General features: G+C 39.2%; 2 protein-coding genes across 9 annotated transcripts; both read left to right on the forward strand.

Annotated features, from left to right (window-relative positions):
* Window positions 1-12,607: 12,607 nt before the first annotated feature.
* ZNF770 (zinc finger protein 770) lies at window positions 12,608-21,670 on the forward strand. Of its 8 annotated transcripts, none has more exons than XM_075426337.1 (3): window positions 12,608-12,691; window positions 16,304-16,569; window positions 17,386-21,670. In XM_075426337.1, the coding sequence occupies exon 3, from the start codon at window positions 17,528-17,530 to the stop codon at window positions 19,718-19,720; it is 2,193 nt and encodes a 730-aa protein (XP_075282452.1). In that variant the 5' UTR covers window positions 12,608-12,691; window positions 16,304-16,569; window positions 17,386-17,527; the 3' UTR covers window positions 19,721-21,670. The 8 variants fall into 8 exon arrangements, with proteins under 8 accessions (XP_075282452.1, XP_075282449.1, XP_075282451.1 ...); XM_075426334.1 differs by lacking the exon at window positions 12,608-12,691 and adding an exon at window positions 12,973-13,125; XM_075426336.1 differs by lacking the exon at window positions 12,608-12,691 and adding an exon at window positions 12,973-13,125 and having other exon boundaries at window positions 16,304-16,519.
* A 9,619-nt stretch (window positions 21,671-31,289) lies between these two features.
* On the forward strand, window positions 31,290-88,049 carry AQR (aquarius intron-binding spliceosomal factor). Its single transcript, XM_075425183.1, has 35 exons — window positions 31,290-31,435; window positions 32,258-32,314; window positions 33,376-33,416; window positions 34,456-34,491; window positions 36,765-36,885; window positions 38,195-38,335; window positions 39,970-40,038; window positions 40,538-40,638; window positions 41,359-41,435; window positions 42,692-42,756; window positions 44,713-44,829; window positions 45,762-45,875; window positions 46,695-46,798; window positions 47,596-47,698; window positions 48,781-48,901; window positions 51,744-51,885; window positions 52,768-52,946; window positions 54,784-54,951; window positions 55,142-55,311; window positions 58,963-59,204; window positions 60,806-60,952; window positions 61,567-61,636; window positions 63,248-63,358; window positions 64,928-65,037; window positions 66,568-66,703; window positions 68,352-68,561; window positions 69,360-69,497; window positions 70,384-70,455; window positions 74,906-75,093; window positions 77,989-78,160; window positions 80,779-80,949; window positions 81,661-81,746; window positions 82,628-82,802; window positions 83,904-84,017; window positions 87,525-88,049. The coding sequence occupies exons 1-35, from the start codon at window positions 31,352-31,354 to the stop codon at window positions 87,771-87,773; spliced, it is 4,401 nt and encodes a 1,466-aa protein (XP_075281298.1). The 5' UTR covers window positions 31,290-31,351; the 3' UTR covers window positions 87,774-88,049.
* Window positions 88,050-115,616: the final 27,567 nt, after the last annotated feature.

Below are 115,616 nucleotides of genomic sequence, written 5' to 3' on the forward strand. Positions count from 1 at the left end.
ACCCCTCTCTAAGTACTTGTAAGCTGCTTGCAATAAAAAAACCTCTTAGTTTCAGCCCTCCAAGTGTCAGTCCTCTGTACTGGTTAATATTGTCGAGGGAATCCTTGCCTGACAGAAAGTAATTTAGGATCCATTAAATATGATTACTTGGCCTTGAAAATGATGGATATTGAACAGAATTATAGGATCACTTTACAAAAGAACGGTCTCTTTTACATCCTTTCTTGTGGGGCATTAAATAAAGTCTGAGAAAACTCCTAAGGGATTCCTGGCTTTTATAGGTTACATTTATGAAAAGAAGGATTGATATTCATATTAAAAACTCTAAAAATTGAACAGGGTGATGTGGCAAGCACGTGGATAGCTGTGACATGTCTAAAAAGTGAGTGACATGTTCACCAACTCTTTTTCTTGCCTCAATTATATTAGAGATATGAAAGCACCTTTAATTTCAGACTAATCTTTCATGTTCTCTGTTGGAATATTAACCCCAAGCGGTTTCCTAAGTTGCCCCTACTTCTCACTATATCTTCATTTGTATCCAAAGTACTTAGCCAGAGGTTTTCAAAAATCTCACATCACTGTTTTCATCATGTCCTTTACTAGCCATATGTTGAAAGTGAGTTTGTATAGAGACTTGATATGTTTATACTGCTTTAAACTAATTGAAATCTAATCTCGAGAAGATGGTATTTTAAGTGCAGGGGAAGTTTGACTTCTTCATTACTAAAGGATCTGCCCTAACAGTTCAAACATACAATGAAAACAGACAGTTTGATATTCCTCAGTTTTCTTCCACTTGCAGTTCTGAACAAAATTGATAAACTGAAATCAACTAACATTTCTTTTTATTCATTTTTCCATAGAGAAGGTGGATTGGCTAATTTATGCTATGGAGAAGCCGGAAAATATGGCCCCAAAAATTAGAAAAATAAGATTTATGGATGGTTCCCCAGAAAATAAATCCTTCTCTAGCACAAAGGGAGAAAAAGGAAAAAAAGAATAAAATGAAGAAAAATGAGGTCTTCTGCTTTGATCTTCCTCATCTCACTCTGTTTCTACATAACAAGCTGCCCTAGAAACCAGAGTATCCTGGAACACCCATTTTCACTCTGATCAGTCTCTATAGATAAGGGTTCACCTTACAGACAGAAATTCCAGGCACTTCACCTGAAGCTTCCTCATTAAGCACAAGGCAGTGCATTCATCATGAAGACAAAAGCACATTCGTCATCTACTTCATAGACATAAAGAAAATCACAGCATGTCTGGGCACAGCACAAGACATGGCCCACTGACAAGTCTTGGCTTACAGGCTTTCTATTTTGAGATGAGGAAGAGCATTAATACATCTTAGATATAAAAGTTTCAAGCCAGTATTGTCTACGAATTACCTGACAACAGATTTTTGATTGCAGGACGTATGTTGAGCACATATTCAGACAATACAAGATTGTTGATATATACCTTGAACCATTTGGATACACTGGCAAATAATGAGCATCTAAATTTTAGTTATTTTTTAAATGGTAATGTATCATCTCAGCGACATTAAATCACCTCTCTGGTTTCTTAAATCTGACTATACGCAGTGCACATCTGAAGCAAGTGTGTCCACTTCCAGAGGCAACTTTTCTGCTACTTCACATCATGTGTGATCATTTGTACCCGTGTAAACATGGCACAATATTTTATGGGTCTACAGTGCTTTAATTTATACCGACAACAGCTGCTACGTACATGTAGAGCTGGGCAGATTTCAGGAAATCTCTGATAATACAGTAAAGTAGGTTAACTCCGAGCTGGTTTTTTTTAACTAGTAAAACAGCGACATTCAGCAGCCTCATGCCTCAGGCACACATCACATTCATACACACCGTTTTGAATTCCAGTTATACCAAATTCAGAGCAGAGATCTGAACTGGGATTTTCCACACCCCTGATGAATGCCTTAGCTATTTGTTTGTTCGGGAAGAGTCTCACTTTCCAGTTTCAATCAGGAAAACACACATTTGACGTGAGATAACTTCACCAAAAAAGGCTGTGTTAAAACTGATAGATGGCTCCAAAAAGTTACAGTTTTAGTGAATGAGCATTTTATGATAAAAAGGTAGTTTCCTAAGTTTTTATTTTCAGGCTCCTCTAGGATTACATGCACATTTGAAATTTGCCACTTTTTTTCTGAGGGTTAGATGATTTGCAACACCGAGTCCCGCCCTGCTGTGCCCACACACACACATCGAAGCATCTTTCCTTTCCGTTGTTGTGACTACACTGCGCTACAGCGTTTTAAACTAAAAGAGGGTAGATTTAGACTAGATATAAGGAAGAAATTTTTTACATTGAGCATGGTGAAACACTGGAAGAAATTGCCCAGAGAGGTGGTAGACGCCCCATCCCTGGAAACATTCAAGGCCAGGTTGGACAGGGCTCTGAGCACCTGATCTAGTTAGCGGTGTCCCTGCTCATTTCAGGGAGGCTGGACTAGATGACCTTTAAAGGTCCCTTCCACCCCAAACTATTCTATGATTCTACGGTTCTATGATAACGATACCTGAGAAGTTCTGTCATCTAAGTACAGAAGGAGATCCAGAGGGAAAACAACATACACAGTTGCAAAGAAACGAGCACTAGGCAGCCTTTGATCTATGTACTAAAAATCCTTAACTCCATTTCAATGTATGGAAATGCACATGAAACTATATTTTTAATTATGCTTAATTTAATTATTCCTTGGACAGCAATCTTAGGTAGCCAGGTCAGATGCACATTTTTATGGTCATGACATAAACCCTAGCAAAAAGGAGCTTATAATAGAAGTGCTAACACAACCTTAGCACTTCAGGTGCAAAGGGTACAATCAAATTTAAAAACAATTGTATCTATCTCATCCGTTAAGTATATTGTCACCAGCTGGCTGTATGACAGGAAAGTAGAGGATGACAATATGCAAGCAAAATAAATCAGGATTAACTGATTTTGTTTGTCATGTATCTGGTAAGTTTTAAGAATAAAATACATTACACAGATTTCTGTGTTGTACTTTTTTATAAATGCTGCTGACTATGATGCTGAAGTAGTCCAGCAAGTTGTACTGCAGCATACATTTTCTTTGCACATCCCTCTCCTGTCTCAGTCCTAGAAGTAAACCTAATGAGAAGCTGCAACACCCAGACTGAAAAGAACAACTTTTCATTCTGTGAGAGAGTTTAGAAATGTGTCCTCTTCTTCACTTGTATGCATCAAAATACTATCCTAAGTTTTTAGTTTCAGGTTCTGTAAAGCAGTGTTTTACAAAAGGTGCTGAACACCATGGCCATACATTATACGTCTCTGCCGTGTACTGCACGTATTGCAGGATTTATCACGTCAAGCACTGTTGGATCCCTATCAGAAAATCATACAATTTCAGGCTAGGAGTGAAACTAAATAGTTCCTGTAACTTCTCTTGTTTCATTGCATCATTCCTTTTTCCCCCCCTAAACAGTGCCATTTTCAAAATACTGGTAGGTGGCATGGAGAAAGCACTGAATACCTGTTATTCTTTACTGTGATTAATACAGACAGGCTCCTGAAAAAATACCCAAGGATGCGCTGTGACATTAAAACAAATATTACTGCTTCCAGATGGAATCTGGATCCAGAAGAGGATCCTGGATCACACGGAGCTCTTAGGATTGACCAGACATCCAAGTGATATCCCTTTGCTTAAAGGGCTTCAAGAATACTTAAACTACAAATAGAAAGCTGACAACTTCAATAACATATGGTAAAAGGTAGACATTCTGTGGGAGGGAGGGATAGGACCCTGAAGAATCAGCATTTTCTAGCTCTCAAATGCAAAGGACAGTAGACAGCTGCAGGCTGGAACTTAAGTGGAAAGGTGTTACACTCTCTTGGAAATTCTGGAGTAGCAGGGGACACACAAGTAAATGTGTAGTCTGACATGAGTATACACAACACATAATGACAACTGGAGGACTTAGAGGGTGTGTAAAATCTACAAAATTTTTTAAAAATATTTTTTAACTGATGTTATGCAAAAGGTAATTTCACGTTGAAGTCAGCAGCATGGAGCACTGTGACATAAAAAATATCTTTTACCTTAATATCCAGTCCTACAGATCTTATGCAAGTAAAAACCTATTCCTAGAAGCTAAATGTGTTTTTTTCTCCAAGTTAATAAATTTACGCTCCCTGCAATATGACTTCACTTGACATTAAGCACATCCATGAAATTTCAACATATTACTTGATTTATCAGAAATAGTTCGACTGCTTGTAACTATGTGAGACTCAGTTCATCATTTTCAGAGTAGCTTTACAATGAAGATTCTTGCACCTGCGGAGACCGCTACTGAGTTTTAAAGGACTCTACACACGTGCAGGCATCTGGCCATGGACAGGCGCTTGCAAGAATGAGTATAGATTGTTAGCTCCTCACCTTGAAATTTAAAACACTTAATTATTGGTTACCCTGCACAGATAATTGTACCATCTGCATCCCACTGCATTTACATGCAGTGATGTGTCCATACTTTCTGAACTACACGACGATCAAATCTAAATGAAAACATTTATATTACATATCAAGATAATTGTTTTGTCAAGATTCTGTGTGGTGTAGAAAAAACTAATTGTATCGATGGACAGGAGTTTTTGTGCAAGTCAATACAGGAGCTCTGGAGTTTAAGAATAGAAAGGATTTCTTGGCTTCTCAAATCCACTTTCCTGCTGTCACAAGTGGTCATGTGTTTCATATACCACTTCCATTATATTTCTGGAAAAATAAACATACAGCTTTCCTAAATGACCCACATCAAGCTTTACAAGTTTTGCTGTGACTTCAGATTTTCATTCCCCTTTCCTTCCCTTTATCTTGTGACCCACATTGAAAACTGAGGCAAAATATTCAAATACATTTTGAACCATGCATAATTTATCCTCCATTGCTCCTTCATCTTCAGTGCACAGGGATCTCACTTACTCTTCTCTTGAATTTACATGGTTGAAGAACCTTTTGCTATATATTTTTTTGAAGACTAAAAACACTTAACTTTTGGCAATTCTTATTTCACCATTACCCTTCCCATCACTGAGGTTTAGCTTTCTTTGCTGACCACTGTTTGATTTAATTAATTAATTCTCCTAATTTCTTGAAGTTTATCCTTCGTTTTGAAATCAAGAAACCTAAAGACCAACTTCTATTAATCCTCCAATTAATCTACATGTAATATATATGTAATCACTTAAAAGAAGCTTGTTTTTAGGACCAACTGTTCTTTAGTGCACTTACAGCTTGCCAAAACCAAATGTAAATAAATTCTAAAATAGAACCAGCTATAACTGATTCAGTAGTCATTCAGTATTGTCTACCACATTCAGGAATAACTGGCTCCAAATATTGACAGTTTTTTCCCAGTGAGTGGCACAGAAACTGGTCTGTCCATCAATGATTTTGACTACTCTGTTCCCAGCTCATTTATTTCCCCTTAGCTCAAGCCGTGATGCCACAGAACTATCAGCCAGCTAAACTGCTAGCTCCTTTGGCCTTTCAAGCCTCCATCTGCTCAAACTGTGGATTCTTCTCCCTTGTACTAGTTCCAATGCTCTTTAAACCTTTAACAAAACCGCTCCAGAAAAATAAACGACAAATGAAAAACTCTGCCCTGAAAAAATTATAGAAGTTAGTTGCTGCCAATGCATGGAAATTCAAGTCCTTTGTAGACGTAGATCAAGATTCTCAGTGAAATCATAGGCTTAAGAAGTTTTAATATAATATAGCTGGATTCCGTGCCTTACTCTAAAAGTGCAGTATTAGTAGGCAGGTAGATGCTTATGCTTCCTTGAGTACATCTGCCTCAGAAAACAACTACCTCTGAAGATAAGAACCTGCACGCTTCATGACTAGCAAACAGTCTTAAAAATGAAATATTACAAGTCCCTTACATATTAAGCGTGCTAACAATATCCACAGAATCACAGAATAGCTGAGGCTGGAAGGCACCTCTGGAGCTTATCTAGTCCAAGCCTCTAGCAGGGTCAGCTAGAGCAGATGGCTCAGGGATGGGTTCAGCCAGGTCCTGAATATCTCCAAGGATGGAGACTCCACAACCTCTCTGTGCAGCCTCTTCCAGTGTTTTACCATTGTTAAAGCAAAAAAAAAAGGTTTTTTTCTCATATTTAGGTGAAATTTCCTATATTTCAGTCTATGCCTCTTGCCCTTTCAGTGGCCACCACTGAGATGAATCTGGCTTCAACTTCTTTACTCCCTCCCATTAAGTACTTATACTCATTGATAAGATCACCACTAAGCCTTCTCTTCCTGAGGCTAAAGACTCCCAGCTCTCTCAGCCGCCCCTCATAGAACAGATGCTCCTTAATCATCTTAGTGGCTCTTTGCTGGACTCGTTCCAGCAAGTTCACCTCTTCTCTTGTACTGGGGAGCCCAGCACTGGACACAGTACTGAGGAGATATTTGTCTTCTCCAGCTCTACTTTTGTTTATGTTCATTTTACTGGTTCCAAGAAAGGAATACATCTCCATTTCACTTAGAGTCATTTCCAGCTCCACTCCTGCATACACACACACCTTGGCATGATGTTGCTCAGTTTAACGTTTCAGTGCTGTAAGAAATGCTTTACTGCTCAGAGGCCACCTAGGCCAGCAAACGGCACCGAATGTACAAAGTCAGAAACAAAAACTTACATATTATACACAGCATGTGCAATTTTGTATTGCATTTGAATATTTCACTTCTAGATCATCAGAAATTCCTTTTAAATTGAAACAAATGAATCTACAGGAAGGAGGTGAAGAGAAGGGGAATGTTCATGGAGTATATCAATCGGTAGATTAATTAATACATTGATTCCATTTGAGAGTCTGCATGTACCTGTCTTCCCACTGAGATACCCGCTGTGCAATCAGTGATAATTTAAAAATCAATTGCTCTTCTGTAGCAATTAAATTTGTCCATTTAAACAGATATAATTGATAGAGCCTGCAACTGATTTCAAAGCAGGGTTTCTAGAGATTCAGGGCTGTGAGCCAGAAATTTGTGGGTTTTTTTACTCACCAAATGAACATCTAAATAATCTCATTTGTATATTGGTTTTAAATACACTATACCAGGTATGAAATTTATCTTGAAATATACTGCTAGAGAAAGCAAAAAAGTCAATGGAAGTGATTGTACTTAAGCACAACTACATCTTAAATGTATTGAAATACAATTATTCTTACATTTCACAGAACTAAATGTGTTGCTAACAAAATTTCATCATATTCTTTTAAAATTTCTCTTTTTTGATATGATGCTGTAGCTTTTTATAAGTCTAGCTGAATAAAGTTTAATTTTCTTGAAAATATCATTACAAGTTGCTTTTAGATTTGAGTATACAGAGAGAATTTATGGAGCTTTTGCCACACATAGTGCTTAATCTAATAAAACATGATGCTTGCACGTGTAGAATACATATTTCTGAGATTCATTAAACAACTATCTCCCCTCAAGGCAATTCATTGTTATGCACCAGAGGGCTTTAAGATGGACTATTTATGAAAAAAAAAGCCAGAAAACAGGACAAAAGAAAAAGGGAGAAACCTAAGACTAGTATGAAATGCTTATTCACAGGTTTAAGTCTTTGCAATTTACTTCAGCCCTGAGGTGGCATTAATTGACACATTAGCAAGTTATATACTATGTTATGTGCCTATTTAGCCTAGAATTCAATAAAAATAACACCAGGGAAACTGCTGTAACACATTGCATAACAGCACATGTTTAAAGTATGGGAACACCTTACAAAAGCAGACACAACATTAATGATAATGCTCACAGACTGCCTCTGCAATTGTAATGTAATTGAATTGCCAACTGTGAGTTTGCAGAGGCATCTTTACAACATTTTCAGGCAAAATCTTGTAATTCCTAAAAATTGAAGATAATTGAAATTTATTTGAACAAGGTCTGGTTTTCCATATCAATATACTATAGCATACACCCACAAAAAGAGCAGCCACTCAGTTTTTGTTAACATTAACACTAAGATATTAATACCTACTCCAAACGGTGTGCCTTCTATAAGAAGCAGAGTAATACGCACTTAGTAGGGTAAAAGAGTTACACAGCTTATGTTGCTGTAGCAAGTGGGAAAAAAGTTTTCTTTCACAAATGAACAGATATTTCAGCATTTCAAGATCTCAAAAGTCAGTTCTATCTAATAAAATTATAGTATTGTCCAATTTGTCTTTAAGGGAAGTTTATGAATTCTTTCACTGTTTATTTTTTCTGGTTTCTTTTCTTTGAAAAAAATGAATTAAAAAAAAAAAAAATCTTACATGTGACCCTACAGCTATCACTAGAGCCAGATCAGTTTAACGTCTCAAGTGCCCAGTCAGATAACAATCATGCAGATTGTTTCAGTATGCCCCTGTTCTATTTATCTACTAAACACAAGCTAATCTAGATAAATAAAACAGTGATAATGGGTATACCAAAACACGCACGTTCTGCACATTCTCAGCATGTAAAGAATTGTTACAGACATGTTAAGATTAGTATGCATGGAGAATGAACAGCAATATCTGGGTGTGGAAGCATCAGAAGGAAAAACCAGCTGGAGAACAGTTACAGGAACAGCCTGTATTCATAGCACCTAGATTAGCAGGTCATCAAGATCCTAGCACATATCTACCTACAGCTTAGCAGGACACCCAGATGAGGCGGCAAAAGGGCAGTGAATAAATCCAAATGACTTGTCAAAGTAGGACATGATGGTAAAAATAATCATGGTCAGGTTACAAAAAGGCATATCCAAAACCAAGATGCGGGAAGAAGGCATAAGTGAACGACTGCAATCAGTTTAGATCTAAAATAAAACCATTTTCCACTCCTAGGAGGTCTTGCATTGTTGCTGCAACATTGCAACATTATTTCCTAAAAATCCTTGAAGGAAGGGGTTAAAAGGGATTTTAAAAGAAGTGGAATTACCTAATAGTTGCTGTGCATTTAAAAAACCGCTAGTGCTTATCTATTGTTTAAATTAACTGAAGCAGAGAGTCTTGCATCTCCATACAAAGGGGTTAGTTCTTGATAGGGGCTGCGAGTCACCTATAACTGGTCAAGACCGACCCTGCTGTATGGATGGGAGCCAGAAGAGAACTGAGTTTGCGCAGAAACAAAGGTAAATCAGCGGACACCGTGACGAAGAGGATGGGCCTTCATCTTGGGACCCCCCGACGATCACCACTAGGAGGCACTGCGCAAGTGCAGCTGGGAGGAGTCTATGGAAATTACTTCTTGGAACTAATTATAATATGGAAATTATTTCTCGGAACTGATTTTGATATGCAATGAGGATAGATGCATATGTATTGGGAAATCTAATGTATATGTAATATTTGATTGTATAAATTGAAGAGACACATTGTTGCTCAGCGCGCACGACTTTGGTGGGACTACCCCCTGTGCTGCCCAGCGCCAAATAAACATACCTACCTTACAATCTTACAGATTGTGGAGTCTGCTTTCTGCACGTCACCCTGCATATTTTATTCTTTAGTATCATAAAAGCAAATAATTGATTCCCTTTGTTCGCAGGGTTTTCTACAAAAACATATTGAATGAGTTCACCGGTTTTGTTGTAATTGGGCTATAAGATTGAATTTAGTATGTTTGGATTACACTCTCTGCTAACTCCCAGAACTATACAAGCAGATCCTCAGCTGGTATACATTGCTACAGCTTCATTAGAATCAAGAGAGCTACAAGAATCTACATCAGCTGTGGATCTGCTACATTAATATGTTATTGGACACAAGCTAAAGTCAGCTGCTTGCATTCGTGCTTCAGACCAGACCAGAGGTTTCATGAAGAACAGGCTGTGAAGACTGGATACACTTTAAAATTAAAGAGACATTTTTAAAAGAAAATGATGTATAATCAGGTGATCTGAAATTATTAATTTTCTGACTAGCTTTATGAGATTCACGTGTCAAATATTATGCACTTTTTATAGCTGAGGAATTGACACCTAAACAGCTAAGTGACTCGCCTGTGGTCATACAGTGTTTCCAAGCTTTCAGCTGCAGGCTGCCCAATCCCCCCTTTAACTGCAAGACTTGGCTGTCTTTCAACGAGGTTCATAAATGATTGCATGCTATTGAAGTAATCATCAATACTATTTAAGCTGTTTCATTGAGCATTTAAGCTTAACTGCAAATAATTTTTATGCTGTAGTGTTAAACTTTGACTTATGTGTTGCAGATTACGTCAGATCTTATTTAGAATCACTGGTGATGAGACTGATTTGATGCTAAACAAAGAGCTAGTGATTGTTTTATAGACAGTTGTTTCTAGAGATCAAAAAACACATTGCAAAGACAGTTCTGCAGAGATACTGGGGCCCACAAAATTGTCTTATCTTCAGGCCTGCAAATGCTGCCAACTTCTGTTTCATTAGTGTATACGAAATCCAGGAGTAAACATTTTTGTCTCTATTCATCAACGGCGGGGGAGAGGTGACTGGGTGTATCTTCTGTCCAAAGACAGAACTATGATTATCAAATTCTATGTTTTATTATTCTTTAATCAGTCGGCATCATACTGCAATGGCTTGCACTACATAAGCTGCAACACCAGCGAAAGATGACTGATTCCCAGGTTAATTCATTCTTTTCAAAAAGAGAGACATAAATTATTGCTTTAATTCTGTCTTTCTCTTTGTTTCATTGCAAGTAAGCAGAGTCCTGCCCCATGAGTGAGGAGCACAGGCCTGGGCACGGGTGAGGCCTTCAGCACAGTCTAAGTGACAAAAAGGTACCTACATCCTTTATTGGGACTGTTAGCAATCTGCAGGTAACTTAAAAGGTCAAAACCAAAGAAAATACCTCAGCAAAGAAACCTGGGTGAAACCTTTTCTCTGCATTACTGTTATTGACACAAGACAAAATATGGGCAGATCTTCTGTAACTATTTTGTGAGTAGCAGCGATTTAGATCATGCACATCTTGGAAAAGAAAGCTAAAATCTCACCCTGCAAGCTGTTACTCACTGCCACCTAGCTCTCAGCTTTCTTATAGCCTTGACTTCCAGCAAGCTTAGCCAAATACTTTTGAAACAGCCATGCTCTTGGGAGTTTCCTCAGCATACGTGATTGCCTCTTGAATTTGCAGTAGGGCTGGCAGAGGTGGCTCAACACACAGAGCAGACAGACAATACAAATTAACGCAGCCACCTCTTCTGCTGGACACTGGAGAAAGGCAGTGGAGACAAATCGGCTGTTCTGTGCCAACACAGCTGCTCTCCAGGACAGTTTCTAGGGTATATCTCCCTATTATACCAAGGGGTCCAGCCTTCCACTGACTGAAATCTTTGATTTGCTGTCTGCTCTGTTCTGCCCACTTCCATTCCTCCTGCTAGGAGTCAGGTCCCAACCTCACCCATCATACAAAGATGGAATGAGAAAGATTCCACAAAGGTGGAATCTTGGAAAAAGGACAGCTGAAGGAAAAGTATGAGTGAGCTGGCACTCCTGGTTTTGTAAGAAATTAATGCTGCACGTGCAAATACTTATTTTTGTTTAGTTCCAGTCTGCATGAACAAAAGAAAGAAAACAAGCAAAGCTCTTAGGAAAATGCATCTATATGAATAAAAAACAAACTTAATAAAGCGTTATCTAACAGAATTACTTATTTTGTCTTCAGTGGTGCAAATTCACTCACAAAGGTGATCTAATCAATTATCTGACTTTTAAAAAGGCGGATTTTTGTGGCTTTTGGTGGGTTGTTGTCTTTTTTTTTGCTTTTGAGAGGAAAGCATGAAAGACAACTTCTACTGCCCCTCTGTAATTCCTGGGCTAGGGCAGATTTAAAAAAAAAAAAAAAAGAAGAAAAAATCTACAGCCTTCTTTATGTGAAAATTTTGATAAAGAGTTTAAGATTTGACTATGACACTACATACTGAGCTATACACACAGGTGGCTGAGTCAAAACCCTGGCGACTGGAAATTCTCTGTCCCAATGGGGCTATAACCTAGCCAGCCTCATCCATGTCCTTGCGTTTTATGAACGGGCTTTCACAATGAACCTCTTACACTTTGCTCTGGCATCTGCGTGTTCTTTTATGAGGTAGAATCACTGAATCAGGGACTTTAAAGATCATCTAGTCCAAGCCCCTGCTGTGGACCAGGGCTTCTTTCACTAGATCAGATTGCTCTAAGCCCCATCCAACCTGATTTTGAACACTTCCGATGATGGCGCATCCACAGCTTCTCTGGGCAAACTCTTCCACTGTCTCACCACCTTCATTGTAAAATATTTCTTCCTCATTTCTGATCTAAATCTTCCCTCTTTCAGTTTAAAATGGTTGCCCCTTGACCTGTCACTCTGGGCCTTGGTGAAAGGTCTCTCTCTCTCTTCTCAGCCCCCTTTAAGCACCGCAAGGCCGCAATCAGGCCTCCCCGCAACCCTCCCTTCTCCAGGCTGCACAGCCCCAACTCCCTCAGCCTGTCCTCATAGAAGAGGTGCTCCAGCCCTCGGATCATCTTTGTGGCCTCCTCTGGGCCCGCCCCGACAGCTCCGCGTCCTTCTGGTGCTGAGGGCTCCAGAGCTGGACGCAGGACTCGACTGTAAACAGCTTCTATCTTCTTCTGGATGTTGCCAGCCCTTTGCCTGGCGCTCCTCCGAGGTAACCTCACCCAAGCCGTGCTCGCCGAGGGGGCTGCGGCCACGGCAGGGAGCCCCGTCCCCCCTCCCGCCCCGGGCTCCCGCACCCCGTCACCCCTCTCCTGCAGAGGGGGCAAAACTCCGCAAAACCGCCGCTCTCGCGCGCGGCCATTAACGGAAGGCCCTTCTATACTTCCCGGGAAAATGTCTCTTTCCCCCTTCCTTGCCAGGCGCCACTTCCCAGCCCTTTAGGCGGAAACGCCACTTCCCGGGCAGCAATAACCCGAGGCCGCCCTCCCCGCCCGGCCGCAGCCCGGCCCGGCCCTCCGAGCGGCGGAAGGCGGGGCCGCGTTGCGTGGGGGAACGGAAAGCTCCGGCCCGGGTTTCCCGGCGTCCCGGCGCCTCGCTGCCATCCGGAGGGAAGAGTTTTAGGCGGCCGCCGCGCGGAAGGTGGAGGTGCGGTAGTTGCTGATTCAGGTCGCTCCTCTCTTCGCCCCCGGTCCCGGCTCGCTGCGCTTCCTTCCCCTCGGCCGACGGTCAGCACCGCCGCGGCCCCGGGCTGGTTACGGCCCCGGCGCTGCCGGCCGCCGCGCAGCGCGTCGGGGCAGAGCCGCCGGGCAGGGCCGGTGCCGGGCGGGGGGCCCCAGCCCCGCGTTCCGCTGCGGGGAGGCCGCCCGCGGCTGCCCGCCTTCCGGGAGAGCCGCCTCGCCGGCGGCTTTTGCGTTTCGCGCTGGGTTTAAGCGCGTCGTGCGGGGTGCGCGGCGGTGCTGTCGGTGCCGGGGGGCTCGAGCCCCGTCCGCAGGCCTCGGGCTTGTTCTTGCACCGGCCCCGCTTCGCCGTCGTCTGGTTTGTTTTGCTTCAGAAAGTGGCTGGGGAAATGCACGGGGAGTAGGCGAGGACGAGAGGTGTAAGCTCTGAGGAGCCGTAACACGCGGTGTTGAGCTCCGTATAGATTACAGACGAAGGCTGCACTTCTGGTGAAGTCTGTTCCCCCCGGCAGCGAGCGGAGCTCGTCCCCGGGGGCGGCTGGTGAGGGGGTGCGGCCTCCGTGCGTTCGGTCTGCCGGGTGCACACTTTCCGCGCTCTGTTGCGTGCTGTGTGTTTCAGAAATCAGCAGCTAGGTTTTCACTTGTCTGTTTTGCTGTTAATGTTACAAGAGACATCTCAGGTTCTCCACGCATTTAGTATTGTAATTAATCTTCTTGTAATTGAGTCTGGAAAGCTATAAGCATTAGCTTGTCTCAAGGGTTTGAGGATGCACTAATAGCAATGCAGAAGAATCCTTCCGTGGCAAATTTGGAAACATACGCAGTATTCAGTTCTTGAGTGGTTTGTTTTGAATTACAGTAATGAGTCATAGGAAAAGAAGCCAGAATATTCATCTTGTACAGGGCCAGCTATATGGGTGTGGGAATTTGAGAGATGTTTGAACAACCTGTTTGGGATACCTCCGCTGTTGGAGACAGAGCAATCTCCCCACGCAACTTCTTTGTATACTCATTAAGAAAAACTTTGCAATTGTACGGACAGTCGTATACGTGAATCTACTCTGCCATAATTTGAATCCATTTCCAGTCACAACTATAAATAGCTTGGGAAACAGCTTGTTTGCATTTTCTTGAAAGCTGGCTCTTATGTTTTGTTTTCTTTTTAATTAGGTCTCCTCTATTTTAACTTGAACATTCCCAGGTACTTTAATCTTGTCCTATATATTATGTATTTAAGCACTGATCATTCCTGATCCTCTTCTCTGGACTTATTCCAGTTAGTTCATATATTGATTCAATTTGAACGGCAGTATTCAAAACCGGATAGAGTACTGCAGCTCACTTCTAAACAGTAGTGAGTAGTATGTGCTATCAAAACTTTACTTCTGTTTACACATACTGGTATGGATGGCATGCTTGCTGTTGGCATACGCAGCTGCTGTTCCAGCTTAGACTCCAGGTCTTCAATGGCCTACATTACTTCTTGACTTCATTTTTCTGTATGACCTTGCATTCAAGATGAAAAGCAGTGTCAATTTAATATTAAATTTGACCTATGCCACAGACTAAATCCTTATCACATAGGGAAGTGTGTTTTCTGACTCTAATTAAGAAAGGCCGGTGTACTTCCAAGGCTGGCAGGAGATGATATTCCAAGCTTGTCTTTTGCTCTTTGATCTTTAGCAGCAGCATGTTTATTCCTTAGATACGCGAGGCACAGGGCACCCTGAAATAGATGTGGTGAAGTCTGTCCTGAGTAAATAGGATTTGAAAATATATTTGGGCCACATAGTAATGCCCATCTTGACTCCTTTCTCCTTCCCCTGCGTCCCCTAAGTTTACCTCATCTGAGCCTTTAGTCTCTCACAGGGCAAGAAGACCACAGCAAGAAGCTCTGCTTTTGACACCTTGTACTACAGAGCATTTTCCTCATTCATCAGATAGAACCTTTAAAATATTTATAAGCTAAATACAAAATCCCTTGTGTAATATGCCACAGCTGTCTCTTACTTTTTTTTTCTTTGCATGTCACTTTACTGTTTGAGCACTTTCCTGATGTGTAAATTAGATCTGTATGACAGTATGTTAACTAAAATTCATCAGTCTTTAAAGTTCTTTCTCAGGAGGTTTTCCTTCCATGCTCATGGAGGCTGCCTTGAGCTGTACAGAAACGTCCAGCACAGCAGAGCAGCTTTTCTCCTTTTCTCAGCCTACCTGTCTCTGGCTTCACGGTAGCACAAACTAGAAAGCATTTGGTGTCTCACATTTACTCTCTCTTAAACTCCCTGCCTTCACATGATGTGAAACAACTGGGAGGAAAAGGGCGTCTCCTAAGAGTGTTGTGTTTTCTTGCATCTTGGAAAGAACACGCAAACCGAGCAGCTGTTAAAATTCTACAGGAGCAGAGAATAGGAAAGGAAAAGCTGACTTTCTCAGCTGCTTCATAGCATTGAGAAGTCCTATCCTGAATCATTTCAGTGAGATTAGGTAACTCCTGAGTGTAGTGACAGCTGTGTCGTAAGGCGTATGTCCAAACCTTATTTAGTAAGGCCCACAATTATGCAGGAACATATCTATTTGAGGTGGAACGATTGTACCAGATGATCAGGTTTCTTTCCTTTAAGTTTAAGAAAAATCATGATTCACCAGGTATTTTCAGTCTTCTGTGCATATGTCTGGAGTTTCATTGTAACTTGCTTTAAATTGGATTAGGCTTTTATAGTAGTTGTAGTATCAATATACCACAAATTACAGTTAGTAGAAATGTATTGTGTACTTAGAGTTATTACAAGTCCTAACTGACTATTACGCTGTTGCTTTAAAATTTTCTCCCTCCATTCTTTTCATTTTTTATAAGGGAATATTGCTAATACCGTAGAGGTATTTTTATCCTGTTGTTCTTACTACTTTTGTGGACTCGAATACTTAATCTGTTTTAGGTGCTGCAATTTAGGAAGGATGTGACCCACTGAAGTTAGTCCAGAGATTATTAAAAAGACCAATCAGTTCTTTTTTTTTTTCTTTTTTTGTTTGAAGTGGACCTAAAAGCAATACTTAAAAAACCCAGAATTTTCCCAGTTAAAAAAAAAAGAGGAAGAAAAGAGACTTTGAGTATATAAAGTTGTGACAAAGAACACTTTTTTTAGTTATTTTCCAGGTTCACATGGGAAAGGACAATGAAAATAAAGTAAAGAAAGGCTCAGCTGAATGCAAGGAGAAGCCTTGTGAGAGGGTGACACATTGGAGCAGGAGCCCTGCTGAGGTTAAGGAACCTCCTTCAGCAGAAGTTAAGACCACTTTGGAGACTGTCCAGACATGAGTTGGCTTCACAGCGGAAGGCTTGGACTAAATGGTTACTCGAGGTCTTTGTAGCTGTTCTTATGAGTATTTTAATAACTTTTCATGCACTCAGGTACTTGCGAAGTTACTGTTTCTTGTTAGCAAGTCATTATGCCTTAACTGAGACACAGTAGCTTGCTCAAATGTGTTTGGTCTATTGAAAATTCAAGGAAAATTAAAACTGACTATGTCATGATTTTCATTTAGGCTAAAATATTCATTATGATGCATTATGATAATGACCTCTGTATTTATGATGACTTCAGAGTATACGTATGGTTAGGTATCACAACTCTGATGTTCTAGCTCTGGTGAGATGGTGAACATAGCCTGTGTTCATCCTTGTTTTGGGGGTTATCCTAATTCTGGTTGTAGTTTGTGGTTTGTGTGTTGCTCTTGCTGACTCGTTGTGGTGTTTGCCATTTTGAGATAAAGCAAAAATGATTATGCTTCTGTTTATTTCTGAAGCCCCAACATCCCTAGTTCTTCTCTCTTTCTCTCATCTTCATAAATATTGTATCTGGAGTTAGAATTAATGCTGTAGGGGAGAAATTTATTACAGTAAGCTTTTGTGGATTTTTTTTTAAGAATATGGTTTATGTGTATATAATCTAAATATGATGTAGCTGAACTGTGTATTATTTGGAAGTAACATGCAGGACTAAAGAATATATGTGTTGCAACACAGATGACTTAAATTTGTTTCTTCTGGAAAGTAGTTTTTCTGCATCGTGTAATATGATGAGTGATTATAATGAGAAAAGTGTTTTAAGATGTTAAATCTGGAGTATTCTAATCTAGAAGCTTTTGGTCTCTTATGTAGCAAACAAGACACTTAAGCAATTATGTATTAATACAGGCTAAAATAATAGTGTCTCTCTTATTTTAGGCACCTGTGGGATTTAAGAATAGCTCTCCTAAGAAAATTTGCTCCTTCTACAGTCTTCCATCTTCGTGTGCAATAGATGATTTCACTTGAAATACGTATCTGAAGAAACCAACTGTAGGCGAGGTGTAATTGCTTTTTGAAAATGTTACAAGTTCAGGAGCATGTAGCAGCTGACATGATACCCAAGAAAAAGCCATATATTTGTGACATGTGCTATAAACAGTTTGAAACTCCATCAAAGCTAGCTAGGCATTATCTGATACATACTGGTCAAAAGCCGTTTGAATGTCACGTATGCCATAAAACGTTTAGGCAGCTAGTCCACCTGGAGAGGCATCAGTTAACCCATAATCTGCCTTTTAAGTGTAGTGTTTGTCATAGAAACTTCAAAAACTTAATCACTTTCTTAAAGCATCAGCAGCTTCATAATGAAAATTATCAGAATGATACCAAGCAAGCAGAAAACTCTGTGAATTTTGAGCAAGATAGGGTCACTTACAGCATATTTCGATGTTCTGCATGCTGGAAATCTTTTAGAACTGAAGAGAGGTGGATGCTGCATCAGTGCCGGAAGGCAGATCATCTACATGGTGCCAGAAGGAGAAAGGAAGCTCATGCTTGTGAATCGTGTAACAAGACATTTCCATCAAGATCTAAGCTAGAAAGACACCTCCTTATTCACAGTGGCCAGAAACCTTTTAAGTGTTCTTCATGCAGTAAATCTTTCAGACAGTCAACGCACTTGAAAATCCATCAGCTCACACACACAGAAGAAAGGCCTTTTCAGTGCTGCTTTTGTCAGAAGGGGTTTAAAATACAGAGCAAACTCATGAAGCACAAACAGCTCCATGCCAGAAATAAGACTTGCCCCAATATTTTGTACAAAGCAAAGACTGGTAAATATCCCAGACCACAGAGCCTGCTGGAAGGAAAGAGGGATAGTTTTGAGAATGCTGACACTTACGAGTCACAGGAGAGTGACCCACGTGATGCTCACTCGATTTATATTGTACCCTTTCAGTGCTCAGCATGCAACCAGTGTTTTGAAACGGAGCAGGTTCTAAATTTGCACAAATGCTGTGATCTGAGAGGTGGCAAAAGTTCAAATAATGGTGCAACAGCATGCAGCCACACAGTCAGCATGAAAAATAAGATGCTGATGAAGCCGAAGTGTACTGGAGGAAAGAAAACAGATTTTTCTCTGACTGACAGGAAAAAAGTAAAATTGGGTCGCTTCAAAAGTTGTGACCTGGCTGCAGCTAGAGATCAGCGTTCTGATCAGCATGCTTCCACTAAACCTTTCAAGAATTGCCGTAGCAAGCCTGACGTGCACAAGGCGTTTAGTAATTGGATGAAAAGAACGTTTACTGTGCCATCACCTTGGCAAGAGCACCCGCAACCTCACGACTTCGGAATGAATTTAAAAGGTATGCTTACTGGTGAAAGCATGTTAAACATCGATGATTCACTGCATAGTAAAGATGATGGTTTTTATGGTTCATCAGATGATGGTTTCTTTGATAATCCAGAAGTACTTCACTGTGCTTTTTCAGCTTCTGCTAAAAATATACATAACAGACACAAAGTGTGTAAATGTGACAGATGTGAAAAAATCTTTCCATCTTCATCCAAACTTCAAAGACATTATCTTATACACACGGGACAGAAGCCCTTTGGCTGTAATGTTTGTGGGAAGACATTTAGACAGTCAGCTCACTTAAAAAGACATCAGCTCACCCATACTGAAAAGAGACCCTGTAAAAGCCCCGTTTGTCAGGTAGAATTTGAAAACCTGAACAAACTTTTCAGTCACCAGGGAGATCACACCGAATTTAAGTCTTCTCAGCCTGTGGATTATTCGGGCTATTCTCCAATGTCTTTACAGACATCTGGCTTTCAAGCATTTGAGCTGATTCAGTCAAACCAAGCAGCTGAAATCAAAGTTGAAATGAAGTCAGGGGACTTTGTTCTTGACACCAGCGGTAGAAACGCCCAGCCGTATTTGTGTAGTAAATTGTTGGAAACAGAGCAAAGCTGTTACAGCTATTCGCATGATTTTTCTGAGGGTACTGAGAAAAGTGAAGTTGTTACCAAATTGTATCAATGCAGCATCTGCTTTAAAACTTTTAAATCACCTTCTAAGCTTGAAAGACATTACCTAATGCATGCTGGACAGAAGCCATTTGAATGTTTAGTTTGTGGTAAAAATTTCAGACAGGCCCCACATTTGAAAAGACATCAACTTACTCACTTGAAAGAGAGCTTAAAGCTGATTTCCGCTGAGCAACAACCGGACAATATATTGATTTTATCAAAACTGGATAATGTCCTGTGAAATAATGTATTAAATTTTTTGGTTGCATAACTATTAAAGGGCTTATGTTAGGCTGAACCTTTGACTGAAGGGGATTATCTTTTCCTGTTATGGAGATGGCCTGGTGAAGAGTTAGTTAACTGTGTACTTGATATGATTTGTAATGAATGTGAGAAGATATTTAAAAGCCTGTAACAAAAAATGCTTTGCATTTCTTTTCCTAAATTAGTTTATAAATACACATTCTTACTGCATTAATAGTGTTGCCGCAATCTGCAGTGCTCCATGAATCCTGTATTTTAGAAGTTATACCTTTTCCCATATAGTATTTTGTGACATTATGCTGTCCAATGATAACGGTCAGAAAAGTAAAGATAAACAGGTAATTTCCAGAATACAGCAAAAATGGTCCTTTTACTTTCTTCTGACTCCTTGTATGTTGCAAACAAAGGACACTTCCTGTATTTATTTCATGGGGGTTTTTTGTTTAAAAAAAATGAGTTTTTAGATAAAAGATGCAAAAAAGAAGAAAGTAGAAAAAGGGGGAAAATTTTAATGAAAAAAATGTTAATGTGGCATTATAGAACAGTTAATAGAAAAAATGTAACTGCTTTGTAATGAGCTTGGAGATCTATGGATGAAGAATTAGATCTTTTCCTTATTTATGATAAAATATAGGTAGACAATGCTAAAATATTTATAGTCAATTAATGCACTTCTCCACTTCTTTGTATATTCCTTGCCTTTTCTAGCTATTTTGGCCAATTCATACAATGCTGAACTATTTTTCTGCAAGAAAATAGGCCAGTAAGTTATCATTAGTATTACAAACAGGCGTACTATCTGCTCCAGTTTCCTTCCCTTCTAGTGTACGTATTGCACCAGTAAAAGAAATGTTGTCTAAAACATGATAACTGAGATGAGCAGTTTTGTCAGAAATTTGTGTTCTCATTACCTCAAATATGAGACTGAAAATTACTTTTAGCTTTAAGTAATTCCGTTTTTTTCTGTTAATAGAGTCTGTAGTTATACTTTCTGGTAGGTAGAGAGCTTTCCCCTTTGTGCTGTGGGGCTGGCAAAAAGTGTAAGTGCAGTGGAGCTTTATTCATTGTAAGCAAGAATTAAGTTTGTTTCTTTTTTCTTCCTCTGAAAAAAATACCTTTTAGGATATTTTCTTTGTTATGCAACTTGTGAATAGTTGAAACTTGAAGTTTTAAATACTATTTCTAAATTAACAGATCTGTAAGATACATGGCATTCTTTTCACTGTCGAAATAGATCCATATTTATTTAAGTGAAATGGGTTTGTTTTTTTTTTAATTTTTTAAGTGATTTATTTAGGTTTTGCTGTGGCATGAGCTTTGTGGTATTTGGTATGAATGAAGTGAAGGGTGAAGACAGTTTTTATTGTTTTCGTACATGTTATTCTTTGCCATTTTCAGAGAGCATAAAAGCAGGAAAAATACTCAGAAACAGTCTGTAGTTACTGTGATTTTTGTATGACAGATGAACTCTGTACATTAATAATGACTATAATTATATATTGAGATTTTTTCTCCCTATGTGAATTGTTTCATATTGAAAGACAGAATACTGTATAAAATGTTTTGCAAGTGCATTGTAGAGCTCTCTTAAAATACTTGTAATAAACTATTTTATTTATATTGTACTTTCATACTTTATGTGCGAACCAGTTTTGAAACTACATAACATTGATAATGCAGAAAAGTTTAAGAGTACGTATCAAAATAACTAACTTTGCATGTTAGAACAATAGGTTTTGTTTCAGGTATTTTTTGTTACAGAAATAAAATAGAAATATGTTTAAAGGTAATAACATCTTTCTTAAGGAGTCACAGTCATTTTAAAAACTTCTGTGTTTGAGAGTAATGTTTAGAGAACACTAAACTCGTCATGTTTTGAAAATAACAGTTTGAGTAAAATGAGGGCACGGTAATACAGAAAGCTGCTTTTCAGGGATGAAGAGACATGTGGGAAGCGTTACTGTCTGATTAATTTGGAAAATAATGTAATCAGTGGGCTCCATGGGATTTAAGAAGGGCAGTAAGGGCCACTTTGTTTATCTGTCTCTCTCCCCTTTATGAAAAGCTTTTTGTCAGTATAAATTCACGATTTTAGGGGCATTATAGCATAAACTATCCAGAAAGGGGTAAAGCAGTTTCTAAGAGTCAACAGAAAAAAATTTAAGGTTGAAATCCTGTCTCTTTTGAAGTTAACAGTAAAATTCTCCAAGTACCTTTGCAAATTGGAGCTCGAGTGGTTTTCCCAGTGTTAACAATAACACTTTGTGGTGTTCATTAGTATGTTAGTCATTTTCCATAACACTTCAAGGCAAATTCAGGTCATCAATCTTTGAAGTATCTTCGGTGGCAGAGACATTGCCAGTGGTTTTGTTAAAATGAGCTGATGGCTAATAGTAGTAATCTCATAGTACTGAAGTAGTGGATTTTTTTAAACACTACATACAGAACCAAAGCATACTGTAAACAGGAATACAGTGGGTCCTCCTGCATTAATAGAGCTCCCCCCAGGAGAACTCGGAGTGCATGGATTCAGCTTTGAGGTAGTTCTACGTGGAATAAAAGAAGGGTCAAATATTTTAAAACAAGCAGAATAAGGTGAAAGGTTTTTTTTAAAGACGAAGTATACAATACTAAATTCACTGGAACTGCAGTACTAACCATCCGTCTTCTGTCTAGGAAGTGTGGCTATGTATAACTTTAAAATGTTTATGATTTTGGTGGCTGTGCTATGCTTGCAATGTTTGCAGAAAGTCAAAATTTGCAAAATATATATATGTATTCCTATATATGTCTAGGGGAAAAAAGTCATAAACCACAGAAAAACCGTGTAATCGCTTTTGTAGCTGCTTCTCACTAAGTGTTTGGTTTCTCACCTGTGATCTCTCACTATTATAGCCAGAGCCAATAGAAAAGGTGGTGAGGCAAATGGGAGACAGATATAAAAGAGACTTAGCTGAAGTTAATGAGACCTTAGGCTTCAAACTGAGATGCTGGATCTGATCTTTAGTTTTCCTGGCTGCCTTCTAGCACAAATGTAAAGCTCTGAAAGTCATAATCTCACAACAGTAGCTCACTCAAGTAGCACTTAGATAAATACAGTTGGATGACTCTTAAATCAGTAAAGACTATGGATTTGGTCCTAATGGCCGCTTGTAATAATGTTGAAGATGCCTAGATCTCCTAAATAACTGAAGGGGTCATGGTTCACATTCCTACCACAAGGTTTTGTGGATTTTTAAAGTGCAAGTTTTAACTTAATAGCCTAGTTTTATGGTCTGATGGCTATGGATGAGATGTGTCTGAGAGGCAGTTATCATAAAGAAAAGTGAAGTTATAGAATTGACTTTTCTATGCTCTCATGTACCTTATTTTCTCCAGATTGAGGAAATTAATTGCACTTCATATAATGACTAGTTCTGTCAAGCAGCTTTTAAACAGCATCTTTTAGCATGTGTTAAAAAAGTGAATCTTCAAAGTCCATGCAAGTGAAGGAAAAATCAGCCTTACACAAACAAAATCATTCACAAGTGGAATTGATCATTTCCTTGTTCAGAAACCACTGTTCTAACACGAAAGCGTGATTATGTCTGCCATGAGTTATCACAAGTTTTTGAGTGCCGTTTCGCTTGTGTACTCTGCCATTCCAGTTCCTGTCTGTGCTAAAGTGTGACTTGTTTCTGCTATACATCTGACATAGTTTGGATAGGTGGCTGAATTTTTTCCTCTTCAGTGGAATCCTTCCAGTGGCCCTAGTCCAAATCTATACGGATCTGTGAAAGCCCGTATGTGGCTTACGGGGAGCCATGGAGCTGGTCATTGCACGTGTGCTGCCAGGGCGTGCAAAATGGTGCCTGAGGGTGTGAGAAGCCGACCAGCTATAGTGCTGACTGTGGCCCATCATTCTCCACTGAAAAGTCCTCTGGGTATGTAGGGTAGTAAGAGCAAATGGAAATGGTGGCTATCCAGTTTTGCCTATGGCTTCTTCACCAGATGTGGCACTGGAATGTGGCTTGCTGACACAGTGAAGGAGGGGAATACAGAGAATTACGTGGCCGCTGCTATATAAAAAAGTAAAATTCTGTTCCTAAGCTATAGAAACCAGCTATGCATGGTCTCTCCCCTTTGTACTGCTAATGCACTGCACTCAATTTCTGTTGGTATCAAGGAAGACACTGTCTTCCTGGTAGGCGAATTTGTATTATTTGCACATTTTTTTAAAGAGTATAAATTCTAATGCTTAGTATGTGTTTGCAAGAGTAGCTTGCTGAGCTACAGAAACTCAGATGATTTCCTCAATTTCTGCTTTATTTGGATTCTAAGAGGATCCTGAAAATACAGCTGAGCAGAGAGATTCCTGTTAGTGACAATGCAGTCCTACTACACCGAGTAGAAATCTGCTAAGCCACCTAGACACCTCAAGTTTATCTGTCCATTTGAAGATAATTTTCAAGATCAAAACATATTACAATTTTTTTCATGACATTGAGAGCAACGTTGGATTAGTATCTTGGCAACCTGTTTGCCAAAGTGCACTTCATCTTGTATTTTATACTCTGGGTCTTAATAATAGCAGGTACTTGGGTAGTGAGAATAACTTCGTAAGAATTCTCTCAGGCATCGAATAGAATGTGTGATGCTAGTACAATTAGCAGGAGAAAAATATCCGTTTGCCAATAAGCTAAAATGACTTGTGTAGTATTTTAGTTTATATCACAGTAGAAGGGTTTTTTTTTTCAATAAAAGAAATTATTAAAAGTTAACAAATTATCTTTTGGTATTACATCAGTATGAATTTTGATGTTTTCAGCAGGTATTGTTTTACTGCCATTTTATCCTCTCTTAAAATCCTGACATGCTAATGGAAATGTCTACTAAAAACCTAGAAAATATGAAGAAAGGCAAGGATGAAAGCTTTAGGAGACTGGAGCTAGCTCTTAGCATCTTAGAATTGTTCTCTCTTGATTAACTTTTATGCTGCATGTTAGATATGTTTCAGTTTTGTCTGCAATCTGTATTTTTTGTGTGTGTGTATTGTGAGAAAGGATACGCGATTGAGAGTCTGCTTTTACAATGATGCTGCAAATAGACTCAACTTTCCATAACATTTCTCATGCTAGCACTAGCAGAAAGGAAATTATTTGCATTAGAATCTCATTTCAGTAACAAGGCCTCATGTTCTTCCATCAAACAGATTTATCTCACATTAATTTTTTTGCCCCATAGAAATTTTATCAGGTAACAGCCTCTCACAGGATTCCTAGCAAATACTTCTAGAGGTTTACTGGCCATTGGTCTCGTCTCTTCATACTGCTGCTCTTCTCCAGTTGGTAGGAACTGAGCTACAAGTCTCTGCAGGGAATTTGAACAGCGAAGAGTCTGCTCTGACTTGAGCTGTTACCCAAATGTGTACCCAGCAGCAGAAAGCGAAGAATGACGTAAACGCCTGTTATTTCCCCACCTCCTTCACTAGAGGCACTGCTTGCTATTCTGGGATATAAAAGCAGCTGGGCTGCTGAATTAACCATATTTTTCTCTAGTCGTGAGCTCAGAATTTCCATTGAAGTTACTGTAAGTTTTGCACAAAAATCAAGGGCAGTACATTGGCCAGAACGTGTGCTAAATAAATATTTATACACAAATCAGAATGCTCCTGACGGCTTCTTTACACTTTAAAATTCTAAATATTTTAAGAAGCATCTGTTACTAAACTGAGGCATCATTTTTGAAAGTACCCATATTTACTGAGTGGAAGTACACATATTTACTGAGTGAGTACCCATATTTAATGAGATGAACACAGTGACAAACTCCTGGACTACAAGAATGCATGTAAATACAATAGCAAAAGCGATGTCACGTGACTGAATTAAAACTAAAATGAACACACTGAACATTTAGTTTATGTGAATGTTAACTGTTATGAAGGATAAAGTTCAAGTAAAGGAATAACCCCTGTCATTGTCTAAGCTTTTTACATGTTGAAAGATTCCTCTGATCTTTTTTGAGAGGCTTTTTCAAACTTTTATTTACCTGAAAGCAAGTGAAATCAATTCATTTCAACAGGTAAGAAACACAGGAGGTTTCTGGTCTCCTCTGAATAATGTACATATTCTTCCATTTCTATGCCATTCATCCCCCCATCCCTTTCAAAAACTTATTTCATATAACTTTGCAAGTAATATTTCATAATGCTGCATATTCAAAGTCACTTTCCTTCTCTGGTTAGAAGAAAAGCTATATGTGCAACTTTGTGCATATACATGATGAGACTTGATATTCCCATGTTTGGAGCTTTCTGTTTCAGAGCTTTTCAGAGGGATGCCTCTCAAAAAAACCTTCTGCTTATGTGTAAAAGTCAACAAGCTAGAGATGAAAGCAGATCTTAAAGAGATACAGTCTCTGAAGCTTTGCAGCCTTGCTTCACAGAAAGCCTGCCCAACATGTGGCTTAATGTCACTGGGCCTGGGATTCATCTGCCCCGAGTTAAGGTATCCAGTGCGCAGTTAGGTACTTCCCCAAAGCTAGGCTTATGCATTTAGTATAATGCAATTATATTAGGCCGGATAACAAATTTCTGTACAACAGTGAGATGCACCCCAGATGTCTAGACTTCCATCCTGAGAAAGATAGTTCTGTTCAAAAATCACCTGGACCACCTTGATATTTTTAAGTTGTGCACAGGGAAAACACAATTCAGCCACCTCCCTCTCGGACTTATGCGTTTTTGACTTTGTGCATACAGAGCATTGCTGTCGGAACAATCACAGCTCACTTTTGAAAAAAATAATGTGAACTTTCCTTTGCCTCTGAGTTATGTACCACAAGGTCCAAGAAACACCAGTGGTATTCAACATACACAGAAAAGAGTAAGTAAGCAGAAGTACAGCCAGATTCAGTGATTCTGGAAGGAAGAAGAGGCCTCTGCATCTCTGTCAAGAAGTAATGCAGGCCAAAGACTCAAGAGCCTTGATCATGCACTGGAGCTTTAGGCCTAGCTTGAACTTGTGCTGGTGGACCAGGAGGAAGACAGCCCTGGGTGGGAGAGCTTGGGGCAGTATGACACCGCTGTCAAGGAGCTGCTTTTCTGTTTCTTCGGAGCACTGTTAGCGTGCCCTCAGCTGTGAGGGAACACTGTCCCCACCCTGGCAAGAAGGTTTCGATATCTTCAGTTCCGCCTTATGTTAGGGGAGCCTCCACCACCTCTGCTCCCCTGGCAGCTGGGGGTTCAGGCGACAGCAGAGTGGGGATAGCGGCCACCCCATCCTTCCAGATCAAAGAGCCAGGAGAAACGGCTGCTGCTCTGCCCCAGTGACCAGGCTGAGGCATGTGGGGAATCACCTGTCCCTAGCACACTGGTTGTTTGGAGCAGGATGAGTCACCTGGTGCTGTTCCTAATTTTGAAGGCACCTAATGGCTAGAATGGGTAAGGTAATGGCATTTTGCACCCTGAGGGCAGTGCTGGTACTGGTTACCTGCTTTGGAACAAAGCTTTCCCACCAGAGTTTACGTAGGTGCAACATGCTATCCATACTGAGCCTGCATTTCTCTGCGCAGGGTTTATTTACACCTAAGAAGCTGAATGATGAAAGATTCAAAGGATAAATCTTTGTATTTGTGCAAAAGAGAAACAGTAAAAAGTGAAACAACTTTTATATTAGAAGTGTGTAGCTGCTGAATCTAGTTTCACTGGTCATGTCTCACTGAAGACCCTAAAACAATAACAAACCTTAAAATCAATTACTATTAGAAATCCTTCTAGATTAATTGTTTGGATTTTTTGTTGCTAGAAATTAATCATTTCTGTGACTCTAGGTAGAACCTAAAATAATCTAAAAGGTAGACAGGACAAAACATAGAATCAAGCCCTGCTGATTATCGCTCAATACTTCCTGACCCACTGGTACTGTATTTGGGAGAGTAATGTTGAGATAAAAGCAATGGCCAGCTTATTGATGACCCTGCCTTGTATAGTTTACAAAGAAGAGGAAAAAAGCATATTTTTCCTGGCTACAATAATATAGAAAGGCAAGCACCCAAAACAAGAAGAGCTAATTAAGCAAGAAAGCAGCATTGAATATAAATTGACCAGGACTGTATGCAGCCTAGAAACGAATAATGGTCTTGAAAACCGCATCTACTCAAATGTGTGACTTTTTAAATAATACATGTCTTCATGAATGAATTAACAGTTTTTTGAAGGAAAGAATATTTGATTTTCCTGACGTGTTAAGTCAATGAGTACAGAAAGATGGAGAACTTCACAGAAGACTGTGGAGGTGATGGGGTGTAGGGTTTTATTTTTCCCCTGACTACAAAGCAGTCTGGGGCGGAAAGTGACAGACGTGCCTCCACTCTGGGGGAAACTGAGTGTAGCGTTCAAGAGACTGCCCTTACCAGACAGTTGTGAGCTGGGGTGAGAGTCGCAGATGGGGACAGAGGTACAACACCAGGTGTCATTATGCCTTGTCTCACCACGTCTCCTCTTTGAAGGTTCAGCTGCTCTTGAGGATTGCAAGTGATGTATTTTGCCAAAGCGCTAATTTATACTTTTGTTATTCGTTTGTAGTCCTACTGTCATAGTGCTCCGTAACTAAAGAATAGCCCTTACAGAGAAATATTTAATGCATTATTTACAGGGAAGGGATCTTCATCATTTTATTTGACATTGCCACGGAGGGATGTAATCATATTAACTAACATTAGGCATCTAATATTAGTTTCCGATATCAGAAGCTCCTTCAGAAAATGGGTGAGAGCACTTATGTTAGTTCTGATTTGCCCTCTGGAAGGACCTCTGTCGTCGCATTGACTGTAGGGAGGTTTCAGACAACTAACCTCCTCACTGGAATACCCAAATGCCAAAAGCGAGGTAAGTTAGCTCCTTGAGCTTTCATAGCTTTGATACCGTATGGAAATTTGTGGGGTTTGAAGCATGCCTGATGATCTATCATAAGGAGAGGTCAGAAGGTTTTACGTTATCCTTGAAAGGCTGTTCTAGAAAATTTATGAAGTCCAAAATCTATTTGCCTGCCTGCTTTTTGGCATGGTAATATTTAAAAAAAAAAATTCACCTTGTGGGTAACACCTGAGTATGTGATTAGAAAAGAAATCTATGGTCATCCATCACTGTCATCTCTGACCTGAAGAAATCACCGTAGGCTCTCCTAAGTGTCCTGTGGTCCATCTTAAACACAAGTCAAACTTTTGGCTCCCATCTTAAAGCCAACTTTAGAAGCTGTCCTATTTTCAGTCTATATTTATAGGTAGTAAACTTATATTCCTTTCTCCTTTTTCATCACTGATTTGCAGTTTCAATAGTTCCTTCCCTTCCTGCCATTTACTCCTCTAGTCTACTTATGGATAGTAAAAGCACTCTTTTTTTTTTTCTGCCAGACTGACAAGCTGTTACATTTCTACTTGTTCTGATAAAGGTAAAGCTATCTATGTTGATTTCTGAGGTAGTCAAATATAGAACAACCTAAATGTGGAAGGTAAGTTGGAGAGAACACCGTAAGCAATATAATCAGTAAGGTGCAGCAACATGCCAGTGTGGCTCAGCCAGCCAGCTCAGAGCTCAGGTGACTTACCTGCATTTTCTACACCTGTCCATGGATGCAAGTGGCAGCAGCTGTACCAAGTGATGGAGAAAGGGCAGACCCCGAAATGGGTAGTTACATTTGCATTGATTTCGATAAGCCTAAGTCAATCACAAAGCTGCAACATCTAGGTTGATTAACTTAAACTGAAGCATTTTAATATGCTGATTTTTATCACCATTTAAGTGTCAGATGGCATACCGATGTATAAGTGTATTTTGACTGCATTTGCCTATTTTTCATCAAATACAGATCTCTCTGAAGGTTTCAATCATTAGGTAAGGTGATGCTCAGTCCTTGTTATTTACAGAATTTGTTACTGGTACTTTTGTAACTTTTTGATTTTAGTAGTTTTCATACACAAGACTTAAATTTTCTGGATCATTTAAAGCAAAGGCATGCAGTAGGCTTATTTATTTGAATGCAGCCATTGTCTGATCCTACCCAAGGTACTGTCGTTACTTTTTCCGTTCCCATTGTACATTCTAATTCAACTTCAGAAAGAATATTTAGTTTAACCTTTGCTTGAAGAAATGAAATGGAGATCACTTTGATATCAAAAAAAAGGAGGTCACATTCAAACAGACTTCAGTGGGATCTGCCTGGAAGTTTAAAGTATTCGAGTGGCAGGTGCTGGATAACGGGCACAGAAACAAAGCACTGCAACTTCTCGTGGGAGTCTGTTAATTTCCCCCTTCATTAATCTGTTTACTGAGCAGAGTGAGCTAATTACCGACCATCCTAGGTCACGACCAAGCTGCTGACTCCGGCGAGCAAGGCCTTCAGCCCTCGTTGGGCTGCCTCCCCTCACCTCTGCGGACTTTGGGGACGGCCATCAGAGTGAGCGCACAGCAGTGCGTGGACCTCCGCGGCGTTCGCTTCATGTTTGGCCCGCAGAAGGGCAGGCCCTCTCCATCCCAGGGGGACAGAAGCCATCACTCTGAAGGGTAAATAAGTAACAAAACCATCCTACGCGTGTTTTAGAGCATTTGAAGGGCGGCTGCCCAGGCGGCCTGGTGTGCTAATGATCTCCCTCTTCTCTTTCCACAGCCAGCTCATGAGCAGTCAGTCAAGGGGCTCCCTGTGAAGGGCAGGTGCGTGGCTGGGGATGGCCTGCTGCCGAGGCCTGACCCGGGACGGGTCGGGGAGCTGAGGGGAGCGCCGTGCCTGGGAGTACTGGTGGAAGACAAGTTGACCAGGAGCCAGCAGTGTGCCCTGGCTGCCAAGAAGGCCAATGGCATCCTGGGGTGCATTAGGAGGAGTGTGGCCAGCAGGACGAGGGAGGTTCTCCTCCCCCTCTACACTGCCCTAGTGAGGCCCCATCTGGAGTACTGTGTCCAGTTCTGGGCTCCCCACTTCAAGAAAGATGAGGAGCTACTGGAGAGAGTCCAGCGGAGGGCTACGAGGATGATGAGGGGACTGGAACATCTCTCCTACGAGGAGAGGCTGAGGGAGCTGGGCTTGTTCAGCCTGAAGAAGAGAAGGCTGCGAGGGGACCTTAAAAATGCTTATAAATATCTCGAGGATGGGGCCAGACTCTTTTCAGTGGTGCCCAGCAACAGGACAAGGGGCAATGGGCACAAACTGAAGCATAGGAAGTTCCATCTGAACATGAGGAAGAACCTCTTCCCTCTGAGGGTGACGGAGCACTGGAACAGGCTGTCCAGGGAAGTTGTGGAGTCTCCTTCTCTGGAGATATTCAAAACCTGCTTAGAGGTGGTCCTGTGCAGCCTGCTGTAGGTGACCCTGCTTCGGCAGGAGGGTTGGACCGGATGACCCACAGAGGTCCCTTCCAACCTCGAACATTCTGTGATTCTGTGCCTCCCCGCGGCGGCGGCAGTGACTGGGAGGGCGCGGCAGGTGGCGCAGCCGCCGCCTCCCCGCTCCCCGCGGCCGCTCTGGCGCTCCTCGCCCCGGAAGCGCTCCGCTCTCGGCTGCGTTCGCTCGGCCGCGGCGCGCTGGGCCTCGGCCTGGCCCGGGCGGAGGGAGCGGCGGCGCGCTGTGGGGTTGCCATGGCGGCGCCGGCCTCCTCGGCCCCGCCGAAGAAGATCGTGGCGCCCACCGTGTCGCAGATCAACGCGGAGTACGTGACTCAGGTACGGGCGGCGGCGGGAGCGGCCCTCGGGGCCTGGGTGCCGTAACAGCCTTTGCGGTCCGTGGGTGCTGGGGAGAGGGGCCCGCGTCGTCGTGGGCAAGGAGCGGTGTAACGGCGGCCTTGCCTGCGGGCGGGCGTACGGCCCAGCGCTCCCGCGCCGGAGAGGTTCGCCAGAGCAGCGCCGCGATATAACTCGCCTTGGGTGTAAGGCGTGAAGGGCTGCTGGCGCTTAGTCGCAGCTGAGCGTTGTAAGTGGCTTTGTACAAGCTTGTTCGCTTCTGGCGCTGGAAATGCTGCTTTCCTTCCTCTTTTGCAGCATAAAGGAGGTCGAAGGGAGTTGGTCAGGAAGCCCTTGCCACCGGAGCTCAAGGGCTCTGGTGAAGGGGTGGCTGCAGCCGACAGCCTGAAAGTACCAGGCCTTCGCGCGTAGCCTCTAGCTCTTCGTGAAATTCCTCGGTGGGAGCGTAATCGCCTGCGAGCTGGGATTGGCAGTCCGTGAGAGATCATGGTGTATTTTTGAGGGATTTTGCTAGAAGTAACTGAAGGGGGAAAGAAAAGTTTATTATATAGCAAGTCTATGCAGCTGAAACTTTTACAGAGAATCGCGCCTCTATTGGAAAAGGTTTAGGCATAAAACCTTAAATGGTTGAAAAGCATTGCTGTTGGAAAACATAATTTTGTTACCTGTAGTTACTGTAAGCTGAAATTAAGCAAGGTACTAGTGAAATAAAGTTTGGGTGTGGGATATGTGACAGAGTTGTTGCATTGCTACAGCTGAAAATGTATGTATTTAACCTTTTTTTTTTATTTTTCCCCCATACAGTTAGCAAATAAATACTGGGCTCCACATGTGAAGAAGAAATTGTCTTTTGATTCAAAGGTAAATACTTCTACTGGAATTGTGTTGGGGTGTAAAAGAGTGAGGATCAACCTGTGTCTGATGTGCTAGCCTCCAGTGGTGCTTATTTTATAAAAAAGTATAGGAGACTGCTTGCAAGTTGCTTAACGCACTGTAATTATAAATTGCTTTGTATGTATTTATAGTTTATAAATGTAGGCACTGTTATGAAGGTGTGCTCTAGCAGTGATGCAGATATTACGGAACTGTATACTTCTTTCTAAAAGCTTCTTCTGGGAGTTTTGAGCAGCCAACTTCAGTGCTGTTCTGGTGGATATGTGTGTTTTGAACATTTAAAATTTGGTCTGATGCGTGTGGTTATGTGTTGGTTTTCTGTAGTGCAGGCTTCTTAAATATTAGGTTTCTTTCTCTTGTGGGTGTTTGGCTAAATCTCTTTCCAGTCTCGGTTTTCTTGCTCTCTTTGTAGTATTTGTGATAGTATTTGTCTGTGATTGTTAGAACTAGGATGTACATAAGCAGCTGAATTGCATCTCTCTGTCATGTGATGTCAAAGTGTGCCTGGTGCAGTAGATAGTTCAGATTCTTTCACTCCTGTTGGAAAAAACTGGGTAAAAGTATCTGGATTTGGTTAAATGTCACATAAAAGAAGCAGTGACAACAGGTGACCGAGTTGATGCAGACTGGACTCCAGAAGACTGTGCTTTGAATTCAGCAGTAAGCCAAAGATTAATAACAAAAAGGTTTGCATATCTGTTTGACTTTAAAAAAAAAAAAAAAAAATTCTGTGAGATGCAGGTTATTCCTTCGGACTGACTTGAATGAAGGTCCTATCTATTCTCTATCATAGTGTGCTTTCCCCTAAGCTGATTCGCTGTCTTTTTGAAAATGTGTGTCTGTGAAGCTTTTGGACTTTTCCGAGCCGAGACATAAATGTTGCTATATTTTTGATCAAATAGCAGTAAGCAGAGGGTCCCTTAATTCAGAGTAACTTTTGAGTGCATAAGATATCTCAAGGCATTATATACTTAATAAAATGTTTAAAAAAATTCTGAACTGTTTTTTAAAAATATTCTTTCCCATAGGTTATTGAAGACGTATATACAAAAGAAATTGTCAGGTCAAAGTAAGTACGCTAGTCACTTTCACTTACAGACAAGCATTCCAACCATATCTGTACTGAAGTGGTTTCTGATGTTTCATAGAATATTTTAAAGTGCATGAACATGGTGAGAGCAGATGAAAATGGCTTGAGTGCGTTTGACTCATTTAATCATTACATTATTTCAGAGTCTTAATGTGGCATAAAAAGTTCATGAGCTCATAAACCTTAAATGTGACGGCTGGACATAATACTGTTTGGTTCCTGCATCAGCAGGACACGACACTCTGTTGTGTTTTGTGTTATTTTTGATGCGATGGTTATAGAAGGCTGGTCCCTTCTTTGTCACTGAAGTATGTAAAGGAAAAAACAAATCGGTTGAGGAGGGTGCTACCTCTGGCTTTTTACTCTTTACTGAGTTAATGTTACCAGGTTTATAAAGAGTGAGCCTCATTTCAGTGACTTGTAGTGTTAGATGGGAGAGACAAAGAATTCGAGGTAAACTGCATTCTACAGCTGTCTGTACAGAAAAGAGTTGTAACTAGCTGTTTGTAGCTTTCAGGGGAAGTCAAAGTTCTAGAGGGAAATCTGTTTGTGATTGCTTTATGAAAGTAATCTAAGAATTGCCGTATGGAATCAGAGCAAGCTTCCATTTCCAGTGACTAAGAAGTAATATTGTGAACCAATAAAATATGTAGTCATAATTTTCCAGATGACACTCTCAGCTTCTAGCTGTTTACGTCTTCAAGGCTGTTTGAAACAGTATCTTCATATTTAAAAGACCTAGATGGATTTTATTTTTAATGTGAATTTGATTGCTTATTGAACCTGCATGAACTTCAGCTTCATAGTGTTACAGCAGTTGCTTCTGCATTCAAGTGGTTGCTCTTGCATGGAAATGGAGGCGGGGGACAGGGACAGAAATAATTCCTAGATGTTTCTACAGGTGTTGTTATATAACAAAAGAAAGGGGAAAATAGCTGCTTTCCATGCAGCTAGGAAGTGCTTGGAATACACTCTTTCCTGTGTTCATTGATTACTTCTTTTTTTTTTTTTTTTTTAGGTTTGCAATTAGAAAGATAATGCTGCTTGAATTCAGGTGAGCTAACTGGAACGAAATTTTAAGGTTTTTTTTTGTAGGAACCCGTAAAGATGAGAAGCAAATGCAGGGCAGTAAATCAGTTTGATGGTAGTATACTCATTTGTTCCTGGTTACCGAAGCCTTGAATTGGGTACCTAGGAAAATTAATTTGAGAAGGAAGTAATTTCATAAGCTGAAGTAACATACCAGAGCATCTTGTTTTATGATTCTGAATTTCCGGTGTAAGTGAAGCACCAAAGAAGAGAGTATGAATGAAATAGTGAGAAACTTGGGTGTGTAATTTGGAATGTGTCATCAGACCTCGAATCGGAACTCTGAAGTCAGAGGAAGATTCTGGATTAAGTCTCTTTCTGTGAGGGTAAAAATGAATTGTGCTGTAGCAGCATCACTAACATTTTCTTCACTTGAAAAGAAACGGATATCTTTTTAGAAGATTCTTACAGCCACTTCAGACTTTCCTGGAAGAACTTATAAAGCATGTCTAAAGTGATGTAACATAAATATTTGCAGTATTTGCATGTTTAGAAACACAATATGTAGTGTTCCGTTTGGCTCTGTTTTAGCTCTCAAATCTTAGGAGTGGGTAGATTCTGTATTTGAAAAGGCTGAAATATATACCACTAACCAGAAAAGTAGGACAAACTTCCCTCTGCTTCCCGCTTCCTTATTAGAAAAGGCAGAAGAGAAAATGTAAGCTATGATTTGGGGTTTGACGCTAACAGATGGCGTGCTGGTAGCATGACTTCTGGAATTTGTATGCCAGCAATACCGTGGAGTTAGAGGTTTTTATCGTTTCTGTGAACATTCTGAATGCTACCAGCCTGTGGTGTAACTTCAGTACTTTCTGGTCTATAGCCCCATCTACTGCCTTTTGTCCTGTAAGTCATTTTCTCTTTTATTCTCCCCACTTCCCTGTCAGTCTGTTAAACTCTCCTGTCTTCATACGCATGAGATTTTCCTGTCTTTCCTTGTTGCTCACATATGTTTATCCTCATTTGGGGACATAATAGTATTTTTAATAAAACATATTGAAGTTTATTGGAATTGTAGGTGCAATGAACTATGGAGTTCTGTGGATTTTGTGGGGTTTTTCCCCCACCTGATGGCAGATCCAAGCTGTTGGGAAGCAGTATGTACCTCATCTTGTGTATGCCTATGAAGTTATCTCAGCTCCATCTGAAGCTACGTGTTCTGGCTGAGCTCCCAGAAAGTGGAAGTCCCTGTCTGACCATTACTGAGCCTTTTGCTCCTGGTTACATACAAGTTCTCACTGCCTTTTTTCACCACCATCTCTAGTACTTGTCTTACCTGAAACTATTAAAGTAAGACATCAGAAAAGTAAGCTGTGGAAAAAGGTAAATGGGTAAACTGAAGTTGGCTCATGAGGGGCCAAATGAATGTTGGAGCAGGTAGTGAGAGGAAGGAATGGATGAACAGCTTGTTTAGGAGGAAACAAGACTTTCTACTTTGTGGTGGCAATTGCTGAAGTAGCACAAGGTGCAAGCACACTGTTGTGTATGATGGATTTAGGTATTGCCTCCTCAGGAGTCACTAACCTACATAGCTTCAAGAGGAAGTTAAAGGAGGGAGATGTTTGCTTGTCCAAATAGCCTCTCATCTCCAAGATCTAATTTTAAGAATTTCTTCCGTGAGAAATGTGCTGTATTAATGAAGAAGAAATGTTCATTGCTAGGATGCTGCTACTTTGCACTGTCCAGTAATTTTTTTTCATCTTCTTCAAAACATTTAGTCACTCCCCTAATATTCAATGCTTTTAGTCGCACTGTAATGTAATATTTTTATTGCCTTTATATGATTAGAAGCATAAAATCTCTATAGATGATCCTTAATTTTTAGAAGAAAGGCTATTTTGTATTGCAAATACTGTTGCACAGTAGAATTGCTGCATGTGACATTCTTTAGACAAGTGAAGTCTTTTTTTTTTTTTTAATTCCTTTCCTCCTTTTGGAAAATCAACATGAATTTATTTTCAGAGTTTGTACTGAGCTGTGGCTACTTGTTACATTTGAAAACTCTCTGGTGAATGTGTCTTCCTGTTAAGAAACTAATCTGTCTCTTGTAGCACTTGGAGAGTCTTAAGTTTTCCTGCAGTGACCTAGATGAGAGGTAACTTCAGGAACTACTCACAAACTATAAAGATGTCTTTGAGGAGGAGGAAGAAAAAACCCCTGTGGATAACTGCTCTTTCGAATGATTGACAGATTATGTGGGTGGCAGCAACTAATGAAATATTCTTTGTCTCTTCACAGCCAGTACCTTGAAAATTACCTGTGGATGAATTATTCTCCAGAGGTGTCCAGTAAGGCATATTTAATGTCAATCTGCTGTATGGTGAATGAGAAGTTCAGAGAGAATGTCCCTGCGTGGGAGGTAACCAATTTCAATTACAAGTAGAATTGACTTTGATCTGCAAGTTGCAGCTTTTGTGGTATGCTCACTTATACTGACAGAAGGTAGCAAAGCTTGCAGTGTTGAAACTAAATGGTACCTCGGCTGGAACATCTCATTGTGTTTTAAAGTGTGTGTTCTTTTCGGAGAAGGCAATGGACGGGTGAAAAATCACTTGATTCCTTCTGGTGTGTGAGTCCTTTGTTCTGCTGTGTGATGTCTTTACATCATCATCAGCACTTGGTTTTTTGGCACTTGACAAAAGTCAGGCATTTGCAGAGGATTCTTCCTCTGATAGTGGAATTAGAAAGGGATTTTGTATCTGGATATAACAAGGTACCACTGGAAGTCTAACATATTATGCAATAGTTTCTTGCCTAAAACCTGTGAATATGGTTTTGTAGCTTTGTTGCATGAAATTTTATACTAAGATGATGGTTTGTTCTGCTTCTGTGTGTACTGGTTTTTGTAATAATAGGTTTAGAAATTATTTGGTGTTTCTGCAAACAGTCCAGTTCTTACAGGCTGTTTCAACAACATGAACCCAGCTAGAAATTTTATGCAAGCATTATTTCAGAAGCACACTTACTCCTGTAGTGGTGCCGTTACTTCAGTGCTGGCAAAGTGCAAAGAATTAAAAGCTTTCTCATAGAATGTCTTTGCCTTTTTTTTTTTGTTCTAGCGTACGTACTAGATGCAAAATAACAGGTATATGTTACTTTCTAAGCAGCTTAGTTAATTTTTTTGTGTGGGACATAGCTGCACTTGTAAAGAGACCATTTTATCTCCGCAGTTGTTTGGTTTATCTTTTCGTGGCTTAGACAGCTGAATGGAAGGTGCACAATTGTAATTAATCACTGGTGGTTTTCGCCTACTCGCTTTTTGCAGATCACTAAATAGCTGCCATAGGTTTGGCCAAAACCTACCAATTCTCTTCTAACCTGTGTCATTTTACAGTAATTCTGTGCGATCACCAGTTGAACATTCCCACAAAACAATCCACTCCACTTATGCTTCTCATTGTTTGTCCTGTGCATCATCTGTGTTAGGCTACACAGAAGGCAGTAGTCCCAGTAAGAGCACTCCTATAGTGTAAGGATCCCTGGTCAATAGGATATCATTAGTCTGTTTTGTTTGTGCTGCCTGGTCAGAATAAATAAAAAAGGAAAAAATTAGTCCTTCATTTTATAGATTTAAATGCATTTAGAGAGCTTAAGTTCTGTTATGTGAATGAAGATTGAAATGATTTATATCAACCTGACTCAAAATTAACTTCCTCTTCTACTCCTAGACATTCAAAAAAAAGCCAGAACACTTTCCCTTCTTTTTCAAATGCATACTGGAAGCATCGCTGGTTGAAAATGACAGTGAATACTCTCTGCATGAACAGACAGTCCTGCTGCTTTTTGTTGATCACTGCTTCAATAGTTTGGTATGTTAAAAGTAACTGTAATACTTCTAGTGTGTTTGTGCTGTTCTGTGTTAATAGCAGTTTAGTTTGAGCAATTTCTTCTTATGAGACAGATGAAGCAAAATTCCAGTTTAAGGAAGAAGATGGTACTGGAGGGCATTTACCCCTCTTTTTGACTCTTGCTTTATCTCTCTCATCACATCTGCTTTTCTCTGATACAAGGTCATAGAAGAGACTTGATATTGGAGGATTGGCACTTACTGCAATTTAAAGGCATGTATTCAGACTTATATTTAAAATGGTGCTTAAAAAGTAGGTATTTATATTTGAAAAGGTGTGTTACGCTTAAGAACAGTTTACTTACTACTGTGCTCTTTTTATTGACTGGGAAATTGCACAAAGTTATTTCCATTAACTATTGAGAAAGAGGGTATTTTTCTCTCTTTTGAAACCAGGCTTAGATAGTATTTCTATCTGCACTTTTCCTGAGTTAGTTTTAAGAAAGCATTGGACCAAGTTCTGTGCTCAATCTATAGTAAAAACACAGTTATAGATCCTGAGTAGCAGGTGTCGAGAATAATTTACAATTATCTGTTGATAATGAAACTGTACTCAGTAACCTCTCTTGGTACTGGGCTTTTTCTTTTCTTACAATGCACACAGGATGTATTGGTCAAAATCAGGGTCTGCACAAGTAAAGAACAAGATTGTGTCTTGCAGACAAAACAGTTTGGAAAGGGTATTTGATTTTGGAATTAGGAACGACTGTGTGAGCCAGTAATCATCCTGAACCTTATGTGTATAGTTTATTGAGGTAGTATTTTTCTGTGGTGACCATGGTACAGTGGATCTTCATTTTAAAGGGGGGTTTGATAGTGACTGTATGGAATTCTGCTTGCAGAATTTGTTTCTTATATAACATGAGATATGGAAGCCAGTAAAAAAGTGCCTGTAAAAGCACACTGCTATTGGAAGCTGCCTTCTTTGTGAAATGCAGAACAGAGTAGTCACAGCAGTTTTTTAAGTAAGGAGCATTGAAGAAGTGAAGTTTCAGAATGCTGAGAATGGAGTCTTTGTCCATGAAGACGTATTTAATATGTTAATGGAATTTTTTTTAGTAGTTTAGGAAAGAAAGCAAGCTTTGTGGATCCATATCACAGGCAGAGTTGGAGAGAGAACATTCAAAACGAGCTGAAGTTACATGAATTATAGAGAAAATCAGTTACTTCAGATAATGGAAAGAGTGTAGATGAAGTGGGAGGAACCTGGTAAGTGAAGGGCTTCAGGATAGAAAGAATAGAGGAAAAATAATAGAGAAGGCGCAGTAAGAAAGCTCAGTTTGAGAACAAGAAGTGACTGAAGAAGAAATGTCGGTTCTCATCAGCCTGTATGCTAATAATACATGGATGGGGCCCCTGCTGAAGTATTAAGAACTGACAGAATTACTGAAAAGAACCTGAAAAGTCAGCAACAGTTTTAAGTGTTACTGGGTAGGGCTATTGTGCAGTTTCCTTTTAGGACATTGTGAAATCTAGTACAACAATGTATATATTTATGTCAGATGGTAATGTACATTGATGTATTTTGTAAGACAGCCACATCAGAAAACATAAGAATTTTTACAAAAACATTTTCTGTCTGTAACTTTCTAACAGGAGGTGGATTTGATCAGAGGTCAGGTGCAGCAGCTCATTTCCTTGCCGATGTGGATGGCTCTACAACCTGTAAGCGTAACACTGTAAACTGGCAAAGCAATCTTCTAGGCATTGTCCAAGTCCTGTAAAGTGAATTCTTGTGGAATGCCATTGTGGAAGTCTAATATTTAAAGCTGCTTGCGTTGCTATGGAATTATATTTTTGTGTGCTTGGTAAAATTCTTTCTTCTTTGTTAGAAATTTCCATGTAATTGTAATTACTAATTAATGACGCAATTTTTCATAAAACTAAGCTTTGTTGCTTATAGTGCTCTTCAAGCTATAATTTGTAGTCAAGGCCATGAGATCACAGGGACTGGGGAATGGAGCTGACGTCTAGCCATAACTGGACTCTCTCTAGCAGGATTACATTCTTGTTTTACAGTGGTACTTACCAAGATTATTCTGGGACAGCTACATATTTCAATTTCTTATATATTTTTTTCTTTTTTAAAAAGAAGACTGAACTGTATTTTTATCTCTCATGAAAACAAGGATTGTAGTGACTGAATAACATTTTAACATTTCAGAAACGACTGGAGCAGGAGCTGAAAAAGACACCAAAACTAAAAAAATTCTGGAATCTAATTAAGAAAAATGATGAGAAAATGGATGAGGAGACAAGAATGCAGTATGTTATGGGAGCCTTTTTTTCTGTTAAATCCAAAACCTTTAATGCATTCGTTTAGTTTCACCTAAAATAAATTGTTCCAATAAAAAAATGTTTTTTAAAAAAAACTGCGACAAATAAGTATTGGTCATATGTGGTCTCCTGGGAACTCTATTGTTTTCCAGTAGTCTTTATGCAAAATACTGTTACAGAACTTAGTATTTTATTTGATCAGTGAACTTGTGATACCAAATCTTAGAGCTATAGGATGAAAGCCATAAGAGAATATTTATGTAGTTACTCGCATTTTTTCATAACCTTCAGCAAATGTTTAGGTCTTAAGCAAATAGCTTATACAAGTATTTGAATAACTTTGTGTGTATCTCGCCAAAGTTAAATGTTCCAATACTTTTGTGTTGCAGTGTGCTAAAGTGTAGGTGGTGACATACTTCTCTTTGACTCAGTAGAAGCATGGGTTGTTCATACAGACTCTGCTGATCTGTCTGCCTGAGTGCAGAGAGAAAAGTTATCGTCTAAACAGTTTAGGTGTGTTTCAAAACCTGCAACCGTTATATAAATTTTAAAGCAGCTAACTTTGTATTAGTGAAAGATACAATGTACTTCTAGTCTGTATTTAAGGAATATGGGGGTTGGAATCAGATGATCTTTAAGGTCTCTTCCAACCCTTACCATTCTGTGATTCTATGAATATTAATGCTTTTGTCGTATGTCTGATTTTAGAGCATATCGGGAGAGAAGATTTCTTTCACAGCTTATTCAGAAATTCATTTCTGTGCTAAAATCAATACCTGTTTCAGGTAACTGTGTTTCTTATGTTAGTTCGTTATGTGGTAATCCGTCTTAAACTCTTTTCTCTTGCTGAAGCAGCTGCTCCTTAGGATACCTGCCTGAGGCTGGAGACCTTATCTGCATTGGGTTATACTGAAATCCTTGCCTGTCTGCATGGATTTCATGTCAAAATTAGTACTCAAGTCTGTATATGCTTTAAAAATGAAATAGCAGAAAGCTACCTTAAACCTCTTCTCCTGTTCGGTATGGACTTAATGAGAAAAAAAATATTTCTGGGTACTGATATTCTTTATTGTGTGCTTACAGCTTTCTTACAGCATTAAAGCATTTCATACATTCTTAGATGCCTTGTTAAACAGGTGGTGTAAATCATATCATAAGGCTCTATTCTGTCAGTAGTGCTGATTTATGGTAAGAACAAAAGGCTAAGTGAAGTGAAATTCTGTAAGATTTGACTGCGCTTGATTTACAAGTCATTGTGACAAGGAAAATTATATGCTTGCCTGATTTAGAAAGGAAAAGTGTTTGTACAGGAAGGTGTTAGCCTTTTGACAAAACAGGCTTATTGTGTTCCAAGTACAGCACAATCTGGGTGAAATCACTTCCCAGAGTTCTGCTTTTACTCTTCAACTCTGAGCAAGCTTCAGCCCTTAACTGACCTGTAAGGGGAAATTCTCTGTATTGTGGCTTCCTCAGAAAGGATACCAATCCCTTCTGTTTTCCTGATCATACAAGAATTGGTTTAATAAGATTTACATCAATGGTTCTTTGGAGGCTTTAGGAAATAGATATTCATTAAACTAGACTTAGTGCTGTGTTTTAGCATGATCCTAAAGGCTCCTTAGTAGTCACAGCTGACTACCTTTAAATATTGTCAAGGCCTTTTGTACACACCTTGATTACAGCGTTTAAATAGGTGTTTTTGAGTACTTGGAGTTAGAATTTTTTAATAAACTTAGCAGGCCATTGGTATCTTGTGGAAGTATGCATTTTTGTATGTCACATTGGTTATTTTTTTCAGGGTGGATAAAATCTCTCCTGAAACTCTGGTTGCCTTACTTATATGCAAAAATTTTCTGGTTTGCAATGAAAGAAAAGATTGTTTCAGGAAAAGAGAAGAATGTGCTAGTTAACATTTTATTCTTGTTAAAAGCCAGTACTGTTGTATTAGTAGCATTTGTTACATTTTAAAAGTATAGTTAAAATGCAGCTGTATTGTGGTATGGATCAATTGCAAAACGTGTATTTTTTTTTTTATGTCTAGGTCCTATTTCTATGGACAAAGTTCATTATTGTGAGAGATTCATTGAACTCATGCTAGACCTTGAGGTAAGATATTAAATTGTTTCAGCCCGTTTCCAGGTGTACTTCTCTAGGTTTTAAATGCGTAATGTTGTTATTAACAGCCTTACTGAAATAGCAGGTGGTTATGTCACAGTTATGCGTGTGGTTGCTTAATAGTAGTTTTCCAGCTGTAAATAGGAGCTTGTGGCAGTCCACCCACATTGGGAACTGACTAGTAATGTTTATCAACCAGATGAGCTGTTAAAGGAAGCTAGAATCCTAAATTGCTCAGTGAAGACTTTGTTCGCTGGACTAGTGGTAATAATTTGGCAATTGATGAAGATGTGTGATGCTTTAATCTGCTAGGAATAATCCAGGAGTATTCTTCCCAATGCATAATAGGTTGCTTAAAGGTCTCTTGTGTTGTAGGGTATAGTCGCAGAAAGTGTCAGTAGTTCTGAAATGCAAACTATTTCTATTTGACTAGAATTCATTGTGTAACAGTTCCGGTGGCCTAGGTTTGTTGCAAAATAATAGGGAGAGAAGTGAGATTTTGTGGAGTCTTTCAGCAGGTACTGAGAAAGTGGAACAGTTTTAAACTTCACTGTACCAGAATTAAAAATAAAAGACATGAATTTACAATTTCTCATGAGTAACAGTTTATTTAAAATAACTTCAGATTTAGAAGACATTCTGAAATGAGACAGTTTCCTGAAACAGTGAGCACAGGGAACTTCAAAATAGCTTGAGCTCATACAGGCTAACTATCCTCTGCTAAATCAATTCCGTAGGCTGTGCTTGTAGTTGCAGTAGAAAGAATTCTTTAAATTAGAGCTTGTTGTCTTATGGGTATGATATTCTCTCATAAGAGAAAGTACGTTTTTGAAGTTAAACTGAAGTCTGACTGTTAGCCACAGTGCTTAGAGGCAATACACTTAATGTTGGTTCTTGCTAGGTGTTACGGGAAGGTTAGAATTCAGACAGTTTACGGAGCCTGTTTAAATGACTGGAACAAGGAAGTGAGAAATTAGCTGTAAGTCCAAGTCTTTTTGGTTTTGTAGCAAGTACTGTGTTAATAGGCTCTTTTTACCTATGTTGAGGCCTTTTTCAGAATATTTGTTTTGCATTACAGTACATAGACTGCCATCAAACTTGATGATTTGATAATTTGAAGGGAACGACTCCATGGAAAGTCGTTTCTTACGAAAACGGTTCTTACTGTTTTCTGAGTTTGTTTTTTAGTAGTTATTGTGGTGAGGCAAATAAAGTTTTCTACTACAGATTCTTTATTTTCTTCGTCTTGGTTCTAAACACCATGCTGATGCTTTTTGGCTTTCTAAATTCAGTCTGTAGATTGCTTTGAGAAAAATTTCTCTTGAATTGTTGAGGTGTACTACTGTATGCTGTTGAACAGTCGCTACATACAGCAGCTTAAGCCATTTACATTGAGAAGAAATGATCTGTTTTGTTTACAAAAAGCTTTTATAGGTTTTTAGTTAAGATTTGAAAAATTCTTAGATCTAATTTGAGTATTTTGCAAAGAATAGAAGATACCGTACCATATTTAGAAGAAACACAGCTTGCAGTCGTGAGAAAGACAAGCTTAAAATAAATGAAAGGAGTATAGAAATCAAATGTTTAAAACAACATTGCAGCAGTCTGACATAGCTTTTGTAGCACACAGTCATTATGTAGATGCTTAATAGTACAACAATTACTTTATTTAATTTACTTTTATTACTGGCAGGATGCAGTCTCACTAATGACAGGCTTGTGCTGTGCTCCCAGTCCAATAAAAGGCTGTGTTCGTAGCATAAAACAAGTGTCTTGGCATACATAAATGATGCTTTAATATGAGAACCTCTGTTGGGTAATTAGATATGTAAATAACTGTGCAGCAATCTATCTTGATATGCCTTCCTGAAATGAAAAATTATGAGAAACCAGGATTTCTTACATTTTAAAGAATTGCTTATGCTAACGTAAGGTTGTTTACCACAGGCTTTGCTTCCCACACGGCGCTGGTTTAATACGGTGTTGGATGACTCCCATCTTGTTGTTCATTGTTACCTGTCCAATCTTGCTAAAAGAGAGAAGGAGGGGCATCTCTTCTGCCAGGTGAGATACAAAGTTGTTGAAAATAACTTCTTCATTCTGATGCGGCTCTGAATACTGCAATTGTTTTGTTTTATGTTTGTTAAGACAGATTTTTGCGAGTGTTTCTGATTGATTGCAAACTACATGTTTGTTTAAATCTTTCGGACAGTAGTTCTTTCTTACCTGTACCTACATGTGTCACTGCTCTTACATTTTTGGCTCTGTTTTTGAACAGTTCTTGAAAGTACTACATAGAAAACAGCGCAGTTTCTGCCAGGCTTTACCCCATGTGCAGCAGAAGCTGTCACCAGTGCGTTCTTCTGTGTTTCTTTTTGACCTCAGACTGTTCTATATTGCAGCTTTTTTTCACTATTGTCCTTCAGTTTATTCAGTCGTAGTCAGTATATCGTTTTTTGTGGCAGTATCTGAGGATCTCTCCCTTTCCTGCATCTCAGCTGCTTTTCCTGCTGCTTGCTGTCCCATGTCTCTGGCGTTTGTTCAGTTTCTTGAAGGGTCAGTACTGATGGAACACAAAGCTAGCAGCACATCTGAATAATTTTCTTCTTCCAAGTTAAATTATCTCACTGAAAGGCAGGATGAATTCCAGAGCTGGCATCAGAGCGGGCAGAAGGGAGCAAGAATTCTCGCTTTTGGTAGAAGCAAATCATAAGTTGGGTTCAGTGTCTCGGTGAACCTCTGGCTAGGTCACCTTAGTGCAATTGGTTTCAGTTTCAAGTCTTAGTATGTAAAAGAAACCACAATGATTGTGGACTGTGCTGTAATTTGTGTGACCTGTAGATGAGATACCTAAACAAAATTATTTTGTGCATCAGCCAAGTTAAGGAGCTCTTGTTTGTGCATGGTGCCCAAATTTGTCCTCTTAAATTGTGTTTTTGTTTGTGGTGTGGAGTCTCTTATTGCTAATCTTCTAATTTATGTGCATGATGTCTCAGCTTTTAGATATGCTTAAATTCTACACTGGCTTTGAAATCAATGATCAGACTGGAAATGCTTTGACAGAGAATGAGATGACAACGATTCACTATGACAGAATTACTTCTTTACAGGTAGGCAGATGGCGAAGTGCTTATGGGAGGGAAGGAATTTGATTTTGCTGTTTTAGTCTAATCTGCATCTAGAATAGGCATTAAGTTATTTCCCAAAGCAAACCCCTTATTTTTCCTTTTGAGTTACAGGAATAGTTTTAACTTGACTTTCTGTACCACATCAGAGACACTAACACTTCAATGTTATGTATGTAACTATGACTAAATAATATTGATCCAGCAAAACATCACCACTTTTGGTTTGATATTGTCAAGGTGAGATGAACTGCTCCCATTAAATCTGTTCAGAAGGGAAAATCGAGTGCTGTGGGAACTTAACTCATGATTGTGCAGTAGGTGGCACCATTTCTTCAAGATCAGTACATACGTACGGTAGCAGTAGTGATCCCTTGTACGTAAGAGACAAAGTGAAAATCCACATTACTTGTAGTCATATAGAGATAGTTACGCTGTTCAGAATTTTTCCCATAAGTTTTAACAACAAAATTCAACGAAGGATCGTTGAATTAAACTTGTTTCTTGTCTTGCTTAGTTGTCTGCAAGGCTGCATGTCTGCCTCCGTATGTTTTATTTTAATGACAGAACAAATACTGATAGGAGGGCATATAAAAAAGATACTGTGTCACGAGGACAGGAGTAACAAATAGGTGCTACTAAGAAAAATGGAGATTTCACCCAGTTATTTTCTTCCTAGTAGTGTCCACAGGGTGCTGTGTTATGAATCAGAAGAAGCTACGTTTTCATATAAATATTTAGATTGTTATTAAATTGTGTCATTAATATACTTAAATTCAGTTTTTGGGCCTGTGTCTTTTGTAGAGGGCAGCATTTGCACATTTCCCGGAGTTATATGACTTTGCACTCTCAAATGTAGCTGCAGTAGATACTCGTGATTCACTGGTGAAATTATTTGGACCCCTTAGGTAAGTTATCAAAATAAAATTTAACATGAATTTGAAATTCTTTGTTCTCTGTATGTTCGAACTTAACAAATTTCTAGCCTTTTTCTTTCTGACTTCTCAGGTACCTTCTCAGGTCTTTCTGTCTTGTCGTGGTGCCTTTAGATCTGCTGAAATAGAGAGACAGGAAGAGTTTGTAGTGAAGTACTAGAATGCCAGTTTAAGAAAAATAACTTTATTTTCATTTTTTCTAATGAATGTGAGAAAGAACTCATTTTCTGGAAAATAGCTAGCTACATAAAGTAATTGTAGCAGTAATTAACTTAGTTAACCTCTAACTTTTTTAATTTAACTTTTTTTACTCTGTTCTGTACAAAGACTACAACAGAAACCATGAAAGTATACCAGTGTATTAACTGTACTGTATTGTAAATGCTATGATTAAAAAGATAACAGTCTGTATTTTGACAGAGGCAATGTGTGCTCTGCTTGATTCCGTTTTCAGGTACATGTCTTGAAACAGTAGAAAATATTCACACCTTGCTGTGTTTATTGTGAGTGAGTGGTTCAGCTAACACCTGCGGCTGAGCACGCTTCACCCACGGCAGTTCTCTAGAGCCCTTTGCAACAATTCCAGAAACAAAATGTTTTAAATGTCTCAGACGTCACGTGAAATACTGATCTGTAATTGTTGGTCTCTGATGAAATATCTAGTTGGAATTCTTTTTTTTCAAGGGGAGAAAAAGCTATGGTGAGTGCGTGCTCTCTGTCCGGTTTTGGTGTCAGTGACCCAAGGTTCTGTTTTTCCTTCTGCTGTGCAGCTCCAACGTTCTGCATGAGGTGGCGTCATACCTCTGCCTGCTGCCGCCCCTTCCCGACGGGGAAGACTCCAACTATGACAAGGAGTTTCTGTTGGAGCTGCTGGTAAAAACACCATTAGTATTGCTTGTATTTTTTCGTTCACAAACTCAAGACATAGCTCAGTCTAGCAAGTCCACTGTAGTAAAGTAGCTGTTTAGGACCTTTTGCTGACCCACTTGTGAACCACAGCAGCGTTATAGCAGTAAACAGCATACTGAGATAGGGATTAAAACCATATATATTAAGTGTATGAAAATTTTTATTTATAAACATAGTTTCCCTGAGAAACTACTATGTGTAATTGTAAAGGTCAATAAGCAGAGTCTTAGCAACAGTTTTGAGGTCTGGAAAAGTTGTTGCTCTTTATGTAGTCACCCGTTTCTCCCCTTTAAAAACAAAAAAAGATCTGCTAAAGTAGATCTAGATACTCGGTATCTGGTTCCTCAAGCCCATTTGAAATACCGTTTGATAGACATAATGGGTTTTTTTGGATATTCATTGTGTAACAATATTACTGTAGGCTTCTAATCTGATATCAGTATTAGAATGGCATAGCTGTCTTTTATGATCTTTTTTATAGGCTAATTTAGTGGTTGTTGATTTCTTTAAAAATCATTCACATAATTTCCTAAGTTATAGATGGTAATAATATGATGCTTATGGATACCATGGAGAGATATTTATTCAGATGACATATTGTAGTATTGGATGGATTTTTTTTTTTATCCCAAAGAGGGAACTAAGACTAGCTGTTGCTGAATGAGCAGTGTTAGTTAGCTATTGACCATGTGTTTAATTGAAAGCAAAATATATTTCATTTGAAGTTGATTCTCTGCTAAACCTTGACTGAATATTTTCAGTTCTATTGTGCCATTTTTGGTCTGCTGAGTAGCCAAATGATTGTTTGACTCTAGTACTATTACTGATAATTGGGCTATATGTTTCTTCATCTTGTGATGTCACTGTGAGCATTTAGTTATATTTCACTTAAAAACAAACAAACAAGAAAAAAAACCCCAAGCTTATTAAAAGAGAGAAAATGGCAAGTGACCACCAGCAGTCTTGTGGATTAGTGTGTATGACTGAAAAATAGTTTTATTATCCTTTTTTGACTTGTGGAAGTTTAAAATGCATCATTTCTTCAGGTTTCCCGTCATGAGCGACGAATATCTCAAATTCAGCAACTCAACCAGATGCCTCTTTATCCCACAGAGAAGATTATTTGGGATGAAAATATTGTACCAACTGAATATTATTCTGGAGAAGGTATGATTAGTAGTTCAGTAAATGCCAAACAGCAGGACAGAAGCAGTTCTGATGTCTGTGTTCATTCTGTCTTCTGAATTTATATGCAGTACTTGGGCAACTTCCAGTATCTTAGAATAAGGTCAGCTTTTCTGAGTTGCAAATCAGGAACTTGGAGATGAAATTGTTAGCAGATTTATAGTGGATTTAAAGAAAAGTCCAAAGGCCCGTGTTTCCACAAAGACATTTATTTGCTGCTAATCTGGGTAACAGATGTGATATACCACCAGTTACAGGTAGTAACTGTAAGGTGAAATAGGTTGTAAACAAGCAGGAGAAAAGCTGTTGTATGTGCTTTGCTCTGAAGTATGTTCAAGAATGGCTTTTCAAAAAGAAAAAAAAGGGTGTTGATGGGAAGATACTACTACTTTTTGATTTCAAAGTAGAAGTGTACACATAGTCACTGAAAGGTAGTGTATGCACTCTAAATTCAGAACCTAGTGTTCTTGCTTGGTGTGCTCATGATCAAAAAAAGCAAACTACAGGTATTACAAACAAGGAATTAGGTAATTTTAGGCTTTGCAGAAAGCAACAGGTATTTTTGTCTAGCTACTTTTAAAATAACTGGTGCTTTTTAAAATCCCATGCTGAAAATTTTAATGTGGATCATGAGAATTTTCATTAGGAACATGTAAATTTTAATTTGGAACATGGAAATTACGAAGAACAGCGTAGATCTTCAAAGACTAGTGTAAAGTATGTTTCTGGTTTGAGCAGTATTCTGTACCATTCTCCATGAAGTTTTGATTCAGAGTTTTTTTGTGTAGGTATGAGCCTTAAGTTCAGATGCTCAGCATAAATTAGTTTTCTGGAATTAATTCTCTGGGAACAAGTATTAACAACAAGAAAGAGGTTTTTGAAATTTGACTGCTTTAGGTAAGGCAGGATTGTAGGCAACAAAGGTCTTTTCCCAAACAGATGCCATCTAGAGATCTGCCCAAAAAGAGATGAGTACTTACGTTCAGTATGACTCAGGTAGTTGAAAGCTGATTCAGATTCTTCTGAATAATAGGTCTCATGATGGGGTTTATCCTTTAAAAAAAAAAAAAAAATCCAACAACAAAAGAACAGACAAAAAAAGTCCAAAACAAAGCAAAAAATCCCCACAAGAAACCCCAAAACAGGATGGTTGCTGTAATTTCTAGGAAATTAAAATCAAGTTTATATATTCAGTTTTTTTTTAATTTCAGTGAACAATGCATAGGTGTTTCTAATTCTGTGGAACATTCATGTGCTTAAATCCAAGTCAAGGTAGCTTTACTGCCATCCAGATTGTATTGGAAGGCTGACTTTGCAGGACTTGCGTGTGCACTGTATGTGTATTTTTGTGTTTTATTAGCCAAATATCTTAATCACAGTATGTGTTATTGCTGGGGCAAGGGGAAGAAATGGCAGCTCATCACAGCTGTTTCTGTACCGTTTTGTGAATTTTTAATAATGCATTGAAGAAATTTTATTAATGATGAAATGTGATTTTGGCAAGTAACTGTTTGCTAGTGGAAACATTTCCTACTTCTGTGGTGAACTCTTTTGGTGGTGTTATGCGTGTATTGATAGCACTGTTATGAAGCATTTCTGTCAGGCTGTTAGAAGTATTTTTCTATTTTGCTTCACTTGGTTTCAATTTACAACGTCCGCTTTCTAATCTCCCTGTATTCTCCAGCCCTCATTTAAAACAAGACAGTTGTGTTTTCATGCCCTTGGGGTTTTTTTTTGTGTTCTTAAAAGTAGCTACATTCTTTTGGTCTAAAACTTAAATAAGAGTAATTTAGCATAAGAGACACAGGAGTATTGTTTCTGTTGTCTTTTAAGAAATGAGGGAAGAAGAATACCTGTCTGATAAATTCTGTGCAGCCTTAAGGTGGGATTGCTTCAAGCCCTGTCCTTTGTGCATATAATTAGCTTTACAGAACAGGGTTTGTTACTTGGTGTTGGGAAATGTGTTAAAGTATTTTATCACCATCAGGCTTTCCAGAATAGAAATTACCATGTTCTATTGCCTTTCTCCACTGCCTTTGCATCTCAGTGCATGTGAATGACAGTATGTATTACATATCTTTGAAACCTTTCACTGGCATAATATGACAAGTTACAAAAGTCAGATGCTTTCACAGGTCTTAAGCATAGATGCTAAATGGGAATATTAGTCCAGTAATGTTAACTGAGTAATATATGAGAATTTTCGTTATAGAAAATTTGCATCTAAGCCTACCCTAAAGCTATGCAAGCCTTAGGACCTGTCTAGGAGTTTTAATACTCCTTGTCTATTTAGATCTGAGCTTCCCATATTTTTCATTCTCATTTAAAAAAAAAATCGGTAATCAGTAACAGAACTTTTTGAAGAAAGATGAGCCTTTTTCATCATTAATTAATGGCAGCTTAATTGTTGAATTCCCAAGGTACCATTACTTTGCCCTGCATTTGATTTTTATAAAATCAGTTTTGTTGTAATCTGAATGCAGGGAAAGACTGAGTCTTTAAATAGTACACTGTTACTGCCAGAAGGGTGAAAATTCCTTTAATCTTGTGCAGGTTCATGTAGAGAAAACCTGAAAATTTGGGGGAAAGAGGGAGAAAAACATGTACTTTTTTAATGACCTATATTTATAAAGGGAGTAGTTCTTAGAATCTCCTGGGATAACAGCTATGGCAGTTGTAGAATAATGTGTGTATGTATTTATGAATTCATAGAATAATTCGATGGATAAACAAAATGAAGACAATATATTAATTAATATATTAATTCGTCTTCTTTTTGTTTATCTATCAAATACCTGTTCCCTTCTAACCTTAACCCCCTTAGGCTGCCTCGCACTTCCCAAATTGAATCTACAGTTTCTGACTCTTCATGACTACCTGCTGAGGAACTTCAATCTCTTCCGCTTGGAGTCTACCTATGAGATCAGACAGGACATTGAAGATAGTGTCAGCAGGATGAAGCCATGGTAATATTTATTAACTGATGCAAACCAGTCAGTTCAATTGTAATCAAAGTGCCTTTGAGAATGAATAACTGGTATTGTGTATATACTAAATACATAGTAACGAGTGTATTTTAAATTATTACATAAGTACCATGTTTTATACTTACTTTTTCCGTAGGATGTTCCAATCCTGTGGGATGTTATTGTAAGGATATGTTGATAATATATCCATGTGGATGTGTTAAGACAGTATGTTGGATGCTAACAACCAACCTTTGTTGTGTTAAGATGGCTGAGTTTTCCAAAAGTACTAAACCTTGGCTGCCATTACAAAATCTGGAAACTTTACCACCACCTCTTCTAGTTTATGAGAGGTGTTACTGAGTATTATTGAGTTTGCCGCCTGCCACATTTTAATCCTCTTTAGATTTCAAGGGGTCACTTGGTGTGGTATCTCTTATCCTCAATAGTTGCTTTTTGTTATCTTCCCCTTTTTTTCTCTCTGAGTTTTCTTCTTTTTGTTATAATGCTAGCAGAATCACAGAATGTTTGGGGTTGGAAGGGACCTCTGTGGGTCATCTACTCCAACCCCCCTGCTGAAGCAGGGTCACCTACAGCAGGCTGCACAGGACCTTGTCCAGGCGGGTCTCCACGACCTCCCTGGGCAGCCTGTTCCAGTGCTCCATCACCCTCAGAGTGAAGAATTTCTTCCTCATGTTCAGCTGGAACTTCCTATGCTTCAGTTTGTGCCCGTTGCCCCTTGTCCTGTTGTTTGTTTCTTCAAATATAAGAATAAGTCAGTTCATGTTATGATTCAGTTCTAAAATGCAGGATTGTGTGAATCTACTTCTGTAGCATGTAAAATTCTACTTTTGTCTTAGAGCTGACTGTTTGTTTTTTTAGGTTATCAGAATATGGAGGTGTGGTCTTTGGTGGATGGGCTAGGATGGCACAACCCATTGTCTCTTTCACAGTGGTGGAGGTGGCAAAGCCCAATATTGGTGAAAACTGGCCCATGCGAGTACGAGCAGATGTTACAGTTAATTTGAATGTGCGAGATAGCATCAAAGATGAATGGGAAGGTACTTACATTCTTTGAAATAAGGTGGTCAAAATACATGCCCATCAAAATACACTTTGATGTAATCTTACTTGTAAGAAAGTGGGGGTTTTTATCCGAGATCCAGATTTGCCAATCTTACTACACTGTTTAAAAGTCAGTTGCTCAGATTCCAAGTTTAAGAAGTTTATACTTTCCTGAAACAAAGATTGAAATTATTAACATATTTACACGTGCATTCAGAGCAGAATGTTTACTATTTCAGACTAATCTAATTTGGTTTATAACTGTAAAATTCTGTGCTTTACAGGGAGTGTGGAAAAGTAATTTAACATTTTAAATTAATGTGCATGCTAATAATGCCGTATTGGAAAAGTAGTGGGGAATGTGATACCTGTTTCTCATACACAGGTGGAGAGGACAGATTTTGATTTAATTCAAACCAGTGCATTTTAGTACTTTTCAGTATGTGTGAACATTAGGAAGTGCTGACTACACCAAATACTGTTTCTTACAAGTATCCACAGGTGACACTTCCTTTGCTTGGGGAATTGAACTTTAGTTGACTGTGTTGGCAGGCGGCATAGAAGCATGTGCTTGGATTATCAGTAAACGCCACTCCCTTCTCTTTTGTTAGAGAAACTTGTTCAATGTGCTGGAGCTGCTTAGTGTGATTACAGGTCACAAATGCTAAAGCTGAACTGTGTGATAAATAAGCAGATAATGGGAATGTAGATTGCTATTAAAGTAGAAGAGCTGGGAGGATGGCAGCAGACTTCACTATACTGAAGGTAGCTACATAGTGGTGCACCTAGCTTTTTAAATGCTAGAACAGCCTCTGTGATTTCAAAAGCAGTAATGCTTTGACTTAATCAAAACTGAGGTGAAGAATTGATGAATCATTGCCTGAAATAACAGGGTCTTGATGAAACTGCTTTAGGTTGGAAAACACCTGGTAAGTAATGAGAAATTATTTGTCTCCTGTGAAAAAGTACAACATGTGTTTACTAAATTTTGAAGGTGTCTTAGGTCTGTAAGAATCTATAGGTATACTGGAGAAAAGGATTAGCGTACAAAATTACATTAGTGAATTGGAGAAATTGCATTTTAAAAGTAGGGTGTAATTCAACCAGGGTGTGTATTAAGATACTAAACTTAGGCAAGAACAAGTCACTGCAGAAATGCATGTTGGGGGAATAACTTTTCAGGCAGTAACTCTGCAGATTGAAAAGAGTCTGAGGTCATATTGCTCAGAAGCAGATGTGACTCCACAACAATATGTTACTGCTGGTGGAAAAACACTCAACCAAGTCATACCGGAATTTATAAACTGGAATGCAGCATGGAAAACAAGTAACTTGGTTAAGTGACCTTTTACCCTATTAAATAGGTAACTAAAGTAGCTTTGTTTAGGATTTTGTGCCCATTTCTCAGTGCTGCGTTTAAATTGTTGTAAAAAAGAATTGTAGGTTAGTCCAGAAGAAGGGAATGAGAATAGGAGGTTAATGACACACTACTTTTGAGAGAGGACTGAAAATACCTGGGTTATGTAACCTAAGTAAGATTATTGGGAGAAGAATAATCTTGAAATAAGTTTGTTGTCATGAAAAAAGCAGGCAGTTTCTCCTTTCATATCTGAAGTCTTAGATGTTAGTGTGCAAGAGTAGTGGAAAAGATGGCTATCTTATGGTTCTGTATCCTCTAAATACATAAAGGCATATTTTGAAACAGAATACATTATTCTCTAGACAGGTGGGGTTTTATTTAAAAGACATTTTCATGTATTCTATTGTATGTATAGTAAGGAATGGAAAAGGAAAATGGCATTCAATCAAATAACTGAATGCTTTTGGAATCAGGTCTGCGTAAACATGATGTCTGCTTTTTGGTTACGGTACGTCCCACACAACCTTATGGCACCAGGTTTGACCGACGACGACCTTTTGTTGAGCAAACTGGCCTGGTGTATGTCAGAGGCTGTGAAATCCAGGGCATGTTGGATGAGAAAGGACGTGTTATTGAAGAAGGTATGATATACCAAAACTTGTTTGAAAGATTTTCTTTTTTTTCTATTTTCTTTTGTTTTGTTGACAGACTAACTGTTGACTTGCTTCTCTTCTAAGCAGTGCTCACTGAATTTGTTTCCTACTTGGAAAAAAACAAACTCCATAAGCAGTGCCAAGAAAAGTTCTAATCTTCCTGTTTCATTACGGGCAGGACCTGAACCCAAACCACGACTTAAAGGGGACTGCAGAACTTACAGAGTATTTCTGGACCCAAACCAGTATCAACAAGACATGACCAATACAATCCAAAATGGAGCAGAAGATGTTTATGAGACATTTAATATAATAATGAGAAGAAAACCTAAAGAAAATAATTTCAAGGTAAGGTACTGCTCATTGACTCTTAGGATATGAGTTTATCTGAATATGCCAGCTGTACTGAGACGTGTTCACTTTAGATGCATGTAGTTAGGCTTTTTAGGTAGTGTTGGATCACTTCAGGAAGTTAGAACCTGTCAGCTGGTGATAACTTCCCCTTACAGCTAAGTGTTGAAGTAACTGAAAATAAGAACACGCCTACTTCAGTTGAGTATATAATAAAACATTAGTTTGTAATTTCAGTCTTTTTACAGGTAGCCTACAACTTAGTTGTGTTTGGCCTTTTGGGTTAAGGGAGTATGTGGAACGTTTTTGTTGTCTGATGTAATAATGGACTGTGGGAAAAGGAGGAGTAGCTAGTCACAAGGTGAAAATCAGAGAAACTGGTTGACTTTTGGGAACATGACTGGATCAGTTTCTTGTTAGGCTTTGGAGGGTGTCAGATGAGATTTTTAGCACTGATACATTTCATAGTCCTTGTAGAGATTGTATGCTAACTGGAGCTTTGTGGATTGAATGATGCTTTTTTTATTTTTCTGCCTCAACAGTTTTCACACAGTTGCAGTGCGTGATTCTTTGGCATTTGACTTCCTTGGGTGTTCATGGTCAAGAGAGTCTTCAGGGAATTTGATCACAGTTCAAAATAATCCTGTTGCTATTACGTTATGATACTGTATATTGCCTATAAGTAAAATGAAAATTATGCACACAACTTGAATTCAGTTTTGCATATAAATTAAGCAAATGTTGTTTTTCAGGAAGCTTATTGGCATTACCCCTTTTCCTATAGCAACAGGCCCTGCTAAAAGCCTGTGCTCATCTTTCTTAGAAGTCCCTTTTAGGTACTGGAAGGCCGCAAGAAAGTCTCACTGGAGCCTGCTTTTCTCCAGGCTGAACAGCCCCAACTCTCTCAGCCTTCCCTCACAGGAGAGGTGTTCCAGCCCTCTGACCATTTTTGTGGCCCTCCTCTGGACTATGTGCCTTCACAGTCCAGAAAGCCAACAACATCCAGGGCTGCATCGAGAGAAGTGTGGCCAGCAGGTTGAAGGAGGTGATTCTGCCCCTCTGCTCCGCTCTGGTGAGGCCCCACTTGGAGTGCTATGTCCAACTCTGGAGTCCTCAGTACAGAAAAGAATGGACCTGTTGGAGTGGGACCAGAGGAGGGATAATCTTACTGTATTTACATGTATAGAAGTTACTTTTGAAAAGCTGACACAAATTTTCTGTCATGTAAAAACAGCACTTTAGCTGTTAGGGACATATTTCTTAAACTTTCCTCCGATAAATTGGTCATCTAAATTTGGAAATACTACCTGAAGAAGCCATGTTTTCTCGTTTATTTTTGCTTTTCTTAGCACAAATGTATTATGCTATATTTAATATACACTTAAGCCAGAAACACTTGTTTTGTATTTATAACAACAATATAAATATTCTTAGTTAATATGGGACTTGTCCATCACTATATTTTGGGCCTCTGAAATAACTGCAGGACCTTCAGACTTCAGAAGTTAAGTGCAGGACCTCTCTGGTCCTGCAGGTCACATACTAAAATATTCATAAGACCAAGAGCAAGAAGCAATACTGTATATTGGATATGGATATATGGATATATATGGATAGCCAAAGGGAGAGGAGGTTTCTGGAGTGATTTGTAGGCGTCAGGTAAGATTGTTTGAGCCATCCCCTTTATTGTAAAATGAGGCTGAGCTGAGAGTATACTTTCTGTCACAGTGATATTTGATAATGCCAGCTGTATTATCTCATGCAGGTTCGCTTCTTCCCACAGCTAGGAATTTGACTATCCAGAGGTTCCTGTACAAGGACAGACCTGCTATGACATGTTTCCTTGGTATGAGAATTAAATATGAAATAGTAGGAGCCGTTCTACTGGTAGACAATCAAGCAGTCAAGCACGGAACGTATAGTGTAACATCAGTCTTAAATTTTATAGTGATGTTGCCTTTGAGTTAAGAAGTTTACAGAGCTATCACAGGATCCAATGCATGGTTGAGATCGGAAGGAACAGAATCACAGATTCACTCCAGCATGTGTGTGTCTCTTGTCCTGAGGAGTCCAGCACTGGACACAGCACTCCAGATATTGTCTGACCTGTGCTGACTGGAGAGGAAGAGTCAGAACTTTTATAGAGGTTGACTGTTCAAGCAGGAATGATGACCACCTGACTTGAATTGCTTGAATTATACAACACAAGCAGGAAAAGGGCAGAGAATCCTACCCTTTTGAGCTGGATGTGTAAATTTAGACTATCAGAATAAAATTCTATGCCTTGTTTTGGCTGGGTATGCTTTGCAAGATCAGCATTTGAAAGGTCTATGTTATATGCTGATGTGGACTGCTGGTGCACTATTTTTGCCATCTGTTTGTGTCCATGTTTGATGGTGTGGTAAGTTGGAGGATCTGGAAATTGGCACAGGTTTCATATCCTCTGTTTCTTCTGCTGAAGAGCAGATGCGTGATGCCCTAAGACCAAGTTTCAAGTAAGGTGGTTGTTGCAGACTTGTGCCCAAAGTAGTTCTTTAACTTGAAGACTGAAGTTCATGTACCTCTTAATTAAAATACCCACCCTCTGTGCAAGTCCAAGATCTGGAGCATCGGTGTTTTTATGGGAGGGGGAGAGGAGAGAAAATACTGACGTAACCACAGATGAGTAGAGAAATTAATCTGGGGGTGAAGAGCAAGCTTTTGGAGGGAAACTTTAGATGGCTGCAGGGATGAAATTTATAGGGTTGAAGGAGACACCTTAAGTTGCGTGAGGGTATTCTTGAATTTGTTAGATTTCTAGTATGAACTGGTTCTAGGTTTTACGATGGCTGAGGCATTCATTTGCCATACAGTTGTGCATTACACTGAATATGATTTTTGTACTGTTCAAAGTAGAGAATAGTTGTTTTAAAATGCCCTGTATCTATAGTCTTCAAAAAGCATGATATCAGGCTTACCATTTGCTGCTTCCAGAACTTGATAGCTAAATCAGTATCCACAAAGCTGAAATTTTTTAGATGATATATGTGGAAACATGTTGGGGACTCTGTGGAGTCATCAGTTGTTGGATTAGTGAATTTAAGTTGGAAAATAAAACATTGAGATGCAAGGAAGCTGCACTGCAGGATTGTACATAGAAACCCAGTGTATGCCAGGACCATAACCATGCAGAAGTTTTAATGCATTTTTGGTATAAACAGCATGACCTTATGAAAGTCCTGGAGAAAAAGCTCAAGCAGAATTATGTGTAGCTATTGGTAAAATGTGAATTGTTTGCTCATTGTAAAACCAGGATGATAAGCTGGGGCCATAGCAGACACTTTATTTTGTTTATAGGTTATTATGAACTATGCCTTTTTTTTTTTTTTTTCCTTTGAGTGTCCTGGAGTGAAAGCTTTACTGGTAATTATGGTCCTATTTACTAGCTCTTTACTAACAGGATAGTATAAGAATGATATGGTTTGACGCTGGTATTTTGTTGCATATGTGCACTGTACATATGTTGACTCAATCTAACCAAACACCTGTCGATTAAAGACTGATACATGCTAGCATTTTATAATAGACTTGATTGGTCTTCAGTATGTTACATATTCTTGGTAAAAACTCAATCTCTACAATCATTTCTTCTATTTTTCTAATATGCAGGCTGTTCTGGAGACAATTAGGAATTTGATGAACACAGATTGTGTGGTTCCTGACTGGCTGCATGACATCATTCTCGGATATGGAGACCCAAGCAGTGCTCACTATTCAAAAATGCCAAATCAGATTGCAAGTCTGGATTTTAATGACACTTTCCTGTCCATTGATCACTTAAAAGCTAGCTTTCCTGGATACAACATTAAAGTGACCGTTGACAATCCAGTTCTGCAAATACCCCCCTTCAGGTAATCTCAAAATTTCAAGTACTGCTGGTCTGGTATTCTTGCTCAAGTGTGTTGTCAGGTGGAGTTGAGTTCAGTGGTTGAAGGGAGGTACTCACTCTTTTCTGAAAATATGTTAATATGTTAAGATTTACATAGTTGTATAACAGAGGTAACTATACTACAGTTAGGCTCAGGACCAGCTTCTGCTCTACTCTGTACAAAAATGCATCAGAGCATTGCTTGTAGATCAGCCTATTGAATATATGGGAAAAGCAACAGTATGAGATAGAATCAAGGCGCATATTCACTTCTGCATTATGGTATCTAGCCTCGTCAAGTTCAGCCTAAAGATTTTTAATTACATAGTCTCCTTACACGTCTCATTAAAGAAAGCTAAGAACAGATATTTCAACATCAGTTAAAATTTGAGCTTTTGGGAACACCATTCAATCAAAATAAAGAATTAAGTCATAAATCCCATATAGCTTATTTTATTTTAGAAATGGTTTCTGAAATAGCATGTCTACCTTGACTGCTAAATGAGATTTACGTGTTTTGTCTCAGTGGTGCTGTTCAGCATTTTTAGACTTCACAGTTCTGTCTCTCCTGGTGGACCTCCTTGGACTTTGGCAACTGAATTTCACAGTGCATAGTGTTAGAGAATAGTTTCTTCAGCTGGACTGAGGAAACTACATCTTTTTTCCCTGATAAGTTAATGAGAATTGAAATATGTTTCCTTTTGAAGGAATAGATTTGACTGGGGAGGGAAGAGATGGCTTTTTCCAACACTAGTCAGCTCTTGGCATGGCTAAATTGTATCTTGAAAAGCAGGGAGGTAATCTTCCATGCTTTTTTTTGAAACACCACTTGTAGAGTGTGTGTGGAGAAGGCCCTAACTCTGCATAATGATATGAAAGTAGTCTGAAGGTATCCAGACAAGATATCACAGACAATATCCCTCTATGAACCTAGTGTTCATTTTCAGTTCATAAATAAAAATATGTATATTCCTCTTTATGAAGTGCTATTGTTCTTCCTACTGCTGCATTTGTCCTGTAAAGAAGCTAAGAGATTATTGCTGTTAAAGATGTCTGCATTGTGATCTAATGATAATTGGATAGCCATTGAAATTCTTTCACTCTGATTTGTTTCTGAGTTAAAGTAGAGAAGCTAGCTAGTATATGATGGAGGGCTGTAAAAAAAATTTAAATGAGAAGATAAGACTTCATGTGTTGGAGCAGTTTAGGCAATGACATATCCCCTGGTAAAATAAAAAAAGGGAGGGCAGAAAATCCCCAGCATCGGTTCTGGAATAACAAGTTGTTACTGCCTTCAGTGTTTTCCCAGCTGGCTCTCAGCACTGCTCCTGGCTTTTCAACCCGTGTAAAGAGCACTTTCAACATACTTTTTGTCAAATATGCCTTCTTAAAATCAGCTTCATAAATTGAGTTGTCATTCCTTTTCCTTGTCGTCATTAATACTTTATCATCTGCAACTCTTGTTTCCCTGTTGTGTGAAAGTTTGTCTAGTTGGTGACAAAAAAATCTTTCTGTGTAAGCTTATAAGACAGTCTGCTATCTTAGTGAACATGTTGAAGGGTAGTCTGAAATTATGTGTTACAGGATAACTTTCCCAATAAGGGAAGGTAAAGGAAAGAAAAGAAAAGAGGAGGATGGGAATGAAGAAAAACCTGAAGAAGCTAAAACACTGATTGTAGAGCCTCATGTCATTCCAAACAGGGGACCATATCCATATAATCAGCCAAAACGGTAATAAATGGATCAGAATTTATTTACAAGTGGTAAGACATGCATAGCAGTTCATTTTCAGGAATATGTGAAAACAATGTTGTTGATTATAACGGAAATGTCATTTTGATTTCATTACCAGAAGAGGATTTGAATATGAGACTGGTTTGGTTTATATTTAAATCAAACTATTCTATTATCACTTCTCTGTTAAAAAATTCCCTTGAAGAACAATGAGAAATACTGTCTTTTATTTTGTGTCTTTACTGTCTTTTACGACAGAAATACTGTCTTTTAGTGTGTCAGGACTTTGAATATGAGGAGAATCATACCTAGGTAATTTTACAGCTTTCTCAGCAAATAATAGCTAAAGACAGACAGTCTTTTATATCGGGTGATTTTGTTATAACATGGACAACATGTTTTACTGTCTTGCATAGAAATTGCAAGATTGTCATGTCTGTAAAGAAGATAGTTGTAACGATGGTTTTATTTTGTTTAAAAGTTTGCAAGCATGTGGTTCTGGAGAAACAATGTAGACAATTAATGTAAATCACACTTGTTAAAACAGTTGCTTTTATCAAAACTGTTGGCAAAATAGATCAATTCTCTGATCTTGTTTTGCTTGGTTACAGCAATGCTATTCAGTTTACCCATACACAGATTGAAGCTATACGTGCGGGAATGCAGCCTGGGCTAACTATGGTAAGAATGTTTTTAAGGATTTTTATACTCTTATTAAATTCTGGCTTTAGGTACATTCAGTGAAACACCAGTAATGCCAGGGTTTCTTTGAAATGATTTGAACTACTGAATTTTACATAATTAGAGTGCTTGTCTAATAATACCCACACCAGTGTATAGGAGTATTGTTTTCTATAGTGCCGCTGTCAACAGGAAAGAAGATTGGGAAATTAAAATACTTACTACCATTTTGTTGTATGTACTTAACACAAAACATCCTAGAGAGGTCTCTAAGTCGATTAGTTTTTTATTTTTGTCTCTTTTTTTTTAAATAGAATTGCATACTATTTGCTAGTATGATTTAATATTGGTTGAACTGTTAATGACCTGCAAATGCAAATGTGTAATTCATTATAAACTACAATCTATTTCACTGTTGGACGGCTCTAAAGAAGAGAAGGAACTTCCTGTGCCTGGTACTCCATCAGTTTTCATAAATATTTGAGAAGATGGTGGTTAAATAATTTGAACTTTTCTACTAAAAATGCATTTCTTGATTTTTAAGAGGTTATAGAATGAGAGTCTGTTAGGTCAAAAGGGAAAAACAAGGGCAAAGTCAGCTTTTTGGTTTTGAGGATGTATTTCTGATGTTTTTTAATTATTATAATTATTATTATGTCACCCACTTTTTTGCAAGGAGAGAAGGCAGACTGAGAAAACAGTTATGTAATGTAGGCCTGTTTTATGTTCTGTCATTATATCATGTGTTTCGGTCAAATATTTTGGAGAAGTACAATCCTACTTGCTTTTGAATCCAGTGATCAAGGAGATTCTTTAACTAAAGCAAGAATGATTTCATAGCAATTTGTAATTTTATGTGTAGATGCATAAGACACCTGCTGTTCTGTGCTTCTTAATGCTGAACAAGTTACTTTGAGATGCTTTATTATAATACTTAGACTTGGATACCTTTAAAATGTCTCAAGAAGTCAATTTTTGAATGTTGTTGGTATAACTGAGCCTATAAAAACCTTAACTGTCAGTATTACTTCTGTATCATCAGTTGTAGTTTTTTGAGTATCTCAAAAGAATGGACTTTTTTTCTGTTTTTTATATCTGCCTTACCTTTCTCAGTTATGTGTTTTGATACCTTTTTTGCCTTTTCCCCTCTGTTTAGCCTGTCCCGAGGCTAAACAGCCTTTTTTCTCTGAGGAGGTGTGTTTTCATGGGTTGCAAAACAGAATAGTATTTCATATACTGGATTACCATATTCCTCTTAGGCAGTAATTTGCTTAACTAACCTGAACTAGTCTTTCGTGATTTATTGTATTTGTTCTTGAAGTTCACAAAAGCCAGTGGGGAATTGCTGGATTATTACATTCCTCTTAGGCAGGAATCTGCCTTAGCATTGGGCTAAGTCTTTCATAGTGTATACACATGTTCTTGAAGTTCACAGCAGCCAGCAAGCAATTGTACATGAAAGAGAAAATTTTTTGGTTGTTAATGTATGATGTCAGTGTCTCGTGAGAGTGTTCTGCTTTTTTCCTAACTGACTATGTTTTTGTGTTGTGCAATATTCTGATAAATTTTTGTGTTGACTTTTGGTATTAATTTTTGTTTGTTTGTTTTTAGGTAGTGGGTCCACCTGGTACTGGAAAAACTGATGTAGCAGTCCAGATAATATCCAATCTTTATCATAATTTCCCAGAACAACGAACTCTTATAGTTACCCACTCTAATCAGGTAAAGTGTTAGTCATGTGTGAAATTCTCCTGTAATAAAAATGAAGAAGAATAGCATCTATTGAGAGCAACAGGTTTGGGATTGCAGTTGTCTCTTAACAATGAAAACCTGAGTTGGCTTGTGTGCAGTTTTGCCAGTTTCATAATACGAAATTAAATTTTGAATTTCGGGTTTGTAGTTCTGAGCTATTTATCATTAGTTTTTAATGTATTTAACTGGTTGGGGACAGAAATTAGGAAGTACTTTGAAAAAGTGTCTGCACAGTTCTTACAGTTGCACATCCCCTGCATGCATGCCAGATTTTTGCTGACAGACTTTCTCGGATGCTCGTTGCTCTGTGCTTCATGTTTCTAAGTGTAGGCGTGAAAGGTAACATGGGCTCTTCAGCTGAATGCTTGCTTCCCATTCATAAGCGATAGAGTATAGCTGCTAATTCTCAAGTGTATATAAAATAATAATAATAATAATAAAAGACTTAAAGATTCTTACTCTAAATGTGCGTCTGGTTTGGAAGGATTTGTTTGGAAACCAGAGTCATCTGTTTCCTGGTCTCCCTAATTAGCCTATCCTATCTCAGTTATGAGCTATTTTAACTGAACATACCACGTTGAACACATTTCATCTTTGTCTGTCAAAGCAAGATCAGGCACTTACGCTGTTCATCAAAGAACAGTGGATGGGGCTTCATTTTGGTGAGGAGTTACAACCTGGAATAATAGAGGCCAGTCCGCGGTGGGTTGTGGGAGAATAACAGGTAGTGAAGTTGAGAGAAAGGATTAAGAGCACGTCCGTTGAGGAGAAAAGGAAGGAAATAACTGGAGGTAGGTAAGAGACTCTTCTTACCACACAAGACTTATATGAGAACGTGAACTTGAAATTGTACTTCAGGAAATGAACTCAGCAGAGTTCGTTTCCTATGCCTTGACACTGTACTTTAACATGTTTGCATGACAGCTCACTTGAAGTACAAGTGGAGCTTGCTCACACTTATTCTTAGTTTCGTAACTTCATGATCTAGTGCTTACAAACTTTGAAATACACTGACTCAGACAGTTGATGCTAAGCTGTTGGAGAAATTAAGAGTTTAAGATGGGAGACATAGCACACCTTGAAGTTTAGTTCAGCAGAATTTATTTATCGATATGGAATGTCACAGCACCTGCTAGTTAATACCAAGTCACAGTCTAATATACAGTAAAAGTTAAAAGGTTTAAAGTCAGCTAACAAAATCAATGTTTGCAAAGTGTGCTTCTTGAAACAATCTTATAAACTGATAGCTTTATCAACTGAATTAACTAGGTGATTGAATCAAAAATTGTTCTAAAATTGTAAAATGAAATTTAGTTGTTGTATAAAGTACACAAATACAAGAGTCTTACTAGACTAATTTCCCACTTGTCAAGATTAAGAGCTGCAGTTTCAGTATTAACTTCATGTTAATTATTATGTTATTATATTAACGATAGGCATAAATTCCTAGCTGGCTTACCAGTAATTCTTCAGTTTTCCCCTGCAAGAGCCTCTGAACTTCTAGAAACTACCTTTTCTCCTGTTCTTGTCAATCTTTAGGCCTTGAACCAGCTGTTTGAAAAAATTATGGCTCTAGACATTGATGAGCGCCACCTTCTGCGTCTGGGTCATGGAGAAGAAGAATTGGAGACAGAGAAAGATTTCAGCAGGTGAGAAAGGAGGTGCTAATGATAAACTTGATTGCATAAACATCATAGCACAATGTGTGTGTTGAATCCATTCTGCCTCCCTTGTAAATGAGCAAGGAGCAGTGCCTGACGAATTCCAGCTTTCTTGTATTACTGAATCCGAGTAATGCAGAGCGGTTGTTTTTGATACAGGGTTAAGTAATTTGGGTTCTTATTCAGTAGAGAAACTGTTCTCTTGAGGATCCAAAGTCAGAATCAGGCTTGTTCACAAACTTAACTGCTTAAGTAAAAGTAGTTCATTATATTCTGGGCCCATATACATTTTAGAGAATTGATCTGTTTTGTGACAAAGTTGAATAATAAAAGGTAGGTTTTTGCAGTTACAGATTTTTTTTGTGCAAATACTATATCACTTCTGCTGGCATGGTGAATATTATATACATAAATAAAAACATGAAATTAAGCTTTCTGCTTTTAATTCTTCAGAATATTGCTTAGTTACAAAGTTGCTTATTTATTTCACTGGTAAATATCACGTTTTGAAGAGTACGTACATACATGAAGCTATCAAGTCTGTATAAGTACAAAGACTGAAGAACCTGTTCCTTGTAAATACTTGTACATTTGTTAGGTGTTAGTCCAGTTGATGTCAGTAGGATTACACACATTCAGAAATGTAAGCGGGAGTATAAGGATCATGCACTGGAAATAACTGAACTGTCTAGTACTGGATTATTATAGCAATACTTTGACTTCAAAAGCTGTACTAAAACAGATAGTCACTAGAAGTTACCCACATATGCATAGTTAAGTTCCATTTAGCAAGATAAATACCTTGTGATTTTTTTTTTATTTGAATGCCTTGACATTGTCAAATTATTCCAGAAATTCAATAGCCAAAATCTTAGTGAAATGATGCTATGACATATCTCTGTTTAGTAGTAGCCATGGTTTAGTATACATTTTGAATAGTAGTGCTCATCATTAAAAGGAATTTTCTAGGAGACATTGCACATTGTCTATTTCATTCCTTTTCAGGGTAATACCAGACCTGCAGGACATTACTGCACAGTCCTGTGGGTTCTGGCAGTTTGGGAGGGACGGATAAGGGTTGAGGAATGTATTTGAAGGTGGGCTGCACTGTTGTGAGAGAAGTTTATTTCCCATATGCCTTTTGTTTGTTTTGAGGTTGCTTCTGAATTTGTGTTATTTTCTGTGCCGGGCCGCTTTAGAGGACATGATACTGCTTAAGGAATTTCTACTGCTTGCAAGCTTAGTGCTCCTCTTCCGCTCCCTCTGCAGGCACAGCAAAGCCGGGCAGGAGCTACAAGAATGTAAGGTGGAGAGGAGCTGATTAAGCTGGCACTGTTACTTAAACACAAAGGCAATCATAGCCAAAGAAACTTTTTGTAGCAATGAATGAATATGTAAAAGAGGGCATATGACTTGAGTTGTGTTTTTTTGTGACGTCTCATTGTGATACTTAGATAAAACAGTTTTAAATTAAATACATTTAAATACGAATTATGTTATATTTAATCCATCTTATAGATATGGAAGAGTTAACTATGTGCTGGCTCGAAGACTTGAACTTCTACGAGAAGTTGGGCGATTGCAAGAGAGTCTTGGAGTCCCAGGAGATGTTTCTTATACTTGTGAAACAGCTGGTCACTTTTTCTTATACCAAGTAAGGACTGAAGTACTTCTGCAGAGGCTGTATGAGCTCAAGAGTTTATGAAACACTTTGTAAAAATTGGAATGAATTTTTTGGAATTGAGTCTAAAAAAAAAAGGCAGTTTCTTTGGTGGTTCAAAGTACAGTAACAGCTAAAGCTATAATTGCCACATTACTACTTGTATTGCCATTGTTTTAAATCCTGCCTGATGACTCGCCAATTGAAAGGCTAGCATTCCTGCTCTTCATGACTGCTGGCAAAGATTCTAACCTGAAGCTTCTCCTTCATACGGGAAAATCTGTAGGCTGCTTCACGTTTTGGACAAGCATTAGAGCAGCTACTTGATGATCCTGTTAGAAAGCTTTTATGGTGTTAAATGCCAGTGTGAAATCAGATGCACAGTATAAAACCCAGTGATTTTTCTGTATATTTCTCATTTCCTTTCCATTTATTTTTCAGTGACATGCTCTATATTAGCAATTAGTGTGGCTTAAGAAGACTTGTAAAGTGGCACTTAAGATCAAATGCATACACTGTATATGTTTTTACAGAAATTACTCTGTAATTAGCTGTAGTGTGGGCCTAAGCATTAGATGTCTTTAGGTGTTGGAGAGCTCATCTTCTGGTTAGGTTTCAGTTTGATATTTCAACCAAAGTACTGTAGGTGGAGATAATAAAGGGATTTGCTTCTGTATTGGATTAATGTGGCAAGGTTTTGGTAGTGGGGGGCTGTAGGGGTGACCTCTGTGAGAAGAGGCCAGGCGCTGCACTGTGCTGGACACAGCCAGCTGCAACAGACCCACCACTGGCCAAAGCTGAGCCCATCAGAAAAACTGGTGGCACCTCTGTGAAAACACGTTTGAGAAAAGGTCAAAACCCACTGTGCAGTGCCTGGGGGCAGAGAGGAGAGTCTGAGAAACAACCCCACACGCCACAGTGAGAAGGAAAAGGAGGGACAGGAGGTGCTGTAGGCACCGGAGCAGAGATTCTCCCATAGCTCATGGAGAGGACCATGATGAAGCAGGTTAGCCCCTGCAGCCCGTGGAGGACCCCATGCTGGAGCAGGTAGGTGTGCCCTGAGGGAGGCTGCAGCCTGTGGAAAGCCTATGCTGGAGCAGAGGAAAAGTGTGAGGAGGAAGGGATGGCAGAGAGCTGCATTATGACCTTTAATGGCAAGCCCCATTCCTCCTGCACTGCTCAGGATGGGGAAGAGGTAGAAGAGTTGGGAGTGAAGGAGTGAAGTTGAGCCTTGGAAGAAGGAGGGAGTGGAGAGAAAGTGTGGTTTGGGTTTTGTCTTTGTTTCTCACCATCGTACTTTAGTTAGCCATAAATTAAATTAATTTTCCCCAAGTCAAGTCTATTTTGCCTGTGATGGTGCTTGCTGAGTGATCTCCCTGTCTTTATCTCAATCCATGAGCTTTTCTATCTTATTTCCCCCCTGCTGTCATGTTGAGGAGGGGGAGTGAGAGATGCTGGGATTCTGGCAGCCAGCTGAGGTCAACCCACCACAGCTTCAAAAATGTCATTCTGATACAAGGTCAAATGCTAATGTAGACATAGCTTGCTTTTGTGATAATTATTTTTTTTAATACTACCTGTGCAAGACTACACCTTGCCAATGACTTTATTATATAAAAATGTGTTGTTTTGTTTGCCATAGGTAATGTCTCGTTGGGAGGAGTATATCAGCAAAGTAAAAGTTAAAGGTGGAAAAATGCGAAATGTTACGGAAGTTTCCAGTTTCTTTCCTTTTCACCAGTATTTTGCAAATGCTCCTCAACCAATTTTCAAAGGCAAGTCCTATGAAGAAGATATGGAAATTGCTGAAGGGTGTTTTAGACATCTTAAGAAAATATTCACTCAGCTTGAGGTAAGACATGTAGCTATTAAAGGCAAGTGGATCTGGCTAATCCTATAGAAAAAACTTTACACAGTTCCAAAATTCTCCTTTGCCCTGTATCCTAAAAGGGGTATATACCTCTAGGCGCTTTCATTAGCTTGTAAGGCATTCAAGTGAGAATTTCTACGTTTGAGTAATACAGGCACTGTAGGGCCAAGGGTGTAATCTGTTTTATATTGATCTGAAGATCAAATACATTCTGTGTATTACATTTTCACTGGTGAGGGTACTAGGGTTGGTGTGCCTATGATCCTCACAGAGTCTTTGTATTTACAGTGAATTGCCTTTAATCAGATGATGCAGCAGTAACTTAGATTATCGTCTGTTTTTCCCAGAATTGCTTGACAGGCTTTTAAAAGTTAGGGTAACGGTGATCTGGGTATCATTTGGTCATATTGACAGTATTGGTCTTTCTAATACTGAAGTTCATATGATGTTATGATGCAGTAAAGTAAGAAACAAGATGATGCAGTAAACAAAGATTTTGGAGGATTCTGAGAGGGTTCCTCGGAATCAATTGAACAATTTATATGTGCACATAGGTTGTAGAATTCTTGGACGTGTTATTAGGTTTTTGAAATACTACTGTTTCCAGGTTTGGTGTAAAACAAAAAAAAAAATTCAGGTGGGATTGTTAACAATAGATAACCTCATAACTTTCTTGCCTAGTTATATCAAGAAGGTGGGCAGTTAGTTTGAATGAATACATTTTATAAGCAATATTTTTTTTGTATTCTGATTTTCAAGATTTTCTTTTCTCTACCATAGGAATTCAGAGCATTTGAACTTCTCCGCAGTGGCCTGGATAGATCCAAATACCTGTTGGTGAAAGAAGCAAAAATCATTGCCATGACTTGTACTCATGCTGCTCTGAAACGTCATGACCTGGTTGAATTAGGTTTCAAAGTAATGATTGTACTAGTGTTACTAGACTGATTGTTTTTTGGGTTTGGTGTCCCCCGCCCCTGAGTAAACTTTTTTGCCTGTCCTACATCTAGGCTACAAGATTATTTTGAGTAGCATTTTTTACCAGTGTGTTTCAAATTTTAATTTTACTGCAGAAAAATTTAACTTCTGGAAGTAAAAGATGAGGTCGCTTTGAAGTTATTGTACATACAGAAATGCTTAATAGTGTATCTCTATTAAAAAACAGTTAGTTTGCCATATTAGATGATTAACAGCAGGATATGATTGAGTAATAAAATAAAGGCCAGAACTGGGCAAAAAATGTGGCCTTTATAGCTTTGTTTACCAAAAAAATTAGTAATTTGAGGAAAAAGAACTATGATGCAATGCTGTTTTCATTCTGTAGTGTTAAGTGTAGGTATTCATTTAGTATAGACTTCTATCTGACAAAAACGAAACAAAAGCTAACCACCTAGAATTCTTTCAATGTTATTTTTCTCTGATAATGGACTGTATTGGATCACACAAGTGCTCCTTTTCTGCTTCAGTGCCAGTTTACCAAATTAGTTTGCTCCACTGCTGAAAGCTTTTCTCTTGTGGATGGGTTATGGCATGTCGGCAGCCTGTCGTGTAGTTCACTCATGCATTCCTTCCAGAGGTAAGCCCTAATTGGTACAGGTAGATCGGCTGTTGATGTAGTAGGATTTCACCCTCTGATATGGATTTTTGGTAACACTGATATTTTGCGTATAAGGTAAAATCCTGCTGTGAGTGTCCCACCCATCAAAAACCAAATGAGTAATTGATGCTTCTTTTGGTAGGCTGAGTAACAGCATTAATTTGTATTACTTGGTTGATGGACATCTCTTCACTTTTTCTTTCTCAGTATGACAACATCTTAATGGAAGAGTCTGCTCAGATTCTGGAGATTGAAACCTTTATACCTCTCCTGTTGCAGGTTAGATCTGAATTCTAAAATATACTACAAAAGATGATAAATGAAAATCTGTTCTTGAACAATATAGAATATTAAAAGGAAAATATCTTGTGCAGAAACTAACCTAAAACTGGTATTTGCCGTTTGAGTGGACAGTAACAACTTTCACGTTGTTCTACATTAATTGTTTATCCTTGTTTTTTAATATGGAGTAAGCTAATAGGTAGTAAATATGTTGCTTTTATTGACTAAATTTTAGGATTAGCAGGCTTTCATTTTGAAAACAAAAAGTAGTGAAGATACTTATGTAAACTTGGTCCTGGGTTTATTATTCTTGCTCATTTAATAGTGATCATTGCTAATTTTAAAAATTGTTAAAATTAATACTCCTTACTAAATAATGGTTTTGTTTCCCAAGAACACAAGGCTTAAATAATTGCTCTGTGTCATCATGTCTGCTTGTGGTGTTTGGTCAGTTACCAACCAGTCAAGATTAGCGCAGAGAGAGAGAGAGAGACAGACACAAAGCACCTACAACATTCAGGAAAATTGGAGCCAAGTAGAGAGGAGACACTCTAACTGATGTTACAACTCCACAGAAAGAAAAGAAATGGCTACTGGTTCTACTTCTACTTTTGCCCAATAATTATGCACCTTTTGTCTCGCTGATTGGTAGATGTTCAGCCTGGAATAAACTGCAGCTTGTACTATGTTTGGCAAACCAACAATTGGTAGATAAAGGAATGCAGATGTGATACAGTTGAATGGAAATCTTGCGGCTGGAAGGGTACTGCTAATGCAAGGAAGGAAACTGAAGCTAATATGGCACAGGGGATATTTATGGCACAGTCTTTAGGAAGCCAGGTAGCAATCATAGAATCATAGAATGCTTTGGGTTGGAAGGGACCTTTAGAGATCATTTAGCCCAATTGCCCTGCAGTGAGCAGGGACATCTTCAACTAGACCAGGTTGCTCAGAGCCCCATCCAGCCTGGCCTCAAATGTTTCTGGTGACAGGGCCTCCACTACCTCTCTGGGCAACCTGTTCCAGTGTTTCACCACCCTTAAGGTAAAGAGTTTCTTCCTTATGTCTAGTCTAAGTCTACCCTCCCTTAGTTTAAAGCTGTTACTCCTTGTCCTATCGCAGCAGGCCCTGCTGAAAATATTTTCCCTGTCTTTCCTGTGGGCCTGGTTCAGGTACTGAAAGGCTGCAATAAGGTCTCACAGCAGCCTTCTCTTCTCCAGGCTGAACAGCCCCAACTCTCTCAGCCCTTCCTTTCCTCTTCCGTTTTCCAGTGGCTCTGTAACATAAGGGATTATTGTAATGGAGGGCCAGTGCTGCTACTTTTAAAGTTGAATATCTTTCCGTAAAATCGTTGGATCAGTCTAAACACGTTCACTCAGACCATCTTGATATTTTTTTGTGCCTCCAGTGAAGGTGATCTGTGGTTGCTTTTAGCAACCAGAGCTTGAGATGCATCACTTTCTTCTTTTAAGAGCTAGAGGGTTTCATAAGTAAGCAAAACGTGCTTCTCGCACATCTGTGGCTTCATTATCTCTGTAATCTCAGGTTATCATGAGGTTAAATTTCTCCTCTGGAAGTGAAGTAAGGGCTCCCTCAGGAACTCTGCAAATTCTTTAGTTATGGGAAGTCAATAAAACTGAAGACGGTCTGTACTGTTGATTTGATTCTTACGCTAGTGGCTTTCTGAAAAATACAGTCTGCATTTGCTCATATTCTAAAATTAAGTTTCCTTACAGAAGTTTTGCCTGGAGCAGGTGGTTTCGTTGACAAGCAGTAATTTTAAGTCTTCTAGAAGACCACATCCAAGCTTTTGGATATCCATTCTAGGAGAAAATTAATCTCAATTGAAAAAGGTGTGATAGAAACTCCCGTGAAATATTTGATATATTTGTAGATGCAGCTCATAATTTTTCACTTTGTACTTTAACAATGGAGAGTAGAATACAAATGCAGGAACATAACTCAGTGTGAGCCTAGTGCACAAAAGAATGTGCATGTCCAAGTCAACCGTATTGCTCATACAGCCCATGTGCTGTTCTCAGTTGCTGTTTAACTCTAACTCTGTAGGCTTTGAAGTTTTAGGGATATTAATGTAGTTTTTAACACCTTCTCAGTGTGTTAAAGATTGCTGAATTTTGATGATTCTGAGCAGGTAGGCAACTAATTCACCCACTAAACCCCAAATACTGCCTGAATTCTGAACCAGGAGCACATATTTGTGCCCATCTGTTTGGGCTGTTTAGGGAGCAGACCTCTGCTGGGTGAGGCTTCTCACAAATCACAAAACAGTGACAGAAGAGAAGGCTGCGGGGAGACCTTACAGCAGCCTTCCAGTACCTGAAGAGGGCCTACAAGAAAGCTGGAGAGGGACTTTTTACAAGGGCAGGTAGGGATAGGACAAGGGGTAATGGCTTCAAACTAAAAGAGGGTAGATTTAGATTAGATATTAGGAAGAAGTTCTTCACCATGAGGGTGGTGAGGCCCTGGCACAGGTTGCCCAGAGAAGCTGTGGATGCCCCTCCCTGGAAGTGTTCAAGGCCAGATTGGATGGAGCTCTGAGCAACCTGGTCTGGTGGAAGGTGTCCCTGCCCACGGCAGGGGGGCTGGAGCTGGATGATCTTTAAGGTCCCTTCCAACCCAAACCATTCTGTGATTCTGATTCTTTCCTTTTCACTTACTAGTGCAGCAATTATAATAATACAGTGAAATGAACCTGGTTCCTTTCTGCCCTGCAGACTTAATGAAATCTCACTGTAGTCTCTAGAACAACATTCAATTTAGTTAAACCTGAAATACGAGATTTCTTCTTGCTGCTTAGTTAGATTCCCCTAACTGTCAGAAGGGCATGAAGGTGTAAGGTGTCATTTAGGTGACTTCTCCTATGATTAGATATTTAAATCTCTGTGCATAGAGATAGGTGTAATAGTTTAGTCTGTTGCTTTTGCCTTAATTGGCAGTCTTGAATTTAATGCTACAACATTGTACTGTAGTGCTTTGTAATGAATAAATCCTGCATGGCTTTTACTCTGGTTTTCATTGATAATGAAATTACTATATTTAGTGAAATAAGCACCTTCTACTATTTTTTTCAAATGTTTGAATGAGCATTGAATAATAAGATGCATCAGGCTGGTGAGGGGAAATAAGTTTATACGAGCAGTTCAGAAGCTGGAATGTTGTGTGTAACTAAAGTAGATCTTTTCACCGTGGAGCCACATTCTGGGGGATATTCCATGACCATTCTTACTAGTGCCATCCAAACAGTCCTTGAAAATTGAGGGGGTTTGTTTTTGGTTTTTTTTCAACAAAACCTGAAGAACTAGGCTTACAGAGTAGTAGTACTTGATTTCTTGCACTTGCAATTCGTAGTAAGAAAATTGTAAAAGACAGAGTTCTCTGGAGGGCAGTTTGTCTGAGATTGAAATTGCTGATAAGTGCAGAATGATTATATAGAATGCTTGATCTTCTCCAAATTAGTAGCTTTTTTGGCGGGAGGAAATAAAATGAAACCATTTTAAATGCCATTGAAAATAATTTCCATCCTCTTACTTTCTCACTAAGACATCTCCAGGCTTGGTGAGGTGAGCGGTTCTGAGTTAGTTTTCCTTCCTTGCTCTCTGATCAGAGAGATTCAGCGCTCTTCCTCTTAAAGTGGCAAGAAAAGGAGCTTTAGGCTCTGTGTTAAATAGTACTCCGACAGGGAAAGGGAAATACCACAGGAGTGTGTAAGAAATGAGGGTCTGAATTGTAAAACTGGCAGGTGGAAATCTTCAAGATTTCTAATTCCTTGATAATGTTATCCGCACATCTGTTCCTTTTTTGCCCCTATGTTACAACGTTTCTTCGTGAGCTCTGTCAATATGTGATGTAGATAGGTACACAAAGTATGATGAGGAACTGGAAAGAGATATACAAAACATACTGAAGAGCATTCAGGCCAAGAGCCAGGGTGAGGATTAATTAGAGGCACATCCTGGTCATGGAAGAGGCCATGTGGGAATTCTAGAGGTAGACAGGTAGATAGGTGAAGCCCATGGACCACAGAGAGACTTGAAAAGCAGACTCGATTTGTACCCCAGTCAGGATTTTTACTACTGTAACTTCTGTAATTGCTTCTTCCTGTTGTCCTCTGATAATGTGTTACTTTTGACCTTTAAAAAAATGTAATATGATACTATCCTGTTGTTTCTCTACTGATATTAATAGATAAACTTAGCTGCTGCTTTGTAAAAAATAAGACTATTTAAAATACTACTCCGTTTTTCTAGTAGTAGATTGGAAAGAAGCTAGTTGTTATCTTTAAAATGACTGCAGTTCAGTGTAGCTTAAGAACAAATGTTGAAATTTAGGGCTTAGACGAAGACGGCCAATTTGACTATTAATGTGTTGTAACTGAGTGCCTTGATTATATTGTAATAGTTACAGTTGTGCAATTGTTTAATTCTAGAACCCCCAGGATGGATTCAGTCGTTTGAAGCGGTGGATTATGATTGGTGACCATCATCAGTTGCCACCAGTCATTAAGAACATGGCTTTTCAAAAATACTCCAACATGGAGCAGTCCCTTTTTACACGGTTTGTTCGTGTTGGAGTGCCAACTGTTGATTTGGATGCACAAGGAAGAGCAAGAGCAAGGTGAGACAGAAAATGGCATGTCTAGCTTGTGAGAAACTACCAGGTTAAAAAACTGGAAAAGCACACATGGTCTTGGAAACTTTTTTCGCTATTGTTAGGCTGGGAGTTTGCAAAACTCTAACTTAGTTGTTTTGTTCCATTTCTTTCAGCTTCGACTAGGAAGTCAGATTTTACTTTGCTGAAAGACAATCAGTTTTACTTTCTTTTTTTTATATAGTAGTACTCTGCTTCTGTATGAGTACTTTAATGAAAATTCTGTTTAAAGGAATTTTGATAGCCTGAAGTGTTTGGGTTTTTTTACACCTGAGACACTTTAGCAGAAACTTCCTTTTCTGAACTAATGTATTTAATATATTCAAGGCTAAATAAAGTCTCTTCTTTATCTGGCCTTAAGTATATCATATTTCCCTTATGGTCTGCAAAAGGGTACTTGTAGTATTTTAGCAGAGCTTCAGCTTTGATTGATTGGAGACAGCCAGGCTGTCCACACAAGAGCATAATGCCCTTTTTATTTTTTTACATTGAGAGATACTCCTTCTCTGTAATAAGATGTTTTCTTTTTTCCATGTATTTGTCATTCCATTGTTCGTAATTTAGATGTCAATTTATTGTGTAAAGTGCCTGTTTGGTAGTGTCATATTAATAAGGGAGAATAAAACCAAAGAAGAGAAAATGACTCCATATAAATTTTGCTACTTCAAGTTTAGTTTTAAATGCTAATTTTTTTGTAGGCATAAAGTGGAGTGAACAATGTTCACTGAAGGAGAACTTCAAGTTTTTTATGTAAGAAACGTTAGGGGAGGTACAATATTATTTTCTGGTCATATGAATAACGCTTACTTTTAGTATGATTTTAATTTTTAAAATTATATATAAGTATGATGATAAATGAAGTTTATTTTTCAATCTACTGTTTGCAACATCTCAGAGAACCCTCTTAGAGATAACAGAGCAGAAGAATTCCTTCACTTTGCAAGTAATTTGTTGTTCAAGGACTTTTTCCATACCTTCCTGTCTGGATTTTTTAAAGCCTTTGACATGGTCCCCCACAACATCCTTCTCTCTAAATTGGAGAGCCATGGATTTGATGGGTGGACCGTTCGGTGGATAAGGAATTGGTTGGATGGTCGCAGCCAAAGGGTAGTGGTCAACGGCTCAGTGTCCAGATGGAGACCAGTGACGAGTGGAGTCCCTCAGGGGTCTGTACTGGGACCGGTGCTGTTCAATATATTTATCAGTGACATGGACAGCGACATCAAGTGTACCCTCAGCAAGTTTGCAGATGACACCAAGCTGAGTGGTACGGTTGATACAGCAGAAGGATGGGATGCCATCCAGAGGGACCTGGACAAGCTAGAGAGGTGGGCCTGTGTGAACCTCATGAGGTTCAACAAGGCCAAGTGCAAGGACCTACACCTGGGTCGGGATAATCCCCGCTATCAATATAGGCTGGGGGATGAAAGGATCGAGAGCAGCCCTGCTGAGAGGGACTTGGGGGTACTGATAGACGAAAGGCTGGACATGAGCCGGCAATGTGCGCTGGCAGCCCAGAGGGCCAGCCGTGTCCTGGGCCGCATCAAGAGAAGCGTGGCCAGCAGGTCGAGAGAGGTGATTCTGCCCCTCTACTCTGCTCTGGTGAGACCTCACCTGGAGTACTGCGTTCAGCTCTGGAGCCCTCAGCACAAGAAGGACATGGAACTGTTGGAGCGGGTCCAAAGCAGGGCTACAAAAATGATCCGAGGGCTGGAGCACCTCTCCTATGAGGACAGGCTGAGAGAGTTGGGCTTATTCAGCCTGGAGAAGAGAAGGCTGCGGGGAGACCTGATTGCAGCCTTTCAGTACTTAAAGGGAGCCTATAGGAAAGATGGGGACAATCTTTTTAGTAGAGACAACAGTGACAGGACGAGGGGTAATGGTTTTAAACTAAAACAGGGTAGGTTTAGGCTGGATATAAGGAAGAAATTCTTTACAATGAGGGTGGTGAAACAGTGGAGCGGGTTTCCCAGAGAGGTAGTGGAGGCCCCATCCCTGGAAACGTTCAAGACCAGGTTGGAAAGGGCTCTGAGCAACCTGATCTAGTTGGCGGTGTCCCTGCTCGCTGCGGGGGGGTTGGACTAGATGACCTCTAGGGGTCCCTTCCGACCCAAAACTTTCTGTGATTCTGTGATTCTACTCTTTGTCTTCTCTGGTTGTGGGTAGCTTCCCCATGAACTATCTGCTACTGTCTCTGATGTGGATATTGTTGCACATTTCTGACTGAGGCATTTTGGTTGTATTGCTGTCCCTATAAGTAGCAGATATGATTCAGAATTGTGTAGATTTTGGTTGGTTCCCTTCATGTTTTGTGTTAATACAGGGCAATGTACAAAATAAGAAAATAATTTTCTTTTTGCAGTAAGAGGCTTTATAGCAGGTTAATGCAGAAAATCCTTTTTCCCTTACTCCTTCCTTTTTGTAAAGAAGCATTAATATTCCTTAAGTTTTGTTCTCCATGAAAATTCCTACTAGATTTCTTTGCAAAATTTCTAACCTTTGGTGTAGAGCTGATCACATGCAACAGGCTTAAGGGTGAGTGTGCTGCATGGAGCTTTCTAAAAAGTGAAATTTGAAGTTTTCTGTGAGAGAACCAAACAGATTCGAAACTTTAAAAATAATTTATGGATAGTTTCTACAAGTATGGTTATTTATATATGTACAGACTACCCAGCAATATTATTTTTTTCACTGAAAACCTACAGAAACTTTCATCTTTGAAGTGAGGGGTTGTGTGTATCTGAACTATTTTGAATATAATATAATTATAATATAATAAAATAATATACTATAGTATAATATTCTTGAGTTCAAGAATCTGCTTTAACTATTTGGGGTTCGTCCCTGTGTGGTTTTGGACAGTTTATGTAACCTCTACAACTGGCGTTACAAGAATCTGGGTAACCTGCCTCATGTGCAGCTTCTGCCGGAGTTCAGAACAGCCAACGCTGGGTTTTTGTACGACTTCCAGCTTGTAAATGTAGAAGACTTCAATGGCGTGGGAGAGTCTGAACCTAATCCTTATTTCTATCAGGTAAGAGATATATAACATGTATACTTTATTTCATCAGGATATGGCTTATTAAATCTGCAGTGAAAACAGACTATCAAAATACAGTAAACTGGTGTTTAGTTCATGTTCTCAGATAATTGAGTCATGCATATGCATGATTTTTTTTTTTCTCCTTTTAATCAGTTTTGACTGTTGAAAATGATAATGTATTATGTTGTGCTTTTGCTCAAAGTGAATGACTTTGCTTGATATCTGTGTTTTCTAAATGTTATGAGAGGGGTGAAATTTGGTGTATAATTCGTTACGAAATGATGTTTTGGCCTATGGCACATTGAAGTCCATTGTAATTCAGCTGTATTGCCATGATAGTGAAATAAACAGTAGTATTTCCCCTGTACACGAAAGATCAAATTTTGCTCTATGACCCATAATTGGAGGGCCATATGTGACTCATAATTTGAGTTTGAGGAGTCACTGTTTTGGTTTGATCTATATGTAAGAATGCTAAAAAGCCCATTCATAAAAGAATGAAAAAGGTATGGCAAGAGAGAGACATTGAGGCTGAAGTAAATTGCCAGAAAAACCCCTTAGCCTTGGAATTTCTCAACTAAATTTTCAAATTAAGCCATGAACAATAGCGTCCATCTATTTCTTTTAAGTATAGGAAAACCATTTACACTTGTAATGAGATGCTTATATTTTCAGTCCTCTTACTTTCTTGTCTTGAAAGCAAACTCTGGTGCCTAAATTACCAGTTTGGGTATTTGCAAAGTTAGAGGCTGGAGTTGTGTGCAACTTAAGTTTAATTCAAACATGAAATTAACACCTTATATTTTGTTTAATGTTATGGAAAGCAAATAATATACTTTCAGATCATCTTATAATGCTTGTGGACATTTTTTCCCTGTGAAGATCATTGGGAGTTAAGTTAATATTTTTTTTTAAAAAAAAGGATATGAAAGATATTCATAGTTTACGCTTGGGTTCCTCTTTATTTTTTAGTACAAACTAGTGTGCTGTTAATGAACAAAGCCATAGTGAGCCGTAATGCACTCTATCTTGTTTCTGTTTTGAAGACAGGATTGTTTGGAGGGGAGAGTTCCTTATGATTTTGGGGTTTAAGCTGTAACACTGTAATGTACAAATAATAAGAAGTTGTCTTGTGGAACAGCTAAAATAAGTGCCTTAGAACAGGATTGTGGTAACTGAGAATGTGAGCACTGCTCTAGTTTGCTCGCGGGCCAAAGAAGACAGAGAACACTCACGCACAGACACAGACACCTTTATCATTGTAATAGTGCTTTCATGAGCAAGATCTTACAATATGTCCTCCAGTTAATTTTTTTCATACTAGAGATATTAGCAGAATATGTTGGTGGCATCGCATGGTTTTTAATGAGATAACAGATTCCTGCCATGTATTATTTCTCTGTATATGAATTTGGGCATTTCTTTCTAGACTTAATGGGGATTAAGATTTGTAGAATAGCTTGACGCCCACAGGTGTTTGGTATGCGTAGCAACTGCACTCTCCAAGTAATGCAGGGCCCACTTAAGAAGAAGAAATAAAGGAGGCTGGTATGTCTAGCCTAGTCAAACATAGACCAAGTGGGGATAAGATTCCAAGTATAAATAGAGCAGGAATAAATGTCAGCAATTGAGAATAACTTTTTAGCCTGAAATATAATTTTTGTTGATGGAAAAGGGATTTAAACAGGCTATGAATAACTTCAGTCTGGAAATAGGACAAAACTTCCTACAGCCAGAACAGTGATGCTTTGGGGCAGAGATTTATTATTAGCAATGGCACAGAAAAAGTGTGAAATAAAAAATAACAGCTGGTTATTTGAAATTGAGTGGGTATAGCCTCGGTAGAAATAACTGGATTTGATAATCTAGATGCCTCCCTCCTAATTAATAGTTGAAAGGAGTTTAGTTATTACACTCAGACTAGTTCTTACTTTCAGCTTACTGGAGACTGAATCATTACGACTTTTTGAGTGCTCATTTGGAACCATGTTAAATTGGTGCTAAGTGTTTTTTAAACCCTGTAATTAAATAGAGGTATCTGTAGACTATCAGCTTGTAATGCTTTTAACAGATTTCCAGTTTTACGTAATGTGTTTTTTTGGCATGTGATCTAGAAGAAGGAGCAATGAAATGCTGTGTTGGTGTTCTGTAATAATACAGTTAAGGTGGCAATTCCATTGGGCAGACAGCTATAAGCATATAAATGCATTTATATACAAATGTATGAATATTTAATAGCTCATAAATATAATTAAAATGGACTGCTAAATATTTATGTTTTAATCTTGTACTGAAATAGAACTGGGAGCTTCTGAGTAAATACTGGAAAGCGTCAGTCGATTACTAATAAGAACACTGATATAGAGATTTTCAGCAGTTCTCTGAAGAGGAATCAGAATGAAGTTATTAAACCTAGTTGTCGTTCTTTTGTTCTTTCAAAATAGCTTTTAAGTGAGCAAAGAAAGATCAGATCTCTAGACTTTTCTCTGCACTGAGATTTTTGTTTATTTGATTATTCTTTCCAACCTTGCAAGTTGAATAACCACCCCTCTTTTTTTTTTTTTTTTTTTTTTTTTTTTTGTTCTCCTCTTTCCTCTTTTAAACTTCAGAATCTTGGTGAAGCAGAGTATGTTGTAGCACTCTTCATGTATATGTGCCTGCTTGGTTATCCTGCAGACAGGATAAGTATCCTGACAACATACAATGGACAGAAACACCTGATCCGTGATGTCATTAATCAGCGGTGTGGAAATAATCCACTGATTGGACGGCCAAACAAGGTGACTTTGAAAATATATCAGTCTTTGGAGTGGTTCTGGTTTGTTTGTTTGTTTTTAAACTGTCATATTATAGAACAGACTGATTGGATAGATTCACAGCTTTCTGCGCAAGCATTCCCTGGTTAACTGCATGTTTATTAACCTACATTCTATGGAATTTCAGAGAGTAGTGCCCTTGTTTCTGTCTATAATTTGACATACAAACAAAACCAGTAAGTTGGAAAGGCTATAGACTATATGGGACAGAATGTCATTTATTTTGTCCTCACGAAAAAAAACCACCCAACCCCAAAACCCACAACTTTAGGAAATCCACCCAGAGCAGAAATGATTTCATGAAATGTATGATGACGAATCTGATGAAACAAATAAAAAACCACAGTTATAAATGTCTGGTGGTAATTCTGCAGGTTAAAACTCTGTATTATAAATGGCTTTGCGCAATCTTTTGGTATTACCATGCCCCTGGTAGCTCTCTGAATTTAATAAAAATGTAAAAGAATACAGTGAGAAAAAAGCTTCTCCCAACATCTCCCAAAAAGAACAGGCTGATGATTTTTGGTTAGAGGTCAATTAAAACAGAGTTAAAGCGTTTTCTTTTCACATTTATTGCAGTTTCAGTCCAAAGTTGCCATTAAAGTTTTGGTGTCACATTTTAATTGAAATAATGGTTAACTTATGGAGGTTTTTTCTTGGTTTTCGATTCTCTAGGTAACAACTGTGGACAGATTTCAGGGTCAACAAAATGATTATATTCTCCTTTCACTAGTGCGTACCAAAGCTGTAGGCCACCTCAGGTATGTAAGAAGGTACTCTTGTAGTGTCATGAAACTGTATGTTTTCTGTATCACAGAATCATAGAATCACAGAATAGTAGGGGTTGGAAGGGACCTCTGTGGGTCATCTAGTCCAACCCCCCTGCCGAAGCAGGGTATCGGAATGATGTTTATAGTACTTTATACAGAAGTGTTCAATTATTTGAGTATATGTAGTACAAATGAAGTTTAATGGTATGTATTGAATGAAGTTCAGACATACTTCCTTTTATAACTCCCTGGTACCCTCTTCACAACCACTTTAGTAATGGCTCTGACTGTAATTAGTTTATATTACTGCAGAAAGGCTGAACTTGGTTTCACCCTAGTAGAATGATAGGAATGTAATGCTTGTTGAACAAAGGCAGGCTTAAATTTTCTCATAGATTATTTCCTGTAAGTGAGCTTTTTATGTTTCTGATCCGAAGTGTTTGATCATTGCGTAAGTTGCATTATAGTATGTAGTTTAAAATGTTTGCACTTCAGTTTTGGGGTGGGGTGGAGGAATACTTGTCTATTCAGCAGCAGTTAGGTGAAATCTCAAACTCGTGTTTCGTCTTTCAAGGATGCAGAAATGCTCTTGTGATTTGTTCTTAATGTAAATCTTTACTTCTGAAGTCTAGGAAAATAGTAAAGGGTTATTTTTCTTACCATTATCAGTACAGTGAACCCTCTTTTATATAATGGTTACGGAATTTGGTGGTTATTGAAACAGTATGTAGGGAAAAAAACCTAAAGACAAAATAATATTTTAGCAGATGATTCTATATTTCCTTTAATTAAGACTTCTGAATACTTCTAGTTATTTTTATTGCAACTGTGTCATTAGTGAAAACAACGTGATTGATTTTGTTTTTGTGAAGGGATGTCCGACGATTAGTCGTTGCCATGTCAAGAGCCAGGCTCGGGCTTTATATCTTTGCAAGGGTATCGCTGTTTCAGAACTGTTTTGAGCTAACTCCAGCTTTCAGCCAGCTCACAGCTCGACCACTTCACCTCCATATTGTTCCCACAGAATGTTTTCCAACGGCGAGACAGGTATTTTGCTATCCATGAGTGTGTGTGCTTGCGCACTTTTTTTGAGTGGGCTGTAAGAGGTGGGACTGTCTTCTCTGCTAAACCAGTGCCTCTTGGATAATTAGGTCCCTAGAGTTAACTTTTATCATGATACACACTAGATGTTTTTTAGCTGTTTTTTCCACAAAACTTAGTTATGAATGTAACTGTTGTGCCTGCTTTTTCCAAAGTTCTGCCTGTGTGATTCAGTATTTCTCTTTTATGATAATTAGGTACATTTTTAGTGTATTATGTATTTTTGGTCGTGTTACGAAACAAAATAATGTTATTTCTCAAAAAAAAACACACAAAGCTAATCGCTTCTTATTAAAAGAGGTAAAAGTACATTTGACTGAGCAATTCAGGATAACCAATTAACTTTTTTTTTTAAACTGGGTCCAGAATCACAAGAGAGTTTTGTTGCTGAGCTAGGTTCATAAGTATGAAAGTATAATTTGTAATAGTGCACTAGATCCTTAGGGAAATGTTTGTATTAAGCATCTAAGCACAGGACTCGCAGAGTAGGATGCTAAATGAAGATATGGAGGAGCATATCTGCTTTGGTTTCTGGAGACTTGAAAAGGGGTGCCTACATGAACTCAAAATTTAGTTACAGATCTTTCCCTGATCTTAAGTGCTGTTGACAAGGTTGGGAGGGAGTCCTTCAGTTTAAGCTTTCGGGTCCACTATGCAACAAAAAATGCAGTGTGTACAGTCAGTGAATGTGAGCAAGCAGTAACTGGACAGTGGTGGACAAATAGGATAAGTCCTAATCTGATCCTACACTATCTGTGCATTTATATGTTAAATGACTCAAGTCCAAAATGTACTTTATGGACTAAGCATCAGAACCCAGCCTTTTCTTTTCACATTTTTTCACTGGACTGCAGTATCATGATTAATCCAGTTCCCCAGAGTATAAGACCTACACCTCCTATCTTTCCAAAGAATCTAGCTATTTTTTTTCTTATAAAAACATTATTGAATTTCTTGGAGCTTATGTTTTCTAGTATAGTTAAATAACCTTTGAATAATTGTTGTTTTGCTTTGCTTGCTGAATGTCTACTTTTTCCTCTTACTTAGAATGGAGAAAGACCAAATCACCAAATACATGTTATTAAGAACATGCCTCAAATGGCTAACTTTGTGTACAATATGTATATGCACATGATACAGAGTACACGCCACTGTCAACAGGTAAGGACCTTCTAACTTTTGGAAGTTGTGGATTTAATATAAAATTGGTTTTTAGGAAGTGGCATGAGATGCTGTTGAGGTTTGAGTGTTCCTGTTACGTTTAAAATTCAAGGTTTTATGACTGAGAGTGAAAATACAGAGGTCTTTAAAATATTTCAGTAGCAAGAGCTGTATCTTACAGTGATTTAAACCCCCAAAACCAACAGTAATTGATGTCGAGCACTAGACATGGCTCTGTCTGGGCCCCAGAATTCCTTATTAATATCAAAGAACTAGCCTGTCCAGTATTTACTTGAAGTAAACTGGTGTGGTGTGTTTCAGGTAAGTGCAGGTAGTGGTATTATAGCACTGCGGCGCGGTGCAATACTGTTACGTAGTAGAGGTTTTCATGACAAGCCTGCAGTGTATAGAAGGACCAGATCATATCTTGGAACCATTTTAACCGTATTAACTCACTACATTATCCAGACTGGTTAGCAGCTGTAGCATTTTATTGTGGAGCAGTTTTTTTCAGCACTAGTTCAGCACCAAGCAAAATAGCGTGGGGTTGGAAGCAGTTGTAGAAGCTTTCTCACTCCTGTACCTGGTTTTGTCAGTGTTTAATTCCTGAAGCAAACTCAGAACCCAACAGAAAAACCTTGTCCTCTTATGTATGAGAGCAGAGCTTTAAGGTAGTTTAGATAGTATACTGAGGCAAAAGCTGCCTTTACTCAGAATACTTGGATCTGTAGATACCTAGAGGTAGTTGACAGTAAACAGAAAGGGAGAGGTCTTAAATGCTACCCCTCACCTGCATCAGCTTTCACTTAATGTCTGGGGTGTATGGTGGTTATATTACCTATAATGTATTCTTTCATGGTACTCTGAAGTTCCCTTGTTGGTTTTTGCTCTTCTGAAGGATTTCTGAAAGTGGAAAAAATTGATGTAAAAGGACACTACTCACTTTTTATTAACTGGCTGCAGGAAGACGGTATGAGCATGGCTCTGTATCTTTGAACAGATTAGTCCAAAGTACTTGTCTGTGAGATCTAAGTTCTGTTCTTTAACGCAAGGATGTTTCTCTGTCACCTCCTCTTCCTTCCTTCTTCCGATGACTGTTTCATCTAATATGGAACAGTGTAATCAGTAGAGATCCAAACTCAAAACTTCTTTAACTGAGAAAATTTTTTTTTGCTCTGCAGTTTTTATCCAGAGAATCTTGGGTTTTTTGTTTTTTTTTTTTTCTTTTGGGAGGCATAGCTTCACCCAAATGTGAACCAATTTGCTAGTCGGAAAAAGCCTTTGCCAGGTGGACAGGATACTTTCTCACTATTGTCTGTCTGCTGTAGAGAAAAGGGTATATAAAGAAAGAGGAGTGGCACAACTAAAATCTCCTCTTCTTGTAACTGTATTTATTTTAAAGTAGTGAAAGCTCACGCTGTTTTGTTAGAAACTCAGTCCTATAAGCACATGATTAGTCTGGAGAAGAGGAGGCTGAGGGGAGACCTTACCGCTTTCTACAACTACCTGAAAGGAGGCTGTAGTGAGGTGGGTGTTGGTCTCTTCTCCCAACTAACTAGTGATAGGACAAGAGGAAATGGCCTCAAGCTGCGTCAGGGGAGGTTTAGAGGGGATATTAGGGAAAATTTCTTCACTGAAGAAGTTGTGAAGCATTGGAACAGGCTGCCCAGGGAGGTGGTGGAATCGCCATCCCTGGAGGTGTTCAAAAACCATGTAGATGTGGCACTTCGGGATATGGTTTAGTAGGCATGGTGGTGTTGTGTGGATGGTTGAACTTGATGATCTTAGAGGTCTTTTCCAACCTTAATGATTCTATGATGAGACTTGTTTTGGAGCTAGTTTGTCTAATGTAGTTGGAGATCTCTCAAGTGTGCAGATCGTATGTGATGATGACTTAATGGACTGTGCAGTTTGTCACATTAAGATGCAAGTGAATAGCCCTTTCAAAACTGAGAAGTGTGTACATGTCCTGAAAAGCAGATGGTAGTATCTAAATTTTACCAAAACTTTTGCTTGACACCTTAATCAAATATGGACCTGATCTTTCTGCTAATACCAGTTATTCTTTTTAGCATTCTAATCTTATTCATTGCTAGCTAAAACTAGTTGCAAAACTGCTGGTTTCCTACTGTGGCAATGAATCACATTCTCCTTGCAGGAGAAGCCAAAAAGTGAACTACAGAAAAAAACAATGCAGACATTGAATTTCTTTTACCCTATTTAGTACAACATGGTATTTTTCCTTTTCTTCTACACTAGTCTTAATAGTAGTAGTTAGGAAGCACAACCTGCATTGAACTAAATCACAGAATAAGTCTGAGTTTGTCTCGTTCATGAAGAATATATTTTTGTAATTAAAGGATCTCTGGTATTTTTCACAGAAAAAGTGTATTTTTCTGTGAACAGATGGATTATAGGGACCAGTATGTAGTAATTTCAACATCTTTAAAAAATGCTTTTCGTATCTGCTGGTATTCATAATTGCTTCATAGATTTGCCTGTGCTTGTCAGAAATTTGTAAGATTAGTGTCATCTAAATGAAGATAAGACTTCACTGTAATTAAACACTTAATTTGTCATGTGAATCCAAGTTGCCTTCAAGCAAAACAAAACTAAACAATCATCAATGGGAGGTTTATCAAGCTTTCATTTCATTAAAATGCTTCACAGTATTCCAAGAAAATATCCATCATGTAATTAAATAATGTCAGGCTGCAAGAAGTATGAGTGTTTCTGCACAGCCTGGAGTTGTGTAGCGTTCATCCTCTTCAGCTCACCGTATTCTTGGTATTTTTTGTCCTAAGCCTGTAATATGGCTACCATTGCTGCTTATAATGTTTTGCAAACTACTTTTTTGGTTGCAAGCATAACATTTTGAATATACTAAAGGACTTTTCCAGAAGTATTATGTGAAAAATACCTAGGCATTGCTTTAACCATTACTGGGACTTGCATTGTTCTACACTTACAGCTGTGGGTGAAACTTGTGTAAGTACAGATGATGCTTGCATAGGATTTTATAAGATGTTTAAAGAGGAAATTACTGCAATGAGTTGTTAAAGACAGGCCTGTTAAAGGCCTCAAAAAGCAAGTTAAACATATCTAGGAGTTTGAAATGGTAATGGATGAGATTGTGGTAGGAATGTGCTTGTTGCTCCAAGTAGGGATTTACCATAGCCCTATTACTTGTCTGGCTGTTGGGATAACGAAATGTGTTTGATATCCTTGAATTGGAAGTGTTGAGTTTTTAACACCCTCCTTTCAGGCAAAAAATGTGCCTAACAAGACCATTGTGTGATCCAAGATTGTTCTTAATTTTTTTTTTTATAGAAGTTAAGTGTCTACAAATGATTAGGGCTTCAAAATTTTAAGTCTTTGTTGTTGACTTGTTATCTAATGCAAAATCCTAAATATAAGGTGAATAGTTCAAGCTAAAGTAAGAATAGATCCCCAAATAGATGTATTTGTTGTAAAAACTGAAAATCCTTTGTTTTTTTAATCATGTAGCGTTTACTGCCGCCACCTGCCATGATTGAAGAACCAGAAACTACTCAAACTCAGGACACTGAGGTAGAAGGTGAAGTGCAAGGCATGCAGGAAGATGCAGAAGAAGAAGAAAATAAGGTAGGGGAAGAAATTACAAAGGAAGGAGAATTGAAAGTGGCCGAAGTGGATGAACATCGAACGATGCCAGAACACCCTGGAAGAGACAGTGATAGTGGAGACAGCGAACCTGAGAATGAGACTGAAAAGTGATCCGTGTGATGTTTGTCCTCTATAGGTTTTAGAAAATACACAGGGAAAAAAAGCAGTTCAGAATATAATTACTATTTTTACACTGACTTTTTAAAATGATTGTTTGTGTAACCTGTTTGGTATATTTTTCACTGAATACTTTGTGGACAAGCAAAATGTTTGGCAAACATTGTGCTGAGTTCTTGTCAGTATCGGTAATGTAATTTGTTTAATGGCTTCAGATGATACACAATTTCCTTTTCATAAGTTGTTCAGTAAAGATGCTTTTTATACCAACTTTGAATATTTGCCCTTTAATTCAGTTGCTGAGTTATCCATTAAACCTCCCTGAATAAGTATATTCAATATTGGACAGACACTTTTTATAGTTTCCTTAATATTTTGCAGCAGAGAATTCCTTACACAGAGCTGTGCTTGTATACATTGAGATGTTATTTTAAGAGTAGGCTCGGGTTCAGCAGGGTATTTAATTGTATGTCTGAGAAAAGTGAATTACCATGGGATTTTGAAATATTTAAAAGCTTTATTGGATTGGCACCTTAGCAGGTTCTCAGAATTTTGTAAGGCCCAGGTACTTGTAGCAGTTTCTCATTGTTGACTTTTGCTGCTGTTTTTAATTGATCATTATTTACAGAAGTAAGGATGCAGCTTTTCAACAAAACTGTTTTTTTAATTAATATTTTGAAATAAATTTCTTCTGCTTTAAGAGGACACAGTAATTGTCCAGGATAAAGCCACATAAGGAAGAAAAATGAAACTAGTTCCTTGAATGCAAGATTTGCAAAACATTTAATATTGATATTAATGACATAATGGTTGAGTGGGTTTTTTAAGGTAACTTCCAAGTGTACATCTTTCATGCAGTGATCAGAGAAAGGCTTTTCCCTGGTTCATTAAGAATGCCTGCCAACTTGACAAATTATTCAGTGGTTCAGTGAGAGTTACGAATTTCCAAGTAGACTTTCAAACAAAGCAATAGCCATAGGAACACCTTTATTGCTGACAAAGGCAAAATGCTTGGGTTTCAAGTGTTGCAGCTGTGAAGCATCTAGAAGGACTTCCTCACTAACATGACTAGAGAACAGGTAACTTACAAGCTTTTATTAATGCGTAGATGTTCTTTATTTTTCTTAATATTTTTGTAGTATAATAAGGAAAAAGAAATAGTATAAAGTAAGCCAAGCTCCATGAAACACACTTATTGCATACGTGTGCATGTATGCAGATCTCTCATCTGTCCCTGCCCCTGAAGTCATTCTCTCCCCATCAGTGAGAAGGGAGCCCAGGAGCAACAAGTCCTAATACTTGCTGTTGGTACACAGTGTTCTCTTAGGTTTTTCATTTGCTGAAATGACTTTTCTCAAACAACAAAGCTAATCATTTGTGCAGAATGTGTATTCTTTCTTTGCTAGTTTAGGCTGGAAGAGTGTACTGTTTATTACCAAATTGTCTGCCTTGGCAGAACAAATATTACAGTGTTGAACATTTGGGTGGCAAGTTTCATGCAGTAACATTCGCATGTTCATACGGGGTCAAATAATACAGGCCCTTCAGGTCACAAGCAATTGGCTCCGTTGAGGGTGTCGTCTTTGTTTTCCAGCCTATTCTCTAGAAATGTTTGAGTCTGACAATCATTTATTGTGCTTTAGTATTTTAGGAATTGGCAAAGGATTCGTGAGGTTTTTTTCTAAGATGGATAGTTTTAAGTGACAGAGATTCTATCAATAATTAGGACAGAATGACTATTAGCAAGCACCCAAAGCTGAAAGGAGCTGCGAAAGACCCCTCTGGGCTGTGCACAGTTTCCAGTGGACTGTGACCACATCTGCCTGTGTGATTCTGGTTCCATGTGCAGGCCCCAGATGTGGGCGTTCGCTTCTGTCTCCGTCCTTGGAGAACAAAGCCAAGTGTGGAATCATCCCAGGCTTCCGTGTTGCCCTGAAATGGCGAGTGGCGTTGTAATGAAGGTTGTTTCTGGCTACAGCACAGGAAGAGGCAATTGAGCTGCAAACAACTGTGAAGGCTTGAACAGCCTTAGTACGCAGTTTTCTGAGGGACCAGACACCACCTGTCAAAGAGATGGAAGGTTTTGTTGAGTTGCCTTGGGCTGAGCAAGTGGTTCATTATCCTTGTTGCCATCTTCCGTATGTTGAACTTTACTTTTTCCAGGGACACGATAGCATTAGGAGAATGCATTTTCGAAAGTCTGGAAAATCGTGGTTTTCTTGTAGCAGTGCTTTGAAACTCGAGACTTTGATTTACAGAGTACGAAGTTGGGGATTTGTGGTCTTTTTCGCCCCAAAGCTTTTCAGTTCTGTTCTTCATTTTTGGTAAGGGATGAACTTTGTCTTTTCTACCAAATTAGGTTTTATGTTCTGTTTACATTTTCTTAATGTAGGAGTAGGAGGGAGAAGTGAAGCAGTCTAATACTGTAATTTCGATCTACATGGTTTGTTTTCCAATAGCAATATTTACTTGGGATTTAGTATCCACTTCTGCTGTCCCTATCTTTATTTAAGTGAATAACAAGATCCAGTTGTTAAACTAAATGTATGGAAATTTAAAAAAAAAAAAAAAAGACATATACAAATTTAAATTATTTTTTAAAGACAGAATCTGTAAGTGAACAAAACCATTGTTAAAATAGCTTTTAAAAAATTCTGTTCAAGCACTACTGCAAAGAATTGTTACAGCACTGCATGAAAAGCTAGCAAACAAAATCTTTGTGAAGACAAGATCCTATAAGGGTATAAACCAGAGGAAAAGATATAAAATTTCTTTATTGTTCTGAAGCCATGTAATTAAAAAAAACCAGGAAACAAAACACTAAGGACTTTTTGAGTGAAACTAAAGAAATATTAGTGGGTTTTCTTCATTTTTTTTTTTTAGCCAACACTTCCATGAATTGCTTAATTTTCCTCTGTTACATTGAGCCTGTAAAACAACTTAGGCACTACTTTTCAGATTATTTATTTAAACAGACTAACTTAGAAACAGTCTAACCCTTGGACTCCAATATTGTGCTGATATAAAAATGATAGTGTAATTCAATGTACTGTTCATTTCTGTAGTAGCCAGAAAAACAAGGGCAAAGAGCAATTTACTTAGGGTTCTGCGTCCATACATAGCTGAGAGATAGTAATATATAAATACAGGCCTCTTTCCATCTGTGGCACTGAAACAATGCAGTAAGTGCAGGTTTGGGTATGATCAAAGAAAATGCCTTCGTGACGCTCTCAGGGCGTGGCTTGCTTTTGCTTTAGTTTGCATGAAACGGCTTGGCAATGTGGTAAAGACGGTGCAGAAGTTCTAAAAAGTTCAGGACAAAGTTTACCAAGGGGAGGAGAGACAAGCTGGAGGTCTCCATACAACAATGACCATGTCCACAGACTCCTGGAGATAAGGCCATTACTTTTTTCCAGCCTACCTTGCATTTGCTTTACCAGTGGATACCAAATACTACTCTACATGTTGGATAAGGTAGGTTCTAAAATCCTTCAAAACAGAAGCAAACACCTGGCCCCTTTTCCTCCCTCTTGAAATGGATCTCTGCCGTTTCCTGGGACATAAAAGGATATGAATACTCAAGAAGAGTATTCGCATGAGGGGCAGAAGTTAAGTCTTTCTGACGGAAAGGCAAGGCTTTGCTGATAGCACAAGAGAGACCAGTTTTATGCTCTGAAATCACAGAATTGTTTTAAAAAAGAAGACCTGGAGGCAATGTTGATCACATACTGGATAAATACGATGACATACAACGCTGTTGAAACAAGAACTAAGTAACGCTTGAAACCTTGTAGAGCAAGCAGACAAAAGCGAGTGTCCTAGCCAACAAATGAATCACAATCCACAGCAGTCAAAAAGCTGTGAATGCCACTCGGACATACGGCAGTGTAGTTTCCTTTGCCAAAGATGGTAATCCTCCCAGAAGAAACAATCAATAGAAAATGAATGTTTTCAGGGGGGGATTGGAGGCTGCTTTTATGGCCCTTAGTTCTTCCTTTGCTTTGTGATTTCTCAAATGTGGTTCTCTTACAATCCTTTTTCTCAGAGGATTGGTTGCTTAGGTACCTGTCAAAAAATCCCGGTACCTGTGAAATGTTCATGTGCTATATAGTGCTGGTAAACACATTTTAAGAATGCTGTTTCCATTGCAAATTGAAAAAGAACTTTCTTAAAAGACTTTCAGCTAAGCATCCTCTAAGTCCGTATATTTTCCTAACTTTTGGGAGGTTTCAAACTTTCAAAATAAAATTCCTCCTTGCCAACACAGGCATCTGCAAAATCGCTACAATGGAGAGAATGCAAGAAAAGAGGGAGAAACAATACCTGCAGTACTAGCCCCTCTCAGTTTGTCAATAGTGATATTTCAGGAGACTAAATACTACTGCTGTAATGAGAAAGTGATCTTTTCCCACTCCTGTGGTAGGTAACAAGGACAGCTTATTTCTCTGGGCCCTGCTCTGGCAAGGCTTTAATCAGCTTCATCTAGCCCGTATCAGGGATAATGTGATATGTTGCTATTTAGAAAAATAGTATGTTTCATTTAGCTTCCATTACAATTTTCACTCATCTTGGGGAAAAAAAAGAGCAAGGACATGCATCTTTGGCTCAAGTAATTGCTTTACTGAAGTGTAGTGTGGAGAAGCCTGTTGCTGTATGGTCAGATTTGGAAAACAAAAGCTGAAGAAGAGTTATTTCAGATATAGGTAAGAAACTTTGTGGAGTTCAGGCATTATCTCTGTGCTCGAGGAATGCTATCGGAGCAAACAGAGTATGTTTCTGTGTGAGTGTCTTATAGAAAATGTAGGCCCAAGCAAAACGTTGAGGCAGCCGCTTGTCAATTACGTGGTTCGTCTATAGATGTCAGTGACAAAGCGTATACAACTGCAGTGCATGTTTGCCTAATGAAACATTAGAATTTTATGATTCCAGAGAACAGCATATAAGAATAAGCTAGACACCCAAATAAGGGTCAGGAATATGTCAGTCCTGGCACTGTTTGCAAGAGATAAAAGAAGCCGCCTTTACTGCATTTATCAAGTGTGAATTCCTAAATTGCTGCAACCTAGCGTAAGAGAAGCCCTGCTCCGCGTCCAGAGACGCTTCAGCATCCTGCTGTGCCAGCCTGACATCTCTTGTGTGTCAAGAGCACTTATTTTTAGATGGGACAGTCATTAGGGACAGAACATATCTTAACTGCTCTAAAGAAAGTAGTGCAGGGGCAGCAGAAGCGGACAGGGAGAAGCTCAGCGTAGAGGCACGAAGGTTCTGTTTCTGACCTTAATCCGCAGTCGTATAGTCTTGCCCTGTTGTTTTAGAGTGATTTTTGGCAGCAGCAGTCGTGTCCCATTGGGCAATGCCATGGCTTCTGGAATGAGACGTACTGCATGGTTTGCATGCTGACTCAGAGACGGGAGGAGGTGCCTTGCCATCGATCCTCTCCTGCGAAGGACACGCGCGAGAGCACTGAAGCGAGATGAAATGGGCAAAAGAGGAGCCCAGCTGCAGCAGAGTTGTCTCGCTGTCACTGCCCGCCTCCGGAGACATGAACAGTGTTCGTTCTGCTGTACTGCAATGTATGTAAATATGACCTATGTTTGAACAGAACTCATGCATATCCAAATACTGCCTCTGTATGGCTGTAAATTAAAAGCTAATAATGACTAAAGTTGAATATCCGTCGCTTTTTTTTGTTACTGAACTGCTGTTGTCAGACACACACATGCGTCTTGTTCATTTTGCCTGTTGGATGTATTCTTCAAGCAATTTCAAGACTCTCTTCCCTTCCATATATCTTACATGCTGGCTGTTGTGCCCAAGTTTCATCTTCTTCTTCTGCTTGTGTCAGTTGTGCTTTATGTATACGCATATATGTCTGTGTGTGCGTATAACACCTAGCTATAAACATTGCCTCAGTTTCATTTAAGTCTTTTTAAAATGATGTTCTTAAACAGCTACGGAAGAGAAAATGGTTTTGCTTATTAGAAAGATATACTGAAAATTACTGTGCTTTGACAGAAGTTTTTACTGAAACTAAAGTATCTATTAGCAGTTCTGTTGTTTCATACAGATCCTAGAGGACAATATTACATACTCACCGTCTAGAAAACATTGACTTCTTGTTTTGCGGACTGGCTTTTACTGATCCTCTACCGTGTATTCATCTGGATTTTCTCATTTCTTGTCAGTGTGCAGTAGTGGAAGAACACATGAAGCGGAAGGCCAGAGTGCCTGGCATCCTGGTCAGTTCTGTATTTATTACAACATTTTATCTGAACTGTTGTAATGAGTGTGATTTACATGAACCTTAAGTGATAAACTAGGGGTTTTCAGAACACAAAACATGTTAGGGAATTAGGAAACTTTTGTGGGGTATTGCTTTAGGAAACAATGCGATTGTAGAGTTGATGACGATCTTCCCCAAGCAATGCTTTTCCCAAAATGTTCATTAAATGTTGTACTTTGTTGGTATCATTTTAAAACAAAAAAAACTGTTCAAGCACTTGGCTTCGATAATGCACTCTTCCCTTAAGTGAATCATACGTTATTAGAAAGTCAAGTGGTAAAATAGGAAGTAAAAGATACAGTATTCCAAATTAAAAAAAAAACCAAAAAACAACAAACAAAAACACAGCCAAAAACCCACCCCACCAAAATCCCCCAAATGTTTCATAGTGTTTAAATGTTCTGATTTTTTGGTCCCATTAGCACTGAAGGGAAATTTTAGAATTCAGAATTTCACATGAAATGAAAACTTGAAACTCTGACCAGCTCTGATCAAATATGTTTGGACGTTGAACCCTTCCTGCGGTCTCACTTGAGTTCCAGTTCTGAAAACTGTCTGACCTAGACACAGAAGTGAATGATTCGCTGTAATCTTCCTGAAGTTCAAGCTGTTAAGATTGTCTTCAATGCCCTGCTTTCCCATCCAGGTGCAGGATGTGGCACCATAGCTTTTCCCTCCGTGTTTGGACTGACCGTGTTTCAGGCACTTGCGGGTTTTAGTCAGAGCTAAGAAATGCTCCTGAGCAGCTCATTATTTTCCCAGGGTCTGTTCTTTACCTCATTTGATTTCTAATGTACTATGGGCTAATCCTGCTCCTGCATGTCCAGGTGCTTCAGTGATGGAGCGGTGGTCCTAGGTTGCTCCCTGCACCTGCAATGTTCGCCCACCAGTGGTCTGTCCGTCAGGGCTGTGTAACAAGATGCGGCACGGAGGACAGCAGCTACTCCTGACTCAGTGCATAGTCCTATGCACGGTACCTTCCTGTAACTCTAAATTGAAACAATTATCTCTGTAAATTGGAAAGAAAAGTGAAGAGAAAAGCTTAGCAAACACGGGTTTATTGTTTTAAATTTTATCTATTGAAACACAAATATCAGTGGAAATACACATGCACACCTTGTGTAGTGGTAGATTTATGTAGAGAAAGCTGATTCTCAACAGAATTTCCTACTATAATCACAAATATGATATGCTTAATTGTGTCAGTATGAAACCTGATATTTTACTTAATAATATACAAACCCTGTTTTGCATACTACTAGTTTAAACCAGGACTTCAAATGTTTTTGGTATTGTTACAACATACAGATCTATGAGTGAATATATACCCATACTCATTCTTTATGGTAATATATGAAAAGTCTGTCAATTTAAACAATGTAATACCCTTTTAAGTAGTGTTTTGGCATCTCATTTTTTCAAATAGGGTTTGTCCTGCAAATTTAAAGTTATTCTATTTGGATTTATTTTATTACATTTCAAAAGAATGCCTTACAGTGTTTGAAGATGAATACAGTGGAATAAAGAGTCAAAGTAAGTAATTGCTGATGCTGCTGTACCATGGAGGAGGAGGTGTTGAGAAGGCAATCCCGCTCCTAGGTTTATGAGTTCTGCCAGCAAAGGAGAGCACTTGAGGAGAGCATGTTCTATCTAGGCTAATGAGGGTTTGGGTCAAGAATTTTTATCTTAATCCTTCTAGACCTTGGGTAAAGATGCTAAGTTTACATGCGTACAAATAGAAGGCTGTCCTGAAAACTGCCGTCTGAACTTTTGTATAAGGAATTGCATGAGTGTGGGTAACTGGGACATGGAGGGCGATAGGTAAAAACTGGTGGGGGGCATTAGATCAGATTACCCTCCACCTTCTGACATGGGTTTGCTATCTCAGTTTGCTGGTGACAGGATGGTTTTTTCCCTACTTGGTAACTGTTTGCTGGATGAGTTTAGGTGCTTTTTGCTGCAGCTTTTTGCAGTCTGGATATGGCCACGTTAAACACACAGTTGAGGGGAAAGATGTAAGCCTTGCTTGCATTTTGGACTGGTTATGGCATGCCTCTGAAAGATGTAATGTGAAAAAAAATTACTGCGCTCCTAAGTAGAAACGTGCATTAAGGTCATCAGCCTAAACTGCCCAACTGCCTGTAGCCAAATTTGCCACAACCCAACTCGGAATGTGGACAATGTGCATCAAGGTCTCTCATGAGCCATAGAACCCTTTGGGAATAGGCAGGAGCTATGTGCAGATTTTTCAGGTTACAACTTTAGATTTTGATGTTTACATGCCACTGTAGTCACAAAGGTTTTCTCTTCCCCCCCCCCCCCCCCCCCTAGATTTAGCTCTAGGCTGCGTAGATACTAATAGCTGGAGAAAAACCAGTGAGTCTTGCAGCACCCTTTTCAAATCGGCAGTCTTGGAGACAAGGAACAATTGTTCATTGCAATCTTTTGGGTAATTCTGACAAAAGCCTTGAAAGTATTCATAGTGTTTTCATTAAATTTTGTGGACTATCAACACTTCAGATACCCTAGTAAAATCAGCTGAAAATAGAGAAGTCATTCAATAGAACAACAAAGACTGTACTTTCTTGTCTTGTTCTAGCTTGAAGCCAGATTTAGGACATCTTAAATATATTGGCAATTGAGATGTTTGAAGACAGTTTTAATTAGCTATTTGGCTAGTTTATTTATGAAAGGCAATCGATAATTGAGCACAAATTTGTAATATTATTTCAGTGAGTACATGTTCAGAGTGAAGATTAGCCTGTTTGTTTTCTAGTGGAAGAAAAAAAAAAATAACTATTTGCAACTGAATGTTAAGGGCCTGCGCAGCAAAGACAAGACTGAAGATACAGTGCCACCGGTTTGCTATGTCCTGTGCAGTTTCTTTGATTTCATTCTTCTGCTTAAGTTGACTGGATGTTTAAAATTTCTGCTGACAAGCTGTCTGTCAGGCTTGCCAGCAGCATTCTAACTGTGAATATCATGACACCCATATACTTACATTTTCAACCATAATATTTGTCTAGCAACTTCAGTGCTGAAAAAATTTGTGAAAAAACCCTACTTCTTCATATACACTGTGAAAAAAATGTTGACGTAATTCAGATCACCATGTATTTACCTTGACTAGAAGACATTCTGTTAAACTAAATGCTCAAGTAATTTTGTGGCTAAAACTTTCATTGAGATATCTAGGTAACAAGAAAGTTACTTAGAATATCTTACAGCATTTAACTCTGGTGTGATTTAATAGAGCCTAAGTGTGTTTTGCCAGAATTTTCTGAAGCATAAACATAGTTGATTTATAAAAAGCTGCCTACAGAACAGCATTTGTAAGCTGTCTTTTAAAAAATTACCAAATACTGTAACAGAAATATACACTGAAAATTCCTTGGAAATTATAGAATGTTCTTGATATCTAGCAAAAAGATGGAAAAGACAAAATGAAGGAAATTTGAGGATTTGAGGAATATCTGAAGTGCTTGTGTAACTGACACAAATAGAAACCTTCCCAGAGGGATCTTGGGACACACATTTTCCTCCCTGTTTGGCTCTCCGCTGTTTCTGTTGTGTGTCTGTTCCAAAATGGACTCTTTTCCACTGGGCACAGTGGGGTTTCCTGCAGGATTCCTGCAAAACTTCTTTAGCCATCCTTATTTCTCTATCTGTGTTGTGGAAGGAAGGAGGAGACACAATTTTAATGTCTGTAGGATATGCCAGGGCTCTCCTCCAAAAGTTTTCACTAATCAAAACATGAGATACACAGGTATCGGTGTCTGTCTTTAGTTTCCCCATGTCACGCTTTTTGTGCAGGAGACCAGAAGATACTTGCTTTGTCAACTAAAATGCAGCTGCCAAGGCCACGGCGAAGGCTGGAAGCTGCATCTGCAGCTCTGTGGCACAGGTGACAGACCACAGCTTTCACAGGGCAGCCAGCCGTTCCCCTCGGGATGTGCCATCTCTGGCCGGTGTCGGTGACTTCAACAAGCTTCTGTCCTTGCCCGGCAACCCCAGCCACCCTGCAGGGATCGCGGGAGCCAGCGCAAAGATGGTTTCTCCCCACGTTGCAGGTTTACGGGTGGGAAAGTCAGGCTTAGGGGTGCCTCGGTTCCCGAGGGAGGTTTGCTGTTTGCAGTGATCCCTCTGTTCCTTGTAGCCCACCCAAGACCTAAGCCACTTGCTGAGTCCATGTCTGTCTGTGACAAAAGAGGAGACAGGGGCTTTTGTCAAACAATGTATTCACCTTGCCTTTCTGCTTGGGTGGTGCTGGCAGAGAAAATCTGATCACTTAAAAAGCCATAGAGTTATGCTGTAAATGTAAGGCTGTTTTCCACGTATTTTTCTGCTTTTACTGATAATTAAGCACTTTGTGTACTTTTCAGTATGCTATCATAAAGCAGCATAAATTCAGCTAATAAACCCATACTATCCTTTTCCCAAGCCCTGCTATAGTGTCTTTTTCTACACAGTAACAGTGAAAGCAGCATTAGTATGAAATATTAGTGTGGTTGGTATGAAATTAGTCCATGAGCAGCTCTATCTAGGTAGAGTTGTATTGTTCAAGAAAACATTATTTCTATTTGTATTTTAAGTGTTTTGTAAACAGAGCTTGGCTAAAGAAATGGAACTGTTTAGGCTACCTGTAGGTCGAAAGTTACTGCTATTTTTCAAGACATTATTTACTCTGTCATGATTTCAAGGCAGTGCCTGCTGCCGTGTTGTTCTTGTATTTTATTAGCATCTGAATTAGAGCAACCTGTTTAACTCAGTGATACTGTGCCACCCTCAGTGATCTCTCATTAGGCTGAGCAATACTGCTTTTACTACCCTAACTTTTGCTTCTGTTTCTCTCTCCTTGACGTTTAACCACTTTATCACCTTACATGTATGGCTGGTTAACAGTAGTCCTTTGATAACCAAGGTGCACATAGTAAACACTTGGTTTTTAATTTTAAAAGAGTTTCCTGAGCAGTTTGTATTTTTACCATGAAATCTCAATTATGAATTATTAAAAATAAAACACTGAGAAATATTCCAGTGTTTTAGGTATGGCCAGTTTATTTTTCCATTGTTTCATTTTTCTTCATTTATTTAGCTGCTGGACATCTCACAAGACTAGCAGAAAATGCCAGGTTATGGATTGTGTAGCATTTTCATACATATAAATACATCTGCAATTTTCCAGACTGCTGAAAGAATGAACAAGGCAGAAATAAAATGCTCTGACAGCTCACAACACGTCTCAGTCTTTGGGGAGATAACTGTTAATAGTCTTGGTGGATAATGGGCTTGATAGATCTGTTAAATAAAGCACATAGTCTCAAGGCTCAGCACAGGGAGTAGATGATGATGAAAAGGACCAGCAGATATGCAGACTCAACCTGGTACTAGTTGTGTGCAACCTGTTTGTCATTAAGCCAGAGAATAAGCAGTGGGAAGTGTCCTCCTCAGGTCACCTGTTGACAATCTGGGAAGTTCTGCAATTTTATGGTCCAGCCATAGTCTGCACCTTGGGATTTTCTTAGTGTATTGCATTATATTTGAAACATTGTGTTCTTCATCTATGGTCATATTTTCTCATGCGTTTAAGGAACATTACAACTTATCTCTCTCTAGAGCTATGTTAAAAATTTGTATCTAAGTAATTCTAGTCTAGAAAACTTCTCTATAAAGTGAATCTGGTATTTCCCTTTCCTCCTTAGGAAGTTTCACAGGAGGCACATTTGACTTGGTACTTGTTACATGAGACTTTTGTTAAATATAGGAAACAGATTTGTTTTTTTTCTTGGCTGACAGTATATTTTTTCCCCAAAAAATAAGATTTGCAAATAAAAGAGTTCTATCTATCTATATCCCTCTGTGTATACTTGCAGTCAAAGTTAACACTGCTTGTCAGTGGGTTCAGACAGCAGACAGCGATTGCTTGGCGTAGGGATTATTTTGGCTCATTTGTGCTGGTGTTTCTTGGCTGGCCCTTAGGCATAGCCTTGTGTGCCCCCTCTGGATTCCTTTGCCCTCTTTTGCTGCTTAAATAGGACTAGATAAATTAAGTGAAGTGTTGCTGAAGGGCGCATGTTTGGGGAGGCAGCGTGCTCAGAACTTGTGCAACCGCACGCCCCTGTGTTAAGCAATGAAGACAGCACTGCATCGGACAAGCATTCAACTGTATACTGCTGGACTCCATAGCTTACTCTGTTAACCTTAATTTTTCAGTTCTAAACATACTTTTCTTCTTTTTTAACTGTCTGCATTTCTCCCAAGGGTGTCTAAGAAACCTTACCAGTCCAAGGGTTTGCCTTCTAAAATATACGATAAGAGTTGCAGCTGTAGATTTGAATATGAGTAATGATAGCATCTACTTGGAGAAAGTAGCTATGTAAACATCTCTCAGGTTTTGAGGTCGGTGTCAAAAATCTAGTTAGTTGAAAATACTGCCTAAGAGGTGGAATTCACTTACTGGCTCTGATTAAGACACCTGAGAAGAGTGGAGTCTGGACTGTAAATTTATTTTTGTGAATATTTTAATCTACAGTATATGTTGCTCAGTAAGAAGACAAGTGAAATTCTGATCTGATGTCTTTACAGTGTGTATTTTTTCATATATACATTTCAGAGCCTGTTTAGTTTAGTTCCTTTATAATAGAGATTAGAAATCTTGTGCATTACCATCTCATTTTGTGTTAATTCTCGTGAGGAGCAGTTTTTCAATGGAACAACTTTGCTCATGTGGGTTCACTGCCATGTTTTCATGTACATTAAATTAATAAATGATTTCTGTAAACACCCTCATTGAAATGTCTCCTACTTTGTCCTTTGTTTGACGTATTTTATATTTTTATGACCCATTGAACATTAAGCATTGTCCAACAATTTACTTGTAATACTTTGGATTTCAAAGACTTTTAGTAGGTCTCTGGAGAAAATATTTTTTATTTTACTTTTTAAGGCCTATGTTTGCTGGTTATGTCATCTCATGGTCTTATTATAGTCAGTAATTATATGAAAAATAAGATTAGTTTTCTAAAGTTTTCTTTTCTTGCTTTGAAAGACATTACATAGCTTAAAGTGACCAGCTGACAGAGTGACAGTAGCTACAATTTCCTGTGTTTTTCCAGAAATGATTTAGAAATTAGCAAGTCTAGAAGGCAGTTTAAAGAGATTTAACTGATCCAGAGGAGGCTGTAATTAGATGAAACAGGGTTTCAATGCCATGTCTATGTACCAAGAACAGAAAGAAGTTGCCCTCTGAAAATCAGAAAACCGTCAAAGAGGTCTATAGTGGCTGTGTAGTAAGTTCAGAGTTATACCCAGCGATACAAGTGGACTCGCTGAAGATGGAGCAGGCTTCCTTTCCTTTGTTGGTCATTTTCAGTTGTTTATCACTCCATCCAGTTCATCACTGAAAGAATGTCTTTTGGCTAAGAAAGTAAAAGAACGTTTCCCCCAGTTAAGCTGTGAGAGACAAGAAAAGAGTTGTCACAGTGGGATCAAATGCCTAACTATTTTTGAGTAGGACTTTCATTACTTCATGGAAGGGGTAACATGATATGGTCTCTGTAGTAGCTGGAGATTGGACTTGACAGTCTAAGAGACCTCCTCTATCTTGCCAAAACTGTAACTGTTTCATCAGAAATTTTTCATGTAAGAAGTCTACCTCAGGTTGGATATTTTGGAAAGTTTGAGCCCAAATTACTTTTAGCCATATTTGAAAGCAAAGCTGGGGAAAAGTATGTGTAAACTGTGTAAAAATAAAAAAGTACAACCATTCTGCTGAGAGACTCTACTCACCGCTGTATTTACACATTTGAAGTTTGACGGAAGGAAGTGTAAGTGTGACGGATGACTTTTTTTGCTATTTTCGGGAAAATCTGCTGAAATTCAACTGCTTCATAAGCTCTTAGATAAGCCATGTGTATCTGTTGAGCAGCTGAAATCTCTGAAGAGTCTGTCTTCTCTGCCTATATGCAGCTGTGCTCATCTGTTGCACGAGACCAGGCTACATCCACACGATTCCTATACAACAGGTGAGCAGGGAATATTTGCCTGTTCACGCACAGGGAACTCGGTGATTTTCCTGGCAACTGTGGGATGAGGTGGAGTCAGATATCAGAACTCAGAAGAGAGATGTTTGTTCCCTTGGTTGCAGTAGTCTTCTCAACGTGAATGAAGAAGTTTCTTGCCTTAACTGTAGAAGGTAAGACTGAGTGAAACTGGGACTAGGACTGAAAACATTTGGGTTCAGAGATGGGGCAGCTGGGGATTGGGATTGGCCACTGTTTTCAGCAGAGTAATAGATTTCTGGAAGAGGGTTGAAACTGGGAGACTAGAGAAGCCAGACAAGATTATGATGAAGAGTTGGACTTCAATGCGATTAGGCAAGAATGAGGTTGTGGGGGTGGAGAGACATCGTTGGAAGAGTTGGAGGAAAATAACACATCCAGGAATGATACTGACCTTTGACATGATTGTAGAAACCTGTTATTCCTGTGACAGTGATACTGGTGAATGTAAAGACACCAGCCTGGCTGGAGAGAGTAGCATTATGATGTTATATGATGTCACTTCTGAATTTCAGCTTTCTTTTTATAACATCACTGAAACCTTTGTGTAAAGGCAGTTCAGAGAAAGTACATCATGCTCGCAAAGTCAGGCACCCAAATTCAGGAATGGTCCTCTTACAGCTACTAAGTAAATAGAAATTAAATGACTGCATATGTTTTCTTCAGCAGGGGTCTTTGCATCATTCTGGGTACTACAGGGACTGCTCTGAGTGTGATGCTTTAGATTTTAATGTCATCAAATCTATTCCCGATCTTCTCATTTGTGAATATTAATGTATCATCTTGTTTTGCAGGACCCTTGGGAAAGTCTGTGGTAAATAAGGGTACAGCAAAGTTCCTGAGGAAATCAGCTAGTCCATCATCTCTAGCCTACATCTTAGAGAACCAGCTCCAAGACCAGTTTACTGAATATAAGTACATCTGTTACTAGGTAAAGTACTGAAAGGAAAGATCAGGTACAGAAGCAGCCTCAAAATACCTCTCATTTCCTCTTTTGAATAAGCACCTAATCAGCAAGAGATTCAATCTTGTGTATATCTAGCCATAATGGCTAGAGACAAGAGATGCTGGTCAAACTAAGGAAGAAGAGCGAACTGCACAGGCAGTGGCAGCAGGGACTGGCTTCCTAGAAAGAATATAGGGAAGCTGCCCGGTTGTGTAGGGATGGGGTCAGGAAGGCCAAGGCACAGCTGGAGCTGAACTTGGCAAGGGATGTGAAAAATAACAAGAAGGGCTTCTACAGGTATGTCAGCCGGAAAAAGATGGTCAAAGAAAGCGTACCCCTGCTCATGAGCGAGACCAGCAAACTGGTAACAGCAGATGAGGAGAAAGCTGAGGTACTCAACAACTTTTTTGCCTCAGTCTTCACTGGCAACCTCTCTCCTCACCCCTCCCGAGTCGATGAATGGCATGAAGGAGACTAGGAGGGTAAAATCCCTCCAGCTGTAAGTGAAGACCAGGTTCGGGACCTCCTGAGGAACCTAAACGTACAGAAGTCCATGGGACCTGATGAGATGCATCCCAGAATCCTGAGGGAACAGGCTGATATAGTTGCCAAGCCACTCTCCATGATATTTCAAAAGTCATGGCAGTCAGGGGAAGTCCCCAGTGACTGGAAAAAGGAAAACATTGTGCCCCTTTTCAAAAAGGGTAGAAAGGAAGACCCTGGGAACTACCGACCTGTCAGCCTCACTTCTGTGCTTGGGAAGGTCATGGAACAGATCCTCCTAGAAGATATGCTAAGGCACATGGAGGCCAGGGAGGTGATTCGAGACAGCCAGCATGGCTTCACCAAGGGCAAGTCCTGCCTGACCAACCTAGTGGCTTTCTATGATGGTCTAACAACAAGAGTGGACAAGGGAAAATCAATGGACGTCATCTATCTGGATTTTTGTAAAGCCTTGGACATGGTCCCCCACAACATCCTTCTCTCTAAATTGGAGAGCCATGGATTTGATGGGTGGACCGTTCGGTGGATAAGGAATTGGTTGGATGTTTGCAGCCAAAAGGTAGTGGTCAACGGCTCAATGTCCGGATGGAGACCAGTGATGAGTGGAGTCCCTCAGGGGTCCATACTGGGACCGGTGCTGTTCAATATATTTATCAATGACATGGACAGCGACATCGAGTGTACCCTCAGCAAGTTTGCAGATGACACCAAGCTGAGTGGTACGGTCGAGACACCAGAAGGACAGGATGCCATCCAGAGGGACCTGGACAAGCTAGAGAGGTGGGCGTGTGTGAACCTCATGAGATTCAACAAGGCCAAGTGCGAGGTCCTACACCTGGGTCGGGGTAATCCCCGCTATCAATATAGGCTGGGGGATGAAAGGATCGAGAGCAGCTCTGCTGAGAGGGACTTGGGGGTACTGATAGACGAAAGGCTGGACATGAGCCAGCAATGTGCGCTGGCAGCCCAGAGGGCCAACCGTGTCCTGGGCCGCATCAAGAGAAGCGTGGCCAGCAGGTCGAGAGAGGTGATTCTGCCCCTCTACTCTGCTCTGGTGAGACCTCACCTGGAGTACTGCGTTCAGCTCTGGAGCCCTCAGCACAAGAAGGACATGGAACTGTTGGAGTGGGTCCAAAGCAGGGCTACAAAAATGATCCGAGGGCTGGAGCACCTCTCCTATGAGGACAGGCTGAGAGAGTTGGGCTTGTTCAGCCTGGAGAAGAGAAGGCTGCGGGGAGACCTGATTGCAGCCTTTCAGTACTTAAAGGGAGCCTATAGGAAAGATGGGGACAATCTTTTTAGTAGAGACAACAGTGACAGGACGAGGGGTAATGGTTTTAAACTAAAACAGGGTAGGTTTAGGCTGGATATAAGGAAGAAATTCTTTACAATGAGGGTGGTGAAACACTGGAACGGGTTTCCCAGAGAGGTAGTGGAGGCCCCATCCCTGGAAACATTCAACATCAGGTTGGACAGGACTCTGAGCAACCTGATCTAGTTAGCATTGTCCCTGCTCACTGCGGGGGGGGGTTTGGACTAGATGACCTCTAGGGGTCCCTTCCGACCCAAAACTTTCTATGATTCTATGTTTCTATAATTGTTCCTGTAATAGCTCCTCTTGAGAACGGTCTGTAACTTGATTCTGGGAGGTGGGGATGTGTGTTTCTACCACGGCAGGAACATAAAAGGATTACATATGCTATTTACCAAAAAGCTACTGCAATTAAAAAGCCATTTTACAATGAAGTTGGCTGTAAGTGAAGTATTTTTTGTTTCTTTCAATGAGAATAGCCACGGGCTTGAGCCTTTAGAAGGTGATTTCAAGGTATGAAGCTAGACTGGTAAGAAAACGCATTGAAGCTTTGGAGACGAATGCTGTTTCAGAAAAACCCTTGTCCTCATTTAGCCTCAACCATCAAGCATCATCTGATGCTGAATTAGGTGATGATACAGAGGAGAAGTTCACTATTTTAGAGGACAGGATCAGAGAAAATATAATGCTGACTAAGGTGATTCACTGAGTTTTTTTGCTGATTCTGGTCTCTGAAACATTTAGCTTGCCCTGTGTATGAACACTGACCTCAGGAACTGTGAATTCTGCTAGGGCAGAGCAGACAGCTAAAACTTAGGCATTAAACATTCATCTCACACGCACATTAATACAAGAGGTGGAAATATGAGATTTAGATTGACTACAATATGCGTGCCGAATATGGAAAATGAGAGAAATTAATGCAGCCAAACTCAAACCCTAAGAGTAGTATGTGGTTCATGTGGTGGACTCCCTGTAGAGAGCCTTCAAAGTGCTGGAACAAAAGAATATTTTTTGTTTGACTTATTCAGCACAAACAGAATAACTTGGATATTTTCTCTTTTCACCCTCTTTCATGTATATCAAACAGAGTAGAAACAAACATCAGATTTTTGTTGAAAGCTACTTTTGAAATATCTGCCTGTGGTAACTTTTTCTTCTGCTTAGAAATAAGTCTTCTGAAATCAATAGATTCAACTAGATTATAATTGGATTACCTTCTCAACCATAAATGTTACTGTGTGACTTCCAACAGCAATTATACAGCTGGTGAAATGGAGCCTGAAGTGTACAAATAATTTTAAGTTGCTGTTTAGGCCTAGCAGCTACGTTCTGGGAGTACTGGAGCACCAAAACACCAGTAGGAATGGGGTGATAAGTGGAAAATCTGAGAACTCCTGGACTGATGCCTAAAACACTGGAGTGGTACTTCTAAGGTTCATTTTTCTTTCTGAGATTGATCAACAATTTCCTGTTTAGCATAAATCAATCTGTACCTCATTGCCTTATGTAGTAAAACCTCACAGGAATGCTGGGACTTTAAAATTCGCTGTGCCAGCCCACCTTTGTGCCCCTGTTCTCTGTAGAGTATGGTTGATTTGTGACTTGGCAACCTCACTCAGCAAGTAACTTTTCTTTTTTACTGATTTTTACTGAGTTCCTTATCTTGGGGCCATTTTTTCTCACTTTGAAGGGTAGTATGCTATATTTGAATTTTTCTGCACGTCAAGCTTTGTCAAATGTCTATACAACACCTTGGCCCATGGAAGACATTTTGCACTGGGAAACACCGCTTCTCATGAGAGTCATTCCTCTGAGGGTAACAACATGGCCTGGTAGTTTTGATACTGTTTTGCAAAGTAGGCGAATAATCTAGATTTTCTTTGTGGTGACTGCCTTTAGTTGTGTTTTGTGTATTATTTTAGAAGATATTTTATAGGAAAATAATTGCTTTATGAATCATCAAAATGACCTTTTTTTCCCCAAGCATCTACTATGCTTAAGGGAACAGGTTACAACTGTATTTTCGGCAACATTTTTCCCCAGTTGACTTAAATGATGAACTTTTGCCAGTGCGATTTTACTGATGCCATCTGGTACTTGCTTTGATCCTGAATCATTGAGATTTTGGGTAGATTGCCTGTTCCTCAAATATACATTTAACCTTCCAGTTTTAACCCTCTCATGCAGAAGTTTTCCAGGTTTTTGTAATGATTCAGCCGCCACCTGCGATGGATCATTGTTCCCAAGTTCAGGACAGTTTCTGTCTGGCCATTCTTTACAGGCAGACTGACAATAAATAGAGGCTATGCCTTAGAGATATTTTAAATGGAAGAGTACATTGCTGCTGTCCACAACTCTTTTTTTATCTTCAGGGCATGTCGAACAGCTTTATACAAAAGGCTAATTTAAATTTTACATTTAAACATCTTTGTATCGAGCATAAATAATTACTAGGTTGGCTGAGCCAATAACAGCTATCCCTACGTTAAGGAGGACAGTAATGAGAATAAAGTATTCCAATACATTGGAAATCAAGCATTCTGTTCTACACGTAACTCAGATATGCCCCTATGACATTTTTCTGTGATATTAATGAAGAACGTTAAGTGAAGTCTGAAATGCAATGATTATTTACAGAATATGTACAGAAAAAGACAGTACAAACTTCTTACTAAAGCCTTGGTAAATGCTTAGTCTTGTCTAAAACAGAGCTTTTTTATGAGAAAAAATGAGGTAGACCTTGATTTATTTTTTCTGTATTTAGGACTTTGGATGAATAAGTAACAAAATAAGTACTGGTAGAAAACATTCCCCACCATCATTCTAGAATACTATTTAGAAAATTATTAAGCCCTAGAAGTAATCCCCTTTTAGTCTCCTGAAATAGTTCCCATCACTGAGTATTCTAGAATGGCTAAAAATGTGGTTTTACTGTATTAATTTCAGTTGAACTCTGTTTCTTTGCTGTGCTATTTTTCTTACCCTATATGTACATAATAGGAATAACTTAGTAAATGCTCTCTGAGATCTGAAAAATCTGTCACTACTGTTATTGTGTTACACTTATTTTATTGTTAAAATGAAAAATGTCAATCTGGTCTGGATTCTTTTGAATTGCACCGAACATATTATGGGAATGCTGGACTGAAATGAAGATCACGTTACTGAATATAACTCATTGTAGGATATTGGTTTTGGAAATATCTGGATATTCTTTATAAAACACACTGTGCAGTTAAATGTTCACAAAAGCTAGTGAAAAATGTACCTAGGCCATACCTGCATGGAAAAACTGTACTCGTATTATGAATGCACTGTGAAAGTAAAATTTATGGTCCACTGGCTGACTTAAAATCCAGAAAATTAAACCCACATTACATACCTATTGCCTTCACTGGAAAGGCTGGATTTTTGAGTGATGCTTTATCTCTCTGCTCAATTCCAACTGGGCATAAGGAGAAATGAATGGCACAAAGTAGATAAAATTTGCGTTTGCAATATGATATGTAGTCAGAGTATATCAGCTTAGACTTGTAGTATGCTTTTTATGTTACATAAAGACTCTTTACCAGGTGGCTTTGCGGAAGCTTCTGATTCCTTAATTGCCAATTGCTTAATTTGCAAGGAATTCTAATGGTCAGCAAGATTTATTTAAATAAATTTATTTTGATTATCAAAGTTATAGCTTTGATTAATAAACTGTTATGTTTGAGGTAATTTTTCCATCTTTTGAAAAATATGAGGTAAAAATATTTTTCTACTGAATTTGGCTAAAAGTCTTGAAAATACCCAGAAACAAAATTTGGAAAGAAACTTCTTTCTGTTAATTAAAATAGTTTGCTCATAGTTCAGATAGTGCTTTTCCACAAAATAGATATGTAAGTTTGTGGATTTTTTGTAACCTATAAGAAAATTAAATGAGAGTTGGGCACAGAGGAACCTGATGAAGTTCAACAAGGGCAAGTGCAGGGTCCTGCACCTGGGCAGGAACAACCCCATGCACCAGTACAGGCTTGGGGTGGACCTGCTGGAGAGCAGCTCTGCAGAGAGGGACCTGGGCGTCCTGGTGGACGACAAGTTGACCATGAGCCAGCAGTGTGCCCTGGTTGCCAAGAAGGCCAATGGGATCCTGGAGTGCATCAAGAAGAGTGTGGCCAGCAGGTCAAGGGAGGTTCTCCTCCCTCACTACACTGCCCTAGTGAGGTCCCATCTGGAGTACTGTGTCCAGTTCTGGGCTCCCCACTTCAAGAAAGGTGAGGAGCTACTGGAGAGTCCAGCAGAGGGCTACGAGGATGGTGAGGGGACTGGAACATCTCTCCTACAAGGAAAGGGTGAGGGAGCTGGGCTTGTCCAGCCTGAAGAAGAGAAGGCTGAGAGGGGACCTAATAAATGCTTACAAATATCTCAAGGGTGGGTGTCAGGAGGATGGGGCCAGACTCTTTTCAGTGGTGCCCAGTGACAGGACAAGGGGCAATGGGCACAAACTGAAGCTTAGGAAATTCCATCTGAACATGAGGAAGAACAACTTCCCTCTGAGGGTGATGGAGCCCTGGAACAGGCTGCCCGGGGAGGCTGTGGAGTCTCCTTCTCTGGAGATATTCAAGACCCGCCTGGACAAGGTCCTGTGCAGCCTGCTGTAGGTGACCCTGCTTTGGCAGGAGGGTTGGACTAGATGACCCACAGAAGTCCCTTCCAACCCCGAACATTCTGTGATTCTGTGACTTGAGAGTATTCTTTGGAAAATGGAGTACAAAACTTCTGGGGTAAAATGTATTTTGAAGAATCTCTGGTTTTTAGCAAGAGAAATAATTTTTCCAGAAAGTTCTGAGCCAGTCTCAGCATCCTCCATTTCTGCTCTTGAATTTGCTTACTGCAGTGTTTACTCCAAGTATCATGGTCCAGCTACATTCTTTGTTAACAACTGAGATGCTTTTATCTAAATCATCTTACAACTTTGCAAAATTGCTGGTTGGAATCATCACACTTTTACGAGATACATCAGATATTCTTGTGTCCCTGCCAGCAGCAGTAGAATCCATCAGTCTTGTAAAATAATGTCTCTTGAGAAGGATTTTTTCTGTCAGTAGTGGCAAAGCAAACTGCTCCTGGGTACAGCACAGATTCAGAGTGCTTTATGTACTCCTGTTTGAGAACAATGGCGCGCTTCTTATTCAACAGCTGGAACTGCTCCTCAGAAGCAGGATTCAATACTTAGATAAACTGCTAGTTTCCAGTGTGACTTCAGCCAAGTCACTTCATCCTTCTGAACCTTAGCTTCTCATCTGTAAAGCAATACTTGATTCTTTCCTAAATCTGTACATATTGAGAAATGTGGGTCCTCTTGCTTTAACACTCAGTACAAGAGAATGCATGTAGAGACATTAACAGAAAAGCCAGCGTTTGATGGTTTTCTTTATTAAAGTTAATTCCTTAGCTAGAATGCAATTAGAATAGATGGCTTCATTGTTGCTTTTCTTATGAGACATCTGTCTCTGATTCTGAAAAATAAAAGGCAGCTGAGAAACAATCTGGAAACTCACACAATGCTTCGCAGCAGCTGGAAGATTCAGGTTGTTTTGTTTCAGATTATTGAACCTTACTCATTGCATTGGACCAGATCTGCTCATGCAGATCAGTGGGAGCAAAGTCATGTGGTGGATTATAAATAAGAAGACCGGCCTGTGTGCTATGCCAATAAAGACAAGATATGTATGAGATTTCATCTTCCTACAACTGTATGCTAGCTGAGGAAGAAAATGGGTGTTTCTTGTTACTCTGGAAAACTCTTCCTTGGCAATTTGAATCCTCTTTTATCTTCAGACAGTTGGTGTCTGCTTGTTTTGCACGTAGGTGGCTGCACACAACAATCTACACATACCGGAGAATACAGAGCAGGATAACTTGCAGATATGTAGTGGGGAAGCAAAGAATGGAATTACAAGAGAAGCAAGGTGATGAAATGGAGGATAGTGGGAAAGTGATAACAACATAAATACAAGTAAGGGAACCTGATGAAGAGGGGTCATTAGAAACAGTGAAGAAGCGAAAAGATCAATTCCTAGTATGAAACATTCTCATTAGTTCTTAGAAACTGCATTTGACGTGAATTGCCACCGGTAGTTGTGACTCAGAGACCTTACAGAAGGACTTACAGTGGAGAACTAGACTAAATTGACAGGTTACAGCAGTGTGCTAGAAACATCACCTTTGGTAGCAGATTTGCGTCTGCTTCTGGAAACTGGTCTGGTAGCATTTGTGATGCTAATTTTGAAAAGCAATACATAGGTAGGCTATGAAGTCCTGATCACTTTCTGTAGAACATGACAGCTGCAGAATCTATGGTAAAGAAACAAGAGTGCGGTGAGTTTGGAGGAGACTGGAGTCCATGCAGTGAGACATAAATCAGGGTGAAGAAGTGCCTCTGGCTGCAAATATCTGTGTCTTGCCTTCTTCCTCTCACCGTTCTCCTTTGTCATCTTTAAGTATCTAGGTATGAATCTACATAATTTATGTACTGATGAAACCTCTGCTAAGGTCCCATGTCATTTCATTACACTTCCTGGGTGACCATTCTGCAAATCTGAGCTTTTGATGGTTGCATATAAGAGGGAAATACAATTTAAATAAAAATAATCACATATTTCAGTTAACTGGGCAGAATTTAGCCTTAAGCATTGGTGGTTTTTGGAAATATTCCTAATATAAGATATTGTCAAACTGGGTTTGGTACATCTAGCTATTACCCATTGCCTTTGGAATTGCTATTTATTGCTATGGTACTAGCAGCCAGAGACTCATCAAGTATCAAATGACAATTGTGTGATATTGAGCAAACATATACAAAGGTGTTTTCATGTTCCATCTGTTCTGGTGTTTCGGTCAGGTATGTTTTCTAACTGAAAAAAAAAACAACAGTTGAAATGAGACTTAGAAATACTGTCAGAAATACGGCTCATCAGCTTTCTAATGTAGGGCAGGTATCTCTCGGAGAGACTGCACAGGACTGGCAACCGAGATACGTGCTGGCAACCGCTGAAGTGTTACGGACGTATTTCTGTCCTCTTGAACTACTACACGTCCCTCAGTGCACAAGACAGCCTGAGGAGCTGAAATTGTAGCAGGTTCCCTGGGCTGCATTTTGCTTCAGAGCAGCCTGCAGCCTTCACGGTATGAAACGCTAGAGTCCTGCCTTGTCATGCCTGCCATGCCCTGGCTGGTGAGAGAAGCACAGCACTTCTGGAAGCCAAGACATCCCTCCTGTGCAGGCACAGCGCTTTTGGGATCTCCCGGCACTCGCTGAGCCCCCTCCCCACTGCAAAGGGGGTGCAATGGGAGGGAGAGTCCCAGCCTTTCTTTGTAAGTGACATGTGGCAAGTAACGATTCCAGAGGGTCAGAGACTCGGAAGCACAAATTCCTCTCACTGTCACTCACCTCCACTTACACTGCCCGTGCCTAATTCTCTCAGCTTCATGACAAGATGTTTTAGCTGCATCTCTAACTCCCAGTGCCCACCTCATTATTCTATCCTTTCAGCGCACGCTTAAGATGTTTGAGGTTAATTATAGACGTGCAGCAGTACATGAGTGAGAGAAAGAGACGCAGAGTGATGATAACAGCCTGCAGCTATGTGAAGGGTTTGAATGCTGAGAAGATGGAGAATGTATTAGGTATGAAACATGGGCTATTATGAGGGTGAGTGAGACATAAATAAGGAAGGAAAATACCCAATGAATTCTTTGGAGAAGTTTGCCAGACAGTGTGACTATTAAATTGGGAGAGTCTCCTCTAGCAGAACAGGAGAAAGACTTCTCACTTGGGAGGTTCAAAACTTGATTGGAAGAGTGTAATAGAGCTTTTCACAGGGAACAACTTCAGGTTGGTGGTGACTGCAGAATTGTCTTTTCTGGCTTCTCTTTGTATGTCTGCATACACACAGAGACAGATTCTTAGCTACACAGCCGTGGATAACCATGCATGACTCCTTCATGACAGTGATGCATTCATGACAGTGATATTCATCATATATTATGTGTTTGGCATTCTCATCTCATCAAGACTCCTGCCCATCAGTAAGACTCTGCTGCAATGCTTCTTCTATTTCTAAAGAACATATAGCTCCAAAGAGCTGTCATGGGACAAAAGAGAACCTGTCAGAGTGGCATTTGCTTCTTATTCTTGAAAAAGAAAAATTTCTTCCAAAGATTACACTGGCCTGAGGCTTAAGAGAGGTAACATTTGGCTGTGTGCTAGTACAGATTTTATATGTCATCCTCCATTGGATTTAGAAATAGCAGATTTTAGCGTGAGAGGAGAAGTCATCTGCTCTAAGACCTCCTAGGTCAGGGTATACTGTGCATGCGATGGTTTGGTGTATTACGAAAATTTTATTGTTTTTATTGGAACACATACAGATAATAAAAGAATATTCTAAAAGACTGAAAAACAATAGAGAGAGGGCTTGATCCACATATTTTCAATTTCTGAATGCAGTGTTAGCTACTGTAAATAATCTGAAGTCTGTGGCAATAAGTGTTCTATGCCTTAACATTTTTGAAGAATCGAGGCTTTATTTTTAAGCTAAATGTTTTCTTCATTCAAAAGCTGAATAGCAGTTGTAAGAATTTCTGGGCATCATAAGATAGCAGTGTGATTTTTTTCCACGTTTTTACCATGCAGAGGCAAGAGCTCATGTTCTGATTTTGGCTGCAGTCACAACAGTGTCTTGTTAGTTGAGTAATACATCCAGTTTTGCCGGTGTGCATGTATCATATATATGTTATTTTGCTACCACATTAACATTATGTACACATCGAGGCTTCATGCTCTTATTTGTTCAGGCTATTTTAGAGTACGTGCAGGTCATGTCCACTGCGGGTCTGTCTGCTCTCCCAATACTCCGTACTGCCGGTGTTTCCTTTGTCTCTGAGGTCACACCCAATAGCTAAGTCATGAGAAACGTAGACAGCATGTGGGGACACTGCTCAGTCAGACACTAGAGTATTTTTCCTCTAGATGACATTGCATAATGCACTTCAGGAGGTTTTTGCTTCTTTGTTTGCTTGTTTGGTTTATTTGAGGCTGTAATATAACTTTATTGCAGAAAGCAGGATGGTTTTGGCCAAAGGAATAATTTTAGCTGGGTACTTTTCAAATGGTGATGAGGAATCAGATGCGATTTTGGATATATGTCCATAGTGTGGTGCCCTTTTCATTTGACCTTGGAACATATGGGACTGGGGGATTGATGAGCTCTCAAGTGCATCAGGATCCTAGATGTGAGGCCTGCTGGATTAGAAATTTAATATTTGAGGAAAAGGTAGAGAAAGCCACTATTTGGTTGTAAAGGAAACAAGAAAATACAGACTGTTTTGTATAGATTTTGCAGTGAGAGCTGGCTCTGACTCAGTTTCGGCAGAGTCTGTCTCTCTGTCTCTAGCCAAAGGGAACGAAGGATGTGACAGGGAGGGTCTGACTGGGAAGGAATTCAATGCAGCTATCAGCAGCGGGCTTCTATGTAAATACTGTAACACCTCTGAACCAAGGAACAGCTGAGATAACACTGTAAACTAATCTCTAGTGCTGGAGAAGCTGGCCAATCCTTCACATTATATGGTTTCTGTAGAAAAGATGTGCTAGGGAAATAAAAAGCTGATTTAAATTCTAGATGGCAGCTTACCATGGAGTAAAATACGCTGACTTTTTTAAATTCAAAGCAGCATACGGTAAAGTATTTTTTCTTTGAAATTATGCTCTGTGCAAGGGTGTATATGCCTATACATCCTTGCATATATATGAATTCTAATACAAATAGGCATCGCTATGACCAAAATATTTTCAACTCTCTCTGTTACCTGTGCCTAATCAGCTTAGAGAAATATTTGCTCACTTGGGGTCCTTATCCTGCCAGTATGGATTTTGGTTGATTTTTCATCAATCCCAGGAAAACTAAGAGCCAAAGTTTGTCCAGAGCAAAGGCACTGAAGCACAGTCTTTCCCTGCTTTGGCCTTTTGAGGTCACTGTATTTCACAGTCCTACACCTTCCTTTCTTAGGCAGCTAAGGAGAAAAAAAAAAAAAAAGCATAGGTATATATACACACATACATACATGCATGTATTTTATATAGATGCATATTTATTTGTATGTACACATATATGAGATATACATATACACGTCTTTATACACAAATAGTGTCTCACCTGAAAGAGTTTGTCTCTCCTCAAGGCATTTAAAGAAAAGCAGGAGTTATCAATGGCCAAGAAGTTTGTTGCTACATCTGCTTCAGAGTTGTGCTCATAATTGGGCACAACCCCAAGATAAACTGGGGTCGAGGTGGAGCTAACCACCTCATTAATTGTGCTAGAAAGGAGGAAACTGATCTCACTATCTCTAATTTCAGAAGAAATTAAAGCCTAAGAGTCTCGGATGCCCCCTTTGGATGTAGTTCAGAAATGAGGAGTCAGCGATTCCCCATTCTCGCGCTCTTTGTCAGAGCCAAACCACAGTGCAAAGACAGCTCTTAGACCAACACCCCCCTAAGTCCCCAAGCCACAGGCTGGGCTGCATTCACAAGCTCTTTCCCTCCACCTCACCTAAGATGTATGTAACCATGTGACGACTGTCAGCCCTTGTATGGCATCTTATAAACCAGACCCGCGTTTAAGCAGTTGATCCCATTTACTGAGGGTTCCACTCTTGACCTTTACATCCCACCCTTCCCTTCAGTCCC

This window comes from Opisthocomus hoazin, chromosome 7 (genome assembly GCF_030867145.1).
Source record: "Opisthocomus hoazin isolate bOpiHoa1 chromosome 7, bOpiHoa1.hap1, whole genome shotgun sequence".
In the NCBI taxonomy this organism is placed as follows: Eukaryota; Metazoa; Chordata; class Aves; order Opisthocomiformes; family Opisthocomidae; genus Opisthocomus; species Opisthocomus hoazin.

Coding starts and splice junctions, on each gene's coding strand:
- AQR (XM_075425183.1), top strand. CDS start 31,352: ATGGCGGCGCCGGCCTCCTCGGCCCCGCCGAAGAAGATCGTGGCGCCC. Junction 63,359..64,927: donor TAGTTACCCACTCTAATCAG/GTAAAGTGTTAG, acceptor GTCAATCTTTAG/GCCTTGAACCAGCTGTTTGA. Junction 84,018..87,524: donor GTACACGCCACTGTCAACAG/GTAAGGACCTTC, acceptor TTAATCATGTAG/CGTTTACTGCCGCCACCTGC.
- ZNF770 (XM_075426337.1), top strand. CDS start 17,528: ATGTTACAAGTTCAGGAGCATGTAGCAGCTGACATGATACCCAAGAAA.